The sequence below is a fragment of the Myodes glareolus genome, chromosome 7 (genome assembly GCF_982192425.1).
Source record: "Myodes glareolus chromosome 7, mMyoGla1.1, whole genome shotgun sequence".
Lineage (NCBI taxonomy): Eukaryota > Metazoa > Chordata > Mammalia > Rodentia > Cricetidae > Myodes > Myodes glareolus.
In genome coordinates, this window is record NC_142032.1 from 60,390,656 (window position 1) to 60,520,111 (window position 129,456).

At 50.0% G+C, this 129,456-nt stretch overlaps 2 protein-coding genes across 3 annotated transcripts; both read left to right on the forward strand.

Annotated features, from left to right (window-relative positions):
* The first annotated feature begins 26,633 nt into the window (after positions 1–26,633).
* On the forward strand, positions 26,634–30,022 carry Mrgprg (MAS related GPR family member G). Its single transcript, XM_048458466.3, has 2 exons — positions 26,634–26,726; positions 28,133–30,022. The coding sequence occupies exon 2, from the start codon at positions 28,207–28,209 to the stop codon at positions 29,077–29,079; it is 873 nt and encodes a 290-aa protein (XP_048314423.3). The 5' UTR covers positions 26,634–26,726; positions 28,133–28,206; the 3' UTR covers positions 29,080–30,022.
* Positions 30,023–56,719: 26,697 nt separating this feature from the next.
* Osbpl5 (oxysterol binding protein like 5) lies at positions 56,720–111,988 on the forward strand. Of its 2 annotated transcripts, none has more exons than XM_048458209.3 (22): positions 56,720–56,847; positions 81,796–81,952; positions 83,924–84,006; positions 88,387–88,467; positions 88,806–88,907; positions 89,240–89,443; positions 90,827–90,911; positions 93,639–93,810; positions 94,077–94,281; positions 95,455–95,639; positions 96,032–96,113; positions 96,858–96,956; positions 97,357–97,453; positions 98,555–98,653; positions 104,717–104,814; positions 105,187–105,276; positions 105,368–105,504; positions 105,880–106,065; positions 106,512–106,638; positions 107,465–107,591; positions 108,488–108,590; positions 110,856–111,988. In XM_048458209.3, exons 2-22 carry the CDS (start codon positions 81,817–81,819, stop codon positions 110,992–110,994), a joined length of 2,637 nt encoding a protein of 878 aa, XP_048314166.3. In that variant the 5' UTR covers positions 56,720–56,847; positions 81,796–81,816; the 3' UTR covers positions 110,995–111,988. The 2 variants fall into 2 exon arrangements, with proteins under 2 accessions (XP_048314166.3, XP_085549534.2); XM_085693408.2 differs by lacking the exon at positions 56,720–56,847 and adding an exon at positions 72,725–72,889.
* Positions 111,989–129,456: the final 17,468 nt, after the last annotated feature.

The window sequence follows — 129,456 nt, forward strand, 5'->3', positions numbered from 1 at the left end:
TAACCCATGGGACCTAACTCAGAGGCACCTAAGTTAGGTCTTGGGGGCTCATGGAAGCCTCCTTCTGTCTTGTCCTGAGACTTACTTGGTTAAAAATTCCAGGTGTTTTCTGTGACCCCCATGAGCTGTAGCGATGTTTTATTTGTATTTTAATAAATAAAGATTGCCTGAAGATCAGAGAGTAAAACAGTCACACTGGTCAGCACACACTTTTAAGTTAAAATGGATAAACGAATTATAGATGTTTGACTCTCTAAATACTTTCCCCCCTTCTTGGTTCTTGTTTCTAAAACAAAAAAAAATGTTCCCCATTCAAAGAAATTAATATCTTTGAAGCTCTCACTGGAAGAGAAACTTTCTTTATCTCAGGATCTGTAAGTCTATTGAGGATAGGGTTTAAAAAGCTATAAAATTCCAAGCAGAGAAAGCGTTAGTTTAAAATACGTAGCAAAAAAAAAAAAAAAAAAAGGTTACTACCTAAAGGTTTTAGGTGATCTCAATTTGCTACATGCCATGCATATAACTTGGATAGAGCTCTTGTTTAGAAAAATAGACACAGTAAGTAGGAAAAAGATTTAAACAAATGTAAAATATAAGGTTATAAAGTCAAGTCACAAGGGGTTTAAAGAAGTTATACAAGGCTTATGGAAAAGGGAACTTAAGGATGAAAAATGTCAGATGATTAAGATTTAGAAATTCACCTGTGGTGGTGGCACACGCCTTTAATCCCAGCACTTAAGAGGCAGAGACAGGTGGATCTCTATGAATTCCAGGACAGCCTTGTCTATATAGTGAGCTCCAGGACGGCCAGGGCTATATAGAAAAACCCTGTATTGAAACAACAACAACAGCAACAAAAAGATTTAGAAGTTCCAGCATGGTGGCACATTGCCTTTAACATTCATACTCAGGAGGCAGGAGTGAGCAGACATCAGAATTCCAGGCCAGCTTGGTCTACAGAGCGAGTTCCAGGACAGTCAGAACCACAAGAGAAAACAAAAAAAAAAAAAATTTTTTTAGAAATTCCTAAGGTTATAATGGTCTCTTCATGGTAGCAAAATCTGACTTAAAGATGTGTGTCTAATCACATCTTCTCTAACTTTGTTAAACTTTTCCTGGCCGGGGAAACTGGGTCATTAAAAACTATGATATTTTGTAAAAGTACACTAGAAAAGGGTCAGGAAAACCAGTTTCCCAGTCTCTCCAAGGACTGCATCTATGGTTTAAAGTTTATTTTGATACTAAAAGAACTTCAATTCAAAAAAAAATTTAAAGCTCAATCTTCATAGAGATATAAAAATTTGACTGCTTGAGTAAAATGGGTTAAATTTAAAACACACTTGAATGGCAGGACATCCACAGGCTCAAGTTGTGCCCATTCCCAACAGAGGGAGTTGTTAGGTCCTCATTACAGAAGACTGCATGGGGAATAAGGCCTGCGAGAACCCTGCTGCTCCTGTCTCCAGCTGTGCAGGCCTGGCCAGGAAAACCTCCTCATCTACATGAAGATGGTTTATTCCTTAGGTCTCACATGGCCGGGACGTGAATTCTCTTGCCCAGTGGAAGATCTTAGAGTCTACATCCTCATCCTAAATGTCTAACCAACACAGAGGCACATAGCAATTATTCCGCCCTCCATGTCTTCCTAACTGACATATGCGGATGCTGTAACCAGGGGGATTTGTACCTAAGCTACCACCTGACTGATACTGGACCTGCATGATAGTTCAATGGTCTATGAACTATCATACCCTGGCATTCAATTCTTCCTCTTAGAAAAAGCGAATTTCAGGGTCCACACCCTAATTACCCATGTTCCCTCATTAAAAGAGGGTGCCAGAGACCGCCATCAAACTCACAGTTTTGGGTAATTATTCAGATGACCCACGTGTTCACTCTGGGCTCTCCCAGAGGCTCCTTCCTCTGGTTGTGCTCTCCCTTTATCTATAAGAAGCCTCTCCTCCACCATACCTAGGCGCCGTCACATCCCTCCGTTTTATTTCTAGTTTTCATTCATCTGGTGCCAAAACCCAGAAGAGGCATAAATGAGTTCCCGCCTGAAGAACTTGGCCACTCTGAACCAAGTTGCTGATTTGGCTCTCCTAAAGTGTGTATGGATTATTGTTCCTGCTGGCTCCTGCCATCCATCCAATTCAACTCCAAATCCTAGAGCCCCCCTTCTCAGCTACTTCTCCCCTCCACGTGGTGTTCTAACCACTCCTCTCTCCTGTCTATGCTATAAATGTCAAATTTACTGTTTTCTTTACCCTGTAGTCAGACTGATCATTATCTTAAATATCACCATAGAACCTTCATCCAACAACAGATGGGAACAGAGGCAATGACCCACATCGGAGTTCTGGACTGAGCTCCCAAGAACCAGTTGAAGAGTGGAGGGAGTGAGAGTATGAGCAAGGAATTCATGACCATGAGGGGGTCATCCACTGAAACAGTTTGCCTGAGCTAATGGGAGCTCACTAACTCTAACTGGACAGGGAGTGAAGGAGCATGGGAACAACCAAGCCCCTCTGAAAGGGGCTGACAGCTAGGGCAGACTGAGGGGCCACTAATAGTGACACTGGGATGTGTCTCTTCTTGCATATATGGGCTTCATGGGATACTACTCTCTTTGGATGTAAACCTTGCTCAACCTAGATGTAGTAGGGAGGGCCTTGAACTATCCACAGGGTGGGGTGCATGGCACTCCCTTAGGGTTGGAGGGGTGGGGGGAAGGTCTGTGGAGGAAGAGGGAAGGGACTAAGAGAAGGGGAGGGAGTGGGAATTTGGTATTTTTTTTAAGTAATAAAAAAAATGTCTTTCCAATTCCTAAAGCCTTCTACACCTCCACAGCATCAGCCTGGGCACTTGTCTCACGTCGCAGTTCTGGCCTGCTACCCCTGTCTGGGGATCTCTACTAAAGACACTGTCTCCCTCTTCCCGCCCTCTCATCTCTTACAGCCCATAGGAACTGCTACACCCAGCAGTCCCACCATGCTGTTATATCTCCACTTCTGCCTGCAGTCCTGGGCTGTGGTGTCTCTGGGCGCTGGCCTCCTCTGACCTCCATGTGGGTACTCTACACTCTGTATGTATTTCTCTGGCTTCTGCAGCCTGCTACACCTCATGCGGGCATCTCCTTTTCTTCTTCTCACGTGGAGTTGGCTTTCTCTCACCTGTCGCAGGATCTGCTGCCTGGAATCCTTTGCCTTGTTTCCTCCACTTGGAGCTACCTGCTCTCTTTCTTTGTTTCTTCCCAGGCCTGGATGTTGCGGGTTTCCTCGTATCTTCCTGTAGGAACTGCTGTTCAGCCTGCAGTCTCACGCTACTATCTCTCCGCCTGAAATCCTCCCTATGGTCTGTGATCCTTTTCTTGCTCCCGCTGTTTCTCTACAATTTTCTGATGCTTCTCAACCCTGTTCCCTCTCCGTTCCCACCTGCAGCTTCCTTAAACCACCTACACTCTCTCTTAGCTTCCTCTTGGAGCTATAGAAACTCCCTCCAACGGAGTTTGGTTTTTGGTTTTTTTTTAATCCTTTCTGCTTCCTCCATGGATTCACGACAGCTTGGTCTCAGCACAGATCAGTGACCAAAAATTGATGCCCTTGATTCCAAATTCTCACAAGTTATAGCTGCCACTGCACGAACAAATGGTCCCCAAACTTCTCCTACCCAAACTCACTCTGCTCTACACTTCCAAGTCTTATCTCGAAGGTTCTACTTCCCACTCTTAAAAATTTCTACCTCTATGATATCTCCGCACTCTTCTCTCAAAAAATCTCTTAGGACTACGCTGTAAACTGTCTTAGAGAGTCCTTTGGGTGTAGTTTAAAACCTATAAACTCTGTAACAAAATTAGCTTTGTGTAACAGAAGGCTTATAATTAAAAATCTATACATGAGTATATATATATGATCCAACTCTTGTCTAGAATATATTGTATATGTAACTGAGATTCTTTACATTGTTGTCTAAATTTTCTAGAAGCCTGGTATTGAAGTTAACAAAGACATGAGTGGTTAGGTGTAAATCTCTAAGTCAGCTTTTGTTAATATGAATACACCTTTATAAATTTAAGGTTTTGTCATCACACAAAAATTCATGCCAATCCAACATATTTTGGAGACTTGCTGTTGTTTCTTAGTCTAAGGGAGATACAGTGATGAGAATGAAAAACTCTTGTTTAGGAAAATACATGTTTTTAAATAGCAACCATGTGGTTCTCCTCTATCTTGGCTGGGATGACCTCATCAAGATGGAAGCAAACCACATGACTGGCAGCCATTTTACCAAGGTTAAAGAGCGCACGTCATATGACTTCACTATCTTTTCTCTTTTCTTTTCTTTTCTTTTCTTTTCTTTTCTTTTACTACTTAAAAAAAATACCAATCCAAATTCCCACTTCCTCCCCTCCTCCCACGTGACTTCTTCCAGACCAGCCTGGTCTACAAGAGCTAATTCCAGGACAGGCTCCAAAGCTACAGAGAAACCCTGTCTTGAAAAACCAAAAATAAATAAATAAATAAATAGAACTTCTCAGTCCTACTGAACCCTCTTCTCAACATTATGTCTCCTTTTAGACTAAGGAAACAACAGCAAGTCTCCAAAATATGTTGGATCATGAATTTTTGTGTGATGACTGTTACTGTTTTTTAAAGATATGGTCGGGGCGGGTGTGTGTGTGTGTGTGTGTGTGTGTGTGTGTGTGTGTGTGTGCAATCCCACAAGGAGCCTCAGCGGGTCACCTGAGGCCTTGGCAGTGCAGTGGCGGGTCACCCAAGGCATCAGTAGGTCACCCAAGACATCAGGTCACTGGAGGCTTTGGCAGGTCCCCTGAGGCCTCGGTGGGTCCCCTTGGCAGGTGAGAGACAGACAAATAAGCCATGCAGGGAGAGTTTGGATATAGAATTTATTTAGTGGGTTATGGAGGGGAAAGGAAAAAGGAGAAGGGAGAAAGAGGAAGAAGAGAGAGAAGCAGAGAGAGAAAGAGATGGAGAAGAGACAGAAGTTACCTCTTCAAAAGAGGGAATGACAGAGAGCACAGGCTAGAGGAGGTTGGGGGTTGAGAGTGGGTGGTGCTTGTCTCTTAAAGGGACAGGGTACCCAGGTGATAGGCCAGGCAAGCAGATCATAACAATGACAAAAATTTAAATTTATAAAGGTCTATTCAGAGTTCCTGCTCCTGCACTGAGGCGATCCACCCAGAGGGGCAAGTGTGTGCCTGCCTGGCCGGAAGATCCCCGGAAGGGAGTGCTGAGCACCTCCAACTCCTGCTGCAGGGGCTCCTTTGTTCTACACGACCCCACCCCCCAAGTCCGCCCTTTTGTCTGCTGTGGTCCTTGGCCAAACAGGAGTCCCTGTTCCTGTGCTGAGGAGATCCAACCAGAGGGGTGACTGTGTGCCGTGCCCTCCGGGGCAGACCATCCTGAAGGGAGTACAGGGTCACTCCAGCTCCTGCTGCATGGGCTTCTTTGTTCCACATGACCCTGCCTCCCCCAAGTCTGCCCTATTGTCTGCCAGGTCCTTGGCCCAGGAACAGATCCTGCTCCTGCACTGAGGAGATCCAGTCAGAGGGCACTCCTTTCCATATGCGGGATCCTTAGATCCACCAGCATGACCAACTCCAATGTAATCCATCATATAAATAAACTGAAAGGAAAAAACCATATGATCACTTCATTAGATGCTGAAAAGCATTTGACAAAATTCAACACCCCTTTATGATAAAGATCTTGGAGAGATTAGGGATACAAGGTTCATACCTAAATATAATAAAAGCAATATACAGCAAGCCGACAGCTAACATCAAATTAAATGGAGAGTAACTTAAAGCCATTCCACTAAAATCTGGAACAAGACAAGGCTGTCTACTCTCTCCATACCTCTTCAATATAGTGCTTGAAGTTCTAGCAATAGCAATAAGACAACATAAGGAGATCAAGGGGATTCAAATTGGAAAGGAAGAAGTCAAACTTTCGTTATTTGCAGTGTACATAAACAACCCCAAAAACTCTACCAAAGAACTCCTACAGCTGATTAACACCTTTAGTAATGTGGCAGGATACAAGATCAACTTCAAAAAATCAGTTGCCCTCCTATACACAAAGAACAAAGAAGCAGAGAGGGAAATCAGAGAAACATCACCTTTCACGATAACCACAAATAGTATAAAGTATCTTGGGGTAACTAACCAAGGAAGTGAAATATCTATTTGACAAGAACTTTAAGTCTTTGAATAAAGAAATTAAAGAAGATACCAGAAAATGGAAGGATCTCCCATGCTCTTGGATTAGTAGGATCAACATAGTAAAAATGGCAATTCTACCAAAAGCAATCTATACATTCAATGCAATCCCATCAAAATCCCAACAAAATTCTTCACAGACCTTGAGAGAACAATAATCAACTTTATATGGAAAACAAAAAACCCAGGATAGCCAGAACAATCCTATATGATAAAAGTACTTCTGGAGGCATTACCATTCCTGACTTCAAACTCTATTACAGAGCTACAGTAATGAAAACAGCTTGGTATTGGTGTAAAAACAGAGATGTTGACCAATGGAATCGAATCGAAGACCCGGATATTAATCCACAAACCTATGAACACCTGATTTTCAACAAAGGAGCTAAAATTATACAATGGAAGAAAGAAGGCATCTTTAACAAATGGTGCTGGCATAACTGGATATCAACCTGTAGAAGAATGAAAATAGATTCATATCTATCACCATGCACAAAACTCAAGTCCAAATGGATTAAAGACCTCAATATAAATCTGACCACACTGAACCTGATAGAAGAGAAAGTGGGAAGTAGTCTGAAACACATGGGCACAGGAGACCACTTCCTATGTATAACCCCAGTAGCACAGTCAATAAGAGCAACAATGAATAAATGGGACTTCCTAAAACTGAGAAGCTTCTGTAAAGCAAAGGACACTGTCATTAAGACAAAAAGGCATCCTACTGAATGGGAGAAGATCTTCATCAACCCCGCATCAGACAAAGGCCTGATCTCCAAAATATATAAAGAACTCAAGAAACTAGACATTAAAATTCTGAATAACCCAATTAAAAGTGGGATGCTGAACTGAACAGAGAATTCTCAACAGAAGAAGTTCAAATTACCAAAAGATGCTTAAGGCCGTGTTCAACTTCCATAGCAATCAGGGAAATGCAAATCAAAACATGTAGTAATGAGGAACGGCGGGCTGTGTTCCTGGCACCCGGCTGCCCAGCTAGCTTACACCGAAATAATTACATGGAAATTGCATTCATTTAAACACTGCCTGGCCCATTAGTTCTAGCCTCTTATTGGCTAACTCTCACATCTTGATTCAACCCATTCCTAATAATCTGTATGTCACCACGAGTTCGTGGCTTACTGGGAAAGATTTAGCATGTCTGACTTGGCAGCTTCATGGCAGATGGCTCTCTATCTCTGCCTCCTTTCTCCTAGCATTCTGTTCTGTCTACTCCGCCTATCTAAGTTTTACCCTATCAAAAGGTCAAGGCAATTTTCTTTATTCAACCAATGGAAGCAACACATAGAAAGAAGACCCTCCTACACCATTTCCCCTTTTTCTGTTTAAACAAAAAAGAAAGGCTTTCACTTTTACATAGTAAAATTACATATAACAAAACAGTTATGGATCAAGAATTATAGTTACAATATTTATATCTATTTTATCTTGTATCATAACTAAGAAAAATTATAACTATCTATCCATTATTCAACTTCATCAAAGACTCCAGAAGGATATAATATTACCTAAGTAAACAAGAAGTAAGGAACTTCCAAAACTCTATAAATGACAGAGATATCTCACTGTCTGGACAGTCACCCAAAGTTCTTTTGTACTGTTAGGGCATCCATCTTTGGCCTATAGGCCCATAGTATCCAGCAGAAATTTCCATGAAGTAGGAAATTTCAAAGACAGTTCAGTCACTTTCTTCTGATCCTGCGGGTTCTTTGTGTCCAATTAAGCAGTCCAGGCAAGAGTAGTTTCTTGCCCAAATGGCTATCAAACTCCATAAGGAGACTCTTCAATGCCCATCTTCCTCTTGAAGTCGATTGGTGCTGCCAGAAGCAGACGAGTCTCATTCTCATGAAAAGCCCTGAGTTATTAAAACATTAAATGCTATTTCTGTAGTCTTTGAAAGATAAGAAGAATGCCTATCTGAAATATATCTATGCACATCTAGAAAATCTAACTAACATGTCTACAAGCTTGACTATTATCGTTGTTATCCATTAACAACCTGTATTTCCTAATTACACATTACATTTTTAAATGAACTACACAATCACAATACCTTAATCAAGAGCAGAAATACATATACATATAATAAAATTGATCTTAAATTTCTATCAATAAACCAAGATCTACACCAAAGCAAATTATTCATATCTATATCCTATTCCCCTTTAAATGTAAAAGAACATTTATAAACAATATTTGGGAATATGGGCACAGTCATTTCTCTTCAAACTGCTTCCTGCTGTATGGGGGCACTGTTATTCAGGTCTTTCATAGTATAACCTGTGTGCTAGGTTCCTCTCAGTCAGCAGTTGAGCAAAGTAATTTTTTGAGGGTACTCACAGCAACCTTTCAGGAGGGCATGGTCTATCATACCATATTGGGATAGAAGCAATCCACAGGGTCTATCCTCTGTGAAAACAAAAGAAGAACCTTTTTTCCAAAGCATCATATCCTTAGATCGAAATTCTGAAGTTAAGATAGCTTTATAATACACATGTTAGATTAGCTTAGCAGACCACACAATGAAATGTCTCTCTGTATTTAGCTCCTTCACTGCTGCGGGAGCTCCTTCCGCTCCTTCAGCCAATAGCCGCTGAGATACCAGCCCATTGGGGCGTGGTCTCTCTCTCTTTAAAAAAGCAGCGGCTGTCCTCCACTCTCTCTGGCTTCCGGCTCCGCTTCTGGCTCCTAGACTCCTTTCCTGTTCGTGCAGAGGGGCTGTTGTCTGGGACGGTAGTCTGTAAGTTTTTTCCCCTTTGAATAAATAATCATTCTATTAATCATAATTCCAAACTGGTGTGGGATTGTTTGTGACTTACGCCTTCACTTCACAGTCAAAAAATTGAAAGAAAATACAGTAATATACAGAATCCAAACTCTCTATGAATTTTCCATTTTTATGTGGCCTATTTTTCTTTATTTCTTTTAATCTATAACTATCTGTACTCTGTCTCTTTAAAGACTTCACCCTTTTTTTAAGGCATTAACTTTATTCTCTATATTCTTTTTCTTCTCTCTCCCAAGCCTACCTATGTCTAACACTATGACCCATTTAGAGGTCTTTTATGTCTGAATCTGTCCTATTGCATTGTCTGTAATTCTTTACTGTCCAGGAACATTTTTGCTTTGTGCTTTTAAATAGCTAAGCGCTTACGAATCTAAACTGTGACATTCCTAGGCCAAAAACAGGTACTGCAGGCTTGCCCCACACAGTCCAACATTGCAGAGCAGCTTGTGCCTCTGAGCCATGTGCACTGCACCACTAGCATGGTGGAGCTGCTCTGGATGTTGGCTCCATGCTGAGCCATTGCATGATCTCAGAATACTTTCTTCCTGACCCCGAGTGGGCATACAAACATCCGGTCCCACAAAAGCCATTGAAATGTTTTATAGCCAGAGTTTGCACTGGCGGCACAGCCCAGGAAGCCACATTTTAAAATGGTGTGGCTTTTTTCTGCTGCTATTGCTGAACCAAGAAATCTCTCTACAGCATGCCCTAGCAAACAGCAAAAAGCTGTGTTAAACTCTAAATTTGTGTCTAGAATTCCTTTTTAAGACCTCTTAGGTTTTATGTGGTGTTAGTTACCACGTTAGAGCAACACTCTGTTGTAACAAGAGGCAGCAGGCTGCATTCCCGGCACCTGGCTGCCTGGCTAGTTTACACCCAAAATAATTACACGGAAACTATATTTATTTAAACACTGCCTGGCCCATTATATCTAGCCTCCTATTGTAACATGAAGGGGCCTGCTTGTTGGGGTTTATGTTCTGCCCAGTTCCCTACAGCCAGCAAGCCCCAAAGAAAATCACACAGAGATCTCCATAAGTTATAAAACTGACTGTCCCATTAGCTCAGGCTACTTATTAGCTCTTGTAGCTTATATTAACCCATTATTCTAATCTATGTTAGCCACATGGCGCGGTACCTTTCTCAGCTGGGCAGGTCACATCCTGCTTCTTCAGTGATCTGGGCAGAACTGCAGAGGGAGCTTCCTGCTTCCCAGAATACTCCTGTTCTCATTGCCTTGCCTCTACTTCCTGTCTGGTTGACCCACCTATGCTTCCTGCCTGGCCAATCAGCATTTATTTAAAACATGATTGACAGAATACAGACAATTCTCCTGCACTACTTCCCCCTCTTTTTTTTTAAACAAAGGAAAATATCCATTTTGGGGAATGTGGGCATAGTATTCCAGGCTACTTCCTGGGGGCACTGATAATCTTATGGGGACCTAAAGAAAATTTAGAATTATCATCAAGTCCTGACTGAAGTATCCTGTGAGTCCTGATCATCTCAGGTAGCAGTCTTGAATCTGTTCTGGATGTAGAACTCAGACATCCAGACCATCTGGTCCTACCGGAGATTTTTCAGGTGGTCTTCCTTCATCAAACCTGATTTTTTTTTAGCTCAGAATGAATCCACAGCCTCTCATTTCCTGTGGAAACAAAAGCAAATTCTCTTCTCCAAAGTAACATATCTTCTGACTTCAATTTTGAAGCCAAGGTATTTTCAAAACATCTTTTGATTATTTGGATTAATTCAGCAGCATTTATAAGCAAATACCTTTTAGCGGCTGTTGCTCCTTCCTCAGCATTCAAACAATTCAAAGAGAGCATAATAGCATACAATATCAAGATTCTCTGTGTATTTTTCATCTTTATGTGGCTTTAATTTAACCTCTATTTCTTTTATTTTTACTTTTGGCTTTTTGAGACAAGTTCTCTGTGTATTTTTGTCCTGGAACTCCCTCTGTAGACCAGGCTATCCTTAAACCCACAGAAGCAGGAGCTGATGTAGAGGCCATGGAAGGGTATTGCTTACTAGCTTGCTTCCTCTGGTTTGCTCAGCCTTTCTTCTTTTTTCTAAATTAATTAATGCATTGTTTTATCTTATTAACATTTTTCATTTATTTTACATACCAAAGATAGCTTTCCATACCTTTTCCCCTCCTACCCCCCCCCACCCGCCTCCAACCCTCCCACTTCTCACCTACTCCTTCTCTGTCTCTACGCAGAAGTGGGGGCAGGCTTTCTTATAGAACCCAGGACCATCAGCTCAAGGATGACACCACCCATCATGGGCTGGGCCCTCTCCATTGTCCACTGAGAAAATGCCTTACAGCTGGATCTCATGGAGGCATTTCCTCAACTGAGGCTCCTTCTTCTCTGATAACTCATACTTGTGTCAAGTTGACACATACAACTAGAAAGTACAGGGTACAATGGCTCCACTTGAATTGTGGTAGTACTAACTGTTATGGTTTTTGTCTCTTTAAGAGGCAAGCCACGCCCACTCCTGGCATCCCCTCCCTCCCGCCGCCATCTTAGATCTCTTACTGTCCCCTCTTCGCACGAGTCTCCCCGCTTCCCCCTTCTCTGTCTCTTTCTCTTATCTCTTCTCTCTCTCTCTGTCTCTCTCTCTCTGCCCCCTTTTCCCTTTCCCCTCCATAACCCCCTGAATAAATATTCAACCTCACTCTACATGTTGTATCTATCCATGTCTCTGTCCCCTGCCCGCCCACCATGCGTCTCCCTGCCTGGGACCAGCAACCGCTCCAGGGATCTTGCAGGGACCCGCAGCCATCTCTGTCCGGGATGGACTGCTCCCAGAGCCCACTGCCTGCCGCCACATGGCCCCACCGCAAGCCGTTCTCCCAGGACCTGCCGTGGACAAAAATCATAAAACTAACCACTAGGCAAAACTTCCCCATGCTTCTCTTGCTGCCAGGGCCCTTCCCCAACTGTGGACACTTTTGGGTTGATTGCCCTATTCTGCCTGGTCAAAGTAGGTCAGTTTCCCAAGTTCCTTCTCTGAGAAAAATCTCTTGGACCAGGGTCTGTCAGCCTAAGGCCAGTGGTGTTGTCTGACAGCTGAAGAGTGAATACTGTCCTGTAAGCGCAGCTGAAGACCCATCTTTGCCCCAATGAAGTCACTGGGACTGTGGGAGCCTAGGACAACTGCCTAGGTAGTGAGTGAGTCTCTCTCATTTTAATTGATACATAGGCCGTTCGGATTATATCTCCTGCTATAATTTATCCTTTTCAGATCTCTGATGCTGTGGTTTGACTAACTGTAGCTTTAATAGCCAAAAGTTAACCAGTTCCTCTCCCAAGGCTGCAGCCACCTTATTAGTTCATTTCATATGTAAAATTCAGGCCTCAGGCCTTGAAAGACCCCCAGTGTGGGGAGACTCTCACTCAAGTCTCGGGAGAACACGACCCCCCCAGTAACTCACAAGAGACCGTCCTTGCTGCAATCACCCAAGGTTTAATGACAAGATGACAAGACAGGAACCAGTGCACTGGGGCCGAGACTCAGAACCCACGAGGAGAAGAGTTCGACCCCGAGCAGCTGGGAGAAGGGGTTTTTAAGGGAAGAAACCACAGTCCAGTAATCTGAAAGGGGTAGGGAGGTCCAGTGATGGTCGCAAGGGGGCAACTCCCTGTTCCTCAAGGTTATTCAAGATTTTAATCAGCTAGTTCTTGAAACACAGTACCCCAAAAATACCAATTATAGTCACAAGTTGGGGGAAACTCCCTGTTTCTCAAGATTATTCTCAAGATAATAATCTAACTTTATCTTCAACTAGTTCCTGAAACACTGAACTGGCTAATTCTAGATTTCTGATTCTTTACCCTCTGCTTAGATTTTTGGCACTATGTTTTCATGCTAGGGAGAATCTGGATTTATCCAGGTCTTTCAGCCTCACTGGAGAGCTACTCTGTATCCAACCAAGAAAGACAAAGAGTTAACCTTTTTACCAGACTCTAGAGACAAACTCACAAAATAGGTTTTAATGCAATTTTTTTTTAACTAGGCCTTTATTTACAGAAACTTGCTTTACAATGACTGCTCTCAGAATCAACCCTTTGTGTCTCATGGTAAATGGTTGGATGGAAAGAAAAATTTAAAGTTTATATATAAGTTCTGAGGGTCTAAGAAAGGGTTAAAATAAAAAAAATGTTTCAGATTTCTTTCCCTCTCTATGGTATTGTTATGCTAAGACTCAAAAGTTCAGAGCTTTAACATTAATCAATAGAGTTCTGATAAACTGTTAATCTGGTTCTGAGAAGTACTGAATACCATTATCGTGGCCACAAGCTCAAGGTTTTACATTTCTTTGATGGTTTTCTAACAATGGGTTTAAAGTGCTTCTCAATGCTGCTTAAAATGCCTTTGTCCCCTCTGTGTATTCGCCCTCTGGAGAGAAGATTACTGCTTGTAACCCGGGTCCCCACACACTACGATCAAAAGTGTGAGTCCCCTGCCTCTTCCACAGCGTGAATTTCAGCACAGATTACGAACAATGGCAATTTAACATACCTAAAACTTTTGTCTCTTTTTGTAAACTTAAGAAATCCGTGCAAGCTTCAGGGAGCTGGCTTGGATCTACCCCACACAGGTCAACCAGACTCCAGCTATGAACTGTCAGTCAACAGCCTGTTTCCCCACCTGCCTATTCCTGAGGGTGGGATTTTTTGCTCTCTCTCTCCTTGGTCTTAAGTCTCCCCTTCCTCAGATACCAGGACCGTGGACCTGGAAGTTTAAAATGTAAGCTCTAAATAAAAAATTTCTTCTAAACTCCCTAACTTTACCTTCTGTTCCTAACACATATCTGTTCCAGCAGATTTCCAATCAACTAAAGACGACAAATTGCTCCAAACTCACCAGTTCTAGGTGCTTTTCAGGGAATTTCCAACCAGACTGAGCCTCTGCATCCTAGACAGCTTCAAAGCAGCTAGCCCCAGATGGACCAGCATCACACACTGCTCCAAAGCAGCCTGCACTTCCCTAGCCCCAGATGGTCCAGCCTCACACACTGCTCCAAAGCAGCCTGCACTTCCCTAGCCCCAGATGGTCCAGCCTCACACACTGCTCCAAAGCAGCCTGCACTAACCTAGCCCCAGATGGTCCTGCAAAGCCTGGACCACGAGGGAAACTTTGCCCAGCCTTGGCCAAGATTCCAGCTTTTTTTTTTTTTTTTTGGTCCCCCAACAATGATGCCCTGATGTCAGCAGGAAGTAGTCATAGGAAAGGTTGTGTCACCCCCTTATCATTTATTTTTTTTAACCAACAAAAAGGCTGGGACAAATGGCTGAGGTGCCTATTTAACACTTCAAAGTGGACGCTAGCCACCAGGTCCCCCACCTCCTCGGCATACCTCAGTCTTTACCTGTTACAGGCCCCTCCTGGCCGGCATACACTGCCCCATACCCTAAACTTCTCCAGCCCAGGGTCTGGCCTGCCCTTCCCTATCTAATCTAGGCATTTTGGTTACCTGGCCTTTTTGGTCTCCCCTCTTGGTTGGCGGCTCCTCTCTAGTTCCCCCTTCTCCCCTTCCCCACTCCTCATATGACCCAGCTCAGTCTGGCTGTGTTGGCCCTGGGCTCTCAGACATCCCTGCCTCTGGCTATGCTCTCCCTTTTATCTATAATAAACCTCCTTCACCATACCTGGGAGCAGTCACGCCCTTCCTTTTTAATTACCTTTTTTTTCCACTCAGTAACTACTGAACCATCTCTCCAGCCCACCCCCCTGTAAAAATTATAATAGTACTAACAATCTCACTTTTAAAATATTTTTTTTGAGAGTTTCTTTGTGTGGCCCTGGCTGCCCTAAACTCACCTTGTAGACCTCAGACTTAAAGATCTGCCTGCCTCTGCCTTCTAAGTGCTGGGATAAAAGGTATAGGCCGCCACCACCCAGACAGTCTCACTTTTTACATGGTACATGTACTACTTCTCATAAGGCGAGCTCCCAGAATACACACTGTCACCAAACAGCTGACTTGCTGGATCTTTGCCATCTGCTAAGTTTTATTGTGACCTCTCAAACTGACCCTTGTCTGAGACATCCTAACTGCTACCCCTTCTACACAGCCCATTTTGTTAACTGGAAGCAATTACAGAGAGATCAGTACCCCCAAAACCTTGAAAGCAGTTCGGGTGACTTCTGAAAGGGAGACTAAAGGGCCATGGGCCATCCAATCTGAAATTACCTGGCACAAGTGTTTATTATTTTGTTTATTATAAAAATTTAGGAGTTTGGGGTCTTTAATAGGTAGGAATGGGGCAAAAATTTGGGGAGTTCGGGGTTTTCTGGAATTGGAGAAAGAGTGGCTGATCTTGATTTCCTCTGGAACTTAAAGGAGCAGGGTCCTGTTTGAATTACCATATACGAGGGAGTATCTTGAGAATGGTACCTGATCTTCTATTTTAATTGGCGGTGGGCATGAATTGGCACATGGCTGAGAAAGAGGAAGAGAGAGCTTATATGGAGTTTTGGGCACAGGAGGGTTGAGTATGGCGATGAAACTTTTATTTTTCTGGAACTGGAGAGAAAGTGACTGATCTTGGTGTCCTCTGGAACTTAGGGGAACAGGGGCCTGTATGCGTTACCATATACAAGGGGGTATTTTAGCTGGAAGAGTAAAAGGTTTAAGGTGAGACAGGTGGATCCAAGGAGAGAGTCCCTCAAGCTTGGCAGCTGTGGGAGTTACAAGAATTACTTTAAAGGGGTCCTGCCATTTAGGGGGAAGGGGTGAGGGACGTTGGTCTGGGGGAGAGAATAGTACTTGATCTATTTTAATCAGCAGTGGGCATGAATTGGCACATGGTTGGGGCAATGAGTAATCGGTAAAATCCCATAATAGGGAGTGGAGATAGAATAACAGCAGAGTAAGAAGGCGATCAGGAAGAGGAGAGGTTTTAGGTGAGAGGCCAGGGGTTAAACCAGCCACCCACACATGAGTTCAAAGGACAAGATGAAATAGGGGCTTTTGGGGAGAACACTAAGCCTAAGGAGGGCCAGAGACAAAACAAAACAAAACAAAACAAAAAAACAAAAAACTTTTACCCAGTTGAGGCAAAGCTCCTGTGACATCCTAACAAGAGCATTTTTAAAGGAACGGTTAGTTCATTCTACCCTTCCCGAAGACTGAGGATGGTGTGGGATATGAAAATGCCAGGGAATGTTAAGAGCCTTAGATAAAGTTTGAGAGATCTGGGAAGTAAACTCTGGGCCATTATCTGACTGAAGAAAGGTTGGGATTCCAAACCGGCGGATGATTTCTTACAGAAGACCATCGGAAACTGTCTGGGCCCTCTTGTTAGTGGTGGGAAACGCTTCAGTTCACCCAGATATGGTGTCCACCAAGACCAGGAGATATTTAACTCATATGACTGTGGGTATATGAGTAAAATCAAGCTGCCAGTCAGTTTCTGGAAGGGAGCCCCTGGCCTGGGTGGGTGGGAAAAGGGAAGCTACGATATTGGTCTTGGCTTCTGACTTTTGACAGATTTTACAAGAGGCAGTGATAGCTTTTAAGAACTCTGTGTCCTCAGGGGTGGGTTGGAGGTGAGCCTTGACAAAATGAAACAGAGCTTTGCTATTAGGATGAAAGAGCTGATGTAGGTAGGACAGAATTTACCGAGTGTCAGGGGGTGTCTGCGAGAATGTAGGCTGTACTGTATGAACCCCCTGAGGTGACTGAGATAGGTTTGGGCTCTGGAATGCTGCTGTTCTAGCTGCTTGGTCAGCCCATTTATTTCCCTTGGAAATAATGGAACTGTCAGTCTGATGAGACCAACAGTGAATAATTCCTATAGCCTTGGGGAGATGGGAGGCTTTTAACAAGTCCATAATGTAACCTGAGTCAGTTACGGATCCTCCTTTTGCCGTAAGAAGCCCACGCTCCTTTCAGATAGTTGCGTGGGACAGGAGAATATGAAAGGCATATTTGGAGTCTGTGTAAATATTTAAAGATTATCCCTTTGCTAGCTGGAAGGCACAGGTAAGGGCTACTAATTCAGCCTGCTGATTAGTGGTATGGGCAGGGAGTGCCTGTGCCTCCACCACCCTGGTATCTGACACTATGGCGTAGTCTGCTCTACAGGTTCCTTCACATAAAAAGGAGCTGCTATCTGTGTACCAGGTATAAGTGGCCTGGGACAGTTTGCCCTCCTGTATATGTGAGGGGTGGGGCAGTAGATCCTCTAAGGTCTATGCAGGATGAGATGGGGAATAATTAATGTTAGGTTGAGGTAGGAGATTTGAGACATTAAGAGGTGGGCAGGATTGGAAAGTGAGTGTGGCATCTTCTACTAGTGCCACCTGGAGGGAAAGAACTCGGGAAGGGGGAAAGGCTTGTAAGCCTTTTTAAGTTAAGAGATGGAACAGATTGTGGTGGGAGAAGACAGTGGTGGATGACCCAAAGGTTAGTTTCTTTGACTCACAAATAAGAAGCTCAGCCACCAGCCGGGCGGTGGTGGTGCACGCCTTTAATCCCAGCACTCAGGAGGCAGAGGTGGGTGGATCTCTGCGAGTTTGAGGCTAGCCTGGTCTACAAGAGCTAGTTCCAGGACAGGCTCTAAAGCCACAGAGAAACCCTGTCTTGAAAAACAAAACAATAACGAAAAGAGAAGCTCAGTGGTCGCCAAAGCGCATGTGCAGGGTGCCCAGCCCTGAGTGGTGAGGTCCAGCTTCTTTGACAGGTATGCTACAGATGCAAAGGAAGATCCCAGATGATTTTCTATAACCCCAAGGGCATATCCCTCCTTTTCTGTTACATAGAGGGAGAAGGGACGAGTTAACTCTGGGAGATGAAGAGCTGGGGCTTCTTCACCTGGATAAGGGCTTGCTGGAGCCTCTGGAAGGGTTTAGTACTGGGATGGAGAAGGAACTCATGCGGAGAGCGGGAGCTGCCTCATAGAAAGGGCTGTCGAGGAGAGAAAAGGAGGGGATCCAGAAACACAGGAAGCCAGATATTCCTAGGAACAATAAAACCTCTTCTTTTGTGGAAGGAACTACAAAGGACTGAATTAGCTTTTTTTTCTGTCTAGGGTAATAGCTTTTTGGGTTGGGGTAATAGTTAATCCCAAGTAGATGACCTGAGAGGTAGACAGTTGGGCCTTAGAAGGTAAGGCTCTATAGCCCTTTTTGAACAGGAATTTTAAAAGAGTGGAGGTATCAGTTTTACTGATCTCCAAAGATGGATTGCAAAGTAAAATATCATCTACAGACTGTATGAATTTAGAGTTAGAGAGAGACAGTGAGAGTAGATCAGAAGCTAAAGCCTGACCAAACAGGTGTGGGCTGTCCCAGAATCCCTGGGGAAGGACGTTCCAGGTGAGCTATGTGGACAGGTGAATGTCAGGATCAGACCAGGTGAAGGCAAAGATATTTTGGGATTGAGAGCTGAGAGGAATGGAGAAAAAAGCATTCTTGAGGTCTAGACCTGAGAAGTGGGAGGTTCCTGGAGGGAGAGTGGAGAGAAGTGTGTAAGGGTTAGGCTACAGGATGAAGAGGGACCACTGTGGAGTTAATGAGCCGGAGGTCTTGAACCAGGCAATAGGTTCTGTTAGGTTTTTTTTTTAACAGCAAGTATAGGGGTATTAAAGGGAGAAGAGGTGGGGCAAAGTAGCTTTTTTTCTTAGAAGGTCAAAGATTATAGGCTTAAGTCCCCTAAGGCTCTGGAGAGAGAGGGGGTACTGAGCTTGGGTAATGTACTTAGTAGGGTCTTGTAATTGGATAATGATGGGGGAATGGTGTTTAGCAATAGAGGGATTTTGGGTGTCCCAGACTTGGGGGTCCACCTGAGAGACTGGTAGAGGAAAAGACACATTGGAGCTGGGAGGTTGGAAAGGTAGAAGGAGGAGGAGGGGAGCTGTTGGCGAGTCTGAGGTAAGATGAATGGGAGGAGCAAACAGAATGGAAACTCCTACTTTTGCTAAAAAAAAAAAAAAAATTCTCTTCCCATAAGAGGTACCAGGCAGGTTGGCATGACTAAAAATGAATGAGTAAGAAAAATACCCCTAAAAACATAGTTAAGTTGTGGGGTCTGCTGAGGTAGATAAGGCTGTCCCCCTACCCTGACAATAGGGAAACTAGAAGGAGAGATATGTCCCCAGAATTCCCTCAGTGCCAAGTATGTGGCTCCGGTATCCAAGAGAAAAGAGATGGGCCGTTCTGATACTGTGATGTTTACCCATGGCTCCCTGTTAACAGATGACGGTTGTAGTTGGGTCAAAGGAACCCGGGCAGCCTCACTCATCCATGGCCAGACCTAGAAGGCCACGGGAATTTGGGGGGTTTAATGCCTCCTTACCATGATGTGCATGAGGACAATCAACTGCCCAATGTCCTTCCCTATGGCATCTTAGACAAGGTCTCATGGGACCAAGATGAGGATTAGGGCATGCTCGGGCCCAGTGACCAGCTCTACCAGATTTGGAACATGGGCCTGGCGGTTCTCAAGCCCTGGGGGGCAAGGGAGCAGCACGGACAGCACGGATCAGGTGGTCTGTCACCTCGGCTGGTTGGAGGGCTGTGGCCAGCATGTGACAGTGATGATGGCAAGCTTTGTTATTCCTTGCATGGTTCACCTCCAAATGTCTAAGTTTAGCCTTAATGTCAGGGTAGCACTGAGAAAAAAACGAGTCATGAGTAACTGTCTGCCTTCCGTGGTTTTTGGATCTAAGTTAGTATGTTGTAACAGGGCTTTAGTGAGAAGTTCCAAAAATGCAGAAGCATTTTCCATTGTATCTTGAATGACCTCTAAGAGCTTATTGTATTTACTGGCTTGAGGGCAGCCTTATGGAGACCTGCCAGAAGGCAAGTCAAAAACCAGTCCCTAGCTAAAATTTCATGTGGGGTGTTATAATCCCAGTATGGTTCCTGCTCGGGGACCGCCTCTGACCCCGAGGTGGGGGTGTTGCATGTGTTTGGCGAACCTTGATTGCAAGTAGTCTGGCCTGCTCCCAAACTCGCCTGCACTCTTCAGGAAGTAGGTTATTAGATAGGATCATATAGATATCATGAAATGTGAGATTATAAAACTGGGACTTAGAGCTTAGATAGTAAAAGGCTTGGATGTAAGGAAACTCCTTCCATTTACTTGTACACTGACAATAGTTAGAAAGCTCCCATAGAATATCAGGATCAAATGTGCCGTTAGGCGGCCACTTTAAATTGTTATCTAAATTGTAACAGGCATCTCAGGGGGGAGGCTGGATTGATGGTCTTGAATGGCTTGCTACCCATAGCTGAAACCACGAAAACGGCGACACCACAAGGCTTATAGGGGAATGTCTCCCTATAGTGTGTGTGTGTGTGTATGTGTGTGTGTGTGTGTGTGTGTGTGTGTATGTGTGTGTGTGTAGGTGGGGTGTGATCATGACAGACATCACAAGGCTTGTAGGAGTGCCCTCTATCCACAGGTGGGGTGTTAAAGCCTGATTGGTTCCAGTCAGGGCGACTCAGAAACCAGAGAGGCCACGGTGGGGACCTCTGACGAGTGGTCCAAAAGAAAAGAAAAAAAGGAGAAAGAAAAATCTGAGGGACCCTGGGCCCCCAGTCATGGGAGGACTGACCCTGGGTCATCCAGACACGATTTTAGCTAAGGGAAGCAATCCAGAGATGAATGTCAGTGAAGGGCTCAACCGTAGCCATGAAGGCAGTGGTTGAGGGCTGTCCCCCTCATTTCTAGGAACACCAGAAGATTTCTGGGAGCTCAACAGCCAATTCCTTGGGTTCAGAGAAATGGTTAAGCTGACCAGAATGGGGAAACTCACCAACTGAAGCCAGTGGTGTGAGTAGAAATACCACTCAGGCAGATGGAACATGTGGTTGTTGTGGAAAAAATACCAGTTCCAGATCCCAACCCCAGGAGAGGGGCTCGGGGTGGGAGAGCCTCCAGAGTCTCACGGCACTAATGAAATTACCTGGCCTGAGTGAGAAGAAAAGACGGAACACACAACAAACCCACTTAGGAGTTTTATTAGAGGGGGCGTGTATAGGCCTGGGGAAGTCAGTGTGCAGAGAGAGAGAGAGAGAGAGAGAGAGAACTGAAGATGGTGCCTCCAGCTTTTAAGAGCGGCCTAGGAGGATGGTGTGGTTATGTCATACGCAGATGACGGAGCTCACGCATGTGTGTGAGAGCTCACACAGCTGTGTCACACGTAGATGATGCAATCATGCTGCACGTGGGTCACGCGGGGTCCTTTAAGATTCCTGGGGCCATTAGGCACTTCTGCCTGAGGGCTTGGCTGTACATGCATGGCCCTGGAACCCGGAAGTGTCAGCCATGTTGTGTGGCTGAATCTTTACACAATGATTTTGTTACCCTAGGCCTTGTTTTCGGGACTCAGAACTAAACCAGCTGGACTGAAGCCTTTTCTACATCAGTTAACCTCTGTCTCACTGGCTCTCAAAAACTGTAGAAAATTTTCAGACCATCTTAATATAGTGATATTTTATTTGTGTTTTAATAAATAAAGCTTGCCTGGTGATCAGAGTGCAAATCTAGCCACCCTAAGTCAGCCATACAGGCCAGGCAGTGGTGGCGCACACTTTTAATCCCAGCAGCCACACTAGTTAGTTATAGAGGCCTGGCGTTAGTGGTGCACGCCTTTAATACCAGCACTAGAGAGGAATATAAGGTGGGGTGATAACAGGAACTGGTGCTCTTTTCAGTCTGAAGATTTCGTAGAGGTACGAACTCTCTAGTGGTTGGCTGCTTTGCTTCTCTGATCTTTCAGCTTAAACCCCAGTATCTGTCTCTGAGTTTTTATTCATCATGCTACATCTTAACATCCTTCAGGACCAACTGGAATCTTCAGCTATGGCTGTGCTCCATGTCTAGACCTGACTACTGCTAAGGATGGGGTCTGTGTTCTCCTCTATAAATGATGCTGCTCTGTTGAGGATGGGGTCTGTGCCCTCCTCTAATAAATGGTGCTCTGTTGAGGATGGGGTCTGTGTCCTATATAAATGATACTGCTCTGTACCAACAAACCCTAGCTGGTTTGAGATGGTGCCCAAAGACACAGGGAAAACAGGCAAAGAAGCAGACAGACCTGATCTCAAGAGCTGAGCCTGCTTTATTGGCACAGCGAGGGGCCCCAGCCTTTCCGACAGTTGAAGGTTGAGAGCATTTAGAGGAGCAGGGGGACATGTACATACACACACACACACACACACACACACACACACACACACGTGTAAGTAGCTACCAGGAAGTTACAGCTGTTTTTCTGAGGTTTGACTGCGAGCAGTCAAATACGGATACACTGCATATTATTTCTACAGTGGAGCCGAATGGTTCGTTTAGGGCTAAGCCATTACTTACAGCTAGCGGCTATTGCCCAGTACAGCCTGACTCAATTCCTCGTGACCTAAGGCTATTGCTCAACAGAGACCTGACCCAAAAAAAAAAAAAAAAGCAACCACAAACCTCCTTCTATGTATGGGCTTTCGGGTCCCTCCCTCACTGGCTCCTCTCCTTTATCACTTCTTTGTTCCGTATTACCCCATACTTATGTTTCCATCCGAACAAATGTCCCGTGTAAGTTCTCTTAACGGGCTTCACCCTACATTAGCTCCATATGATGCTGATATGCAAAAAGACCTTTTAGGTGCTACGGAGAAACTCTAGATGCAAAGACCCATCACCCCTTTAACTCCAGGCCAGATACAATCCTTCCCACGAGTCCTCTGTTGTCTCCCGTAGTACTCTGTGGCTCCCTGTTGCTTCTGCCAGCTCACTTCGGTGCAGCACTCCTGGCAGTGGGATGAGTCCCAGTCACCCTGTACCCACTTCCTCTCACCAGCTTACCCACCTCCCCCTCCCCACCTCCCAGCCGCTTCCCCTCCCCCTCCCTCTACCTTCCTGGGCAGTCTGTCAGTTTCAGTCTATAATCATCTGCGTTCAGCTCTCTACTGATTATTTCTCAGAAGTTTCCCCCAGAAGGCATGCCGGCAACCGTACGGCCCATCACAGCTGACCGAGTCAAAACTCTCTTCCTGCGAGCAGAGAACCCCCTCTTTCACAGACTCTGAACTAGACGGTGCCTAAAACTCCAGCCCTATTCCTGGAACCCCTCTCCTCTCCAGCCCATTCCTTACTTCTTAAGAGTTGGAATATGTCAGAATAAACTTTGAACAAACTCACCAGACGGTGACCAAGGAAGACCCTATGCTGAAACCCCAACTCCTTCCCCCTCACTGTTGTCGCCAAACTCAGTTGCCCACTATGGCACGCAACCTGATAGCCAGGACAAGGCAGCTTCCAGAGATATAACAGCCTGGTCTGGACAAACAGCCCCAGGAGGGAGAAATTGCAGGCTTGCATGTAGCTCCAGTCATTGTATTCCCCAAACCTATATGAACCCCAAGTTCCCCTTCCCACTGTGTCTGCCCCTCGATGTTTGAGAAAAACACTCCTGTCTGCTGAGATCAAACTGGCCTTTTTTCTATCTCCTGCCCCTTTAAACTGCCTCAGGGCTCTAACATCAGTGTTGTTAGCGTTAGGTCTGGGGTCCCAAGGAAATGACCACACGACCCTAAAGCATTTCGGCTGAAGCGAGCAAACACGCCCAGTTGGGTCCCCCACTATGTTTCTGTTCCTAATAAAGGGTCCAGTGCCTCACAGCCAGGGGTCCGCATTCAGCCTGTGATTCTTAAATGATTGACAGGCCAGAGCAACCAGGTGGGGAAGCAGAAAGACGTTTCGAGCAGAGTGCCACCTTGAGAGTTCAAGCAGTGTTGACTCTGGAAGAATTGGAGTTTCTGACGACTGGTTTCTGCGTAATGTTTTTGAGAGGAGATGTAAGAAATAACAGCACATTTTGTTTACATTTCCCACAGTGTTACCCAATGGCAATGACAAGGCCAGCCGCAGGCCACCAGTCACGGAGGAACAAGCCACATGAATTATATGGAACCAAAATCAACAAAACGACAACAACAACCAAAACCCCCCCAGGACTGACTGGGACAATGGAAAAGTTGGAGAGATTTGGGGCAGCATTGGGTATTTTCTGCACGGTTATTTGGCTTATGTGCTGCCTAGGTGACTCTAAAGCAGCCTTGCTGGAAGGTCTGCATCCAGCACGGATAATAGCTGGGCAGATGGAAACCCTCCCCGCAGCCTTCCCCAGTGCAGACTCCACTCTGGACCCTGAAGACATGCAGCTTGGGCAGAACTGCATACAAACGGCTGGGGGAGGGGCGGTGTTGAATACTCAGGTAAGGTCCTCATGACCCTTCCTGGCCCCTTCCTCTATGAGCGAGCCTCTAAAGTCATCAGGTCCGTCTGGGATAATCTTTGTCAGGCAGATACAGCTGAACTCATGAAGATGGCCGCAGGTGGCTCAAGGGATGGGAGGATAGTGCTTGCTCTTCAACAGGGGCTGATAATATGGTTTGGGGGGGGGTCTAGGTGCTTGCCACCAAGTCTGACAGCCTGAGTTCAATCCCCAGAAACCGTATGGTGGAAGGTGAGACCTGACCTTAATACGCGCCCACTGAAGTAAATAAATGTAATTTAAAATTGAGTGGGGGGGAAGGAGATATTTGGGACAGATAACTTGTAGATGACCCTGGGTATGGGTACCCTGGTCAGCAGGCAGCACTGTGACAGGGCTGGGAGTTGGAGAATCTGGCTTAATCACATGAGGACACTGACCTTAGCTTCTTTGGATCAATTGGCTCTTGGGAACCTCTTGTGTGGTCTCAGCAGCCTGGCAGTTTGCCACTCATGCCAAACAGGGTTCAATAGTCTCATAGACTAAGCAGATGGCCTGGTGACTTCAGAACACTTAGGATAGGACACACTGGCATTCACATGGATGCAAGGGAAGATTGTCCTCATTCTACCACCCGAGATAAGTGTGCTTGCCCTTTAATTGGTGTAACCACTGAACTTCAGGGCTAGGACTGGACTCAGGTCCTACAGGACAGTGACTGCTTTCACCTTCTGAGCCATCTATTTAGCCTGGGGCTCAAGGTGTTGAATCACACATTACACTTTTGGTCACATTCACACAGCGACTGCTAGAGACAACCCACAGGCCACATCCTATCCAAACAGAACATCAATTCCACATGCTTGCATGTCTCGTGTGAAAACCCAGAGCAATGCCCTGTCCAGTTCCACACTCACATCGGAGAGGTGCCCTCGGTCCGACTCTGTTCTCTGCTGCATTCGTGGCCAAGCTCCTGCTGCCGCTGTCTCCTCTAACAAGCCAGGCACCTCGGCACCAGTAGGCCCTGCGAATTATGTTAATCCTCAAGGATGACACCGTGAAGAAGAAAAACAACTAAAACCCCACCCGAACAACAAAAAGTTAGAGAGACTTGAGGCTGCATGGGGCTTGTGTGTATCATAAGGGCTCATCCCACACAGGGGATAGTCCGGATGATGGTGGCCATGACTGAGTCACCACAGCTGGCTTTTCCTACATGTTTTGTTAGTGGACCGTAACATAGGGCTGTGAAAGCATGGATGACTTGGAGGGTTGTGCGTGGCTCTCGATGGAATCTGACGCTAAACCAGAGACATTCTGGCCTGAGAGCACACTTTTGTCCTAACCCATAATGACCCTGTCTTCTGTCCCAAATGCAGAGACCCACTCAGCGCTTGGCTGCCCAGCTCCCCAGGACCTTCCTCTGCCAGTAAGTTCGCCATTATTTCTCACCATGCAGTCCTAGCTCTGTCTGCTTCTCTCCCTCTCCGTCTCCCCTCTGCTGTGTGTGTTTGTGTGTACACCCATGCTGGTGGATGCACATGTGTGCAGCACGTGGAGTCTGGAGGTCAACATGGGTGTCTTCTTCAGATACTCTCCACTTTAAAAAACACTTAAAATGACATTTTATTGTTTTTTTGAGACAGCGTTTTACTATGCTGTCCTGGCTATCCTGGAACTCTCTATGTAGACTCGCAGAATCTGCCTCTTCCCACCCCCCACAAATGCTGGGATTAAAGGAGTGGCCACCACACTGTTTTAAACACATGTTATTTTGTGTATGTGCGCACAAATGCACCAGCACATGTGTCCAGATCAGAGGACAACTTTCAGAAATGAATTCGCTCCTTCCATGTGGATCCCCAGAATTAAATTTAGGTTGTCAGGCTTGGTGGCAAGCACCTTTACCCACTGAGACTTCTCACTGGCCCAATACCTTATTTTTTAAAGGTAAGATCTTGCATTAAATGCACCGACTGGCATTGCCAGTTGGATAGCAAGTCCCAGGGTCCTCTGGTCTCCACCCCAGTAGTGGGGTTATAAGCATGCACCATCATGCCCAGCTTTTGTCCCAGGGGCTAGGGATCCAAACCCATGTCTTCATGCTTGCATAGCAAGCACTTTCCTGATGGATCCATTCCTAGAGTGGCATCTCTTTTTTTGGTCCTGAGCACCTAGGGCCAGGGATTACTTCAGAGTGGGTGGTGTGGAGGTTCTCTAGTTTCTTCTCCCAGATGAGGAGGAGGAGCCGCCCACACTAACAGCTCTGTTTGAGCTCATTCCTTTGGTTCCTGCGAAAAGGTGACACGCCCTCCCACTTCTAGGGAACTGGCAGGAGCCAGCCCCAGAGGACAGGAGGGGATTTAGGGGCCAGGCAGAGCTCGAGACAACGAGACAAGGAGTGTGGGCTGAGCGAGCTGGGGACAGCCACTGTCAGCAGGTGAGAAGGGTAGTCTGTCCCTCTGCCTCCTCCCCCAAGCAAGGAACACCCTTTCTCTTACCCTCTATGGCACCCCGCTCCCTGCCTGGCTCTCAGAGGGGCACTGGTGGCTCTGAGGATGTCCTCCAAAAGGGGCCTTCCCTCCATAAGAGAAAGCTGTTAAAGGAACCTTGGAGGCTGAGACTGCAATCTTGGAATTCACAGCTCTGGGTTCCCTGGAGAACAGGGATGAGGAAGATGCTCCAGTCCACCTTCTCATCCCCTTTCAGAACTAGCCTTGCCTCCATCAGCCAGAATCCACACAGGAGTCTGGATTAAACACCCTTGGGATACCATGGGGCACCAGGGCCCACCGAGGGAAAGGGTCCTGTCTCTGTCAACACTGTGATGCATGAGAGGACCTGCACTCTGACCCTGACAGCTGGGCTTGTAGGTTGAGCCACCATCCCCTGGAGGTGCCAGGAAGGATCCTTGGTGACGAGTGTGGGGGGGGTGACTCTTATCAGGACACTGTAGAAGTTTTGGGATCAAGAGAGGAAGCAGGGTCTAAGAGGGAGGCTCTCCGGGAGTGGAGATAGCTAAGGTGTCCTCCTGGGCAGGGGACACAGCCCAAGGCAGGAGTAAGAGTACAACACTAACTACACAGTGATCTCTGTCACCGTCTCCTGTATCCCTCTCTGTCTCTCTGTCCCTGTCTCCTTGTCTGTGTCTCCCCATCTCTGACTCTCTCTCTCTCTCTCTCTCTCTCTCTCTCTCTCTCTCTCTCTCTCTGTCTCTTTCTCCATCTATCCTTTCCTGTAGCCGCTCTTCTCTGGCAGCCCCTGTCCCCAGAACCTGGGTCTGGGTCCTCATACCTGGAACACCCCCAGAGAGAGGTACTGCTCTGGGATCCCCTCCACTGAGAGCACCAGGAACCCTCCTTCTGCTAATCAGTCCCCAAGAAGACTCAGGGCCCTGAGACCCATCACCAAAGCCCGGACTCTGAGAGGATGCTTCAGAGGAGTCACAGTCCTTTAGGACCATGGGGGTTCAGTGTCCTGCTCCAGTTGGAGTGTGTAGGGAAGTCCCCTAATGCCTCACCCAGCACAGAATAGAGTACCCTGGAGTCACAGCAGGCAACATCAGAGACCCCTGGGTGGGTGCCATCAAGGCCTTGGAGCCCTCACATTAGTACATGATGGGAAAGGGGGTCCTGCCACCTGTGACCCCTTTGCTTGAATGTGGTAGTCCTTGTAAGAGATACCTCACACAGGAAGGGTTGGCCAGCCAGGATGAGGGCGAAGAATGACATCTCAGAGCACAGCAGATGCTGGGGAGGGGGCAAGAGCATGTGCAGCTAGGCAGGGGCCATGGCAACTCGAACTCCGGAAGCTAGGGACTCATGCTGTCTTGCCTTCCACACTCAGAGCACAGCAGCTGGGCAGTGAGCACCGCCACCCTTTGCAGGGGCCTCCCGGATCACCCGCAGAAGCTAGCCGGGATGTTCTCCATATTCAACATCTGGGGCACGTTCATCAATGTGCTCTTCTACTTCAGCCTCATCGTCAGCCTGGCAGGGCTGGTGGGCAACGCCCTGCTGCTCTGGCACCTGGGCCTGCACATCAAGAAGGGTCCCTTCAACGTGTACCTGCTGCACCTGTCTGCCACCGACTTCCTCTTCCTCGCCTGCCAGGTGGGCTTCTCGATCGCCAAGATCGCCTTGGGCTATGAGGACACACTCCACTTCCCAGTCATTTTCCTATGGTTTGCAGTGGGGCTCTGGCTGCTGGCTGCCTTCGCTGTAGACTGCTGCCTCAACTACATGTTCCCCTCCTACTGCAGCCCCAGCTGCCGCCCCAGGTACACCTCAGCTGTGCTCTGCCTCCTGATCTGGGCATTGACCATGCCGGCCGTGCTCCTGCCGGCCAATGCCTGTGGACTGCTGTACAAGGGGATGAGCGTGTTCGTCTGCCTCAGATATCACTGGGTCAGCGTCGTCTGGCTAGGCGTGCTGGTGAGCATGGCCTGTGGGGCCAGCATGATTCTCTTGATCTGTGGGAACTGCTGCTCTTTGCAGCCACCCCCCAAGTTCTGCAAGGTGGCCCAGTGCCTCGGGATCCTGCTGTTCTTCTGTCGCCTGCCCATGGTGGTCTACTGGAGCCTGCGGCCGGTCATAGCATTCCTGCTTCCCTTCTTCTTGCCGTTGGCCACCCTCCTAGCCTGCGTTGATAGCAGTGTAAAGCCCCTCTTGTACTACATGAAGGGCCGGCAGCTCAGGAAGAGAGAGCTGCTGCGGGTTGTCCTAAACAGAGCGCTAGGGGAGGAATCCCAGTCAAACCTTGGAGGTCTATCCCTGCCTATGAGCCAAGCGTAGAGTGGCCATCCTATGCTCATTTACCCTGCCCTCAGAGCTGCCAGGGGAACTCCAGTCTTGCTCAAACCCTTGCCATGCCCCAGCTCTGGTTCTAGAGACTTCAGGGCTCCCTCTCATAAGCAGGGGAGAAGGGAAAGAGTCCAGATTGCATGTTAGACATTTAAAGGACATGGCAAGGAGGACAGGAAGAGATAGAGGGGCAGGTGCAGGAAGGAGGACCCCAGAGCTACAGTGAGGGCATGTGCCCTGAAATCTTCTGCCCCATGGTACCCAACCCAAGAAAACTGCCCCTCATCCCCAGGGGACCAGATGACAGGAGCTTTGCCTCCTTCTGCCATCGATGGGCCAGGTGACTGGAGGCTCAGCACCAGCTCCTAGGGAGCATTCGCTGCTCTGGGGACACTGGCCCTTCAGCTCTTGGCACAGAGGTCTTATGTTGTAGGCATCCACTACAGGGCCTCTTCTAAATTGCTGTTTCTTCCTCCCTCATCCCAATGTTTGCTACAAAGCCTTCATAGTCCAGGTGACTACACCGGGTTGCCTCCCCAATTCTCCAGCCTGGTGTTACCAATGAAGGCCACGAGGTGGCGCTGTTTTACCATTAAACAGACCAAATCTGTCCTGACCCCAGGGCCACCCCAAGATGCTGCATCCTGGCTATTTCTGCCTTTCTGGTACCCCCCAGAGCACCCCTGGCTCCTTCTACAGGCTACTTCTGCTCTCAGTGCCAGCAGGGCTTCCCTGACTCCTCCCCCAGATCCCATCCCCATCCCTCTGTTCCTCCAAGATTGTGCTCAGTCAATCTGTTTCTGTAAACTCCACCTTGGCCGGCCAGCCAGCTTCACCTGCAGTTGGAGAGAAGAGGAAGAGAGCTGAGCTTCCAAAGTGCACATGGCTTTTCTATGTTTTATGATGGTTCTTTAAACATAAAAAAAAAAACTACTTTGATTGTCATTCATTCTTAAAGCATTCAAGCCCTGGGCTTGGAGAGATAGCTCAGCAGTTAAGAGCTCTGGCTGCTCCTCCAAAGGACCTGGGTTCAGTTCCCAGGACCCACACGGTAGCTCACAACCATCTATTCCAGGGGGGATCAGGTGAGTGGCCTCTTATGGCCTCGCTAGGCACCGTGTGCACACAGTGCACAGACGAAACACCCGGACACATACAATAAAAATGGAAAGAACGACTTTCAGATCCTCCCAGGAACACCAGGAAAATAAGCTGCCAACACGCCTTCCAGTCAGATGAAAACACAGGGTATGAAAAACAACATTCCACCCGTGTCCCTTTCTGATAGACACCCTCAGAAAACTCCTCTCTTTTGTGTGTGTATAGGGAGGGGCAGGTGTCTAGATGCCCACGTGGGGGTGGGTGTAGGTACACACACATGTGCACGGAGGCCACAGGACAACCTCGGGCTGTTGTTTCTCATAAGTCATTCACCGTTTTTGAGACAAGAGTCTCTCGCTGGGCCCTGGGGCTTGCTGATTCAGTTAGGTTCATGGGCCAGCAAGTTCCTAGGACCCACCTGCCTCCGACTCCTCAGCAGTGGGATTCTGAGTATGCATCACTACACCTGAGCTTTACGTGGGGACCGGATTCAGGTCCTTAGGCTGACATGGCGTGCACTTTACCAACTGAGCTGTTTATTTTGATATTTTAATTAAAAGTAAAGATGTTCTTTCCACGCTATGTGGGACCCAGTACAGCGACCTGATGGCTCCTACATAAAGTTGTGCTTCCCCATTTGAAAGATAGCGACTCATTCTGGGGACTCCTGAGAATGTTCTTAAAATGAAAACCCTGCTTGTAGCCCCAACCAAGAGGAAGCAGCACCTCTGTTGGGTTTTAATCCTCCCCAGGATGCAACGGTCGCGATTCCGTGTCCCCAGTCCTCCTTGAGACGAAGCCCTCCGGACTGCAGTGGCTTTGACAGGGAGAATCCGAGAGCTGTGAGACCCTCAGATGAAAGGCCAGCATGGGCTCAGGAAGGGTGGGGCCCAGTGGGGGAGACTGCTTTGGGGAGGCAGAGTAGGAAAGAGCGGCCTATTCTTCATGATCTTCACACCAGACTCCAAGGAACAGAGTGGTTTCTTCCCAGAAGGTTTGCCACTGGGATAAGGGTGGAATAAATCTGAAGTCACCTGCATCCTCCTTGCCCAAGGACAAAGATGCGGGGCCCTGTAAGTCAGCCATCTGTGTATCAGAGGCGACAGGCGAATATCACAGCAGCTGACAGTCCTGGGGCATATGATAAATGGCTTGGTCTAGACAGATGGCAGGGTGGAGTGGGGAAACACCGGACCTCTGCTCCCCAGGCCATTGCTGGCTATGAGGACACAGTGAAGCCCAGAAGCAGCAGCCATGTCTACCCTAAAACTAGTGGGGTTCACATAGAGTGTCAAGGCTGCCCTTGGGCCGGCTTAAGTTGGGGCAGATGCAGAACAGATCTGACTCCGTCACAGGGCGGCGAGGCTCCTGCCTTCTGGCACCTCTATAGCTAGATGATGTCTAGGGGTCACCGGGTAGCTCAGAGTCAGGCAGCAGATAGCCTGCCCCAACAAAGACATCACCTCTCATAGCAGACAGAGATGCCCCGTGCACCCTGCCCACCTGACTCCACACCTCTACCTTGCTGCTGTGTCTGTCCCTGCTTAGAGCGTTGTCTGTTGACTCTGGTGTTGTAGCTCCTGGCAGAAGAATCTGTTCTCGGCTCTTCTTACCTGTCTGGATACCGCACATGCATACTGCCACAGAAAGCCTAATGTGGGGCTCCTTCCCCTACAGCTAGTGTGTCGTCTGCCTGCTTGGAGCTGCATCTCTCTCCAGCAGGTGTGCTCCTGAGGGCTCAGAGCCAGCAAGCAGTAGTTTCTCTGTCCCTGGAGGCGAGGAGGAGCCAGGACCCTTGGGTGTGGTGCTGGGGGTGCAGACCTGTCACAATGACTCCCATCCCAAGGACTTTCTTTCCATATTACTCTCCATCTTATTCTTAATCCTGGAGCTCGCTCGTTTGGCTGAACTAGCTTGCCAGGGAGCTTCAAGGATCCTTCTGTGTCCACTTACCCAGTGCCGGGGTTACAGCATCACCACGCTCAGCACACACATTCAACTTCTTCTGTGGGTGCTGAGGATCCGAACTCAAGTCCTTATGCTGTATAACAAGCACTCTCCTGACAGAATCATCTCCCAGCTCCCAGATTAACACTTCAACTATGGTGTTTTCTGACTATGGATGAGATCCAGCCCTCTGCCTCCCTGCAGCTCCCATGCTTCTATAGGCTATCCTTTATGGCTTATAAAGCTGTCTTGGCACATATCTTGCCAACTCTCCTTGACGGATTTGTGGTTTCTGCATGCTGTGTAAACACGATCTCTTCATTCTTGCTTTCCAGTTGCCAGCGCTGACTTGATTTGGATGTTGACCTAACACCATCCTTTCAATCTACTACATTCACTGACGTCTTCCAGGATCTTTGTGAAAACTTCCGAGATTTGCAAATAATCAGTCTCTATCCAGCGTGAATTCTAATTGGTCTAAATACTGAAAGTCCGGAGTCAGATATTAGGGGATGAAAGCTGAAAGATCAGAGAAGCAGAGCAGCCAGCCACTAGTTCTTACCTCTACGAAATCCTCAGACTGAATGGGGTGTCCTGTCTCTACAAGTCCTCAGGAGAGCTCCTGTCTCCTGCGTTATATTCCTCTCTCCACCCAGTCATATCCCTTCCTGTCTATGCCTCCCCAGTGTCGGAATTAGAGGTGTGGGACTCCCAAGTGCTGGGATTAAAGGTGTGAGCCACCACCACCTGGCTCTGTTTGTCTTTTAGACTGGATCAGTCTCATGCAGCCCAGGGTGGCCTTGAATTCACAGAGATCCATCTGCCTCTGCCTCACGAGGGCCGGGATTAAAGGCGCATGACACCACTGCCTGGCCTCTATGACTAACTGGTGGCTAACTCCACACTCTGATCCTCAGGCAAGCTTCATTAGTTAGATCATAAAGTATCACCCGTCTCTCTCTCTCTGCCTTTCATGCTATCCTAATGCTTCATCACAAAGGCCTTCTTTACAGGCTCTGCTGTCTTATCCCCAGCCTTACAGGGAAAATGCCTTTCCTTCACCACTACACACAACTCAGAGGCTTGCTGCTCTTGCAAAGGACCAGGACTTGGTTCCGAACATCCCCAGGACAGTTCACAATTACCTGTAACTCCAGTTTCAGGGGATCTGGCTCCCTCTTCTGGCATGTGTGAGTGTTTGCTTGCAAACACTCATTATATATTATATATATATATATATATATATATATATATATATATATATATATATATATAAAATGTATATATATATATATAATGTATATATAGAAAAACTGATCCAGATGCAGGCATATTGCTGATTCGCATATTCCCACCATGCTGGTAATTTCCACATATTCCCAGTTTTCCAAGAGCATTTCAAATATACACGTATATGGATGTTATCAGCTGGTCCTCCCTTCCTCTGTTAAGATGATCACACTGTATTCCCCCTTTGTCTGTTAATGGGGTGATTTACATTGATTTTGTTGTTGTGGCTGTTGTTTTGAGACAGGGTTTCTCTGCGTAGACGAGGCTGGCCTGGAACTCGGAGATCCCCCTGCCTCTGTTTCCTGAGTGCTGGGATTAAAGGTGTGCATCACCACCACTCAGCTACACTGATCTTTTCCAAAATATGTTGTATTATTTTGATTATGTGTATGGGGCGGGGTGGACACATGAGTATGCAGCTGCTCACAGAGACCCCCAAAGGAAGCCAGATCCCTTGGAGCTGCTGTGACAAGCAGCTGGGATCCCCTGACATGGGTACTAGGAACCAAACTCCGACCCTCAGTAAAACCAACACAAGCTCTCATCTGCCAAACCATCTCTCCAGCACCTGCACCGAGTTTTCTGCAGTGCTACGGATCCAACCCAGGCCTTTGCTCACACCCAGTGAGCACTCTACCAGCGAACCCCACCCCAGCCCAAATGACACTGATTCATCTCCCAACACTGACCTTGAGTTTCTTGGGTAATCCTCCCTCGATCATGATATATTAGCCACCTGGCAGATGCACAGGTTGAACCTGCTCATGTTCTGGTAAGGATGTTTACATGTATGTTCATAAGGGAGGCTGGCACCTGTCCACTGTTGCATGAACTGTTCCTGGGGAGTCATGAAGAAAACATCTACTTGCTTCAGATGATGTATCGATAGACTAACAGTTTCACCAAACCCAGCCTGATGAACCAATGGGCCTGGCGGGGTTCTGGGAGTGTGGGTGACAGCCACCTAAGCAGCTGCGTCGCTGACAAGTCCCACCACAGCATAGATGTTTACTTCCCTGGAGAGACATAGATGTAGGTTCCCCTTCATTAAGCTTCTACTCTGTATCCTGAAGCCTGCTAGGACGACATACAGCTGGGACAGAATTTCCTACAGCTAAGAGGGAAGAGCAGATAGGAGTGGCTGAAATCTCAGGGGAGGGTCTATGGCCATCCCTACTCACCCTCCTACAGGAGTATCTATAGGCTTCATCCTGAGTCTCTTGTAGGTCATCACAACTGCTCTGATGAAGACATAATGCTATTATGCTCGGAGGTCAGTGCTCCCAGATCCTTCTTGGACGTCAGTGCTCCGGGACCCTTTTTTCCTTGTAAAGTCCTTGAAGAGGTTCAAATGTTCTTTGAAGAGAACAGGAGAGGTTCATTGCTCTTTCTCCCCTCACTGTGAATTTGTAGAAAACCAGTATGTTTCACCGACGAAGCTCTCACAAGAGCAGCTGCCATTTCTTTATCACCTGTTTGTTTTTGCCTTTTTAAAAACAAAAACTTCATTGTAGCTGGGTGTAGTGGCACACGCCTTTAATCCCTACCACTCAGGAGGCAGAGGAAGGCGGATCTCTGTGAGTTGAAGGCCAGCCTTGTCTACAGAGTGAGTTCCAGAACAGACAGAACTACATGGTCAGATCCTGACTTGGAATTTAAAAAAAAAAAAGGCAAAAATAATTTAAAAGTGAAGGGTCTGGAAATAAGAGTGAAAATACAAAAATAGAAATATAGACACCAAGATTAGAATGTAGAAGTTTGGGATATAGGAAGAGAGACGTATAAAGCTGTAAACCTAAGCTAACTACCAACAACTTCTCAGCGGATCACAGATCAGTCATTCACAGTGAGCTATTTTCTCGGATGCTTGGGAAACCTCCATGAGCTTAGGTAATTTCATTTTACAACTGGCTGTTTTATTTACAAGACTGGAACTTCTCCCTACAAATTGAGAGTAGTGTCCTGGCCAATCTTGATAAATGACAGATGTGAACTGAGTTACCCTTTAGGAGACAGAGATACTGACCTCTGGGTTAGGCACTGTTTCCATTATGGGAAACTGGCACCACCAAAGGAGAGGCATGGGGCTCCAGTATACATTGCCTGGAGGTACCAGGAGAGACAGTGAACAAGGTGGAAACACAGATTTGACTAATGAGCTCTGATAATGGAAGTTGTAAAGTATAGCAGTCAGTATCTGAGTTTTACCTTGAGAAAGTGTGAAAAGCTTTCTGCTTTTTCTCCTAAGTTCTCAGCGTAGAAACCAGTTAATTCTAATTTATTAACCTTCTGGTATTACTAGCAGTCCCTTTTCTGACTAATTGCTAAAGACACCTGGCTTTCGCTGTAATCTCCTCTAAAACATATTTCATGATAGCTGCCTAGTTACCCACTGACGTTAGAACTCACTCTCCTCCTTAGGGTCTATGTTAACTGGCCCATGGGGTCAGGGAAAGATCGTAAAAATTCCTTTGTTCAGAGCTAATGCTTGGTGCCCCTACTATAAAAAGTGGGTTCAAAAACCGGCCTTTGGCCACAGTCTAACAAACACCATCTCTGGCTGTGGTCTCAGCTAGCTGATAAGCTTCTGTGCCTCGTGGTGGTTTTTTTTTTATTTTTATTTTTAAGTTTACTTCTGGTTTTCCTAGGATCTGGTTTCTGGAATAAAGTTTGCTTCTGGTTTATTAGACTTGGTGGTGTTCTCATCTTTGTGCGACCCCCGCCCCCGGACCCAACAAAAGAAGATTGATTTGATCTGATTTATACGTGTGTGTGCTTATGTCTGTGTGAGTGTAAGTGCACCCACTGTCCAGCACCCTCTGCGGCCAGGAGAGGACATCAGAGCCCTTGCAGCTGGATTTACAGGTGTCTGTGAGCTGCCCAGGGTGGGTGCTGGCTTCCAGAGTCTCATCTCATGATTGGGCAGCAAGTGTTCGTAATTGCTCATCTCCTATAGTTGCCTTAAATATACATATTTATTTAGCAGCGAATATATTTATATATTTACCAGCAAATGCTAAAACATGAAGTTCCTGGGAGGGAAGAGCAGCCACCGTAGACATACAGACTCTCTGGGACGTGGAAAAGAGAACAGTGTTATTTTACAGTTGGGTGTGCTAAAGGGCAGAATGGGGTTATCAGGTTACTGGGGTCACCAGGCCTTACCTAGAGCTTTGGAGGTCAGAAGGGCTCAGAGTACCTGTGAACACACTTCCCCAAGGCACCTTGAGGGCATTTTCTCCTGACTATCAGATTGCCCTGCAGTATTCCACAGCCAGCGAAGTGGAGATTAGTCACAAGTTATCCTCAAATTTAGGTTTGTCCTTGAAAGTTTTACAGGCTGTCGGCACAGCAACAAATACATCTTATATGTAGACCTGGTTAGCCTTGAGTTCCCTGTGTAGATCAGAATGACCTCTAACCTGTGGTATTCCACCTGCCTCAGCCTCCACGCCTGGGATTACAGGCGTTTCTCACCACACCTTGTCCTTCATGATTGACGGGTAACAAACTGTCCACAATGGTTCCCTGCCAGTTTAGGAATCTACCTCATCCTAGCCCTTAGCTCAAAGGGAGAAGAAAGTCTGAGGCCGAACCAAGGTAACTGATGTAACTGGTACTCAGCAGAGATAGAGCCAGGGCCTCTGCTTAGGCGTCTGCCATGATCAGAGCCTTGGCTCTGCTGAGCACCTGTTATGTGAGCCCTGCAGAACCTAAATTGCCCAGAGGCTCAGACCTGGCGGAGATAGCCCCAATCCCTCTAAACAAGCATATAGTCCCTCCAGCAGGGGCGGCAGGTGGCTAGACAGAGTTAATGGTCTGGAAGAGGCTGGCTGCAGGAGGTGCCTAAGAGATGCTGAGTAAGGACCTTTGGCAGTTTCCTGTGGGGAGGTAGGTAGACCCAGCTTCACCAAAGGCCAAGAGCCAAGCAGACAGATGGGGCCTCCCCTTGGAATCAGCAGGGCCTGGCAGGGAACCATCTTCATTAGTACCTTATTAGAGCATGGGGGGGTTGCTTAGAATATGCACAGGGAAGGGGGCCAACTTCTCGCTCAACACAGGACAGCTACTCTGGAGGAGAGTTGGGGAGCTATTCCCTACCCCAAATATTGCCTCCTTTCTCTCACAGGCTCCAAAATCCTGTTGGTGCTGCACTTAAGTGGGGTTAGATAAACTGACCCGCCAAAATAGGAAAGGAAAATGACACGGGAGATCTTTTTTTACCGAAGAAAAAAATGGACTAGCACTGGCCACGAGCAAGAGGCAGAAGAGCAACAGTGTCACCCAGGTGAGAAATGTGGGGGTTCTGAGCACCCAGGAGAGCCCTGGAACTGGGATGTGCCCTCATACAAGGTTCACCCATGTATTCCATACCATCCCTGCCACTACACAACCTTCATCACTGTCTTCATCATCACTCAGATCAATGTCATCATCACCATCAACACTGTTGTCTGTTACCACCAGCACCATGAGCACCATCACCATTATCACCACGATCAGCATCATCACCCCCATTGCCACCATCACTACCATCTTCACCATCACCAGGACCATCACGATCATCGCCATCATCACCACTTTCATCAACACCAACATGACCACTCCTCCCCTAAGGCATCCACACCACCTGCCAAGGACAAACACCAGTCAGGAGATCGCGGGATCAGAAGCCACGCCTTGAACTTGATACTGTCAAATGATGGGACCACAGCCAGCTAGGTGCCCAGTTGATGCTGAGTAGAGGAAAGGGAAGGGAAGCAGTGAAAAGAGGAAGGGAGTAGAGAAGATGAGCGAGGAAGAGGGAGAGGAAGAAGTAGGGGAAGATGTAAGCAGGAAATCAGAGAGGGATTCCGGGAGGGGGGAAAGTGGGAGAGGAAGCAGAGGTGGGTGGCAGGCAAGGGGAGGACTGTAGCAGGCTTTCTCTTTGGGCTGCCATCCAGCTCCCAAATAAAGACACGGAGACCTTATTATTAGATATGATTGCTTAGTCTTAGCTTAGGCTTATTTCTAGCTATCTCTTATGACTTAATTTAACCTGTTTCTCTTCATCTACGTTTTGCCTTGGAATATATATGTATATATATATATATATATATATATATATATATATATATATATATATATCTCCTTTTTTCCCCCATTCTATTTGACCTACTTCCCCACTTTCCTCTGTGTCTGGCTGGCTGGCCCAGGGCATCTTCCTTCCTTTCTCCCTCATTCTCTCTTCTCTCTCCTCCCAAGCCTAGATTCCTCCTACTACTTATTGTCTCTGCCCTGCCTATCCCTCTAGTGCCTAGCTATTGGCCATTCAGCTTTGTATTAGACCAATCAGGTACCTTAGGTAGGCAAGGAAAAACAAAGGCAACACATCTGTGCATAGCTAAACAAATGCAGCATAAACAAATGTATCACATCTTTACAGAGGACGACAGGGATCTGTAGGTGTTCTCTTGGCCAATGCTAGGAATCCAGCCCCAGCTGCTGGGTTCAGGATGCCTGAGGAAGCCAAGGGTACCCAGGATGAACAAAGTGGAGATCTTACACCTACTCCCCATGCCCTGCTTGTCCATAAAGCAGCCTCATTCTACCATAGGCCCCCCAAGTACACATTGATACTAAGCTCCTCATCTCCTAAAGTCCCCCACAGTGTCCAGGACAAGCCAGGGAGCATCTGAGGGGGTCAATGCCCACATCTATGTTCTGGGCAACAGGACACCTTCCAGGAGGAGCGTCTGAGAGTTGGGTGAGAGAAAGAGCACATCCTCGTGTGTTTACTAAGCACTTCTGTATCACAAACTTCACTCATCTCTTTACAAAGGTCACTTCTCTTAACCCTTACGAGGTGGGTAAACTGAAGCACGGAGCGAACCTATGTTCTGCCGGCAGGTGGCCTCTAAGGCCTCTTGTTTCCTCTTTGAGGTGGACAGGGCAGGGGCGGCCTGCTAGATTGAGTCACCTCTGCTGCTCAGATCCTGTGGCCCTGAGCACTCTCCCCTGCACTCTAAGGTTCACTATCCAGGAGTCTGTGCCAGGGACAGAGTCAAGTGTAAGCAAGCTGGTCCTTGTCACATAGCAACACACAGGGGCAGATACCCACTCTGGGGAGGCAGGGACAGTTTTGCTGACAGCCTAAGTACAGCAGAGAGGCACCAAGGCTGACTGTCCAACTGCCTCCCACCCCCACAACTACCCCCAAGGAGCCCTTATGGAGCAGGCATGGGGCTTCTTCCCAAAGAGGCCTCCTGGGAGCTACAGGGGAGGAAAGGCAGCTGGACACGAGAGGAGAGAGAAGGAAAAGGAAGAGGAGGGAAAGGGCCAGGGAACGGTTGGGCATTGTGCTGGGAAAAACTGGTGTCCACGTAATGCGCACTGCACTAGACTACTGAAGGTGGGTCACACACCTTCCCTATTCTTTGTCCCTGGAGGAGAAAGACCATAGAGGGGTTAGGGTGTCTGTCAGTGGGATCTTCGGTGTTTGTTATAGAGCTATTTCTCCTCTTGCAGCCCGTACCCGAATCAGCCGCAGAAGAGACAGCCCTGGTGTTAGGTAAGCGCAGCTCTCACCAAGGCAGCTCCTGCTGCATCCAGGTCGGGCTGGATGCCCAGAGGAAGGCTGCAGAGGACCGTGCTGGAGGGGACAGTCGTCCCCGAACATCACACACGGGACCATTGTGGGTCACTATTTGTAAGTCTCTGGGGGTACACCTGTAGTGAGCCTCTCAGCCCTAAGTTGTGTGCCTCACGCGCCCTCTACACAGACCCACACTTGCCTGTGGCTGCTGCCATCCCGCCAGGAAGAGCCTTCACTGGAGGCGGGGCGGTCGGGTCCTGTTTGCTATTGGTTCTGAGCGGCTAGTTGGAGGCGGGACTAGCCCAGTTCGGGGGGCCAAACCCACTGGAGATAGCAGAGCTGAGCGTGGCGAACTGAGGACCAGCCTGCAGGAGAAATCCGCCCCGTGCCCTCATGCCGTGCTGCACGGTGAGTGTGCAACACCCCCCCACCCCACGCCGCGGAGCCTTGTCCCATTCCCTGAGCCTATGCTTCTGAGATGCGTTAGGAATCTGGGGGTCTGGAGCCATGTGGGGAGGTTAGGGACCCTTTAGGGTTTTCTGTTGACTTCAAAGTTTCCTGGAGTTGCACCTGGTCAGCTGAACCAGACGTGGGAGGGTCGGAGGGGCATCTCTGCTCAGGTCTGCTGTCACCCAGCACCTGTCAGCCTCACATGCGGATAACAGGCATGATGGGAGCAGGCAGCTGGTTCCAGCAACTCTGAGGTACCTTGGGCAAGATGCTGCATTGCACCCACACGCAGGGCCCTGCTCCCTTGTCAAGGTGGCTTCTGCCACCACTACTGCCGGCACTACTGCCAAGAGTGGCGAGGGGCCTGCATACACTTCCTTAGTAGGGAAGCCCAACAGGCTCAGGTCCTATGCCTCCTCCTGCGGAGCCCTCTTCCAGGCTGGCTCAGACTTCCAGCTTAGTTCACTCTTTAAGAAGAAAGGGGCTGTTTCTAAATTCATAACTCAATATTGCATTGGTGAGATTTGGGGCAAAACTGAGGTGCTCTTTGGACGTATCTCTTCATGGTAGTAATGGGGGTGCTGGGGTCAACTGGTAGTCAGCAGGCTGACTTTCCCTGAGTGAGGCTAGCTGAGGTCTTTGAGCATAGTTGGGCTTCTGGAACACTGACTGGTGCAGGCTCCCAGTGGTTCTCTGCCTGTGGGTCACGACCCCTTGGGATCACATATCAAATATCCTCCATATCAGATCTTCATAACAGTAGCAAAATTATAGTTACGAAGTAGCAATGGAATAATTTTATGGTTGGGGGGTCATCACAATATAAGGAGCTATATTAAAGGGCTGCAGCATTAGGAACGTTGAGAACCACTACCCTAAGGAGAAGTTGGCTTTGTGACTGATATGAAGAGACACACTGCCTACCCTCCACTGCCCATAGCCTGCCCCCCCCATTGCCCGTATGATGTCTAAGTGCCCATGGGTGTGTAGGAGACGTAGTTATCAACTCTTGGGATGGCCCTTGAGAAAGGAGCTGCTCTACCCTGGATCTAGACATTTCCAAGAGCACATGTTTGTAGCAAGGCTAATCCCAGACCCTCAGCGCCGGTCAGTGTGGGGGTGCTGAGGTCACATGAGAACTGCTGGGGGGAACAGGTGCCCAAAGCTCTTGCTCCTTACTGCAGCTGCAAAGAAGCAGGGTTTCTCTGCAGTTTTGGAGCCCAAGGGGCTCTGTACTCTGGGTGGTGGTACTGGTTAGAGAGGACAGAGGCAGCGATGGAGACTTTGGGACCTCATGCTCCCCTACTGGAAAGTCGGGGTTACCACTCTCCATGGCCAAAGCCCAGGAGGAACAAGGGTGACGGCTGCTGCCCGCTCTCTGCCAGGCTTTATGTAACACACCTTGCGAGAGGCAGCCATAGATGGCTTGCCTGCCTACCAGGGAGCCCTGCTTCCTGGAGGCTCTTCAGACTCATCAGGCTTTCCACCCTTGTCATCAATTCCATGTGCCAGCCGAGGGTCCCCCCAACCAGCGACTGCTGTGCTCTGGAGTCTTTGGAGCACCATGCCAGAACAGCCCCAACCCACCTCAGCCCTGTTTCTAGGCAAATATGGCAGCTGAGCACCTGGGGTGGGGAACCTGAAGCTGGAGCCAATCCTGACTCTGTGGCCTTGGAGGACCACAATGCCATTCTGCGCCTCAGTCTCCCCATCTGCAAGTGAGAGATGTGCCTGCATAGGACATGCACGCACAGGGGGACAGCAGGCTTGCTGCAAAGGCTTGAGCACCAAGTCACCTAAAACTGCAGAGCAACTCCATGACATAGTTCAGGGCCCAGGACTGCCACTAATCCTAGGAAAATAGAAGAACTAATGGGGCTAGGTGTGTCAGGTATGGTCCAGAGTCTGAAGCTGGGGCTACAGGGTCCTGTGAGTCCTAGCTGTCTGCTTCTCTGAAGGTCTTAACAGAACTTGCAATGTTATGGTCCTCATTACCACAGTGCCCTTTCCCCCTGCATTGCCCCTCGGGATAGCCCCTGTCTAGTTGATCGAGTCATTACTGTTTCCCAACTCTGTGACCCTCTCTGGACCCAGAGAGGAGTCTACACCCAGACCTGCATCACTAGACTGTCCTTGCTATACCCTCCCCTTGGACAGGACAGCGACAAGTCCTCAACTCTTGTGACTGCTGCTGTGCCCATTCCTATGAGGATTCACAAGCAAGGCAACAAAGGGCCAACGCAGGGCAGTGGAGCTGAAAAGACAGCTGCCTTGCCCTCCTTGTCTGTCCCCACTCCTGCCTGTCTGCCTCTTTGCCTCTGATTGGGTGCCCCAGGTAGCAGGCCACATCCCCAGGTGACAAGATCCAGGTCCAGGTCTCAGTGTATCCTGTGACCAGTGGGCCAGTGAGTACACCTGCCAGACAGCCTCTCCAGTGGGCCCTTGTGGCTTGTACGTTCTGCCTTCACCCTGTTCCAAGATCTACTAGGTAGTGAGCTTTCATAGTGTCCCAGGATTTCTGAGACATCTACTGGGCCAGTCAGGGAAGTACAGACCCCTCTGCCCTAGCAACCCTGAGCTGGCCTGACACATGGTGACCAGCCCAGGACCCAAGGAAGTTCTCTGGAGAGGTCCTCAGGCTGAAGCACTCAATTCTATGAGCTAAGCTTGCCCTGAGAGTAGTAGCTGGGATGGATTAGGGGCCAGCCCAGGAAAATGGGAGAATGAGACATGGGAGGTCTCCATAGAGGCTCTTCTGACCCTTGTCATTGGCCCTGCGTGGAGCCCGTCAAATAACAAATGTAGGGTAGGTGGCAGGGACAGTGGGGCAAGGTCATGTTCTCAGGACCTAGGCACAGATGCCAGTCTTGATACTTCTGTGCTGGAGTGAGCATTTATAGCCTTCTCTGCTGTGCTTTTCCTTTCTGGGAATAATACCAGTGACAGCGACCGCCCGCTGTGTTTGGCAGAACTCAATGCTTGCAAGTTGTTTGCGTGGTGAGTAGTGAGATAGGTGTTTTGTGTGTTGGCTACGGTGATGGCCAGGCCACTGGAACATCACTAATTTCAATGTGACATTGCGTATGAACAAATTGGAAGTTTGGATTTTTCTTCATTTGTTTTTTGTTTTTTTTTGGGAGAGTTTTCTGTAGCCTAGGCTAGTCTCAAAATGCCTATGTATAGCCGAGGCTGTCTGAACTCCTGATCCCCTTGCCTCCACCTCTTGGTTTCTGGGACTACAGGCATGCATCACCACACCCAGCTGAGGACTCAGAGTTTTGGTACTTTTAACACAGCATGTAGACCCAGGTACAGTGTCCACAGGACTCACTAGCAAAATGTCCTTGAGCTTTGGGCCCCAGGAGGGTCAATCCCCTTCACAAGAAGATACCTCACAAACAAGGGCTACATTGAAAGAGCCTGCTAAAACCTGTGTGCTAGGCTCTGCCTCAGGGGCTGCTGTCCCTAAGAGGTAGGGCCTGCTGTGCTTTGTAGACACCAGGCCCGGGTGTGGGCCCCTAAGCCCAGGCTGGGCCCCATCCAGACATCTGTCACTGCCTGGGAGACTGGGCCCCATGTACTCTCCATTGGGGATCTCTGGCTCCTGGTTCCTCGACATCCTTTGTCTCTGGCCGGCTCCTGGCCTTGGCGAGCAGGAGGAGGTGAGGACAAGAATAACAATCGGGCTGAGAAAAGCCTCTCGAGCTCCTGTTTCCAGCCAAGGAGGAGAGGGAAAGAGCGGGGCAGGAAGTGAAGCCAGCAGGTGCTCAAGTGAGAAGAGGCCTGCTGCCCCTGAGAGCCCCTGACTGATGAGGGCCATTTCAAGGCCCCCTTTTACTGAGGCCACAGCCATGGTTGGGGTAGAAGATCTATGAGCCACAGAAGCCAGGAACAGGGATGACAATAATGGGTGTGTTTGGGTTGGTGTCTGCTGGGGAGGCGCATATCTTATCTGGATGAGGGATAGGGAGGGCTTGACAATACCAACCCAATATTGGGCTTATTGCTCCTCTTCAGTCAGAGCCCCATCTCCAGACGTCATGCACCCCAAGCCTCTGGACCCTCATTGCACAAATTAGACAAGACAGATCACTCCACCCTACCTCCTCCTCACAGTCTCCAGGGCGAAGCTGGAGCAGAAACAAGGGTACTCGAGGCCTGCCAGCCAGAGAAACCTGCAGGACGCCCAGTGCCAGGGTGACCTGCGACTCTGTCCTCATCTTTCACCTCCATCTGGTGAGAGTCACACCTTGGCTGAGTCAGGAGCTGTCCTTCGGAGGACAGCAGTCCAAGTTGGCCCATCATTTGTCCTTGTCACACCAGTGTCTGTTTCTTCAAACCCTGCTGGTCTAGGAGTGGGTGGCTGCCACGTCTTTTTGGCTCTGTCTCCAGACCCGGGGACTGTCCAGAACTACCTCAGGCTGGAGCTCCCTGGGATCACAAGAGGCGGGAGACATAGTTGCTGCAGCTGTTGGAGAGATAGCAGGCAGGGAGGGGCTGCAAGGAGGAATCTCCAGGCAGGCTGCCCATCTATCTTTTTGTATTTAACCATATGCTCCCCAAGACAACAGTCTGCGAGATGGGACTCAGCCTCGCTCGCCACCAGATGGGTTTCCCGGGGACATACAGGGCCTGACCCTTGCCAGCCCCGTGTCACCCCTGGGCGCTGACCAGCTGTGAGGCTGCTGCTTGCTGCCCTTCTGGTCCCTGAACTGGCCTCCCTGGGCTTCTGAGTCAAAGGTTATGACGGACAAACTCTGAATTTCTCTAGACCTGGAGACTTGTCCTTGATACTGGTACCCTGTACCTCGCCTCAGCTGTCCTTGTCAGGTGTGTGGGAAAAGCAAGGTCACACAGACCTCCAGCACAGGCGGGGTCTGAGGAAGGAGGCCCAAGAGCAGGACAATCTCCAAAACGTTAACAAAGCTCTGTGGCCACTGTCAGAATGCTCTCCTCTGCTTTCTCTCCTCGCCAGGCAGTGTGGGTCCCTGGCCAGAGCCCTAGTACCTATGTCTGTAGTCAGTCCGCACAGACATGCTACATATGTGTTCCCTGGTGATCTCAAAGCCCAATGAGCCTGGAAGCCAGCAGCTCACTCAGTGACAGACACAGCTTCTTTGCTTACTCTGTGGAAAGGGCCATCAAAGAAAGGCTGTCAACTGCAAGGCGGCTGTGGGCCACCCCGTGCTGTCGCACTCAGCCCACGGGACCATTCATTTACATTTTTTAAAAAATTATTTTATTTTTACTTATGTGTGACTGGTAGAATAGGCAACGCCCCTCAGCATGTGGTCGACCACAGTGCCTCTCTGTCTCGAAGGAGACTGCTCCACTCTCAGAGACTTTTGACACCATTGTCAAAGTCAATTGACCGTGCTTGCCAGGGCTAGTTTTCTGCATCGGTGTGCCAACAGGTTTTACCTGCGTGTTAGGGTGGTTTTTTCTAGTTCTGGGAAAATTCATGCATCTTAACAGGGATCCATTCAGGTTGCATGCAGCTATGGGAAGTGGGACATCTTCAGGAGCAACTCTGGAACATTCTCACCTGCATCCCATGTGAGTCCAGCACCCTAGTCACAAAGCAATGCGCCTCGGCAGCCACCAGCCACCTAAGGCTCTTTAAACTGACATTTAAATTTCCTAAAGTGAGTTCCTGGGTTGCCTACTACATCTTCAGTCTGCATTCATGTGTGCTTGGTGGCAGCCACACCAGGCCACTTTCCTTTTCCTGAATATTTTCATAATTTCGGAAGGCTCTGTTACATAGCATCCTTTTTGGTTGTAAGAGCCCAAGGGTATCAGAACCCCAAGTTCTGAGCTGGGAAGGAGGTGGCTCAGTTTGTAAAGTCCTTGCCGTGAAAGCACGAGGACCTGGGCTTGAGCCCCAGAGCTTCACTTGTAAGAACTGTGCATGGTGGCACACGCTTGTGACCCCAGTGCTGGGAGGGGGAGACGAGTGACTCCCCAGGACTCGGGGGTGAGTCAGCCTAGCCTAATTGGAAAGTGCTAGGCCAGTAAGGGACTTGAAAAAAAAAACAAGGTGAACAGTGCCTAAGAGCAACACTTGTGGGTGATCTTGGGGGCACACACACACAGACACACACACACACACACACACACACACACACACACACACGGGACAGGAGGATATAGAGAGAGCAAACATCCCACTGGAAGCAGGGGGAGGATGGGGTCCCCATCCCAGACCTGCATACAGCTAGGAAGGATATATTCACCCCTTCTTTGCTCTGTCCTCTGCCCTATAAATGAATGCTCTTCTCACATGTACCCACTGTCCCCTCTACCCTCAGGAATGAAGTGAACTTTCCCACCTGAGGCCAGAGCAGTGGGCTCATGGAGGCTCAGGAAGGGCCTCTGTTACCCCCCATCCTTCTTCTGAGCCTCACAATCCCATCCACATCACTCCAGGTCACCCTGTGTCCCTTCCTCTCTGGCCAGCAGAATGAGACATCAAGGGCTGAGCTTGGATTGTCAGCCTGTCATGGGGTTACATGGCCTCCAGTGGGGCAGGATACAACCCACCCTCTTTCTATATACCCGGGACTGGGGCTAGGCCAGGCTCTGAGCCAAGAGTTGCTCTGCCCAGAGTAGAGGAGCCCTGATACCTACTGCCCAGCTGCTCCTATGCTGACAGGTCCCTCACCCAGGCAGGGTAAGAACTACACTCTGGTTCTGCTGGATACTTGCTTGAGTCCCAGGGTCACAGACTGACAATGCTAGTGGCCTCTACCATCCCTTCTCATACCCCAAGAGCTACTCATTTAAGGGACGTAGGACCCAAGCTGTGCCATGGTGACTAGACACAAGACTACCAGGATGGAATTTGCTCTGGACTGGACCAAGTCTGATCTGGGACAGAATGGCCTCCAGGGCCTTTCTAGGGTCAGTTGTTCAGCTTGTATCTATCCCACGGCCCCTCTGCATGTGTATACATGTCCATGTCCCACGATCCCTCTGTATGTGTATACGTGTCCATGTCCCACGGCCCCTCTGCACTTGTGTATATGATTCATGACTGCTCTGCATATATGTACATGTCTTGTGGCCCCTCTGTGTGTGTGTTCATGTCCCACAGCCCCTCTGCATATGTGTACATGTCCCATGGTCCCTCTGTGTATGTGTACATGTCCCATGGTCCCTCTGTGTATGTGTACATGTCCCATGGTCCCTCTGCATATGTGTACATGTCCCATGGTCCCTCTGTGTATGTGTACACATCCCATGGTCCCTCTGTGTATGTGTACACATCCCATGGTCCCTCTGCATATGTGTACACATCCCATGGTCCCTCTGTGTATGTGTACATGTCCCATGGTCCCTCTGTGTATGTGTACATGTCCCATGGTCCTTCTGTGTATGTGTACATGTCCCATGGTCCCTCTGTGTATGTGCACATGTCCCATGGTCCCTCTGTGTATGTGGACATGTGCTTTTGGGAGACAGCTCCCTATCGCTGGCATTTTTTCCCATCATTTTATCAATGTGACTTTCTGGGCTTCTCCAGTTTCATTTCTGATAAATGTGCTGATAAAACACCCTGACAGAAGCAATCTAGGGGAGAGAGGGTTCATTTCAACTTAGAATTTCAGCTTATAGTCCACGAGACCCGGGAAGTCAAGGCAGCACATCCATAGTCAAGGGCAGAGGGAAATTAATCAAATAATTCAGACGCCCTCGCTCGCTTGCTTGTGCTCAGCTCCATCTCTCCACTACCGCATAGTTCAGGAGCGCCTGCCTAGGAATTGGTGACATCTACAGCGTGGCATCAGTTAGCTTCACTAGGACAACTCCCCACAGATAGGCCCACAGCCGCCACCTGTCCTGCTCCCTGCCACCATCGTCATGTAGATGATTAATCCCTCACTGAGATTCTCTTCTTTCTGGGTGATTCTAGGTTGTGGCAAGTTGACCCCTAAAGCTAACTGTCACACAGGGTACCATTATAGTCCACACAGATCATCTCGATAGTGTATGGCTGTGTGCCCACACTGGTGTAACCGCTGCCACTGTCCATTTGCAGAGCAGACTGGACACTCTAAGACCTGGGGGCTCCTGGGGTTTCCAGGTGTCCACCTTGTCCCCTGGCAAACCTGATCTCTCTCCTGTCCCTACACTTCTGCCTTTTCCAGAAAATTGTATGGACAGTGGGTGGGTAGACATTTGTTTGGGCTTCTCCCACGCTGTGGAGAGCTTCAGAGATTCCTGCTTGCTGCTGAGTAGAGGAAGGGGTTGGGGGGATGTCAAAGCCCTGGTGCTCCTGCGTCACACTGAAACGTGCCAGCTTGCTTCTGTCTTGAGCGTCTGTGACTGAAGCCATAGACAATACACACATTTCCGTGCAGATGTCGCTTTGCTTGGGTGGGTGCAGTGCAACGAAGCCGCTGAGTCTTCTAGAAGTGTGTAAATCAGAAACTGCCAATCTGCCTTCCGAAGGCCAGAAAGCCACTTGGCATTCGTTTCAGCGACACATAGGGGCGCTGTTGTTCCACGGTCGCTCACACCATCTGTTGTGATCTGATTTGCCAGAAACTAAAGGGCTCTAGGTCCCAAAAGCCCCTTCAAGGGCGCATCCCAGCCCCGCCTCCTAAGGGTCTCACCACCTCCCAGTAGTGCCACAGGTTGGACACAAATCCTCCTTCCTTACGTGGTTTTGGCAGACATTTCTCTAAGAGGCGGCATGGATCAAGGTTTGTCTGTCTGCAGAGAAAAGGCCAGTTGTCACAGTACCTTTTGTTTGGCAGCCTGCCTTTTCTCCACTGATCTGCCTTTTTTTAATCTTTGTGTCTGTGTCAAAAACCAATGGCCCATGGATTCCTGGACTCTGCTTCGTTCTGTTAAGCTGTGTCTTTCCTTTGCCAACACTAATACAGCACAGAATTGATTCTTGTGCATTTACGGTGATTCCCTAAGCCAAGTGGCAAGAGCCCTCCCACCACACTGTGTCAAAGCTGCATTAGCAATTCTACTTTTAAAAACTATTTCTATTTTAATTATGTCTGTGAACATGTGCTTGGGTGGAGGCCTGTGCATTCGAGTGCAGGTGCCTGTAGAGGCCAGAGGCATTAGTTGCCCCAGAAGTGTAGTTCCAGGCTGTTGTGAGCTACGCAGTGTGGATACTAGTAACCAAATTCAGATCCTCTGCAAAAGTAGTGCCTGATGTTAACCACTGAGTCATCTCTTCAGCCCCAGCTACTTCAAAAGAGATTTTTTTTTTTTAATTTTTTTGGCAGTGGAAATGGTTTAACAGGGAAAGGTGTTTGTCCCCTCCCCCACCTCCCGCAAGCCTGATCGCCTGACTTCAATTCCTGGAATCCACATAAAGATGGAAGGAGAGGACAGACTCCAGGAAGTTGGTCTCTGACCTCCACACACGTCCTGCAGCATTGTACCCCGTCCACACATTACACACACACACAACAACACTAACTATAATAAGTTTTCAAAAACTTATTAATACACATGACTTGTACAAAGTAATGGGTTTCTTTTGGGTATTTTTTTATTGTTCAGGTCTTGAAAGTGGTTTTTATTAATTTTGTGTGTATATATGATCCTCCCCTCACCCTTCCCACATCTCCCTTGGCACCCTTCTTCTTTCGTGTTTTTTTGTAAGAAAAATTTAAATGTTTACAAATAAATATGTTTTCATTGATAGTAAATATAACACAACTTGCTGCTGCTGGGAACTGAACTTGGATCCTCTGAGTATGGATTCCCAACTCTACCCATTTCATTCTTCACGCCTGACTACAACTCCATTGTGTACATTCATCTGTTGACCCTGAACATGCCTCATTCTCTCCACTGTGCATCTGTGAATGCACCCCTAGGCTGTCCCAAATAACATCATGATGAATGCTGCGAATTGGTACAAATTTTAGAATCACCCTGCTGGGCTTTTGTTGGCATCCCACTGAGTCTTAGCAATGATGACTCCTGACTATAACTGAGATTTCCAATGGTTTTGTCTATAACTAAACCCTCGGTATATTAAACAGATAGATGCTGCATGGTTAGGTTGGACCTGAGTATTTCCCACACTTAACTGTATGTGAATGCTTCAATAATACCATAGTACTGATGTCTTCATTGTGTTTTCTTTCCCAGTACTTACACGCACGCACACGCACACACACACACACACACACACACACACACACACACACACACACATGAGCTTTACCTTGTGGTGTTAAGACCTTGTTCAACCCAGTGCTGGGTTTGAACATCTTGTTGCTCACTAGATAATTATATCTCTTGCAGAATGACGAAATGTCATTTCTCCCTTCCCAATATGCCTTGCTGCCCCTCCTGTCCCCTCCCCCTTTCTCTTCTTCCGTCTCCCTTTCTTCCTCCCCATATTTCTCCTTCTTCTGTGCCGGGATGGAGGCCAGATGTGCTGGTTAGGTGTTTTTTGTTTGTCAAGTTGACACAGGCTGTTGTCATCTGAGATGAGGGAATCTCAGTTAAGGAATTGCCTCCTTCATATTGGCCGTGGGCAAGTCTGTGAGGCATTTTCCTGCTGAATGATTGTTGTGGGAGAGTCTAGCCCACTGTGTGTGGTGCCACAGTCAGGTGATCCTGGACTGTACAAGAAAGCAGGCTGAGCAAACTGTAATCACATTGCTCCATGGTCTCTGCTTTAGTTCCTGCCTCTGGGTTCCTGCCTTGAAGTTCTGCCCTGGCTTCCCTTAATGGTGGACTGTGACCTGTCAGCCAAATGACCCTTTTCCCTCCCTAAGTTGCTTTTTGGTCATGGTGTTTATCATAGCAACAGAGAAACAAGCCAAGACACCAGGGCTTTTAAAGCTAGACAAGGGCTCTGCCACTGAACACCAGTCTCTGCCCCATGAAGTTTTAGGTGTTGTTCAGTTCTGCATGGATGGGTATTTACACTGCGGATACCCTTTTCTTGTCCCACTGAGTAGTCCAGGACCCATAAATAGTGCTGAATAGCAGTGAGACCCTGGACAGCCTTGCTCTATTCCTGGCCCAAGGAGAAAGCACTGATGTTTCTCTGTCCCCTGTGATATTGGTAGTGAGTTTTCTCACATGCCCGGAGTTGCAGATGGCTGCGAGCTACCTGGTGTGGATGCGGGGAACTGAATGTAGGTTCTCTGCCATAGCTCTATGCGCTCTTTTTAAAAACAAAACAAACAAACAAAAATAGTTTTGAAAACCAGAAGATTTTTTTTAAAAAAATATTTTTATTATTTTTATATCTATTTATCTATCTATCTCTATCTATCTATCTATCTATCTATCTATCTATCTATCTATCTAGTTTTTTGTTGTTTTGTTTGTTTTGTTTTGTTTTGTTTTGAGACACGGTTTCTCTGTGTAGCCCTGGCTGTCCTGGAACTCATTGTGTAGACTAGACTGGCCTTGAACTCAGAGCTCCACCTGCCTCTGTCTCCCAAGTACTAAGATTAAAGATGTACACCACCACCACCTGGCCAGAATATTTACTTTCTGATTGTTGAAATCCTCAGGATGCCGTTTTAGGTTTAGGTATTGTTCCTTCACGAAATCCATGCCCTCGGTGCCTCAGTTGCCCAGTCCTGCTAGTGTTTTGCCCCTTGGTCTGGGCACTCCAGTTACGCTTTCTCTCGCACTGGGTAGGGTAGCCACATGGCCACAGGTCTGCTTCTGAAGTTGGTAGGCCTCAGAGTCCCAGCAGCAGCACAGGTGTGTGTGCCTTATTGTGACGCTCTCCAAAAGATGACTCTGCTTTCGTCATCTTGCTTCTGCCACCAAGGTCAAAGAGCCAGTATGTAATCTTAACCACTGAGCCCGCTCTCCAGGCCCTGGGTTCTGCGGAGTACTTAGTCTGCTTCTGTGGGGAGGACTGTGTGGTTTTTCTTTTTCAGTCTGCTGTGAGGATGCAGGTTGTTGACAATGTAAGGAATCCCACGTGGGCAAGGTATTTACATACAGTTGGACTTGGTTAGCTTTTTCTGCTTGTTTCTGTTTCCTCTTCATGTTTTAGAAACAGGGTCTCCCTATGTAGCCAGACTGGCCTCTGCAGTGCTGGGAGCACAGGGGAACACAGTGGGGGCACCAGCAGGCCTGGCAGTCACTGCCTATGATCTGAGAACAATGTATCCATTCCTTTTTTTCCCCCCTCTGTGTTATGACACTCTCAGTCATTCTCGGAGCATCTGCTGTGAACGCTCTGGGGAGGGGACTCCTGGAGAGAAGGAAGCAGGCTCTGACCTCCAGGAGATTGTGGTTGGCAGAGAAGGTCATACACACTGCATGCCGGTGCAGCAGACAAATGGTAGAATCTAAACCAGTGCAAGTGTTGTAAATGCAGTACTTATGCGTGAAATTCTTTTATATATTTTTAAATTAAAACCAGAAAAGAATCCAGGCAAGACTGCTGCTCAGGCCACACCCACTTGCAGCAGCCTCCTTCATCTGTTAAGAAAAGGGCAGCCCCTGCTCAGAGCCTGTCTGTGACCCCTCACCCCTTAAGATGCCTGAGGTGCGGGATTCCAGGAGAGAAAGGCAGGCACAAGTGCCCAGGAACATTTCCAGGCTCAAGTTGCCAGACTCCAGGACTTCAGAGGGCTGTGGGGTGGCACATTCCCCACTCATAGAGTGAGTACACCTCAGGTGGATGTACCCCTCCTCCTCACTGCCCCACATCCACCATCCTGAAATATAAGACTCCCCTTTCCTCCCATACCAACTCACTGGGAACCAGAGACAGCCTGACTCTGTGAAGCCTCTCTCTTCTCTGAGACCTGTAAGAAGGGACCATCGATCTCCCATGTGGACCTGAACCCTCACCAGAAACCCTACCATGCTGTTTATCTATGATGTGGGGGCCTGAATTCTCCTCAGAGCCCTGGCCATGCAGCTGTCTGTCTGTCTATGGTGTCAATGACTTTTTGAATAAATTTCTTATCAAAAGAATAATCTACTTCAGTGTGCCCCAATTAAAAAATCTTCCAACAATGTGCTTTTGACATAGAAAACATGTGCCCCTCAGTTACCCCAATGGAGACTCAGCACTCCTTGAAGTCCTTGTTTGTATTATCATCAGAGGACAATGGAGGAAACTGAGGCACTTACAGATCAAAATCAGCTGTGTGGGGAGCTACCTGGAGCCCTGACACCCATGCCAGACACTACAGCTTTCCCATCCTTAGACTGGGAACCTCCCTCCCCATCCTGGACATCATAGGCTGGGTGTATGTCAATCTTAGTCTCTCCTTTTTGAAGATTTCTTTTACTTCTAATAATGAGCATATACGTGTGTGTGTGTGTGTGTGTGTGTGTGTGTGTGTGTGTGTGTGTGACATGCCTGTGAGTAGAGTTGCCAGAAGAGGGTGCCAGATCCTCTGGAGCTGAAGTTACAAGAAGTATTGAGCCAATGTGAACTAAACTCAGGGATTCAACTTGGATTCTCTGCCACAGCAACAAGTGCTTTTAACCACTGAGCCGTCTCTCCAGCCTCCTGACCTCCTTAAACAAACCTAGATAGAGTTCCATCCTTTCGTGGGACTCTTGATCACCCATGCCAGGTGCTCCACTACAGAGCCACATCCCAGCCTCCTTCTACCATGCTTGTCCTGCTACATCAGTGGTTCTCAATCTGTGGGTCGTGACCCTCCCAGGAGTGTCAAACAACCCTTGTGCAGGGGTCTCGTATCAGATATCCTGCATACCATGTATTTACAGTACAATTGATAACAGTAGCAAAATTGCAGGTATGAAGCAGCAACAAAATGGGGTCACCACAATATGGGGAACTGTATTAAAGGGTCACGGCATCAGGAAGATTGAGAACCACTGCTCTAAATGAACAGATTTTTTTTTTCACAATCAAAAATAGTAGCAATGGGTTGAGGAAACAGCTCAGTTGATAAATGGTTGCCTTGCAAATAGGAGGACCTGAATTTGATCCCTAGGACTCAAGTTTAAAAAAAAAAAGTTCAGGCTGGGCTGCTGTGACACAGGTCTTTCATCCTGGCACTTGGGTGGCAGAGGTAGGCAGATTTCTGAGTTCGAAGTAGCCTGGTCTAACAGGGTAAGTTCCAGGGCGCCAAGTGTACGTGTTGGCGTATTTGGTTGGTACAATAAATAACCAGACCAGCTCAAGAACAACAGATATAATTTAATAATTGAAGGCAACAGGAAGTCAACTGAGACACCGGGTGGTATCCTGAGCATAGGAAACCTCAGAAACCCACCTACACAGTGACACGCTTCCTCTAACAAGGTCATACCCACTCACTCCAACAAAGTCACACCTCCTAATAGTGCCACTCCCTTGGGGACCGTTCTTTCAAACCACCACACCACCTGAAACCAGTGTGACAGCACACCTGCAATCCCAGCAGTTGGGAGGCAGAGGCAGGAAGATCAGAAGGTCAGACTCATCTTCAACTACATAGTAAGTTTGAGGCCAGCATGGGCCACATGAGGCTCTGTTTAAAACCCAGGAGAAATGAGGTGCTGCATGGTGGCAGAGCCAGGCTCAGCAGCAGCAAGATTGGAGCCTGCCTCTAGTCACCTCACTGCCTTTCCCAGCCAAGCAAGGAGCAGGATGGGGGGTTCTGGTCAGCCTAGTTCCAGCTGTGCACCTGTCCCTGAGCCAGACAGGTGGCATGTTCCTCAGCCCACACTTGGCCATCTGCCTCTGGGAGAACCTCATTCAAACTGTGCTCCCCCCACCCCAGTTCACTCTTCCTTGCCTAGCCCTCCCACTATTTTGCCAGTAATCTGGCCCCTACCGTCCACCTTCAAGTAACAAGTGAAGGCAATTTGCTGAGACCTTGCCCCAGGGGACAGGGGCCTTGTTTTCTCCTTTGATTTCCCCTGAGGATTGGCCCTAGCAACCACTGTTTTACTGGGTTCTAAGAGCCACACCCAGCTTTTTGTTAGAGCTTGGAGCAGACCTAGCTGACAGACTGGTCTCCATCTGCGAGGTAGCCCACACTACACACAGCCCTGCTGGAAGGGCAGAGCCATCCCTCAGATCTCAAGAAAGAAGGTGTTTCCACCATGGCCCTGAGCATCTTGTCTGAGCAGCTCTGCATCCGAAGGCCTCGCCAGGTGACTGGGGTTGGACAGGGATGGTCCTGGGATTAACTGAGAACCAGCGAGTCCAGGCAGCCCACCTGGCCTGCTCATCTGTGCACAAGAGGCTGGTACTTGTCCACTAGGTGGGCATGACTGAGGATGAGTGGACAAGGAGTCAATAGGGCCTGTAAGTTGTATATCCCAGGCTTGCATTCCACAGCTCTGCCCAGTGGCTTTTAGCAGCAGTGGAGTTCCACAGCCTAGAATGTGCTGGCGGCCACATTCACTGATAATGCAGGAATCAGGTGGAATTCTGCCCACACTCAGGCCTGGATTCCCCTCCTCAGGGGTCCAGAAAGGGCAGGCCCAACTTTCTGTTTAGGTGGCCCTTGGGAAGGACCCTTCCACATACCCAAACACCTCATGCTGAAGACCTACTGAGGCTGGAGACCCCTAAGATCAGTCCCTCTCTATGGGTGATATAGAATTAGAGAAGTGTCTTCTAAATACAGAAGGAATGAGGGGTCCAGAAAATTCTTGGAGGTGGGAAAGGATGGTATGTATACACAGGATTTTTCTTACAAAAATCGGGACTTCCAATTATTATTATTTCTTTTTGTGTGTGTGTCGCATGGTGCAGGTGGCAATAGAAGCTAAAAGAGGTCGTCAAATCCCCTGGAGCTGGAGTTACAGGTGGCTGTAAGCAGCCTTACCTGAGTGCTGAGAATGGACCTCTGGTCCTCTGGAAGAATAGCATAAGCTCTCAACCTCTGAGCCATCTCTCCAGCCCCAAGAGTCAGATTCTCAGCCAAGGCATCCTGAAAGAAGTGTAGCAGGAATCATGGATGGCGACCTAGGGGTCCCCTTGACCCCTATATAGGACAAGACTAGTGTGTTTGATTTCTGGGTATCTTGTGCTTTGAGAAAGGAGGAGGCCCCGCACACAGGTTCACCCCTCAAACAGAAGACCCTCCCCCAAGACTGGTCCTCCTTACTACTGCTCTCCCCTTCTCTGGCTATTTGTGGGGCTGTGTCCCCAGCCTCGGCGCGCAGGTGCCACCCACTTGTCTATACTTGAGGATTCCTATGTCCCCAGCGCGCACCGGGGAGGAGGAGCAGGCTCCAGGCAGGGACTGGATCCCCAGAGCGTCTCCCCAGCAGCCGATCCGCCCTCCGTCCGCCCGGGGTTTTGCGTCCGCCGCTCCCTCCTCCCTCCTCCGCCCTCCGCTCCCTCGCTCCGCCTCGCCTGGATCAGCCCTCTGGTATTTCCTGCTGCTCGGCGACAGCTGAGCCCCTCGCGGGCCCAGCGCGGCCCGGCCCGAGCACTGAGTGCGACCGCCACGGTAGGAGCTGCGCTACTGGGGACCGGGAGGGATAGCGATGGTGGACAGGCCCGGGAAGGCCAGGAGGGGACTCAGCAGGCCTGAGAGGCTGCAGGGCCACGGAGCCGGCGTGGGGGTCAGGGAGTCCTCACAGGCTGATCTGGGAGCTCCTTGGATGCAGCTGGGTAGACTCTGGCAGCAGCCGGTACGAGGAACAGCGCCTGGCTGGGGAGCCCGGGTGTGTCGGGGACTTCTGCGTGGCGGGTGAGGCCCGCGAGTGGGTGCGGCATGCCCAGCCCCGCTTCCCACTTAGTGGGGCTTAAAGGAGTCAGGACCAGGCGAGTGGGTGGGAAGGTCTGCCTGCCTCCGACCCTGGGTCGGAGTACCCCAGCCCAGCCATAGCAAGGAATTGGTGTCTAAGAAGTCTGAGATCTCGGGTCTCTGGCTTGATTCCCAGATGATTCGGCAGGGTCAGCAGAGCAAGGGGTTGCTGACCCCACCTTGCCCTTGGACTCTGTCCATCCATCGCCTCCGTCCATAGGACTGGGTCCCTAAAGAAAGGAAAGGAGATTGGCATTGTCGAGATGACTTGAGACTGCTCTTGAGGATTTTTCTGGGACTGGGGGGGAGTAGGACCTGAGCCCCTCCCAGCTACAAGTCCAGCCTGGCTTTGCCTCCCAACCAGACATCCTGGCTCTTTAGTTCCAAATCCCTGGAGTCCCAGTTGTGAGTGGCTCCTAGGGGTGTAGGCAGACACCTACTCCAGAACCAAGGGGGCTGCTTCACCCCTCACCCACCTTGGGCCAGGTAGGGTTTGTAGCTGGGAGGGGCTTACTTACCAGAATCCCTGGTTTGAATTTCTTGTTTTTGCCATCTCAGGGTCTCCCCTGGAGGCTTGTCACCCACTTGTCTATACTTAAAGATTCCTATATGTGTCTGCCGTTGGTTCCAGCCTCTGCAAGATGCCTTTGTCAGGTCACAGGTGCAGGAGTGGTGGCGTCAGGTCCTGGAGAAGTAGACAAGACCTTTGAGGGTGGCTATTGCACTCTTGAATTTGTTTGTCCTGATTGAGTCCAGCAGCCACCCCCACCCTCACAGAAACCCCCCTGCTAATAACAACCAAGTGGCTGTGTCCTTACTACCTTTTTGCGCCCCCCCCTTACTCAAGTGGGGGGCAGGGGTGAAGGGGGGGTGCTTGCTGACATCAGAGGAGCCCAGAGAGCTTTGCAGGTGTCAGACAAGTCAGGGTGACCTGGGTAGCAAGTGGTGACATCTGGCTGTCCCTTTCAGGCTCCTGACTGCGGCTCTATTGTCTGCCTGCACGTGTATGGGGCAGCCTAGTGGGGGCTTTTAACACCAGGCCCTGGGTGCCAAGGAGGCAAGTGCTTGTGCCTGTCTGTTTGGCTCAACCGGGCAGTGTTTGGAGAAGGGTGCAGCAGCCGGGTGAGGCTCCTCCCCCACAGCACTGTGCCTTGTCTAAGGGAGACTGCTGTGCTGAGGCCCAACCCCAGCAGCACATCCTGGATGTCAGAGGGGTTCTCTCTCCTTCAGAACTTGGCTCTGGGCTCTTGCCAGATGCTTCATGCATCCCTTCCCCCACACCCTATGTGTGTCTGCCATGCTGAGCTTTCCAGAGTCAGTCTCTCCTGACACCAGGCTTCTTCCAAGAAGCTCTCTGAGCTACAATAGAGATCTGACAGGCCACGAGGCGGGAAGACAGAAGTGGCACGCGCTGGGGAGTGTTGTGTCTGGCAGCTGTGTTGGGGACTTGAGCCATCTGTGCGTTCTGTGGTCAGCCACATGCAAGTAGACACATGCCACTCCTGACACAGGTTCTGAGCTTGCTCAAGGTGGTAGGGGTGTGTCCCACCTTCATTCCCATTTATTGTTCAAGAGGAGGGTGGGTCTGAGTGTGGGGCCGCTTCTTGAAAACATGGGGGTCTCCCAGTGAGGCCTAGGAGCTTGAATTCTGACTCCAAAATAGAGGTACAAATGACCCCAAGCACAGGACTGTCGGGTTCAGATCCCTCCCTGGAGCCACTGCAGGCTGTTTGCAGGGTTGGCTAGGCACCCCGGGTGAGCATCTTCAGTGTTGGCTGGGCCAGCACAGTGAGGTTGGCCTTTCCACAGGCTACCCACTGAAACCCAGAATGTCTTGTCACTGTTAAAGTCTGTTCTATAGGAAAAATACCTGTTCCCTGTGTACTGAGCCTTCAGCTCAAAGACAGGAATTCATAATCTGCCCGATCCCTGAGGGTTTACCAGCCATTCATTTGAGATGTATGCATAGATAGGGAATTTTGAGCCTAGAGTCGGGTACAAAGGCTTTGGGCTTGGGATCACATCGTTTTTGTGTTGCAGTTCCCAAGTCAGGACTCACTCGGGATCATGCCCACATGGATTGCGTTGTTCTGGCATCTAAACCAGGGGTCCTGGTATTAGTCATGGACAGGGCTTGTGATGCCACTGGGGCAAAACAGAGGCTCCAACTTGGAGTTCTTTGTCTCTAGAGCTAGCAGCAGAATCACACATGTGAAGAGGACCAAGCTGGTTTGGGGACCCAGAGAGGAGTCCTTGCCAGGGTGATGACAGACCTGTGAAAAGGGGTGGAGGCCTTGAAGATGATTGAGAAAGACCTGGGAGCTACCCAGTCAGACCCCTAGGGTAGCACTGGTCAACACAGCCTTACCAAGGTCATCCAGGTCATTAAGACCTAAGAGAATGCTTTTATAGTTCAAGACAGGAGCCTGGCCAGCCAGTGCAGATTGGACAAGTGTAGAAGGGCCTAGAATACACAGTGGCCTTTGATCAGCGCTCAGAGCCACCCAGGCTGTAAGCTCAAGATTTACAGGGCTTTGCCAGCCTCCCACCTGCCCAGCTCCTGCGTGGAACATCATTGTTCCCCAGCTCACACCGAGCATCCAGCCAGAAACAGCGTGGCTGTATAACCTGGACTTAGAATCAGAGCCCTTAGTGTCTGTGAGGCTCTGGATTCCATCCCCAGCATTGCCAAGGTGCAAAGGTGTGTGTGTGTGTGCGTGTGTGTGTGTGTGTGTGTGTGTGTGTGTGTGTATGCATTTTCATGTAACTTGACCCCTCAGAGCCCTTCTCTGGATAATCCATGGTCACAAGGCACCTACCCCTGGTCCCTGGCTCTGCTTTCACCTTGCCCCATTCCTCACTCCCAGGGACTCACCTGCATGCCTGATTTTCTTACCCCACTGCCCTGCGCTGACTGTACTCTGTGGTCAGCTCTCTCGCAGATCTGAACATGGTAAACTCCGTCGGATCTAGGTTCTACCAAGGCGTCACTTCTCCGAGACACCCTCTGCCCCTGTCTTAAAGTGCCTGTTTTAAATTCACTAGCTCTCATGTTTCTTTCTTAGCAGCATGGAGCTATATCTGAAATTATCTTGATTTATTTAATTGGATGTCTAAATATGCAGGGAACAGTTGGGCCAGAGGTAGCCTGAGGGAGGCTGCTGTCCCCTGTCATCATCCTCTCTTGTCTGAATGTGAGCTCCAGGCTCAATTCCCAGGGCCTGGCACCCAGGAAAGCCTTCTGTAATAGTGTGAGGTTAGAAGGGAACTCCCTGGAAGTCGGTGGTCTGAGGCCAGCTGCCCGTCTTGCCTCTCCTACCCCTGCTTCCCCAGCATCAGGGGCTAAGAGTTCTGCTTTGGTATTGTGTGTAACCCATGTCTCCCAGCCTCCAGCCTCTAAATTAGGACCAACTTCTGCAGATTAGCCTCAGAGCAGAAGACACCGGTATTCTTATGTGGTGTGTGCCGGTGGCTGCTGCTCTTGCCTCAAAGCCAGACAGAAGAGATTTAACCCATTGGGGTTCATAACTTAAGTAGAGACATCGAGATCTGCCCGGCCCGCAGGCTGCTGGCCTGGTGTGGAATCGCCTTTCCTGGACAAATGCCTGGGCAGTTTGGAAACCCATCCAGGTCACGCTGTCTGTGAGGTCATCCCAGAAACACTGTCTCTCCAGGGATAGGTGGGCACACAGAGTGCCTGCACTGGGAGAAGCCAGGCCTCCGGGACCTGATCGGAGCTGTGCCGAGAGTGTTGTGTGGTTCCACTAAGGGGCAGGCTATCACACCACACCTGGGGGAACATGAGCAGGAATAGGAACAGTGGCACCTGGACAGAGATGGCAGTGAGATTCTTGCATACTCCCTGGGTGAGTGCAGTGTGGAGAGGATCAGGCCTGGGCAGTGTTCTCCACTCACGGCTGGGCGAGGGTGGTTCCTGTCTGAGCTCAGCCTTCTGCCTTCTTTTTCAGGGTAGGAGAGAAGCCAGGCACCTCCCGGATTCTGGTCTGTGGCCCATAGCCAGGGCTGCTTCCCTAAGAGTGTAGAGGACTCTGGGGCTGATTACAGGCACAGGGCAGGGGGAAGAAGGAAGGCCCAGTTTCCAGTTTACGTGACAAACTTTATACTCAGCCACATCAGAAAGTCACCTTCGTTCAGGGGGTTCCGGCCTTTGGTGCAGGGACCAGAGTCAGACCTGTGTTCCTTGTTCTGGAAGGGTGAGCCAGGGCAGCGAGTGGGTACTCAGCTCTGGGCTGCCCTTGGCCCCTCCAACCAGCCACAATCCCAAATACCAGAACCCCCAGGCCACTCAGATGGCTGGGACAGTTTCTGAGACTTACGGGAGCCTGCGTGGGATGAGTGGATGGAAAACCCTGGCCTCTGGGAACCTTACAGAAACGTTGCAATCCAAGTGTCTGCCATGATGTTCTTATGTCTCCAAGTTACTGTCCTTGTGTGTGTCACTGGGCTCACATGAAGTCCCCAGCACTGGGTAACATCTGCCATTATTTGACAACTGACTTGCATGTTCCCTAAAGTCCCAGTCAAATCTGTCAATCCTCCAGCTATCATCTCCCTTGGCACTCCCCCCTGCTGTCACTATGGGTCTCCTTCTGCATGTAGAATCCCTTCTACTCAGGACCTTCCCATCCGTCCTCTCTACGGCCCCCTCTCTGCTCATGACCTTAGCCCCCGTCCCAGATGTCCTGAGCTGCCTCTGCGGATGGTGGGTCCCAAACCTGTGAAGAGGCAGTGATTCCATGGGAGGGAACTTGTCTGGCCCCAGCCTGTCATCCCCCACAGAGCTGGGATCCCAGCACACAGAATCCTCACGTGGAGCAGCTCCAGCGAGATGCCCTGATCCAAAGCCTAGAGAACTAGAGTGTCTTTATCTCTGACCCATAGTTGCCTAACAACCAGCACTTCGCTTAGGAACCAGACCGTTCATTCTGGGTGTCAGAGCTGGTATTCAGTCTCCGAGATGACAGACGGTGATGGTGACAGTTCCCAGGCCATACTGGTCTCTGGAGCATGCCCTATCCCCGGAGAAGCCTTGACCGCGGGAAGGGACTGGCAGCTCTGAGTTCTCAGGTGCCACCCTTTTGCTCCAGAGCTCCATGTGCCAGATCCTGAGCCGGTCCTCCATCCCTTCCCAGGCTTCCCTGGGTACGTGCAGGCTTCCAGTACCCCAACTCTCATTTGATGGGGACCCAGGAATACAAGATGTACCCTTCGCCTGGTCTCAATTTCTCCATTCTTAAGTCTCTCTCCCTATGACACTGCCCCCTAACCAGCAGATCCAGGGACTCCTGTGAGCATATGATGTCTAGGCGGGACACCTCCAACGGCTAAGAGCTCCACAGGGCGCCGCCAGCACTGCTCCTTGAGCCGCCATTTTCTGTCCTTGGAACCACATCGTGTTTCAGGCACAAACTTTCTGTTTGTTGTAAAGAGTTTGAAAGCTGCTCCGTCCTCCTTCCTCCCACCGACTCTCACACACTGGCACAGACAGCTGCGCCTTCAGCGTCACTTCAGCGCCCTCTGGTCTACTGCACGGTCAGCCTGGTGTGGCCTCCCCATGGCTGACGTACCTGCTATGGGAGGCAAAGCCCCCTTTACTGTCCTGCAGTCCCTGGACCAGGATAGCGTGGAAAGGACAGAGGCAGATGTGAAAAACGGGTACCAGCGTGAGCAACAAGCCTTTACCTGTTGACCCTGTGGCATTCTTTGACCTCTGTGGGGCAGAGGAAAGGAACAGCAGCTTTGAAGGGAGCCCTCACCCACTGTGGTGCTATGCTGGGTTTCCACTTTGGGCCTGGCACCTGCAGGAACTCGTGGGCCCCAGCTGCTGAGAGGCCTAGATTCTGCCTCTGAATAGCAACAGAATAACAAGTCCCTGGAAAGCAGGTCCCCAAAGGGCAGGGGAGGCTGCTGGGAAGAGGAGGGTACTTGGCTACATACTGATGGGGAGTTTGGGATGTAAAGAGACTGTTGCTTTGACCTAGAAATTCAGCCCCAGTGTGTTAATCCCAGGGTGAGGCTGCTTAGGATAGGGCTTAGTGGCTGGTCCTGTCCCAGTGGACACTCTTGGTCATCCCTGCTGGCCAGGCAGGTGAGCTGTTACAGAGTCTTATGGGGAAAGGGGACAGAGGACTTCCCTGTTGATGACTGGCCCCCAAGGGATTGTATTAGTTACACGGCCTTGATGGGCTGCTTAAGAGAGCCTGTCAGTTGGTACAGGCTCCATGAATCCAGACTGATGGGACCCACATCCTTGCTGCCCTCCCTCCCCTGTGTGGATCCCAATGGGCTCTTTGCCAGTACAAGCCTGCCTTGATGGTGCCCACCATAACCGGTGCCCACCTTCCTAGGAGAACTTGAGCTGGGCAGCCTGGGCCACACTTTTAGAACCTCATTTAAAAACCTCATTTTAGAAACTCATGGAAGAGTGAGGCATGTCCCAGTGGCCAGGGGTACAGTCACCCTCTCTCTGTACGACCTTCAGTATGACTCAGGGCAGATGGTGCTGGTAGCCATGTGGCCATTCAACCAGACTGAACACAGGACTGGCCCCATGGACCTTCCCTAAACATGGTACTGGCTTAGCTGAACCTTCTTGCCTGCATCTGTCTGTCCCCACAGATGTCCTTCCCTGACTAGAAAGCCTGTCCCTGTCTGTCTGGGGCGCTAACCCAGCGTCCCTAGCACATGTATAGTAGACACAAGATATTTGGGGCAGACTTAGCACCCAGGATCTGGCTCACACCACCCGTGTCTTCTGGACCCCCACATCAATGGAGGCTAACCCCTTTTACAGAGCGACCCTTCATTAGTCTGACTCGATATACCTTTTATTTGTTTTGTTTTTGAGACTACTATATGTCCTGTCTGGCATGGAACTCCCATATAGACCAGGCTGGTCCTGAACTCCCAAAGCTCTGCCTGTCTTTGTCTTTTGGTTGCTAGGATTAAAATGTGTGCCCCCACACCCAGTCCTTTTCTTCCTTAAAAAAAGGGGGGGATTAACTTTTGGGGGCAGAGGAGGAAACTTGCCACAGCGCATATGGGGGTCTGAGCTTGTCGGAGTTGGTTTTTTTCTTCTACCATGTAGGTTCTAAAGATTTAACTCAGGTCATGAGGCTTGCTGGAAGTGCCTTTCTTTCTTTGCCAAGTGAGCCATCTCATTGGCCTCCCTTAGCCCTCTTTCAGGCATGTCTAACCTGTGACCCATGGATCTCATGCAGCCGAGGTTTGTAATAAATATAGCCCAAGACAAACTGTAAAACTTACTTAAAACATTGTGTTTGGAGTGGGGCGTGAGTTTGGGTTTTGTTGTTGTTGTTTCGTAATTCAGTTGTGCGATTCCACAGTGTGAACTTTGTAGATGGCAGTGCCCTATCCTAGTGTCAAAGGCACACTTATTGAATGGACCCTGATCTCCTTGCTGCTGGCTCCATCCTTCTATTCAGGCTTCGTGGAGCCCACTCTTCTCTCTCTCTCTCTAGCCAGTGAGTGTCACGTGACAGCTGTGTACATGTCTGTGTGGTTTAGGTGTTTTGTTGGGTACAGAGGCATATAGACTCTGGATCATTAGCCATGAAGCCACGTGCCCCAGAAGGCTGGGACACTTGTACCTGGAGCACTCACTTCTGACCCATGGGCTCTGAGTGGCAGTCTGATGTCATGGATGCCAAGTACCGTGCAGTTAGAACACGGACCCAGTAAACTTCATGGGAACTCCTGCCCCAAGTGGCCCCGATTGTCCAGACCTCAGTTTCCCCATTTGCCTGTGAAGTGGGCCATCATGTTGCCAGGTTCATAGGGATGCTGGGAGGACTTGGTGAGAGCACACACTGTAAGTGCAGGGCCCACAGTTCTGTTTGGAGATGGCAGGGTTCTCAGAATGGAGAGAAACACTTCCTTTCATTAATAAAAAACATTAATAGCTAAACATCTTGAAAGCTTTAAACACAGAAACCACATAAAATCACAGAAGCCATGCCAGCCACACGAGGCATAGTGTACCAGCTTATCAAGGCATCTATGTTTGTCTGTATTTGCTGCAGCTTGGCTCTGAAAGACCAAAGTCATGCAGCTGAGGAAGGGAGAAAGGTCCTTGTTCAGTCCTTCAGCTCTTGCACCTTCCCCAGGGCCCTGCAGCCTCAGGTTGTCCAAAGGGCCGTTTCCAGGCATGGTTTTTCTGCCTTCGTTGTTGGATGATGAACCTTCATGAGTGGACGCCGTTCTCCGCCTTTATTTATATACATATGGTCCATTCTCGACCTGTGTCGTTTGGTGTTTGGAGACAGGGTCCCACTCTGTAGCCCAGGCTGGCTTCGAAGTCCCAGCCTCAGCCTCTGGAGCTCTGGGATTTCATTTTGCTTATATCTTCCTTCTCCTTGCATCTCAGAATCTGCAGAAAGTGGTGCACAGCGTGGGCAGCTGGCCCTTTTGCCCTCTGGTTACAGGGCCTGCTGTCTTCCTGCTTTGTGTGGAAATGTCTCATGTGCCTCGGTTCTCTCTGGCTGGAATACTGTGTCCAGGTTTCCTTGGCCATGTCTGTGAAGATCTCCTAAGGAATGGGTGGTTAAGGGTGCCCATTAGCAGCCCATTGGGGTATCATTACATTCCAGCTGAGGGCATTTCTGACTTTCCTGGCCCTGGGGGCTCCATTTACCACATCCATCTAATCTCTTGTTCAAGAAGACTCCAATTTCTCTTATCCGTTTAGAGGGAGGATTTTAGACAGAGTGTGCCCCCCACCACCAGCAGCTTACAGAACAAAAGCTTGTTCCCACAGATGCTTGCCAGGCCCTCCAGCGTTTCTAATTGGCCAATACATTTTGTTAATTAAAAACCAAAAAAAATGGCCTGACCTTCCCTGAGGGCCTGAATATCCAGAAGGGTAGAGTCTGGCTGATGGACTGCGGGGTCTGCCTGAAGTCAGTGGTGGCACAGGGCCCGCTGTTGCCACCTCCCGTGGTGCCACATTGCCTTGCACGGGTGCTGTGTTGTGATTATAGCCTTCTGTACCCATAAACACATAACATAAATGTTCTCAGCATTCACCTATTCAAACTGTGGCCCAGAAAGCCTGGGCTAGGATGGCCATGGGCCAAGCTTTAGGTGAGCATGCCGACCCAAGCACTAACCGCTCAGGGCTCATACTGGACAGGGCCAGCAAGGCTCCATGGTCATGCCCTGTCAGTCACTGGTCATTTCCACTGAAGGGCTGCCCTTACCCTGTCAATCATAGATTCCCAGGCCAGGATCCACAGGCTAGAGCGCCATTGGTGCTCTGCCTTTCCTAAGTACTCGCTGCTTCACTGGCATTCCTATATTTCCCTCATCACTCCAAGGGAGACACTCCAAGGCTTTCCTGCCGCTGGAGCCTGTGCTCTCAGAAGCTGAGAACTCCAGTGCTGTGTAGGGGGAAAGCTGGAGGCTCCTCCCAGGCAGCCATGGTGGACAACTGCCCATCCCTGGTGGCCTGGCCACGTGGGTCATTTGGGAATTTTCCCAACTTGGGTCTGTGTCACCCAGCAGCCCGAGCTTCTCGTTGGTGTAAACTGCAGTTTAATGAATGACTGCACACAAATAACCACCCTCACCCTGAGCGTTATTTTTAACCCGTGTCTGCTTTCCCATTTCTTTGCAAACCTTGTCTGTACGAGGAACAAGCCGTGTATCTCCAGCAGGCGTCTGTACCCTCTGACAGTGGTCATTCATCGTCCCTGGAGCCTCCTCCCAGTGTCGTCAGCCACTGGGGACCCTAGGAGCTTCTTCGGGCGCTGGGGCTTCTTTCCCAGATCACACTGCTAACCCTGATGAAATCCAAGTTTTGAATTCTTTCCCATGCTCAGTGGAAGTAGATTGGTGTTAAGGCCCCAGGTACTCAGTTCCTTGTGACCTTAAGGTGCACATGAGGAATAGCCCTCTTCCTGCCAGCTGTGGTGGCACACGCCTTTGATTCCAGTATTCAGGAGGCAGAGGGGGGGGCATAGCACACACCTTTGATCCCAGCACTCAGGAGGCAGAGAGGGGCAAGGAGATCTTCGTCAGTTCAAGGCCAGTCTGGTCGACATATGGAGTTCCAGGCCATCCAAGGCTAGCTACATAATAAGAAAATAAAAGCAATTAAGGAAATAACCCACTTCCTGTGACTAGAGTCATTTTGTAGGCCCTTTTGGTTTTTTTTTTAATTATTTACCTTTTAAAAATGTTTTGAGAAGCAGGTAGCCCAGGTTGGCCTCAAACTTGCTATATACCTGAAGATAACTCTCAACTGCTGATTTGTTCCCACCTCCTGAGTGCTGGGGTTACAGGCATGCACCACCTCACTTGTTTAGGAGGTTCTGCCAACAGCCACATCTCCAACCCTGTAGGCTTTTAGTGACTAATCTCTACTTGCACTTAAAATAACTCTAATCAGGAGACACTGTTGTCATCTCCTTTTGCAGATGGGGACACTGAGGCTCAGAGGTGACGAGAGCTTCCCCAGGTCACCACCCTATACAAAGCTGGGGTTGGAACTAGCACCGTTTAGCATCTCCCACACAGTGCTACACTAGACTCTAGAGACACCATAGTGTTCTACAGTTGTGCCAATGCCACAGCTCCAGACTCCTTGCACTTCCTATGGGAGGGGCTAAGTCCACTGTTGCCTGGGCAACCAGATAAGTGGTGGTGTTAGAAATGTGAACGAGCCTTGAGAGCTTGGGAGGTTCTAGCAGAGGAGCCTTGGACTGAGACCCAGCCTTCCCTATTCAGGGAGGGTTATCCTCTTGGACTGAGCACCGCGGCTTCCTGAGGGACACACATGGAACCACGAGGGAGGAAAGGAAAACCTGTCTAGCCATGGTGTTGAGATGGGCTGCCCTGGGATTGCCCTTGGAACCTGTCTAAGGTGAGGAAGCCATGGAGGAATATGGCTGAACAGTATGTGTCAACCTAGGAAGACCACAGGTTGCCACTGAGTCCTGCTCACGAAGGGATGGTTCAAGGCAGCCCGACCGCTCAGGACTCACTACCTAGCCCAGGTTAGCTTCCAACTGAGGATCTTCCTGCCTCAGCTTCCCAAGTACAAGTATGTGCCCTTGCGCTTGGCTAGCATCTTGTGCGCCACATGACTAATTAAATCACATCCAGGAGCCCAGTGCCTAGCCTAGCTGTCCTGTGTTTATCTATACTATAGCCACTGAATGCTTACTATCTTTTTTTTTGGTTTGTAATTTTTGAGATGGTTTTATCATTTTTTTCTAACCATGTAGTCCAGACTGGACCCAAACACTCCTAGGTTAGCTCATCCACCATGGGCTTTGCCAGGACCACTGCCTCTAACAGATGAGAGAGGCAGGAGCAGGTTGGAGGCATGGGAGCCAGCCCCCTTTTCCTTGATGGCGTCCAGAGACCAGAAGAGCATCAAGGGCAGATCTCATGCTTCCCTGACTGGGCTGAGTGAGGCCACCCAAGCTGCCAGTGCCATCAGGAAATGCAGGTGACAGGGACGCATTCAGTCTGGCAAAGAGTAAAGAGGGACTTTGGGGACTGGTTCTGAGAGCTCTGAGTGCGAGTCTTTCCCTAGGAGTAGGCAGGGGCCAGGAGCTGACCAGGCCAGGGGCCTCTCTCTGCATGTGAGGCCTGGGAGAGAACAGTCTGTGTCCTGCCTGCTCAGAACTCAGCCATCTCAGTGCGTCATGCTGCCCTGAGAACCACCCGACTCCTGGGCATGGGATGGCCCCTGCAGCACCCAACAACAGTTCTCTGAGGCGACTTGATTTCCCTTTGGGTTATGCTAGGCAGGTGTGCAGCAGTGAATCAAAGAGGAGCAGGAGATCTGGCTTAGTGCTAAGTAGGGAATCAGGATGAGAACTCACCTCCAACCCCTCTTTTCTTTGTGGGGAGAGGCTAGGGGCTATTGGGGAGCCCCTGAGATGGGACAGGTCGTACAGCTGGGTTTGAGTGAAGCAGTGGGTCACCTAGCGCAACAGTGGGTCACCTAGCGCAGCCGTGGGTCACCATGCACAGCAGTGGGTCACCTAGTGCAGCCGTGGGTCACCTTGCTCAGCAGTGGGTCACCTTGTTTGGGTCACCTAGCGCAGCCGTGGGTCACCTGGCACAGCAGTGGGTCACCTGGCACAGCCGTGGGTCACCTGGCACAGCCGTGACTTTTTCTAAGGCCTTTGTGTTGCTGGGAGCAGAGACTTCTAATGCCACACAGTGAGGGTGGGGGTGGGGAGTGTCCACTCCCTTCAGCCAGGGTTCCCCCACCTAGTTATGTCATCATCCTGGGCCACCACCACAGAGGACCAGACACTGGATATCAAGACAGTAGAAATGCCTTTCTGTGTAGTCTTTCCTCGGGGTGAGAATAAGGGTAGGCTGCCTCTGTGGGCCATCAGGGAGGGACCATCCTAATTCCTTAGCTTCTGGATACCTGGGGTCACTAAGCTGCAGCCACAATCCTCTAGTCCTTCCTGCATCTTCACGTCACTCTCTCTGTGTTTGTTTCTCCGTTCTGTGACCAATAGGACCCCAGTTCTTCTAGGAACCTCTTAACTAGTTACCTCTACAGATACCCTATTCCCAAAGACACCATACTCTTGGATTAGGACTTAGATGTATGTTTTGGAGGGACAAAGACCACTTTCTATACCCTTAGGTGGTGGTCAAGAGCTCCTGAGTCTCTGAGGGAGATGAGCTAAGAGCCAGCACCGCAGACCCAACTAATGGAATTGATGAAGAAAGGGGCTGGGCTCTGGGACAGAGCGATGTTACACTAGCAACACCACTCAGCAGCAATCAGTCCTGGGCTGGGGACTGGGGTGGGAGAGTGTGCTATCTTATTTACTGATACGAGCAATGAAGACAGGGACAAGACCTAGGCTGCCCAGGCAGCGGATGAGGAGCTGGGAAGGAGGATTAGTGTAACTGATGGGGAGATGCCTGAGGAGGAGAGGTAGCCTGAGGGATCTTGTGCTTTGCCCTAATGGGCACAGGCATTGAGCCTCAGCATTCCACACTGTCTTGGCCCTGAAGAAGACCTGAGCTACCTCTCCAGGTCCACACTCCTGTGTTAAGTGACCAGCCTGGCCATGTTGGATGTGCTCCTGGGCCCCTCCTAAGCTCTGAGACACTTGGTCTGATTCTCTGCCCCAGAGGATCAACCTGGGAGGAACAGCAGCCATTGCATCAGCGTATTTCCTTGGGATCGGAAAAACAGTCTTCCAAAAGCCCTCATCCAAACAAGGAAAATCAAACTGCACTGTCTGCTCCCTGGGGGCCCGGGACTCTCCCCCTGAGACTAGGTCTTCACTGACTTTCTGTGGAGGAAGCTGCCTCGATGGCCACTCACAGCCATACAGCTCCCCTGCCCTGACCACACAGCAGAGGAAACAGAAGCAGATGGCTGAGGCGTTTGGCACCTCTGATGTGATGTGCATACACATGCTTGTGTGCCGATTTGCATCTCTCTCTCTCTCTCTCTCTCTCTCTCTCTCTCTCTCTCTGTGTGTGTGTGTGTGTGTACAATAAAAGGGTCATGAGTGGTGAAGGTGGGTGAGAGGAAGCAGGAAGCAAGGATCTTGTGCTACCATACAGAGCTCATCAGTAATGACCACAGCTGGCCCTTAGGCTCCAGTTGCCTAGCACCAGAGCGAGGTTATGGCCACCTGTTAACAGTCCTTGGGAGATAGATTGTTTGATTAAGAGGCAGATAGACAAGACACAGGAGGCTCTCCTTCTTGGAATATACCTGTGTGCTGGGACAGGGCCTCCAGAACCTTAGGCAGCCCACAACTTTACCAATTTATTTTTATACAATGGGCATCTTGGCAGTACCTGTTTCTCGTGACCCCAGAACCAAATGAAGGCCCAGGAGCCTAGACTAGCCGCTCACCTTTAATGGAAGAGTCCCATGCGGCTGTGGCTGCAGCTGCTTCTGCTCTGGCTGTTTGTGGCTGCTGTGGCTGTGTGGCTGCTGTGGCTGCTTGCTGCTTATTCCCTGGGCTGACCCCAAACTCTGAACGGCCTTTGTCTGAGGAATTGTGGAGGTCGGAGGAGTAGAGCTGAGGTTACGGTATCATGTCAGGGTAGACATGAAAAGAGGGATCGTGGGCATGGCTGCTCCAGAACCCTGACTCTGCTACGTTTAGGCCGCAGGACATGGCCCAGCCTGATCTGAGTGAGGTGAGCTTGGCATAATTGTGGAAGATAAATGGGGAGCTTGGCAGTGGGAACCCAAGCTGTATCTCCCCTACGACCCCTGGCCTTGAGATTTTTTGATCCTGCTCGGCCTCAACTCTGGCACGTCTCACTCCTTACAGGACCCCTGCTGTCTCCACAGAGGTATCTTTTCTAGACTTAGCCCCCAGCTGGCCTCCTTTCAGCCGGAGTTCCCTCCCAAGGGTGATGAGCTGACCCCTCACCCCAAGGACTCCACCAGGTCCCATGCCCCAGAAGTTCCTTGTAGGGTGTAAGGTAATATTGCCTCACATATGCCCAAGCCCTCGTCCCAGGTGTCTGAAGGTGGTCAGACTTCAGAGGCATGTGTCCCTAAAACGCCTGGGGGTGGGAAGGGTTGAGAGTGTGATGTGACCAGGGACCCATCATGGCCTCTACAACACAGCCTGCAAGCATCTCTCTCTTCTCACCTGTCTCCTGCTGCTCACGGGTCCTGTGGCTGTGCTCCTGGTTTAGAACTTGTCATTTCAGAGTGTGACCAAAATGTCAGCGTACAGATCCAAATTTAGGCTTGGGAATGTTAAGGACCAGACATGCCTTCTCGCTTCTCCTCTGGAACTATTTCTTAGCCCTAATAGCTCTGGGGACTTGGGACCACTGTGGGGGTGGGTGTCTCTGGACCCCTCTATAACTCGGTGCTAGTAAACTGGCCAAGCAACTAGCCAGCCGTGGCAGAGTGTCTCTTGTGGTTTACTATTCAAGTGGTCTGTCTTTCTGCCCTTCAAGGGACTCTGCTAAAGAGTGGAAGAGTCAGGCCATGGTCCCTGGGATGTTTAGTGGAATGACCAATGATATGTCCTTATGGTAGGGGGAGTAATCTTTACCCTGATCCATCTGAGTAATGGGAAGGGGGCTTCTTCGGGAGGGACTGACCCAGGACTTCCAATGGTTCTGACAAGAAGAGGAGAGAGCTAGACTGGGCTAAAAAGATGGAGGAAGAGAGGTTGCACGGTGCTCACTGGAACCCCTGCCAGGAAGCATGCTGAGCCCTCCATAGAGATAGTCCAGAGTGGACAGGCAGGCCCTATGGTCAGTTCTCTCTTCCACCTGAAAACCCATGTACCCACCTGTGGGCCTTTGGAGCTGGGGAGTGGGTTCAGAGGCCTGTGACTAGAGAAACCAGAACCAAGGCCCACAGGTTGGTCACCCCTCACACAAACACTGTGCCGGTCTTGGGGTGTGGTGGAGAATGGCACCTGGCAGTGCTGGGCCCCACCCACCTGTCAGAAAGGCCTGCAGCTTTCACTGTAGCTTTCACCTGACTGACGGAACCAGTTTCCCCACAAAGCACAGGGAGGGGCCAGCTGAGGTTGTAACCCGCAGCATAGGGTATGGGGCCAGGGCTGTCACAACTGCTTATCCACGAGGGTCCTGCACCTACTGCCACCTCTCGCCTGCTTGGGTTCCAGCAGCAGCACAGTCAGGCTGCCAGCCAATTCCTGGAGTGATTAGATTAGAAGAGGCTGAGGGCTGAGGCCGCGGCCGTGGGAGACCCTGGCCTCAGGTGAGTACAGGAGGTCGGGCTGGCAGAGCAGGGAGGCTCCGGCTCCGGCCCTGAATCAAACTGTGGGACTCAGTTGACTTCTTTTTTCCTGTCTCAGTTTCCCTATATGAAAACTGGAAAGGAACTAACCACCAGGCGTGAAGCCTGAGGGAGGGTTGTGGGTGGGGTCCCCTGAGCATCGAGTAGAGAGGGGCCCTGGGTTCTTGGTGGGAGCAGAGCAGAGCAAGGAGGGAGGTGGGCCCCAGGTGTCTGAACCTAAAGCTCTTCTTTTGGGCTGTCTTGGTCTGGTTGGTGGTCCCCACAGACACTGGCAGTCATCGAGAGGGTGTGCGTGATTCAGTGTTTGCTTGTGCCTCAGTTACCACATCTGTCAAATGGAGAGAAGGCGGGAGAGAGTGCTAGAAGCCTCAGGACCCTTTTCCCCTTTCTTCTTCTTTTTCCCTATTTTACATGTGTTATACATGTGTGCATGTATGTTTTTTACATGTGTGGGTACATGTGAATGCGTACATGTGTATAGTTATTGTGTGGAAACCTGAGGTTGATGTCAGGAATCACCCTTGATCACTCTTCCACCTGTTTTTTTTTGTTTGTTTGTCTTTTTTTTTTTTTTTTGAGGGACGGTCTCAATCAAACTCAGAACTGGTGGGTTTGGCTAATCTTCCTTGAGCCAGCTTGCCCTGGGAATCCCTTGTCTCTGCCTTCTGAAGCTGGAATTACGGATGGGATACCAAACACCCATCAGGCTTTTCCGCGTGTCTGAGGACCAAAATTCTAGTTCTCGTGCTTGCACGGTAAATACTTTAATTCCTGAGCCATCTCTAAATATTCAGGGTCTTTATTGCTGCAAGCACCAGAATCCTTCCGGGCAATGGGAGGTAGAGAAGAAGGGGAGGGGCCCGCTGCCTGCCTGGCATCTGCCATACTCAGCAAGCAGGGGCAGGAGCGCAGGGGTGGCTCCCGAAAGAGTTGTTGATGAGACTGAACTTGCCAAACCTAGTTATCAGTGGCAGCTTTGCCCTGTGGGCATTTCACATTTCACCGTGTAACCCTCCCCCTGACAACCCCAGCTGCGTGAAGCTCCCAGGTCCTCTGTCCACTCCAGGCCCTTCTGAAAGCTTCTCATGGGGTGGACAACAGAGGGGGCTATGTGACTCAGCCCACAGACTAGGGCAGAAGGACATGTGGGGTCTGAAGTATTGCATGAAGGAAGCCAGAACTCTGACCACGCCAGGTGAGAGAGAGCCCAGGTGAGCAGGAGCCTCTCAGGGAGAGTCGCTTTCCAGCTTGGCAGGGGGCATGTGAGCTCATGGGGAAAGGGGGCTCAGTTTACCCCTCCAGCAAGTGAGGAACTTATTGCTCATTACATCTAGGGGAAGCAGAGAGGACAGTTGGATACAAAATTGGACCAGGCTAGCATGAAGTGCCTGTGACCAGGTGAACACAAAGAGGGGAGCTGCTGCATGGTGGAGCCCCAGAGGGATGCCTTTGGGAGTTCCCCTCAAGCCTTTGGAATGGTGGATTCTTGGTTTTAAGTTCCACCGCAGCCCAGATGCACAACTATGCAAATCTTTCCCCAGCCCTCTCAAGGTGGGATGCCTCTTGCAACAGAGGACAAGGGGGGATGGGAGGTAATTTGGGGCTATTCTGTAGTCTATGTTACAAGCCTCCCTGAGCTGATCTAGAGCTAGGACTGGGTCAAGACTAGACATTAGTTACCATGTGGTCTCTACCAGCCCTGTCCCCCAAGTACCACTAGGGCCTGGGTGGGCATGTCTGATGTGGTTATTGTTCAGTGTTTGACATTGGACTCCTCACAACACTTCCAGGGTCCCACACCTGTGACCCTTGACACTCAGCAGATAGAACTTAATGAAGTATGGGATGTCTGTCTCCAGTGGTCACTTGATCTAGGGCCTCCTGGCAGTTTTCACATTCCAAGGTATGGATCTGCCACAGGACCCCTGCGACCATGCTTGGCAGTTTGGAGATACCCTCACCCCACCTTGCTCCCTAGTATTGGGCCAGTCCGGCTTTGTTACACCCCACAGGTGGTAGCTCCTAGATGTGTGGGGTAGCCAGGCACCCACAGATCCCATGGTAGGACTGGTATGGGGACAGCAGGCAGCAGAGGTCCCTCTGGCAATTTCTTTGGTCTCAGACACCAGGCTCATACAGCTAGCCAGATCACCTGCCATCTTAGAGATACTGGCATACGGGGTCCTTAGTGTCCTTCTTTCTGATTGAGGGGCAGAAACCATGTCCAGAGTCCAAGCAGGCCCACCATATCCAGGAAGCATGAACTTCCCCAAGACAGGAGCCCCAGTGGGGGTGGGGTGAGCAGTAGATGGGAGTGGGGCAAGCAGTGGGAGAGGAGGAACTGGGGGTGTCTGGTGTACAGGTCTCTCAGAGCCAGCCCTGGCAGTTGCTGCCCTTTGGGCCTCAGGTCCCTGGTGCTACTAGGGAGGATGCAGGAGAGACTGTGGTCATCTTGTCTCCTCCAGTCTTCTTGTGGTCCATCCAGGTCGTACAGCCTACATGGGGGAAAGTGAGTGGCTAGACCAGGTCAGTCAACAATTCCTGTTAGCACTCACCCAGCTTTCCTGCTGGGTGACCTAGTGGCAGTTATCTGTCGCGCCCTCAGTCCCCACCCAGGGTAGATGGTGACCTGCAGCACCCATCCCACTGGAGATGGCATGCTAGGCACTAGAGTGGGAGAACTAAATTAAGGGGCGTCTCTGTAACACCAACCCCCTCCGAGAGCCCCTCAGGTATGCCCACTCGGTACATAACTGACCGTGACTCTGCAGTGGAATTTCCCCAGAAGTCTGTCTGGCTATCCCTGTGAAACCTGGTCCATCCCTCTCCCTGGCTGCACTATCCCCTGTTCTTCCTCTCGTCCTCCATGGTCCTCCGTGCCAGCTTGCATGACCACTAAGAGCATCGTCTCTATTGCAGTTTGTGTCCAAAATCAAAGTCATCTCAGTTGGACGGGACAGCAGGGACTGGACGGGACATGGTGGGGACAGGCCTTTTAAGTGGTAGCTGCAATCATTCTATAAAGTCTGTCAGTTCTTCAGTGAGTATGCAGAGAGCTGAGTTTATAGGCCATAGTCCTTCACCCCTGAGCTGGTTTCAAGGGTTGACCCCCCCCCAATAGCCTTTAATGAGACTCCAAGTTCAGATAGAACCATCAACACATACATAGAGATGGAGGCCTCCACCCATGATAGAGAGCCCCAGCATCTGGAGCCTCACCTCTCCCCAGGGACCCTGGCCTGCCTCCCTCCAGCAGCTCCCCAGGGACTGTAGGAAGGAAGCTACCCAAAGACCACAGTGCCAGCCATGGGAGATCACTTGGCTGCTGCAGGTACCTCAAGGCCCCACTCAGAGACATAGCTGGAAAATGAATGTGGCCAGCTGAGGCCACGCAGCCATGGTCTTTCTAGTGGTCCCCAGGTCTCTGCAGGATGACAGAAAGGACTTAGGTCAGAATGCCTCATCTACTTGAGTGTGCAGGTGGAATGTGAAGGGAGTCTGGGAATGGGAGACTTCACTGATTCCCCCTCTGAGGTCCAGGCGAGCCTGGGCCCAGATCATAGTTCCACGCCTCCTCCTGTGTGGTCCTGACCTTTCTCCACAAAGAATCCATTGTTTGGGCTGAAGGTGGGCGTCTGTCAGCAGTGGAGGGAGTGGTGCTGTGGAGGCCAGATCCTGCTTGGAAGGCAGCCGGAGGGCAGTGAGCTGGCTCTTTCTTGGTGGGGTGACCCAGCTGGGAGGGATGTCCTCATTGGGGATTGAGGGTCTCAGATGGAGGGGTATTCTCGTTAAGTGGATGGCATAGGTGATGGTGTCCCCACGGTACGAGGTGTCCCAGCTCTCAGGGATCTTTGCCCACTTTCCAGACCCTTGTCCACAGGGACATGGCACTGATGGAACAGGGAGGCAGCATCACCCCTGATGCCATCCATGGCAAGCTTCTGTGCTCTAGATGGGAAACTGAATCTGAGGAGCCTGTCTGGGTCCATGTGGAGGGCGGGGCCAAGGTAAGAGTTGCAGCTGCCTCCGCCCCCTGCCCTTGCCTTGCCACCTTCCTGACCTTCAGCTGGGCAGGAGAGAGCAGAAGCCCTGAGAAAATGGATAAGGAGGATCAGTAGTCATGGAAAGATAGCAACATGGTGATTCTTAGGCATGAGTGTCTGAGCCCCTGCTGCTTCCAGGCCCAGGTACATGGATGTACTTCACTGTGACCCCAGCAGCACAGTGGGAGCTATGGACCTCAGAACCCCATGCCCATTAGCCCTGGGTACCCGTAGGGAGGGATCCAGAAAGGGTCTGAAACAGGAAGTTGAGCTCTCAGGAGGGTGTGTCTATCCCTGTTCTGGCTGAGCAGCCACTGCTTTGTCCAGAAGAGCTCATAGCCTCAGGGATGGGTAGCCCCCCCCCCCCCCCCGGCTAGCAGCCTTCAGGAACCTTCCTTGGTGTCAGCAACTCTAGCTTCTCCCGAGCCCAGTTCCCATCCATGAGCTAAGTCTCTGCAGAAGTACTACATTAGCCGTGTGTGTACCTCGCCTAAGAAGCACAGCAGGGCTTGAGGGCTCAAATCAGCTGAGGAGGAAGCCCCTCACACAAGCGCAATATGGCATAGCACAGATCCCATACAGACTATAGGAAAATATGGGTCCCTCAGCAGCTGCCGGAGGAAGCGTTCTATGGAAAAGCTAATTCTCTAAGGAAGGAGAAGAGTCCCACAGAAGGTTCTGTGGAGGCAGAGACACACTTCAGCTACCTGGGTGGAGAGAAGAAAGACCATACACTGACTGGGGTGAATATGGTGGCTCCCCCTTTCTCCTCCTCTCCTAATTGCCCCTCGTCTAGCCACCCTCAGAGTATAGCCTGTAAGCCCACCCCTATTTCCATATGCTCTGCCCGCAAGCAGGCCCTGCCTGGGTCTCATGACATTCACACTGTCACTGACTTGACACTCAGCTTTGACTCCCTGTGGATCATGAGTCTACCCCTGCTGCTTCACCCATGCTCCCATCACACCTCAGAGTCACGTGTCTGGGTTCTGAAGCCACGTTCTAAATGCCCCTTCCTGAAGGCTGTATGTCCCTACCTTCTGTGGGCTCTAACTACAGACAGAGCAAAGAGGTTAGCTTGATGGCCAGGCCGGGTGGCCTTGTGAGAATTGCCAGGTCAGGGCCACTCTGCCAGAACCAGCAGGAGGAAGGTAGGCGACATCCATGCTTCACCTGCAGCTTTTGTAGCCTAAGGAGTGGGTCCTGTTCAGGAAGGCCGTCTGCTGTAATCACAGGGTCTACCCCAAGCTGTCACTCCCAAAGCAGGGGCGCTGGGTGGCAGGTTCTACTCCTGCCTGCCTGATCGGCCTTCCAGGACCACACCTTACTGCATAGTAAGAGGTTATGGCCTTCACTCTGGAGGTAACTGGCTTAGGCTATTCCATGGGGAGTCCTGGCTCCCCAGCCTGCCCTTGACCTATTGGATTGCCTTGTGTTCCTATCTTGCAAAAGCTTGTCTTCTGAGGCCTAGGCCAGAACTGGGTATTGCTGGTCATGGCCTCTGCCTCATGGCCTGGCCTTCTGTGTGATCCTACCTCAGTGGGTCAGGTTCTCTAGGCTAGGTCCCTCCTGGGCAGAAATGGCACCACCCTAGACTTCCACCCCATGAACCCAAGCAAGTCCTGGTATGTTGTATGCTTGCCTTGGGTTTTCTTCTCAGGTCCCACAGGGCCCCCTCATGCACTTGGACATGAGGATCATGAGAGCAGGAGGATGATACAACTAAACATAGAATTGGCTCCTCTGCAGCAGGGAGTGGCTTTGGAAACTGTGGGCAAGGACCAGCTGCGTTCAGATGGCACTGAGTAACTGTGAGGTCTGAGGTGGCCTTGCTGACTTTGGTTAGAGAAAATAGTTGGGGTAAGCACATTTTGGCTTCTAGTGGCCTTGGGTAAGCAGAATTCGGAATCCAGAGAATCTGGCTGGACCTTGGTACCTAGCGTCAAAGTCCAGGAGACTTCCCAAAAGGCCCATGGGCCAGAGGTGGGCAGCATAGTCCTCCTGAGTCACTCAGAGGACCAGGACTTTGCTGCTGCTACCAGCATTCCATTTCCTCATCCATCCTTCTTTCTAGTCCCACTCCTCCCTTGGAGCTCCCATGGGTGGGCATACATAGGGGCTGAGCTCCCAGGGCCTGACAATCTAGAGCTTCTATTGGGAGGAGACCATTGGCCCAGCGCTGACTGACTGCTTGACCCTCTGTATATAGGATGGTCCCTGCCTCCTACCCCAGTCCTCAGCCATTCCAAGCACTCTACAAATACTGCCCCCTATACCTAGCCACTAGTTAGAAACAGTGACTGCACAGTGGACAGCAGGTCTTGCCTTGGTCACCTCTCTGAAGCCCCTCCTTGAGCTGGAGACTGAGTGGGCCCAGTATAGGAGGCACGCTGTTCAGGGATCACAGCTTTACTCCATCAGTGTCCGCCAGCATCATCTATAGCCCCACATTCCTAGATCCCTGTCCAGGACCTGCCTCATTTGTTGCTTCCCTGGGTGGTGGGATCACGTGGTGGGCAAGACAGAACCAGACAGAGTGCACATTTGAGCACAGGATACACGTGTGTGCATATGCATATGTGTGTACACCTCAGGTGCAGTTCCTCAGAGTGACAGGGACTCTCACTAGCTGAGAGCCTTCCAGATCTGGCCGGACGGGTTGGCCAACCAGCCCCAGAGATCCACATGCCTCTGCCTCCCCAGCACTGGGATTACAGGTTCTGAGGATTGAGCTTGGGGCCTCTCGCTTGTCTAGCACACGTTTTATGAAATGAGCCATCCCTCTTGCCCAAGAGTTTTAACAAAGTAAAGAACTGCCAGGGAGGGTGTTTAGGAGCCTCCAGTGCTATGCAGAGAATGCGCACAGTGCAGCCAAAGAGTGGTCACCCAGAGGACACTCTTCCTGAGTGGAATGTGACAAAACCCAGCCTGTACAATAGGGGTGGGGACATGGAGAGAGCAGAGCAGAGCCGAGCCATGCAGAGGTCGTTCAGCGGGCTCGGGCTCAGCGTTTGTCAGGGCTGTGAAGAGGCCAGAGTCCAGTAGGTGAAAGGAGTGGAGAACAAGGGCCAGTGGCACAAGGTGGGCAGAGCTCGGCACTACGAGACTGGCTGGCCTGTGAGATGCACCCCCCACACACACCTAGTGTGTGACAATGTCCTCCAGACAGCAGGCCTCTAACAACAGGACAGGGCAGGGCCATAGGACAGGGGAGTAGGGGCTTCAGGATAGCTCTGCAGAACTGAAGCCTCCTGCAGAGCGAGCAGATTGAAGGAAGCTGCTGGGCCTCCACTGGCCTGTAGGTGTCAGCTGTAGAGTCCATGGCTCTGGGTGTACACCTGAATTGTACTGGGACTGTGGGGGCGGGGTTTCTGTTCATGTTGGCTGGGTAGTCACTGCCCCTCCCACCTCGTGTGTCTGAGTGTAGGGGAAATGAGAAGAAAGTGGGAACCAGGCTGGTCAACTGACTGACTGGAAAGATTTAGGAAGGGAAGATGAGAGAATGAGAGAATGGATGGATCCATAGCTGGATGGATGGATGGGTGGTGAATGGATGGGTGGGTAGGTGGATGATGCATGGACACCCTGATGAATGGATGACTGACACATGGATACCTGGGTAGGGAGGTGAGTACTGGATGGTTGAAAGGAGAGGAGGGAGGACAGACAGATGTGTCAATGAATGATTAGGTAGATGGAGAGAAGTGAGGAAGACAGGATAGTGTGCACATGAGGTGCACTTTCTGATGAGTCCCTCTAGTTACTTACACACACCCTCCCCTGACACACTTACTGCAGATGGCCTGATGGGACATCTGAGAGTAAACTGTAAACCCTGCCCCAAGTCTGTGTTACTCAATCCCTAAAGAAAGTGAAGCTCCAGGTGTGGCAAACCAACTCCATCAACACCTTTTGTTATGCTGCCAGAGATAGCCCTCTTGCCCCCTGCAGGTCCCTAAGGGCCCAGCTTGCTCTATTGCCCTGGGCCTGGCACAAGTCAGAGAATCTTAGCTGAACTAGGCAGGCTTTGGACTGCGGACAGAAACCCCTGGAACCATTGACACTCCAGGTACCCTGTTTGTTCCTGAAGCCCCACCCGGTCCAGCAGGAAAGCTATGTGTATTTGAGATCAGGCCATTGGAAAAAAGGGAGGTAAAGTTGGCTCTTTGGGAAGCTGTTGGCCAGCTAAAAAGGCTCAGGCCATGTCCCTAGAAAGCTGGGAAGGGGGAAAGCTGGTCAAGAGGCTGAAAGCTGGTCAGGCAACTCCGGAGCCGGGCCCTTGTGGTTTTCTCATGTATAAGAGTAGCTGAGACTGGATGGGTTCTGTTCAGTCAACAGGGAAAGGCTTGGGAGGTGGCTGATCACCTGTGCTCAGCTGGCAGGCCTTGTTTTGGGTGAGGCTGTGGGGCCCTGGGCCCTGCTGAAAAAATTGCAGTGGCTGAGAGTGTGGGAGTGGCTGGCTGTCATTCCTTCCCTGTGGCCTCTCCTGTTCCCAGGGCTGTTCCTAGCAGGTAGGTGATGTCATAGGCTGGTATGAACCTGTCAGAGCACACCTGCACCTTCTCAGCTTGTTCAGGACTTCGAGTCCAGGGACCCACACAAGACCAGAGACACTCAGGCAGTGCCATGGATCTCATGTGTCCTAAAATGGAACAAGCAGGTCGAGGACACCCCAGTCTCCTTATAGTGCCTCCTACCAGCTTATCTCCTGACACTTTGGGGCCATCTGGTCTGTCCTCTCTTGACTTCTCTATGGGCTCATCAGCACCCTCCCCCTGGCCTTAGTTGAGGTCTGACCACATGCCCCCCTCTTCTTCTTTTCAGAAGCCCCTCAGTACCCACGCCATGAAGGAAGAGGCCTTTCTCCGGCGCCGCTTCTCGCTGTGTCCACCAGCTTCTACTCCACAGAAGACTGACCCCCGGAAGCTCCCACGGAACCTGGTTCTAGGCTGCGAAAATGAGCTTGGTCCCATCACCCCAGGTCAGTGCAGGCCGTGGGCAGCAGAGGTCCCCCTGACCCTGCAGTTGTGAGAGCTCAGCTGGTGTCCCACCCCTCCAGGACCTTCATGGCCAGTGAGGGTGGCTCCCACAGGAAGGAGACTACGGATTTCATGAGTAAAGGGAGCACAGCATGCTGAAGCACCAAGTTTGCTGACAAGGGACTAATTTAGGGACAACAGAGGGCAGTTGAGGGTTGTGAGGACCGGCACCTGATCCAGCCCTAGCTGGGTGCCTGCAGATCAGTTATTGGGACTCAGTTTACCCATTTATAAAATGTAGACAACATTAGTACCTATGTCCCACTTCCAAGAGGTCCTGAACCCTGGGAGGGAACAGTTCAGTCTGTGCTGCCTCCATGCCACTTGTGGATGAAGTTCTGGGTCCTGGAATGTGGACCCCACCACAATGAATGGTCTCATGGCCTCTGGACCTATGGCTTCCATGCCTGCCCACCCATAACCGAGTCCGAGCTGAGCCCTCTCTACGCTGTAGGTAACTGCTAACCTTAACACATCTAGCTCTCGCTTTCAGGAGTCCCTGAGAAGTGGGAAGTGGGACCACGCAGCTCCTAAGGACTCTAGCCCTGCCCTTTTCCCTCTTCCACCTCCCAAGGCTGGGTGCAGAGTGAGGAGGAGACAGGCGGAAGGTCATGACAGGGAAGGAGAGTCATGCCATCAACAGTCTCAGCCACCAGAAGGGGAAACTGAGGCTCAGAGTGAGGAAGGCACTCTGGACAGTCACTGGCATACAAGGAAGGTGGATGCCAAGGATGTAACCCACAGGCTCCATTCACCTGTGCCACAGGAACAGAGGGAGGAGAGGAGAGGAAGACTGGGTTCCCGTGGGGAGGAGGGAAGGAGAGGGGGTAGTGGCAACCCCAGTCAGTTTCTGGAGACTTGATCTGTGGAAGGACTGAGTGAGCAGGGCAGGACTGGGAAGCGCCAGGCCCTCTTCAAGGAATGCAAGAGGTCCCAGGAGCAGGGGTGTGGACAGGATATGTATGGCGGCAAAGAGCCAGTGCTAGGCTGTCTGCACTGACATGGCGTCATGTGACACCTCTGTGCTCTTAGGTGTTTGGAGTATGATCCCTCCCCACCCAGGATGCACCTTTCACATGTGGCCTCTGAGAGTGGACAGCTGCCTCCCCGTCACCAAGGCCTGAGTCAGGGGCTGTATGGGCAGAGAGTGGGAGCTCCTGAGGCTCAGTCACGGGTGGGGGGCAGGGGGAGTAGTCATCATGCCAGATCGGGATGTTAGATGACCTCAGATGGCTACTGCTATCTGACTCGTGGTTAGAACTACTTCCTTAGGCCGCTGTCCTAGCTTTTCTGGAGAGGATGTCCCCATTGCCCAGCTCTTCCCAGACCTTCCCAGAGTTCCTGGGAAGTGCTCTACAGAACACCCAGCCTCCCAACTGTTCTTTCCCCTTATACCCATCGCTGGCCTGTGGCTTCAGGAAGATTTTCACCCCACCACTGACTCATGGCCTCTTATAAACCACAGCACCCAGGCAGCGGGTGACAGTAGCCAAATCATACCCATGACTGGCTTCAGGCCACCCCACCATCATCTCTCTCCTTCGGGCTGCAGAGTACAGGGAAACAGGGCAGGACTCCAGGTGCCAAGCTTCTCTCCCACCTCTTCAGCTAATCTGGAGCAAGACTCCTGGACTACCCGAGTCCTGGATTTTGAACCAATGTGCCTCTGAGCCTGGGCACCATGCTTGCTTGGTGATCCAAGGGCCTCAGTCACACCCCACTGGCCCAGCTGCCCCCCGTTTCCGCCAGCTCCTCCCGTTTCCTTTCTGTGGTTGTGAGGGCCTGGCCAGAGCCTCTGGGACCCTTTGCTGAAGCTCACTCCACCTCTCAGGGCCACAACACTCTAGTGGCTTCCTGCCCCTCCCAGGCAGCCTTGGGGCACTCTCTGAGGAGTCCTACCCACTGTCTTCCAGGGAGGGACATGGAGTCCAATGGCCCGTCACCACCCAGAGATGAAGAGCCCCTGACCCCAGGCTCTGCCACGAAGGTGCCACCGGTAAGAGCCTGTCTGTGGGAGGACTGGGAAGCAGGGAGCCTGACTAAAGGGACAACAGCAGGGCGCTGGCTGAGCCTGTGGTCCCCATACTTAAAAGGAAAAGCCTCAACTCTCAGGCTACACCCTTGCTGCATGGGGTTTAGTCTCTGGCTCTCGGTTTATTAGAAGCTGAGCACAGCCCAGGGGACCTGAGAAGAGATGTGTGCCAGACAGAACTATCTGGGGAGTAGGAAGTCCCCGTGAAAGGAAGCCCCTCTGTCTAGGGGGACCCTGCAAGCTACTAGCCTGCTCCATTCCTTCTTCCACACTCCGCTGTGTTGTTCCCTCTGCAGCCACTTCCTGGTGGTTTCCATTCTCTAGCTGCAGTAAACAGCTGCTGCGGGCACCCATGTACACATGTGTCTGGGCCACAGCGCTCTGTGAACTTGCCAGGTGCTAAAGTAACTGTACACTTCTAAAACATTCTTTGTTTCATTTTTGAAGAACTGCAGAACTCCTGTGCACTTGGTGAGCCCCAGCATGCCCCCGGTCGCCCTCCCTCAGGTCTCCCCAGCCAGCACCGAGGGTTTCTATTCTGTCTCTGACTGTAGCCTTCCTGATTGGCGTCTCAGCATGGCTGGGTTTCTGTGTTGACTCAGATCTGCATGGCATCATGTGCATCCTCCTGGGGGATGCTGCTGAGTCTCTCACCTATCTTCCGTTTGGGTTGCTTGTCTTTTCTTATTGAGCTGTAAGCATTATATATATTCCCAATCCTTTGCCCTTCTCAGATGTGTGGTTTGTAAATACTTTCTTTCATTTGTTCCCAATTACAGCTTATCTTATTATGCTGCATATGTGTGTGTGTGTGTATGTGTGTGTGCAGTGTGAAGTTTGCATTGGTATATGTGGTATGTGTGCATGTAGGTGGAGACCTGAAGTTGATATCGGGTGTCCTTTCTTCTCTATTGCTCTCTCCTTTACTTACTGAGGCAGGGTCTCTCCCTGAACCCAGAGCTAACGAATTCTGGTAGCTCTTGCTAGCCAGCTTGCCCCGGAATCTGTCTCTACCTCTCAATTGGTAGGATTACAGGCGGTTACAACATTTGTCCTACTTTTCGATGGCTTGCTTCTAGGAATCCAAACTTCAGCCTGCATGCTTTTGTGGTGTGTGCTTTACTCATTGAGTCACCTCCCCAAAACCCTCAAATTCTACAGTTCTGAGGGGCCTTCCCATTTCCTAGGTGTTCCTGTGTGGCCCAGTATATATGAGGACACAAGGGTGACCTGTGGCCTCTGGTGTGCAGGTATTCCACCCCAAGCCCCCATCTGGCCTCCCCTCTTTCTCTGTGGCCTAGAATACACATAGCTGATTAAACCTGGTCTGGTGGAAGGCTGTAAATAGTTTGGTTTTTAGATGCATTTGTTTTTATTTTGTGTGTGGATGTTTTGCCGGCATGCACATGTGTGCAGCACCTGCATGCCTGGTAGCCTAGGAGTCTATCACGTAGATGCTAGGAATCGAACCTGGGTCCTCTCGAGGGCTCTTAACCACTGGGCCATTTCTTTTCTGTAAATAGTGTTTTAATTTAAACCATTAAATGGTTGAATTGTCCATCTCTTTATAGTTCTTGAGAAATGCCAGCTGCTAGTCTGAGCAGGAACTGAGTTAGCTGCCCCACAGGGGCACTCTGACAGCAGCTAACCACAGTCCCTGCAGGGCTGGTACTATCTAAGCCCTGGTCAAGTAAAGGGAGCTTGTCACCACCAGTGTGGTCAGAGCTGTCCTCCTTCTATGCAGACCATTTGGGGGCAGAGGAAGAGACGCATCTACCAAGCCACGTGGAGGAGCAGGCCAGGCTGGGGAGCTTTCTGCAGAATACCCACAGGGCCTGTCCCTAGAGGCCTGCTGCTTGGCCCATGCTTTGTCATTCACCCTCAGCTCAAAGACTGCTTCTGAGCAGAGCCCCTGGGCACTTCCTCTGATGATCCAGAATGTTCTTTGCGGCTGAGAGGGTGCAACTCTGAAGGGAGACTGCCAGGTTCAATCCCAGCGTGGCTCCTTGGTTGCTGCGTGACCAGGGCATGCTTCTCTGCAGGTGACACCATGACCTGCGCTGTTGTGGTCAGTCGGTTTGTATTTGAGAGAGGGTCTCACTGTGTAGCCCTGATTGGCCTGGAATTCATAATGCAGACCAGGTTACCCTCCAGCTCACAATGGTCATCTTTTCTTTGCCTCCCGAGTGCTGGGATTAAAAGCCTGTAACACCACACCCAGCTGAGCTGTTCTGTTCTATATGCATATACAGGCCAGTGAAATGGCTCTGCAGATAAGGCGCTTGCCACCGTGCCCGATGACCTGAGTTCAATCCCAGGAAAACCCACACTGTAGGAGAGAACCTACTCCTGCAAGTTGTCTTCCCACCTACCTACACACACACACACACAAATAATGTTAAAAAAAATAATGAGTACAGATGTACCCACCAACACAAAAGCCCACATGTAGTACTTCAACCCCTTACCTTTACAGCCTCCATGAACCTGTGTACTCCAATCTGTCCCTTAGAGCCAAACACTTCAGGGAGGACAAGGCACCAGAAACCTGGAGCTCTGGTCACCTACACCACAGTCACCCATACCACAGTCAAGGGCAGAGAGCAACTGAGCTGACTAATCTCCATGGGCTGGAGCTCAGCTTGTGCTCCCCTTTCCATTCAGCCCAGGGCGAGCCCAGGAGATGGTGCCATCCTCATCCAGGCTGGGTCTTCTCACCTCCATCAACCCAGCTAAGAAAACTACAGCCTACCTGATCTCGAGAGCCCCTCACTGAGACGCTTCCCAGGTGGTTCTAGGTTTCGTCAAGTTGACAATTAAAACCGGCTCTCACACCATAATTTTCGCATCATGAAATATTCATTTGGTTTTTTTTCCAGACACTTCAGCTTGTTCTGTGCAGGAGAGTGAGCTAGGATAGCCGATAGACATGTTTTGAATTTTTAATGAGTGTGTTTATTTTTTTAATTAATGAATTAATTAATTTTGGCTTTTCAAGACAGGGTTTCTCTGTGTAACCCTGGCTGTCCTGGAACTTGCTCTGTAGACCAGGCTGGCCTCGAACTCAGAGATCTGCCTGCCTCTGACTCTCGAGTGATGGAATTAAAGGCTTGCGCCACCGCTGCCCAGCTATGAGTGTGTTAATTAAGTATTTACCAAGACAAAGTACAAGAACACATGTAGGTAGCCAACAGAAAGAAGCAGCAGATAGCAAAACATCGCCAAATCAGGCGTCTACAACACCCAGCAGAAGTGACTGGAATAGCTGCTGAGAGGGTGAACAGAGGGACTTCCAGCACCTGGGGCTCACAACATCTGGCAGAAGCATCTGGGGAAGTTGAGGCTGTCCCCTGGAGTTCTCACTGTGCTTTTCTGTCTGTCGCTGAGTTCTGGCTTCTTGTTCCCACTGTGAGCACTGTGGGAAGAACCTTGGTAACCTCCTCTATTAGAAATGGTCACCTTCCGGCTGTTCTTAGGGGCACAGTTTTTGAATTCTTTAGGGCTGCTCTCTTCCCTCTCTGTCAGAGACCAGAGGCCTTGGGGGACACTGTGACAAATATGCGTGGGTCTGAAATGGGGGTGGGGTGCAGCCTTGTTCCCAGAGGCAGCTTCTCAGTGAGCACCAATAGAATGTGACAGCTTCTGTATCATGTGTATCACGCCTGTAGAGCCTAGGGACACCGAAACAGGTGGCATGTGGGATTCACGGCACAGTTTGCTATTCCCAAACCTGTGACCTTTAGACCAAGTTATGGCACTGTACCCCAGACCTCAGTTTCTTCATCTGTGAGGCTATGGCTCCTTGCATAGATACTGCTCTAGGTCCAGGAAGTGAGCTGTGGCCTAGGCTCAAATGCTTGGCTCCTGTCTGTAAACATTGACTCTCCAGATGTACCTCCCCCAGAGCCAGTGGCTATCCCTACCCCAAAGTCTCCGTGTTGGCCCTGTCCAGAGCCAAGGAGTGGTTCTGGGCATCAGGGAAGATAGGAATGCTGTCCTTATGACTCTCACAGCCTAGGAGTTAGTCACCACCATGGTCAAGCTGCCACCAAAATCCTCTTTACAAAACCCACCAAGTTTCTTCTCTGTTGCTGAGACAAGATGCCTGTTGAAGGTTCCTTAAGGGTGGGGGGGTTTATTTGGGCTCAGAGTTCAAGGGCACAGTCTGTCAGGTGGGGTGGGAAGGAGTCGGTGTCCTCACATCCAGTCAGAAGCAGAGATGAATGCTGGTGCCCAGATCACTTTCTCATTTCTGTTTATTCTGGGACCCCTGCTTTCTCTGCTCTGACCCTGGCAGCTCCAACCATACACTGACACACCCAGACCCCGTTCTCTCTCTTACAGGCTGAGTACAGACTATGCAATGGATCTGACAAGGAATGTACCTCCCCAACGACCAGGGTCTCCAAGAAGGACGCTCTCAAGGTGGGCCTGACTCAGGGTGAGGATGGGGGAAACACCCACACCCTCTACATCTCTACATCAGTGTTCTCGACCTTCCTAACGCTGTCACCCCTTAATATTAAAGTTCCTCGTGTGGTGACCTCCAACCATAAAATTGTTTCATTGCTACCTCATAACTATAATTTTGCTACTGTTATGGATCGTAATATAAATATCTGATATGCGACCCTTCTGGAAGGGGTCACAGTGCACAGGCTGAGAGCCACTGCTCTGCATCCTCTTTTCCTGGTGCCCTGCTAGCAGTGGGAGGAGCTGGGGCACTCCATGCTCTCTGTGACCCATTTCTGTTCTGGTTGCAGGCACAGAAGGAGAACTACCGGCAGGAGAAGAAGCGGGCCACAAAGCAGCTCTTCAGTGCCCTGACCGATCCCAGTGTGGTCATCATGGCTGACAGCCTGAAGGTAGGCAGGTGGCACTCGCAGGGGCTCCTGTAGGCCAGGACATCGGTGGCACTTGGGAGGCGCATGTGTTTCTCACTACAAAACCCTGAACTACGATAACAAATTACCCGACGCTGAAGCCAGATCCTCATAGGTCCATCTGGAGGGCAGAGTCCAAAGTCAAGGTGCTGTGAGGACCGCACTCCCCCCAGAAGTCTGGGCTACTCCTCCTAGTTCCCGCAGCCCCCGGGAGTCCATCACCCCAGTCCCTGCCTCTGGTCATCCCCACCAAGCTGTGTAGCTGGCTCGGGGAGTATCCTCCACGGCGCCCCTGACCGTGAAGTCCTCTGCAGATCCGAGGGACCCTGAAGAGCTGGACGAAGCTGTGGTGCGTGCTCAAGCCAGGCGTGCTGCTCATCTACAAGACGCCCAAGGTGGGCCAGTGGGTGGGCACGGTGCTGCTGCACTGCTGCGAGCTCATCGAGCGCCCCTCCAAGAAGGACGGCTTCTGCTTCAAACTCTTCCACCCGCTGGACCAGTCTGTGTGGGCTGTGAAGGTGAGCTGATCAACAGGGCGCCTGGTGGGGGGGGATTCAGGGAGATTGGGGGCTTCTCCTGCGATCCCAATTCCAAAACGGGAGCGCTAGCAAGGGGTCCCTGGAGGGGCGAGCGTTCTGTGATGAACTGGGGGAAGTGGGGATGGGGCAGATCCAGGCTATACGTTAGGTCTCTCATCCAGTGCTGTCTGGAGGGGAGGAGGGGGCTTGTCTCTGGCTCAAACCTCATCCCTCATCACCAGGACTGTTCAGTTAGGACTGATCAGGACAGGCGTGAGTCCCCAGGAGAAACCTAGTGACATTTGGGTTTCAGAGAAACAACCAAGTTTATGTTTTGTTTAGATTCGGGGATGGGAGTGACGCAAGGTGACACTGTGTAGCTTTGGCAGGCCTGGAACTCACTATGGAGACTCGTCTCAGATTCATAGAGCACTGCCTGCCTCTGCCTCCTGAGTGCTGGGATGGAAGGAGTGTACTACCTCACCCAGTTTGGTCTGGTTTTTTGAGACATCGTTTCTCTTACTCTATGGCTCATACTGATTTAGAACTCACTCTGTGATTCAGGCTAGCCTAGAACTTGTGACACTCCTCCTGCCTCATCCTTTTAAATGCTGAGATTACAGGCAGGTATAAACTACCATGCCTGGCTTCTGTTAGTTTTAAAAATAGTATTCTCTCCACTTTTGGTGAAATCACAACTGAATAAACACACTGTGGATTAAAAATACTGCACCTCAAAAATTTATGAGCTTGACTGAGCTAACATGGCACAGCCTCCCTTCAGCATGCTGAGGACACTCTATCGCCCAAAGGTGGACAGTACTTGGGGGATGGAGGAAGGAGGACCAGCCATTTTCAGCTACATAGAAAGTTCTAGGCTAGCCTGGGCTGCAGAGTGAGGGTGACCTTGTCTCAAAACAAACCAACAACAAAAACTGTCTGAAAAACCAAAAAAGAGAAAAAATAAAACTGTTTTATGTGAAAATTCTGACTGTATAGATGTAAAGGCTGGAGCACGCCTTTAATCCCAACACTCCAGAGGCGGAAGCAGGCAGGTCTGAGTTTGATGCCAAGCCTGGTCTACAGAGCAAGTTACAGGCCAGCCAGGGCTACATCGTGAAACCCTGTCTCAAAAGGAAAGCAAAACAAAACATTTACTCCAAATACCAGACATATTTCCTTATACTGAGCAGCCCTTTGTTGTCCCTCTGGAGCCCCCATTCAACTAGGACTCCAGGATTTACCTTAGCTGGGTGTGGCCACTGTAATCAGAGACCTGAACTGAAGGGGCCCCTGCTCAGAAAGGGATGGGGAGTGCCCCCACCCGCTTCCTCCTGGCCTTCCTGGCCCAGTGCCTGACACTGCTGGTTTCTGCCTTTCCAGGGCCCCAAAGGTGAGAGTGTGGGCTCCATCACCCAGCCACTCCCCAGCAGCTACCTGATCTTCAGGGCTGCCTCTGAGTCGGACGGTGAGTGCCACCTGCCCTGTTTCTGCCATCCCAGAGTCCCCTGAAATCAGCTACCCAAAGTCACAGACTGAGCCTGCCCTACAGTGATACCTCTCTCTCACCCGAGCTCAGTTTCCTCATGGATTAAATGGGACTAGCTATACCTGTCACCCCAATGCTTTGAGAATCTCAGAGCTGTATGGAGATAATCAGGTGATAGTTCTGAGTGCCACCAACGAGTTCTACTGTGATACTTCATGTTTGACAGATGGGGACACTAAGTAACAGGCAACCCAGAGGTAGTCTAGCAATAGGTTACAGGTATTAATGTGGACGTCCTTAAGTTCAGATCCTCTGAATTAGATTACAGATTCCAAGCAGCAGCCTGTTATCTCTCTAACTAAGAATCCTTCAGGTGACAGCCTCTATCCAGGACTATGGCTTCTTATCAAAAACCTCAGAGCTGGTGCCCCCTGCTGGAGGTCGAGGGCCCTGACAACTAGGGTCCCACTGTCCTGGCTTGAAATCCCGTACACAGCTTAACTACTGGTGCTATGACACCCCCTGGTGGTCAAATATATTATATCCACACAACTGCCCAGACTATCTTGAATGCTTTTAATATTATCACTCACCCCCTCAGTCATACTTTTAATGTAATTGTTCACCTTGATCCTGCTGGACTCTGGGATAGACAGGCAACCTGTACCCTAACATAGCCTTCACACCTTGGGAGTCTGAGCAGTGAGCTGCCAACAGATGGCAAGCCTGAACTGAAGCCCTGATTGTCCGGGGCCACAGTCAAGGAAGATTATCTGCAGCCCCGTGTGTATCAGGGTAGGCTTCCTAGAGGAGGAGCCAGAGGCTTTCAAACCGGTTTCTAAGGATGTGTAGCATTCAGGATGTCTAGTCTTTTATGGCCACCACACAATGCACATTTGGGCCCTATGTCCAATTCCACAGTGGTCTCCCCAGGTCTCACCCTGAGTTATATAACCTCCCATAATCCTCTCAGTGTCCCCCACAAATGCCCAGTGTCACTGGTGGTAGTACTGTGCTCAAAGCAAGCCTACAGTGAGCCCTGCAGGATCCCAGGCATCCTTCAGCAAGAGGGCAGTTCTAGGGCACCAGGTGGGTCCCCCTGAGCTTCCCAGTGTAGCCCTAGGGGCTCCCTAACAACAGGCTGTGTAATTTTAACTTAGGGAAAAAAGCCCACAGTACCCGGGGACACCCAGCATGGAAGCTTAGGAATCAAAAGCTTCCTTATCTTGCCTTAAGCTGGGGCCCTCACACGTGAGTCCCTCGGACACTAAAGTATCATTTATAGGAGGCTCTGAGGCACGGGGTGGATGGAAGCGATGCTGTAAATAATCATGCCGGGACACTGGTGTTACCTGCATGGGTGTCTCTCCCCACAGCTCCTAACAACACCCTCCTATCTGTCACCCCACCCTGCTCCCCAGGACAGTGATGTGACTCAGGTCTAATCAAGCCCTACACACACACTGTCATGAAGAAAGTGGGACCTGAGGGCCACAGCAGAGGCCTGTCCCCTGCTTTCCCACGGCCCTGGCTGTCTTTTGTTGCCTCTTGAAGCCTGGTCACTGTCTCTTCACTGGCATACCAGATCCTTGCCCAGCCTCTGTCCCTTGTCACACACGGTCCCTGATATGTGCCTCACGCTCTGTCATTCCCAAGGGCACACACATGTGCAAACATGCTCCCAGAGCTGTTGGCCGCCCCAACAAGCTGGACTCAGCCATTCATTCTCAGTTTATCAGCTAAACAGACAAACAACAGTGAAACACAGAGGAGGGAGATTTGTTCAGTGTGGACACATCGTGAAGAAGAGAAGCAAAGGCCCTCAAGTCCATCTTTGGGATATTGGTGGGAAGTTTAGGTTTAGGTACAGGGCAGGAGGTGCGCGTAGCTAAGCAGTCCTGGTCAGGGTGTGGTCCTGCCCGTCACTGACCCATCACTGTCAGCTCCAGGCTCTCCTGCAAGGCGGTCTGACAAGTTCTCAGAACTCTGAGATCTCTCTGGGAGACAGGCTCCCCCTCTGGCTGGCACCAAGCTTCAGCCTTTCTCTTCCCCAGCTTGAGACTCCTGGGAAAATTCCAGTGACTTGGGGTCTGTTGTTTCAATAGTCTGATGGCCAAAGGGAGGGGCATGCCTGTCTTCAGCTTATATTTATTCCTGCTAGGATGGCTACATGCAAGGCTGGGGGTCTGTGGGGAGGCAGATCTTTAACTTGACCCTAGGGGGATGGAGTGAGGCGAGGGACCAGAAATTTTATGACTGAAAGACAGGGTACCTTGGCAGGAGATTGGTTTTTGAAAGCCACTTCCCATCATTCCTTGGTGGGTGTCTTAGTTAGGGTCTCTATTGCTGTAAAGAGACACCATGACCACAGCAGCTCTTATAGTTCAGAGCTTCAGTCCGTTATCATCAGGGTGGGACATGACAGCGTGCAGCCAGACATGGTGCTGGAGAAGTGGCTGAGAATCCTACACCTTGCAGGCGAAAGGAGTCGACTGAGACACTGGGTGGTATCCTGAGTATATAAGACCTCAAAGCCCATCACACAGTGACACACTTCCTCCAACAAGGCCATATCCACTCCAAAAATGCCACACCTCCTAACAGTGCCACTTCCTATGAGACTATGAGGGCCAATTATATTCAAATTGCCACAGTGGGGAAGTAAAGGAAAGGCTGCCCCACCAGACTCACTCTGTGTCCTCCCAGGCCGCTGCTGGCTGGATGCCCTGGAGCTGGCCCTGCGCTGCTCCAGCCTGCTGCGACTGAGCACATGCAAGCAGGGCCGAGATGGAGAGCAGGGGTCCTCACCCGATGCCTCACCCTCTTCTCTCTATGGACTGCCCACCTCAACCACCATCCCAGACCAAGATCTGTTCCCGTGAGTGATCTGGGTGAGAGGGGCCTGCATGCTGTCCCCATAAGCGGCAGGAGGGAGGCCAGCTAGGGTAGCAGACTTGTTCTCCTCTGTGGGTACCAGGCTTTGCATCCTTACTGATAAAATAGGAGCAGTTGTACAAAGGCAGTCACTCAGTATAAGGCAGTGTGTGAAGTCCCTGCAGTGAGAGAGGCCAGGTACCAAGGTGGGTGTCTGAGGTCCTAGGTGCCGCCTGGAATTGGGGGTCCACAGGCATTTCCACTCTCCAGGCTGAACGGGTCTGCCTTGGAGAACCACCTGGAGAATGATGCATTCTCGGACAAGTCAGAACGAGAGAATGCCGAAGACTCAGATGCTGATACCCAGGATCACAGCCGCAAGACCAATGAGAGTGGGAGCGACCCGTTGGACAGCCCCGGCGGGCCATGGAGGGGAACGACCTATGTGGAGCAGGTCCAGGAGGAGCTGGGAGAGGTAAGAGCCACTGTCACCTTAGAGAGTGGAAACAGGACACAGCAGGGCTAGGGCTGCAATCTCCACCCCCCTGTCCCTCAGTGTGCAGCTAGCATCTGCGTCCATGAGAGGACATCTCTGGATGCCCTGCCCACCATGCATGAGATGCACAGGTGATGTGAGGGCCAACATCAGCTTTCCTGCACCGGGGTGGACTGTGACCAGGGGACAGGAAGCTTAGGAAAGATCCCAGCCCTCCTTGCTGGACAGATGACAAACCCCTGTACACACTGGGGACTTGTATACATGCCCCTGCCCCTGGGAGACCCGTGGGTCAGAAGACATTGGGCCCCTGAGGAACCTGTGCTGTCTCTCACTGTTGTCATCTGCATGTTGAGCATCCTCCAAAGACCAAGTGTGGACAGCTTGTCACAGCTGGGAGGTGATAGAACCTTGAGGAGTTGGGACCTGGGGGGGGGGGGGAGTTAGGTCACTGGGGGCGTGGCCTGCTGTTGCATCCCAATCACGAGCACTTGTTCTGCCGTGTACTTCCTCCATGCTGTACCACCTCTCCAGAGGCCCAGAGCAGTGCTGCTCAGCAATCCACACCAATCTCCACACTGAAGGTAAAACTTGTTTCTGTGTCGCCCTGATTGGCCTAGCACTCACTCAGGAGCACAGGCTGGCCATAAGTAGCTGTCCCTTTTGTCGGCTTCCTTAGTGCTGAGGTTAGCTCAGACCTTTCTTTTAAAATTGACTGCCTTGGGCATTTCTTACAGCAGCAGAAAGCTGCCTGGCACACCCACAAGCACAAGAGGACCCAGGAAACCAAATTCCTGTGCTGGAACTTCTAGAGAGGAGGGGGTTTTGAAGGCCAGACAGACAAGATAGGGCGGCCCTGTGGATTTGGCCTCTAGTGAGGAGGGCCTTGTGAATGAGCCATGTGGTGACCAGCACCATAGCAGTTGTATGTGTGAGAAGGAGAGCCGGGGCACCAGAGGTAGAAAAGAGCTGGTCTTGTTCTCAGACCCGCTGATGAACCCGCTCGCTCCCAAGCCCACTCTGGGTGGTGACACTCATTCACACAAGGTGGACCTGTATCCTGTGGGCAAGGACCACCTGCACCGAGCTGACTCCCTGTCCCTCAGCTCCACGTCCCAGCTCACGGGGCCTGATCATGTTGCTCTGCTGCAGTTGGATGAGACATCTCAGGTGGAGACCGTGTCAGAGGAAAACAAGAGTCTGATGTGGGTGCTGCTGCGTCAGCTGCGGCCGGGCATGGACCTGTCGCGCGTGGTGCTGCCCACTTTCGTGCTGGAGCCTCGCTCTTTCCTCAGCAAGCTCTCGGATTACTACTATCATGGGGACCTGCTCTCCAGGTGCACAACTGACAAAAGGGGCTTCCATGGCCCCTGTGGGCGGCAGAGGCAGGGGGCAGGGTAGAGCCAGGAAGAAGGAAGTAAAGGCATGGGCAACAAGGGTTCTTCCTAGAGGTGAGGGCACCCCAGCAGCCCCCAGCAGCCTGGAGTGTGCAGAGCCCTCTCTGCCCCTGTGTGGAACTGGCCACAGCCCTTTCTGGCTACGTGCTAAAGCCACTTGCCTGTTTCTGGTCCACCTGGAAGTATGGCACGGGGGTGTTGAGATCGTCTGGGATGAGGCTGCCTCTTTCAGACAACTGGGTGGAGGTTGGAACGGTTGAAGAAAGGGGTGAGTGCTGGGGTGGGTAGCTGGGGACCCCAGTCTGAGTCAGAGCTCTCCACCCCCATCCCAGGGCAGCCGCGGAGGAAGACCCTTACTGCCGCATGAAGCTTGTGCTGCGATGGTATCTGTCTGGCTTCTACAAGAAGCCCAAGGTGAGGGGGGCCTGTGGGAAGGGCAGGGCCTCAAGCAGGGGCTATCAGCCCACCATGAGTGGGACCAACACTCTCCTCCGTAGCCCAGAAGAAACCCAGCTCTGCCCACCATGGCCCCAGATCCCGAGAGCACTTGGCAAGTGCTAGGTTAGTGAGTGGTCCTGTCACTTCTGCGGGACAGTACTCAATGCTGACTGCCAGCCTCCACAGGCATGTCCACTCATACACACGTGCACACGCACAAGTGCACACACAGATGTGGTAGCTCACACCTATAATACTAGCACTTAAGAGGCAAAAGCAGGAAGATTCCAGTGAGTTTAATTCCAGTTTTGCCTCTCATATAGATGTGAGCCTGAGGCCCAGAGAGGAGAGACCAACCCAGAGTCATAGGGTAGACTGAGGTAGACCAAGGGAACCCAGGCGCCTCCCAAGCTTGGCTTTGACCCAGTTATGTGTGGGCTGTGCCCCAGTCCTGTCCAGTCATATTTGGTTGGGGGTCTTGAGGCCCCTCTGAGCTCAGTAAAAGCCAGGAATTCCTGAGGCGCACCTCCAACTGTGAGCCATCCTCAGAAAGTCGTCTCCTCAAAGCAGAAGCAGGGTGCTAATGGCAAGTCAAAACCCCTTCTAGAGGCAGGAGCACCCACCCCTATACTGTCTCTTCTGCACCTCACCCCCATCCAGACCCCTGGAAGTGACTTTCTCCCTCCTGGTTCCTCCAGCATGTCTTTGTGCTCCCCACAGGGCATCAAGAAACCCTATAATCCCATTCTGGGGGAGACTTTCCGCTGCCGCTGGCTGCACCCTCAGACCAACAGCCACACCTTCTACATAGCAGAACAGGCAAGACCCCACTGCCCAGCTCACCCTTCCAGCTCAGTGGGGGCGGTGGGCCGGGGCCTGTGGGACCGAGGGTGGTATTTTCAGTGGCCCATACCCTGCCGTAGGAGAAGCTGCACACTGGTCACTGTCCCTGGGGATTCTCCAAGAAGGACAGGCATGATGCTGTGATAGACAGGCATGAGCGCCGGCTGGAGGAGGGCAGCAGCCTGACTTCCCAGCCCGGGGCGTCCTTAGATGACTCAGAAATCTGAACAGGTTCCCAAATACTGGGATTCAGGCTCTGCCCTGGTACTGTTAGGAATGTGCCCCTCGCTCCACACTTCCTCCCGGGACCCAGAGGTGTGCCGTGTCTGGGACTGCTATCTCTGGAGCCATCTCCAGAGTCACCTCTCTCATACAGGTGTCCCACCATCCTCCCGTGTCTGCCTTCTATGTCAGCAACCGAAAGGATGGCTTCTGCATGAGCGGCAGCATCACAGCGAAGTCCAGGTTCTACGGTGAGGAGGCTGGGGGGCGGGGAGAAGTGGGAGGAGAACTTCACTCCAGAGGCCAGTGAACCCCAGAAGCCCAGTGGTGGGATGACGTGGGTGGCCCCAAGTCTGCTGAGAGTGGACTCCTTCTGCAGGGAAGCAAGAGAACAAAGGAGGAGAAACCTGCAGGGAAGGATTTGCTCCAGCACAGCCACCTGATTCCATAGCTGTCAGCCACATGTGGCTGTGTGTACCGATTAAAAGGGGAGCTGGTCTGCAGATCAGTGGAAAGTACACACCTGGTGTGCAGAGGCCCTGGGTTCTGTCCCCAGAGCTGAAAATGGATGATGGTGGATATATGACAGACAGACAGAAGGTAGGTAGGTAGGTAGGTAGGTAGGTAGGTAGGTAGATGGATGGATAGAGAGAGAGACAGTCAAAGTCAGTCTATAGATGATAGATAGATAATACATAGGTGGGTAGGAGGCAGAGAGATAGGTAATAGGTAGATAGAGAGAAGGTAGGTAGGTATATAGAAGTGAAATCAGAGCAAAGCACTGTGTTCCATGGCATGGGTCCCGTCAAGTGTATTGGTAGCCGCACGTGGCTGGTGGCAGGCACTGGAGTGTTCCAAGAAGGCCAGGGCAGCCTATGATGACAGGACGTGCTGCAGTGCCCAGTAGTCTCACCAACACCTTTCCCCTCCCCCCCTCAGGCGCCTCTTTACCTTTACAGCTTGTGTGCAGGTGCGTGCTCAGGACCTCTGTGTGCCCGGTAGCCACAGACGGTAGCATGTGGCATCTGCACCCATGTTCTGTTCACCTTTCCCACCTGTGCTCTGGGCTCAGGCTAGCTCCAGATGGTTTATAGTCTCCACCCCCAAAGTTCCCTGGGATAGACCACAAACACACTGCAAGGTCGATGATTTTCCCAGGATTCATAATGGGTGCAAACTAAAGAGTTTTTATGATATCCAAGGACCGGAGGTTGTGTGTCTCTCCCTCGGTGCTCCAGCTGGAGGCACCAGGAACTCTGGGATATTTTGAAAGGGCACTCAGACCTTGGGGTCCAGCAGCAGACCAATGCTAAGGGTCTGTGTCTTCAACAGCCCCTGCTCTGTCCTTGCAGGGAACTCCCTGTCAGCGCTTTTGGATGGCAAAGCTAAACTCACCTTCCTGAACCGCAAGGAGGAGTACACCCTCACCATGCCCTATGCCCACTGCCGAGGTGAGTGACTGTGTCATGCCCCACTACCCAATAGGCCAGGCTAGCCCTCAGTCATGGCGTAGGGGACTGTGTTAGTTACTTTTCCTCTTCTGACATGGTAAAAACAACTAAGAAAGGAAGAAAGAGTTTATTTTGGATCCCACTTTGAGGGTACGGCCCACCATGGAGGGGTAGGTGACACAGCTGGTCATATTGAATCCATAGTCATAAAGCAGAGAGATGATCCTGGTATTCAGCCAAGGACCCCAGGATGTGCCATCCATACCTAGGGTGGGTCTTCCTTGCTCCGCTAAATTTCCTTGGAAAGACCCTTGTATACCCACCCAGAGGTATGCCTCCCAGGGGATTCCAAATTCAGACAGCACTGACAATCGAGATGAAGCAGAACAGATGCTAAACACCCCGGTGTTTGCTTGTTTGAAGGTGTCCTGACCTGGGTGACTTTTCAGAACTAGGTGTGTAACTCTGGGTGGACTCCTAGTTTCTCCTCGCTGATTTTTGCCCCTGGTTCCTGTTGTATTAGTGATCAGTCCCAGCTATTGAGGAGGCCGAGGCAGGAGGATTGAAATTTCAGAGCCTGCCTAGGCTGCAGAGTGAGTTCAAGACCAGCGTGAATAACTTAGTAAGACCATGTCTCAAAGTTAAAAGATAAAGATAGGAACGGAGCTGGGCTCCCTGCTCAGTGGTGCACACTTGTGTGGTGTGTATGAAGCCCTGGGTTCAGTCTCAGCACCACACACAGGTCAAGGAGAAGTATAATTCCTGTAAACCCTTACCCACCCCCAGGCTCCTGTCACAGATGTCTTCCTTAGTATGACTTAGTTTTTAGCTGAAGTCCACAGTTTCCTTTAAGGCCCACTCATTGTATATATTCTACAGGTTTTAAGACTAGTGACATTGAGTTACCTCTGTAGTGTCAAACCGAAGAGCTTCCCCACCCTCGAAATCCCTCTGGTTGGGGGCTGAAGCTGAAGCTCAGTGGTAGAGCACATACTGAGCCTGCAGAGACTAGTATCCAACCCTGAGAACTCCTGAAAATAAAATTGAGAATCCATGCTGAACCTGGTTTCATCCCAGTACAGGCGGGTCTCTGTGAGGTCAAAGGCAGGGCTACATAGTGAGATCATATCTTAAAAAGTAGGAAAAAAAAACCTAACCTTTGACCTGGCACAGCTCTGACAACTCAAAGAATGAGCTGGTCAAGTGCAGCTGGATTTGGGGAGCAGCGTTTAGCTTATGCAGCTCTATACCCTGCTGGCCAAGCTCCTTTCTCAAGTGCCTCTAAGTCTCTGGCAGAGCTGGTGCAGACCTGGCCTGAGAGCGACAAGTGTATTAAAGCAGCAGGGCAGGTGTGCTTCTCGAGAAACAAACACAGCCCACAGCCAAAGCACAGGCAAAGCCAGACTCCAGAAACGCACGTGGCTGTTGGCGCTGGGTGTGCCGCGTCCCCGATCTTATCTGAATTCTGACCGCGCATTTTGCTGCGGTCTGGCACTTACAACAGCTGAGCGGCAGCTTGCTGTGACGCAGTTACTCTGGTTAGGTTCCAGAGAACTATCCTCACTGTCGTTTTAAATGTGATTGTCTTACCTTCTCTGTCTGGGAATATTCAGGCCCTGTTGTGTGAGTGACCTGTATTCCACAGCCAACAGCAGGACCCTAAAAGATGCTCAGGAAAATTTGTTTAGTGAGCCAGGCATGGTGGTGCATGTCTTTAAACCCAACATGCTAGGGACAGAGGCAGGGAGATCTCTGTGAGTTCAAAATCAGCCTGGTCTACTTGGTGAGTTCCAGGACAGCCAGAGCTACATAGTGAGACCTTGTCACAAAAAAACAACAACAGCTAAAGTGTTGCTGTTGTTGTTCAGTGGATGACTCTGAGGTCTAAGGTCTAGAGTACAGAACATGTGAGTGTCATAGGGTCGCCCGGAAGGAAGCATTCAGAGCTGTAGGGGTAGACAAGACCCAGGAGCCAACAATGGCTGCCATGGTCCCTAGATCAGATGATGTGATTTTTCTGGGTGTCTCTGCCAGTTCTATAAAGCAGGCTGTTTGGGGGCCACACAGGAAGTGTCCATTGAAATCCCCAGAGCCAGAGTGATGTTGCTGGTCCTTGATGCTTCCTTGGCTATGGAAGGCCTTCTGCAGTAATCTCTTATGACAGGAGACACTTTATGAAAGTCTCTGTGGGGCGGAAATGTCTGGGGACAAACTGCCAGCTATTAGGACCAAGACCTGCCAAGGTCTCAGATCCTTGAGACTGCCCCTTCTTCCGTCTCATCTCTTTGGCTCTCCCCCATCTCTCTTCTTCCTTATCCTCTTCCTCACCATCCCTTTGTCCTTTCTAGTTTATCTTATGTATATGTTTGTTTTGTCTGCATGTATGCATGCTTGTAGTACCCACAGAGGCCAGAAGAGGGGGTCAGCTAACCAGATTCTTCTATAACTGAACTTATAAGTGGTTTTTGAGTCACCCAGTGGTTGCTGGGAATTAAACTCCAGGCCTCTGCAAGTGTAGCCAGTGCTGCTAACCCTCCCCTTACCCTCACTCTCTCCTTCTACTTTACTTTTTTTTTTTTTTTGACCTGGGATTTCCTTTATCTTCTTTCCTCCCTATCTATTCATCCAGGCACTTAAAAGAACATCCCAAGAGCTAGCTATGATGGTACAAAACTATAGCCCTAATATTTAAGAGACTGAGGTAGCCCCAGGCAAACCTGGGCTACATTGCAAATGTTAAAAAAAAATATAATAATAAATTAAAAATAAAAATAAATAATAAATAATTTTATGCTGGGTGGTGGTGACACATGCCTTTAATTCCAGCACTCAGGAGGCGGATCTCTGTTAGTTAGAGGCCAGCCAGGTCTACAACAGCAAGTTCTAGGGCAGCCAGGACTGTTACAGAAACCCTGTCTCGAAAAACCAAAAACAAACAAACAAACATTTAAAATACCAAGTTCACATTTACATTTCCTGCCAGGCTCAGGGCAGCAGTTGTGGCTTGCCTCTCCAGGGTTCCAGCTCCAAGAACCCAGGTTGATGGCCCCACCTCAGTTCTTCTCCCACCTAGCTATGTGACACAGGAGGAAGCAGTCTGAGGATAATGGGACTCTTGGTGCCGTGGCTGACAGCACAGCTTGCTTTCCGTGGTTGGCTTTGTGTTCAGCATGTCTTCCAGGGGCTTTTGGAGTCCCGTGTTGTGAAAAGGTCCCCTCCACGATTACACCACCACCTCACACCTGTTGTAGGAGGCCGCTTGTTTGTTCCCAGCTGCCCAGACTCGATATAACCACTCAGAAACTATATAATTTAAATCACTGCTTGGCCAATCATTTAAACGTATTGCTGGCTAGCTCTTATATCTTTGGCTAACCCATTTCTATTATTTTATATTTTACCACGAGGCTCGTGGCCTACCAGCCAGGTTCTACCTGGCAGCTCATATTTTTCTCCTCTGGCAGCTGCATGATGTCTCTTGAGTCCGCCTTCTCTCTCCCAGCATTCAGTTTAGTTTTCTCCGCCTAGCTCTACTCTGCCCTATCACAGGCCAATGAAGATTCTTTATTCATTAACCAATAAAAACACATATACAGAAGGACTTCCTATGTCACACACACCTGTCTTAGTTTGGGAGTTGCAGTTACTTCAAGGGATTCATTCATTTTATCTTATTTTTTATAATTGTGTGTATAAAATATGTACCTGATTCTAAAATCTAAAACACAAAACAAGGTGTGACTGACACCCATGTCTCTTTCAGAGCCCTGAGCCTTGTACCCACCCAGAGCTGTAGTTAGCTTCCTTTTCCTTTCTACCCTTAGTTTGTTTTTCATTACATTTATTTATTTAGTTGTTTGGGGGGGGGGGGGGTGTGCGCGCGTGCGCGCACATGCACTTGCGTGCACATACTACTGCACATATGTAGAAGTTAGAGAACAGCTTGAAGAAGTTGGTCCTATCTAATCACCATGTACGACCCGAGGATCAAACTGAGCTCCTCAGGCATATTGACAAGCGTCTTGCAGCTTATGAAATAAAGATTTTATTTGGGTTTGCAATTCCAGAGAGATAATTAGCCATCGTGGTGGGGAGTCATGACAGCAAGCAGCAGGCATGGCAGCTGGAGCAGGAGGCTTTGAGTTCCTATCTTGAACCTTAAGACAGAAACAGAGAGAACAAAGGAAAATATCAAGTCTTTAAACTCCCTATGTGGCCTCCAATTTATAAGTCCAGCCTCCTGATTTATGGTCCTCCAACAGGACCACACCCCCTAAACCTCTTCAAGTGGAGGCCAGATATTCAAATACATGAGCCTCTGGAGAACATTCTCATTCAAACCACCAGTCTCCTCATGTAGTCCAGGCTGGTCTGGTACTCTGTTAGCACAGATTGACCTCCAACTCATAATCTTCATGCCTCGGCCACCAAGTGCGGAGATTATGCCAAACTTGTAGCTGACTTTTCTTATGTTGTAATGCAGCCCAGAGTTAGGCTAACTCTAACCCTAACCCTAACCCTAACCCTAACCCTAACCCTAACCCCAACCCCTCTGGAGCAACAGGAAGATCCCACCTTCTTCTAAACTATGTAGTTCCCTGTGGCACTTGCTGGGTATAGCCAGTCCCCTTGGAAGAACATAGGGGTAGGGGGTTGAGCCTTTTGCTGGTACAAATGGTTCTTCCTGCAGTGATATTTTGTATATGTTTTAACAAATAAAACTTGCCTGAAGATCAGAGTGCAGAGCTAAGCTACTAGAGGCCAGGGAGTGTTGGTACATGCATTTAATCCCAGGATTCGGGAGACAGGGGCTCTCTGTTAGTTCAGGGTCACCCACCAAGTGCTGGGATCATACACCTTTAAGCCCAGCACTAAGGAGATGGAGACAGGAGTGATGGCTGAGTGGAGAGAGGAATATAAGGCGGAAGGAGACAGGAGCTGAGAGACAGTTGCAGTCTGAGGATCGCCCCTGCAGTCAGCGGAGAAGTCTGAGGACAGGATGGCCTGGATGGCCCATTGGACCTGAGCATGGTAGAGGTAAAATGTCCCACTAGCGGCTGGCCTCACTGCTCCTCTGACCTTCAGCAGTAACCCCTGTATCTGACTCTGGGTTTTTATTAGTAAGACCAACTAGAATTCATGCTACATTTACTTCTTTTTACTTTTCATTTTTGAAAATGAAATATTTTATTTCACATTTCTGAGTTTTCAAATAGAAATGTTTGGGTGTTTTGTTTCCTCAGTGTCTTGGTGTCCCATTGCTGTGAAAAGACACTATGACCACGGCAGCTCTTATAAAGGAAAGTGTTTAGTTGGGTCTGGTTTACAATTCAGAGGTTTGTTTAGTCCATTGTCATCATGGCAGGAAGTGTGATGGCAGGCAGACAGAAGTGGTGTTGGAGAGGTAGCTGAGAGTTCTATATCTGGATCAGCGGGCAGCAGGAAGAGAGAGCTGCTGGGCCTGACTTGGGCCTTTGAAACCCCAAAGCCCACTCCCAGTGACACATTTCCTCCAGTAAGGCCACACCTGCTCTAACAAGGCCACACCTTCTAATCCTGGTCAAGTAGTACTATGCCCTAAGGACCAGACATTCAAATATATGAGCCTATGAGGGCCATTCCTATTCAAACTACCACAATCATGGTGGTGATTTTTATATTAGTCTATTTTCCATATGGCCAGAAGTGGACTGAGAAAAAGACATACTGGGTTTTCAGATGTGCACCACACAGTCCTGGTCAGGGACAGCTGGGAACAGATACACCAGCACAGTCCTAGGGGTGGCGGGGAACAGACACAGCTATTCTCTTATTTTGGTGCAGAACCCAGCCACAAATGTGACTGCTCAGACACTGAGATTGGGGCTCCTGAAGGAGCTGACCCAGCGAAGGGTATGGCATTTCCAGACCAGAGCAGAGGCTCCTTCCTGGGTCACAGTACTGAAGGACAGGCAGGCTTCTGGCTCCATCTCAGCAAACCCCTTCACACACCCTCCCCACCCTCCTTGCCTGTCTGCCGACACAGGCTTTCAGGGATGAATCCCAACACCAGTTGCATTTCAGGGATCCTGTATGGCACCATGACCATGGAGCTAGGGGGCAAAGTGACCATTGCGTGCGAGAAGAACAAGCTCCAAGCTGAACTGGACTTCAAGCTCAAGGTAAAGGATGCAGCTTGTGGGAGGCAGTGCCTGGAGCTCAGGGAGGGAGGGAGGGCTGATTCCCCTCCTTCCCCACCAGGCGAAGTGCCCCAAACAAGTACACCTTTGCATCCCCACAGACAGGGCCCAGGGAGAGAAAAGGTTGCCCACAGGCCACACAGCAGAGCCTGCAGGCCTAAGTCCCTTCGTCCTCATGGTGAAAGACTACAGATTTGAGTCCAGACTATGGCACTGGAGTGAGGGCATCTTTTTCTAGTAGTGAACCTCATCTAAGCCATAGTCGTGAGAATGAGTGCCCTGGATCTCTGAGGGTGTGCCTCTAAGCAGAGCCCTCCTCTTCCCCACTCATCCAGTGCCCAACTTCTCTTGCAGCCTTTGTTTGGAAACAGCACCAGCATCAACCAGATCTCTGGGAAGATCATGTCTGGGGAGGAGGTCCTGGCACGCCTCACCGGACACTGGGTAAGACATCATTCCTCAGGAGCCTGGCTGAGCCCTAGGGTGGTCACCAACCAGGCCAGCAGCTCTGATGCTTCTGTGCCATCTGGGGCAGGACAGAGATGTGTTTATCAAGGAAGAGGGCGGTGGAGGCACTGAGCTTTTCTGGACTCCGAGTGAGGAGGTCCGCAGGCAGCGGCTGAAGCGGCACACGGTGTTATTGGAAGAACAGAATGAGCTGGAGTCTGAGAGGTGAGGCCCTCTGTCCAGGAGCCCTGCTGACCACAGACTGTGCTAGCCAGAGGTGGGTTGTCAGGGTCACAGTGTTGGGTGCACTTTCCTCAGACCAGATCAATTGTCCTGCTGGGGACAGCTGGAGGAGATGTCCTCATCATAGCCAGCAAGGAGATCCTTGCCAGTGACAGGTGGGAGCCCAGTTTAGTTCATAGTGTGGAGTCAAAACCTGAGAGACACAGGCTTCCTGCCAGATAGCCAAATATCACTGAAGGCAGTCAAGTGGAGAATACTCTAAGCCTCCTTCCGATGTAGAGGGGACTGAGTCTGGGCTGCTGATTAGTGGAGTCGCCCCACTCTGAGTCCCTGGTGGGTTGGTCCTCTGGCCTGTAGGCTCTGGCAGCATGTCACCAAGGCCATCCGTGAAGGTGACCAGCACAAAGCCACACAGGAGAAGTCTGTGCTGGAGGAGGCACAGCGGCAGCGTGCCCGTGAGCACCAGCAGAGCCTCACTCCGTGGAAGCCACAGCTTTTCCACCTGGACCCACTCACCCAAGAATGGCGCTACCGATACGAGAAGTGAGTGGCTCACAGCATAGCTTCCCCTGCCCAGGGATAACAGTGGGCGGGACATCCTGTGTCAGTCATCCCTCAGGACAGTCAGTCTGATGAGAAAACCCTCACTGAGACCCTTCCCAGGGGATTCTGGGTAATGTCAGGTGACAGTTGAAGTTCGACCCTGGGGCCTGTGCGGTGGGGCTGGAGCCTGCAGACTGACTGCCCCTGTGCCGGTTTTAACTTGGGGGTTGTCACGGAGTCTCTAATCTCCTCTCCCTGCCTTCAGCAGGACCTTAAGGATAAGGGATACAGAGGGATGGTCAGTCAGGCCCCCTAAGCCTTCCCTGCAGACCCTGAGCAGTGGTCATCCCCCGGGTCATCATGAGAGACTGAAGTCTAGGCTAGGACAGAACGCTCTCCCGTGAGGGTCATCACCTCTACTGATGAACACCATCTGGACCCTCCAGTCACAGCCCCTGGGACCCCCTGAAGGACATCGCTCAATATGAACAAGATGGGATTCTTCACACACTACAGAGGGAGACTATGTCTGGCCAGACAACCTTCCTAGAGAGTCCAGGGTCCAGGCACAAGGTCAGTACCCCTCACCAAGGCTCCAGCCCAGGTTTGATCTCAGCAACTGGCTACCACTGAAGCCCTCACTCCCTCCACCAGGCCACCTGACCCCCCTCCCTCAGAGCTCGTGTCTGAGCTGTCTCAAACCCTACCTGGCTGCGGTCCTTGTCTGACCCCAGGCTTCTCATTACTCCTTCCTTTCCAGTGGGGAACCTAAGATACAAGATACAGAATACCTGATTCATGGGCCTCCTGGGCCTCACATTTTAAGACTCCATGCAGGTGTCAGCTGGCTGCCAGCCTGTTTACCTCCAGAAGCCTCTTTGTCTCATTTTACAGCTAAAGAAACCCAGGCTTAGGGTAACCTAGGGAGGAAGAAGAGAAGCCAGCATCTACACATGCCTAGGGCCTGGGAAAGGCAGGAAGGAGTCAGAGGGTTGGGGGAGCTCCGGGGAAAAAAAAAAGAAGGAGGGAAACACACATTTATGTAAGGTGGGGCTAGGAACGGCTCCACCAGGTGTACCTAGTTGCATGCTCTGGGTTTCAGTGTGAATAGCACTGGCCTTGTGACAACCTGGTGGCCAGACCATGCAGAGCTGACCGCTCCTCATTCCTGAAGAGGAGGTCAATGGTTGTATGTTCCTGATGGGAAACTGAGGCCCCAGAGATGGAATGGCTACAGTTCATGCCTGGTGATTTAAACCACCTGTGTCCAACTGCAAAGCCACTGGGCCCAGCCTCTGTACACTACCCTACTCTAGTGCATTCTGACATTAATAGGCCACCATGTCCCCAAAGGGCCCTGGGAGGAGACCCTAGATATAGTAACTCCACCTCTTTACAGAGGCCTGGCCCTGACCGGCGGCTCCGCAAGGCCAGTGACCAGCCATCTGGCCATAGCCAGGCTACCGAGAGCAGCGGTTCCACACCTGAGTCCTGCCCAGACCTCTCTGATGAGGACTTTGTTCCTGGTAAGTAGCTCCCAGGGTTTCATGCATGCTAAGCAGGCCCTGGCCCTGGCTGGTAGAAGCCTTGAACGTTGACTGAGAGGGAAGGCAGAAGGAGAGGACCGGTCCCTGCCTACAGCCCCTCTGCAGGATGGTAAGGACCAGGGTGTACCTTCCAGAGATGAGGATGCAGGGGCACGTGTCCTCATAGCACATCTTTACTTGTCCTGCCCTCCCCTCTCACTACGAGATCGCCTTCTTAGAGTCTGGGGACAGTCAGACCTGATGAGGACTGTAGTCAAGATATGGGGAAGAAAAGAAAGTACTGGATGTGTGGCTTAGTGGTAGAATACCTGCCTAGCATTCATGAAGCCCTGGGTTCAGTCCCAGCACAGCATAAACCCATCCTGACGATGCACACCCATAACCCAGCACTCCAGAGGTCACACAAGAGGTCAGGGGCTAAGGTGATCATCAGCTACATAGTGAGTCCAAGGCCAGGCTATGATACATGAAACCTGCTTGCAAAAATGGGGATTGGGAGAGGATGTGGTCCCAGGCTAGGATTTTCCTGAGATTCGGGGATACTGTGAGGTTGATTGGGTACTGTTCATTACCCAGCCCCTGACCCTGCTCTGACCCTTCCCTGATGGGACTCTTTGCTCATTTGTTGTTTCTGAGCCATCTATGTCTCCCCAACATTATTCCCACCTCTGCAGTGGACCAGCCTCATCTTGGTCACTCATTTCTAATGCTTTCTGGTTAGCTGAGCCTGCATCCCCTACTAACCTTTCCTATCTCTTTGTGTCTGTGGCTGACTCCTGAGGATTTCTCAGGTAGTAGATCAGGACCTAGGTCAGCCAGGACATCCCAGCTCACCCTGGTTTCTTACTCCCTGTATCTCTATCCTGGACATCCAGGTAGCGAGAGCCCATGCCCTCGGTGCAGGCGAGAGGCGCACCGGCTCCGGATGCTGCAGGAGGCTGTGCTGTCTATTCGGGAAGCTCAACAAGAACTGCATAGGTAAGAACACGGGAGGTGGAGGGACCTGCCAGCGTAGGAGAGTACAACCCGCATGCAGGAGCCAGTGGGCACAGGCAAGGGCCTTAGAAGAAAAGGCAGGGCTAGGGGAGACCTCCCTTCTCGCTCCAGGTGTGTGAAAGCAGGTAGCAGTCCTCCTGGGTGTCCCAGGATCCCTGCAGCTCACCAGCACCTCTGTACAGACTATCCTCAAAACAAAGGGAGTATCTGAGAGCTATACTGTGTGACCTCAGTGAATATGAACCAGGGCCACACAGTTCCTTCCTGTCAGCACACAATATCATGTGAGGGCTCCGTATGCCATCACACTTGGTTCTTGCCTGTAAAGGGGGTTAATAACAGAGCCAACTGAGGGGGGTAGAATGGAGAGGGAGTGGAGAGCAAGCTTTGCGCCCATCCTCTAGGCACCCCAAAAATGACCGGCATGGTACTTGACTCTGATTCCTTCTCAGCTCTTGCCAAGAGAGTTGGTTGATAGGGATGAGTCATGGAACAGAGAGAAATGAGTCAGGGCTGGGACACTGAGGAGGGTGGGGCCAGGAGTGGGATGTGCTGAGTTCCTCCTGGGTCAGGCGGGCTCCAGATACACAGGGCTGGGACACTGAGGAGGGTGGGGCCAGGAGTGGGATGTGCTGAGTTCCTCCTGGGTCAGGTGGGCTCCAGATACACAGCACCATGTAGAGATCTCGATACCTGCCTGTGGGCTGACTGAAGTCAACTGCTGTAGTTTTGGAAGGTGAGAGGTCGCTGACTAGAGGCCCTTAGGTACCTATAGGGAGGGGGAGGAACGACTTAAGACCCTGGGGCCTTGCTGGGCCCAGTGGTGGAGCACACCATTCATCCCAGCATCAGGAGGCTGAGGCAGGCACATCTCTGAGTTCAAGGCCAGCCTGGTTTACAGAGTGAGTTCCAGGACAGCCAGGGCTACACAGAGAAACCCTGTCTGGGAAAAACAAAACATAACAAAACAAAACAAAACAAACAAATGAAAAGGACCCTAGGGCCTAAGGGGCAGAGAGTATCTTGGCCCCAGGAAAGCTGATGGCTCTGCCAGCCTAGCAGCGCTCCCCATGCCAAGTGCCAGTTTTTCTTGCTCTACCATATCTGTGAACTCTAGAGGTCAAACAAACAAACAAAAAAACCTTCAGTAATTCACAGGTTCATGTGGAGAAAATTGGCTTGCCATCAGAGGCAAAAAGTGCTGGGATCTGAGTCAAACATGACTTCTCTCTTGTTCTGGGAACTGTATGTCTTGTGGTTTGCCTGCAGACGGCCATCAGTGAAGCCATGAGAATCTCAATGCTTGCTGCCTTGTTTGCTTTCCCTGCTGCTGTCACATAAATACACATCAGCTAATGAGAGTGAGGAGTCTGAGGACCTCTGGGGTTCTTCTAATGTCACAGTGGGGAGCCCCAGACCCAGAAGGCTGACAGAGGGCTGAGGGGATGTGAAGTGGGCTGTGCACAGCCTGCTGAGAAGGTCTTCCCGGAGGTGCTTGACCAGGTTCCTAGGTATCCTTTGGTCAATCCAGGTTGATGCCACTAGCCAATGTCTCAACAGTACAATGACTTTTGTCTTTCCATCCATTCCTTACCCAATCAGTGTGGGCAAAGAAAGGGAAACCTAGTACCCCCACAAAAGGACTGTTGCCATTCAGGAAACAGCCCAGACACCAAAGTCCAAGCTTGGTGGATTTGCTCCTATGCCCCTGGCTGGCACACAGCCTGGGATGTCAACAAGACACTGATTGTTTCACATTCTGGAGGCTGAAAGTTCAAGATGGAAATCTCAGGCCTGACTCTTCCCTGTGCCCTGTCCTTGGCTTGCAGCCATGGTCATCTTCTGGGTGTCTCTGACTCGATCCCCTCTTAGGATCCCAGTCTAGATTAAGGGCCCACCCTAGTGAACCTTTTAATGTAGCTACCTCTTCAGAGATCTTAGCTCCAAATAGCTGAGGGGACTTCAGCACAGGTTAGAGGAGGAGGATACCATTCAGCCACCACCCCAGGGGTGGTAGGAAGGATGCAAGAAGCCTATTCCTCAAGCCCAGACCCTCCTGTCCCACAATTGATACCCAGGAAGCACAGCCCAGGTTCCTGCCCTGGGACCCCTCTCTCTAAGGAGCCCCCCACCCACCCTGTAATCATGTTCCCAGCAGGCAGACCTGCAATCCTGTCTCACACTCCCTTGTAGGTTAGGAGGGTAGCCATGTTGGCGTTGACACAGCCTCCGCTCCTGTCTTTGCAGGCACCTCTCAGCCTTGTTGAGCTCCACAGTGCGTGCTGGGCAGCCATCAGCCCCCAGCCTCCTGCAGAACCCCCGCTCCTGGTTCCTGCTCTGCATCTTCCTGACATGTCAGCTATTCATTAATTATATCCTCAAATAAGAGCCCTTGGGGTCTCCAGGGTAACGCCTGCAGAGCCCCCTCCTAAGCACCCTGCACTTTACACCAGCCCACGGAAGCAGTGAAGCCCACAGGCGTGGCCACTGGGACAGAGGATGACAGGTGGGACCTGGGGCTCTGAGGGTGCTGTGACCCCAGCTGTAGGACACTCCAGGGAGCATTGGCCTCCCCTCCAGGGCCCTCACCTAGCACCGGCCTTAACGCTAAAGCCAAATACAGTTTCTGCCCTGCAGTGTGCCCCTGGGCATCTCAAGTTAACACTCCCAAGCCAGCCCCCACTTAGATCTGGGGGTCAGGAGGACCTGTGCAGGCTCTGGGCAGTCACTCACTGCAGTGCAGGGGAAAGCAAGGAGGTTTCCAGGCACAGCGAGAAGGAAGACCCCAGGACTTCTCAGGGTTCTTTGGGTGATGACGTTGACTTCTGGACAGTCTGCCCACTCAAGCACTGAGAAGCTGTGGCTGCTCTGGTGAGGACATTGGGACTTTTATCCTGTTATTAAGCTGTTTGGATAGGAGCCTGTTCCGGGAGTTACTGCACCCACACCTGCCCTACAGCCAGAGGAACCTACCTGTGCCAGGGGAGTACCCTGGCCAACTGCAGTATGAGCTTGTAAGCAAGAGAAGTGCCCAGGGGGTATCCCCAAAGGCCAGGGAGCCTCAAGCTTGCCACATGTCCTGACCAACACAGTCTTCCCATTCTGTTGACATTCTGAATACATAGAGTTGCAATATTCCAGGCAGCTGTGTGCAGTGACCAGCCTCTGCATCCGGCCCCCAGCCCTGTGTGGATGGCCCTCTGTGCGTGCGTGTGCATATGTGTGGGCACCTACACGTACTCACATTCGGAGCCTTAATACCTTGTTGGTGCCATCTCCACTGTAACTGATCCTTTCAAGTTTTGTATCCATTTGTCTCCCTCCTTCCCCAGTCCGGGGTGTGTCTGCTCCATACCTTGAAATAAATGGAAATACATGTATGTTCTCTTCTTGGGGATCCTTGAGCACAAGGAAGAACTTCTGGGGAGGTGGAAAAACAGTGTAATAGGGCTGTCTTGAGCTGGAGGTACCAAGTGTGGGGTCCAAAAGGTGGGGTACAGGTTCACAGTGTGGAGCCCCTGGGAGCCAGGGAGCAACTGTGGACATGGGAAGGATGATGCCTGTCGGGGCATTCTGGGAAGCTACCAGAACTGGGAAACTGAGGGAAGGGATGAGAACCCAGTTCTTTAAGTCACCACAAAGGAGTTTCTAAGACTGGGCAGCCTGCTGTTGCCAGCATGATGTTGCTGAAATGATTAAGCTTCTGTATGCTCACATAGCTTGGAGGTATCCAGAGTAGCTCTAGGTGTTTGGCAACACACCCCCACGACACCTCAAAGCGAAGCTGTAGCCTGCTTAACAACACATGAAAGATAACAGAGATCAGAGGGAATGAAGGTGGCCAGGCAACACCCAGGAGAGGGTGGGGCAAAGAAGAGCCACATGGGATCACATCCACCCACCCCAGGACTCTAGAGGACCCTGCTCGTGGGACCTCCATGAAGCAGCCAGTCACCCTTGAGCATGGGTACCTGCAGGTGGCCAGTTTATACCACAGACATCTCTTTCTGGTATAGACAGGAAGCCCTGAACCTCACCAGTCACCCTTGAGCATGGGTACCTACAGGTGGTCAGTTTATACCACAGACATCTCTTTCTGGTATAGACAGGAAGCCCTGAACCTCACCTTGTCTCCTGTACCTTGTGCTCATGCGGAACTAGGGCCTGTCTCTCACAGCACCATCATACACCCTGGAGTTTTGGAATGTCCTCCTGAATTCTACTCCTGTTTCTTTATAAACTTAATAAACTCATTCAGTAGAGGGCTGTGATACAGACTTCAGCCCTTTATAAAAGCATACACACACTGGGCTGGAGAGATAGTTCTGCAGTTAAGTGCACCGAGGCTCTTACAGAGGACCTCAGTTCTATTCGCAGCACCCCCATGACAGCTCACAACCATCTGTGACTCCAGTCCCAGGGATGTGAGCAATGCCCTCTCTGAACCCCACGGTCCACTTACATATATACAAGCAAAACAGTCATACATATAAAAAAAATTTAAAAAGCACAAAGAAAAAAATGTTGATTTTGATTTTATTAATTTTTTATCTTTATTCACATGTGTTATGCTTGCATGTATGTCTGTTCACCATATGCATGCGTGGTCCTCTGCAGGTCAGAAGAAGGCATCAGGTCCCCTGGAACAGGAGTTAAAAGTGACTGTGAGTCACTGTGTGTGTGCCCAGGTCCTCTGTTAAGAGCTTCCAGTGCTCATAACCACTGAGCCATCTCTGCAGTTCCTTGGTTTCTATTTCTATTAATAGACTTGAGCTGGATATTCAGGGGGGGAGACAGCAGCCTTCTTAGTAAATGACTCAGGGAGTTGGATATCCATGTGTGAGAGAGTGAAGCTGGACCCTTCTGAATTCAAGTCTAGCAAGATGTCGTCCTGCTCTGTAGAGGTAGAAGGTTAAAGGTTATTTAACCTGAGTTTGAGGTAAGCCTGGGTTATGTGAGTCCCTCTCGGCTTCTCAAATGCTAGTACACGTCCAATCAAAAGACCCACGAGAGAGCACAGAGTGGGAGCAGCATCACTGATCATGAGAAAACGAAACCATGCAAGACACTTCACATCCATGAGGACAGCTACTAATCTGAAACAAAATAAAACCTAAGCCAGGGAAACCAGAAATGTTTGAGGATGTGGAGTGATTGTAACCTTACACACTGCTGGTGGGCACAGGAGTCGTACAGATGCTGTGGAAAATAGCATGGATATTCCTCAAAATATTACAAATAGCATCAATGGATCAAACCAGCCCACCTCTGGGTATATCCTTACAAGATCTCAGACCCATCTTGCACATCTTTGTTCTCAGAAGTATCATTTTCTCAACATCCCAAAGGTAGGGAGCAGCCAAAGGTCCACAGGTAGATGAATGAACTGAGAAATACAGTCTGTATATTCAATGGAATGGCATTCCGCCTTGAACAGAACAGAAGTTCTGACATAACAATATGATAAGCCTTGAAGGCAGCATGCTAAGTGGAATAAGCCTGGCCCTAGGGGCAAGTGTGGTTGTACTCCCGGGCGGTCCCGGAGCAACAAGATGACAGCCGGGAAACCACAGGCTGGGGACAAAGCTGGGAAGCAAGTGTCCACTAGGGGACAGAGGTCAGTGAGGGAAGATGAGAAAGTTCTAGAGACTGGTGTGGAGATGGCTGCACAGTCGCATAAAGACACCTCGGATTGATCAGCTGTGTTCTGAAAGTGGATGAGATGTTAAGTTCTGCGTGATGTGTATTTTACCAAATTGTATAATACTCAGCAAACTCTAGGGAACTTGTATAAGTGTTACAGCTCGGATGGAAAGGTATCCTGGCAGCTGGGAGCTAAGGGATCCCATGATGTCACACTGCACAACCTCACATGAGATTTTTTGGGAGAGAAAAAAACAGGAGGGTGTCTGCCTCTGCTCCGGTGAGAAACAGCAGCAAGCTGAAGCAGATACAGGCAGGTATAGAGGGTCTTGAGAAAGGGGTGGAATTTTTCAGGGTGGAGCTTTCCAGGAAGAAGATTGGTAGGATTTCATGGCCAGAGACTGGGCTTTTTACTCTGTAGGGTAAAGGCAGGGTCCAGCAGAGAGTATTCTGTGGGTAGAACTGGGCAGTTAGAGGTCCTCAGGGGAGGGACCTGGCCACTCTTGTGCATTGAGAGGCTTATGACATGGATGTCTCCTGTATTGGAAGACAGAGGTCAGTTCCCTCTGTCCTCGGGAGTGCCAGTGTGGTGCAGTCTGTTTGGGCTCTTGCTGCTGCTTTCATGGGCACGTTAGTGGCTTTGCTGCTTTTCATGCTCTTGGTGCAAGTGGGTCGTTCCAACGACCAGGCTCTGGCTGACAGGCCACGGAGGCATGGGAGGGCAAGGCTGGGAGATAGGTAGGTCAGAAGGCTCTGAGCCTAGAAAGCATTTCTGGTTAGATTGGGTGTGAGCAGCAAAGGTAAAGGAAGATCAAAAGTTCAAGCCAGAGGCTGAAGCGATGGCTCAGAAGTTAGGAGCCTGGCAGCCCTTCCAGAGGACCTCGTTTCAATTCCCAGGACCCCCATGGAGGCTCACAGCCACTTGAAACTCCCCTTTCAGGGAATCTGATCCCCTCTTCTGGCCTCCTTGGGTACTACATACATGGAGTATACAGACATACATGTAAGCAAAACAACTATACACATTTTAAAAAGTAATTAAATTCTACTTTGAAAAGAGGAACCCCTTCATGAGTCATAGTGGTTACCAGAATGTCCCCTCCCACCTCTGCTGCATTAAATCCAATTGAGTCGAATTAAAACATAAAAGGATAATATAGAGGAAATAGACTCATCAGTTAAAAAAAATTAAATCTAACAAAAGCTTAACCCAAAATATCCATGAAATATGGGACACCATAAAAAGGTCAAATCTTAGAACAATATGTATAAAAGAAGGAGAAGAATTCAACTCAAAGGCATAGAAAATTTATTTAACAAAATCATAGAAGAAAATTTTGCTTACCTAAAGAAAGATATGCCTATATGAAGATACAAGAAGTTTACAGAACACCAAATAGACTGGATCAAAAAAAATAGTCCTCTCACCACATAATAATCAAAACACTAAACATACAGAGTAAAAAAAGAATATTAAGAGCTCCAAAGGAAAAAGGCCAAGTAACATATAAAGGTAGACCTATCAGAATTGCACCTGGTTTCTCAGTGGAGACAATGAAAGCCAGAAGATTATGATCAAGCATTATGCAGACATCAATAGATCACGGATGCCAGCCCAGACTACTATACAAGACAAAACTGTCGGTCAACATAGAAGGACAAAACAAGATATTCCAGGACAAATCTAGATTTCACCAATACCTAGCCACAAACTCAGCCCTATACAAAATACTAGAAGAAAAACCCAACCCAAGGAAGATGGCTACACCAACAAAAACACAGTTGATGATTTCATTACAGCAAATCCCGAAGTAGAAAAAAATGCACAAATTAACATCACCAACGATGAAAACTAAATTAAGAGGAGGTAGCAACCACTGGTCATTAATATCCCTTAATGTAAATGGACTCAACTCGCCTATAAAAAGGCACAGTGTAACAGATTGGATACAAAAACAGAATCCATCACTCTTCTGCATACAAGACACACATCTCAACCTCAAAGACAAACATCGTCTCAGAGTAAAAGGTTGGAAAAAAATATACCAATCAAATGGACCTAAGAAACAAGCAGGTTTAGCTATCTTAATATCTAACAAAATAGACTTCAAGCTAAAATCAGTCAAAAGAGACAAAGAAGGACTGGAGAGATGGCTCAGAGGTTAAGAGCACTGGCTGCTCTTCCAGAGGTCCTGAGTTCAATTCCCAGCAACCACATGGTGGCTCACAGCCATCTGTAATGAGGTCTAGTGTCCTCTTCTGGCCTGCAGGCATACATGGAGGCAGAATGTTGTATACATAATAAATAAATAAATCTTTTAAAAAAAAGAGACAAAGAAGGACATTTCATATTAGTCACAGGAAAAATCCATCAAGAGGAAATTTCAATACTGAACATCTATGCACCAAATACAAGGGCACCTCATATGTCAAAGAAACACTTCTAAAGCTTAAATCATATATTAAGCCCCACACACTAATAGCGGGAGACTTCAACATTCCCCTCTCACTACTGGACAGGTCAGTCGGACAAAAAATGAACAGAGAAATAAGAGAATTAACATCCAAAGGATGCTCAATCGTGCCACAAGAACATGTGCTCAACTATGTTCATAACAGCTTTGTTTGTCATAGCCAGACCCTGGAAACAACCTAAATGCCCCTCGACCAAAGAATGGATAAGGAAAATGTGGTACATTTACACAATGGAGTACTACACAGCAGAAAAAAATAACATCTTGAATTTTGCAGGAAAATGGATGGAGCTAGGAAACATTGTTTTGAGTGAGGTAACCCAGACACAGAAAGACAATTATCACATGTACTCACTCATAGGTGGTTTTTAAACATAAAGCAAAGAAAGCCAGCCTACAAACCACAATCCCAGAGAACTTAGACAACAATGAGGACACTAAGAGAGACTCACATAGATCTAATCTACATGGAAAGTAGAGAGTAGAAAAAGACAAGATCTCCTGAGTAAATTGGGAGCCTGGGGACCTTAGGGTAGCTTTGCAGGAGGCAGTGGACAGGCAGGGAGGGGAGCAGAGAAAAAAAGTAGAGCTCAATAAATATCCATAAAATAAAAAAGCATAAAGTGCAGGTTTATTTAATTTGGAATTCAGAACTAAGTGTCTGGGTTTTTTTCCATTGTTGTTGTTGAATTATTTTGTTTGTTTGTTTGTTTTTGGTAAGCACGGGCTTCTTGGCCAGTTTCCTGCAAGGGCTCTTTTCTTGGCTGGTTTCCCAGACTTCTGCATAAGCACAGGCTTCTTGGATGAGTTCCCAGATTATCACAGCAGCAGCAGCTGTGGCCCTGGAGGGAAGGGGAAGCGGGACACCACTCTCCCTCTGGAAATAAGTACACCATGCAGAGTGAGGTTGGTTATTTATTTAGAGGATTATGGAAGAGAAGAGGGAGGAGATAAGAGAGAGAGAGAGAGAGAGAGAGAGAGAGAGAGAGAGAGAGAGAGAGAGAGAGAAACAGTGGGGGGAAGGGGAGAAGTGGGGAGAATGAGGTGAGGCAGAAGCTGCCTCTTGTGAGGGGGTGGGGGGACAGGGGGGACAGGGGAGAGACAGAAAAAAGAAGAGACTCAGGCTGTAAGCAGGAAGGAAGATCTGCCTGCCTCAGCAAATGGGGGCGGGGTTGTCTTTTAAAGGGACAGGACAGATCATTACACCTGTAATCCCCAGGTTCAGAAGGCAAATCAGAAGTTTGTGGGAACCAAATCTGCACCACCCTCTCCCGGCACGGTTTGGGCGCTTCCGTGCGCAAAAGACACACACACAAAGAGACCTGGGTCATTCGTCAAGAGATAGCCGAATGCCACTTTATTTAGCAGAATACAAGGCTAATATACCTTGGCCCCAGTAAGGGAACTTCCTTCCAGGCAGTGGGCCAAGCGGAGAGAGAAGCTGGCGCCAGTAGGAACCTCCCGGGAAGGTGGGAAATTGCCATACCAAAGATGAAACAAAGCCCTAGGCTAAATCACCAGGCTATAGCAGAGATAACAAAAACTAGCAGGAAGCTTAGCTGGCTAACCAAAACAGTCCTCCAGATGCACCCCAGGGAGTAAAGAGGGAGGGGGGGCCTACAGAAGTTCACAGTCATCCTCAGCTACATTGGGTATTTAAGGCCAACCTGAGCTACTTTAGTATCCTGTCTTAAAGGAGGATTGGAGGCATAGGTTAGTAGTAGAGTGCTTGCCTAACATGGCAGACCCTGGGTTTGATCCTAGTAAGGGTGAACCTTAAAGTTTTGTGTGATTTGATGAAAACACTGTTGTTAGCTTTCAAGGTTGACATTAGCAGACTTAGAGGCCATTGATGAAGGACTTTTCCTTCACAATCAGCTCTGAACACCAACTACCATTTCCCTGGTAAGCTGGGAAGGAAAGCTGCAAAATTGCCTTTGGAGAGGCTGCAGCACTGGGAGTTAGTTGAAATCATCAAGGGAAGCTAGCTCCTGGTCTAAAGAATAAAGGGAGTTCTAACCCTTTCCCTAGAGGCATGACATTTGCATACTGTTTGTCTTCTCTCTCAACCCCACTCAGCTTGTCAATCACCTGGCCACCCACCCAGGTGATGATTCACCTAAAGGCTAAGGAGCTGGGAAGAAGAAGTATCCCTTTAGTGAAATAACTTATCCTTCCCAGAAGCCCCTTTCCTGAAGCAGTAGCTCCCAACTCTGAGCTTCTAAATCTGTTAGCCTTTCTGGGTTGAGTTCTGGTTTAAAATTATGATTTTCCCTTTTCCCTTTCTAGTCTTTGACTACAACTCCCAAATCTAAGCATGCTTGCCCCACACTCTGGACCGTCCTACTTTCTCTCTTTCGCTTCCATGGTCCCTTGCAGACCTCCATTGCTGTCTTGCACACTAACCCAAAGAGCATGGCTATCTCCCTTCCTCTTCTCCATGACCTTTCTTTGGCGGCTGCCAAGACTTGCAGCTTGCATGATCTATTGTTTTTCTCTCAGACCTTCATAAAATGGTTATGGGATGTTCTGAGTCCATTTTTTAAAAATCTAGAAAAGGACACTCCAGTAAATAGCTTTTGACTGCTAAATAAGAAATTGTCATCTACACCCTGGATTCGGTCCACCAAGAGAAAGAACAAAGTGGTGTGAAGGCGGACCAACCACTCCCCCATGAGCACAGTGGGCAGAGGGATAGGCACACCCACCCCGAAAGTTAAGTCCAGACACCCAGCAAAGCTCTAAAAGCCCATCTGCTAGCAGGTTGTGTTAAGTTGGGAGCACAGCCCCCAGGCCCCAGGCCTGAGAGTTGTATTGGTCTGGACTCCAAATCCCAACATGCCACCACTCCCACAAGGTATTTAAGTGAACTCCCAAAAGAGGAACACGTGGACTCTTTTCCTTCTTCCTGGTGTTTGCATTCACCTCCCGGTTCCCCCTTGGGGCCACCTGAGAGTGCAGGAATCCCATTAAACCTGGGTGTTCTTAATTTGGCTAGTTTTGATTTGTCTTGATTGGGAATTTGCATAGGCAGAGAGCTCGCTTAGGAAAAATTCCTAACATCTTGGAGTTTCCACCGAGATAAGGTGGCTTTTCTGCATGGGCCTAGGTCAAGTGTTAAAAGCCCCCTAATCTACAATCTGAGCTCTCCACGCCACGCTTAAACCGGCTCCTGGGCTACAGCAGCTGCGTCTTCGTGAGTCTCTTGTCTATGCTATAGGGTTTGGGGGGGACCCTTTTGTCTTATTTTTGTCGTTTATCGGACTCTTGTTGAAGTCACGAGCTTGTGCCAAGAGTTTGATCTCAGCAGCAGCCAGACCTGCAAGACTGGGCTCGGGTGAGGTGGAAATTGGTTTGTTTTGGGATGCCAAGCATTCAATTTCCACGGCCCCATTAAGCATACGAGCTATTTTAGTGGACACGCTTTAATAGACTTAGGCCACTTGGTTGGGCATAGACTTTAAAATGGGCACTTGCAGTTCAAAGCCAGATCCACTGTCTCCCCTGGGATGCCTCTCACAAAATCTTTTTAATTTGGACCTGTCCTAAATCAATCTGTCCCAAATGGCTAATTTCCCTATGCATTAAGATTTGGCCTCAACTGTCCTCTGGGACCTTAAAGATTTTTGCTGCCGTAAAGACAAATGGACAGAGCTTACATATGTCCATGGTGTTTTGGGCTCTGCACTCTTGCCCCTCCCTTAGTAGCCAGCGTCACACAGCACCACGCTACCAGTGGCACCTGTCCCTCCCCCACTCCCTCAAGCCCACACTACCCAACTACTTCTTGTTGAACAACTTCTTCACATTCCTGTCCTTCCTGGTCTACCCCTCCCTTGGCTCAAGGTCAACTTCCACCTTACCCACCTTACCCTTCCCCCCTCCTACCTTATCTCCCTAACCTCAGACCCCTCTCCACACTGGGCTAGCCCCTCCCAAATCCTCCCCATGTTCCCTTTTCTCTTCCAGATCTCTCAGATAGAAAAGCGGTTAGATTTCCTTTTCTACTAATTCTTCTGCTTACCTATTTTATTTCTCAGTCAGTACAAGATATCAGGAAAGAGTTAAGAAAGGTTGAGGAGGGTCCCCAAACCCCTATATGGGAATTGGTAAAAATGGCCTTTAAAGTTTTAATGCCTGAGAAGCTGAGTCTTCCCAACAGACAAAGCTACAATAATCTACAGACCCAGGCCTTAGCAGCTGCCCTAAGGTCACAGGAAGGGGGACAAGGGAAGCCAACCACAAGGTTCTACCCTGATAGAGCCTGGCCTAAGTCAACCTCACAGGCAAGCCGTTTCGAGTCTGGCCTAAGTGGTCACATGGCATGATATTGCACTATGCCTCCTCTGAGGTTATGTCCTATCCGCCAGCAACCTGGATACTGGAAATCACAATGCCCCCGTGCGGGCTTGTCTTCTATGCCACGCCACGGAGGTCCAGCCTCACCAACATTGACAAGTGAAACTGTGCCAGCCCTCAAACTTCTCAGCCTTGCAGAGGATTGACGCTGCCCAGACTTGGTATATCCTATAACCCTATCCGAGCCTAGGGTAAAGCTTCAAGTAGCGGGTAAGTCCATTACTGTTATTCTCACTTGGGCCTTGTGTTCCCCTCACCAATTTCAGTTATGGGGATAGATGGGACCTGATTCTCCCCATTTAAAACTTTGCCACTGCCCTGCATTCTTTTTTTTTAATTAATTAATTTATTTATTATGTATACAATATTCTGTGTGGGCCTGAAGGCCAGAAGAGGGCACCAGACCTCATTACACATGGTTGTGAGCCACCATGTGGTTGCTGGGAATTGAACTCAGGACCTTTGGAAGAGCAGGCACGCTCTTAACCACCAAGCCATCTCTTCAGCCCCCTGCCCTGCATTGTTCTTGCAGAACAATTTTTCTCTCATTCTTTCTTAGTGATACCTGCTTGCCCAGCAACTTTACTGGGTTGAGAAATCCTTAGTCACTTCCCCAAAGCTTTGTTCTGCTTTTTGGAGCCCCTTTTTGACCCTACCCATCTCTGAGATTCTATTTTACAGGTTCACTCCTCCTGCCAGACATGTGCCCAGGACAACCCACAAGGGACTCTCCACATACGTAAGTCTCTACACCAGCTTTGTGGACACCAACCAGGCAAAGATTGGCAGGTTGATTTCACTCATGCCTACTCATAAAAAAAAACTTTGTTATCTCTTAATACTTGTGGACACTTTTACAGGATGTATAGAAGCATTTCCAGTCTCCAGGGAAACAGCAGATGTGGTGGCTCAGGGTCATGGAGCCCGTGTCAGAAACTCTCAACTCTCCTGGAAATTCCACACCCCCTACCATCCACAATCCTTGGGAAAGGTAGAGAGGGCCAATGGATTCATCAAACAACAACTAACCAAGCTCTCCATTGAACTCGGGTTATTTTGGCCCTCCCATCTCCCCATTGCCCTTACTCGCCTCAGGACATTCCCACGTTCCCCTATGGGCCTGAGCCCTTTTGAGCTGCTTTTTGGCAGGCCCTTTCTCCTTAACCATCACCTCCCAGTCCAAACTCCTCCACTGGCGGTGTACCTTTTAAGGTTCCTTCTCCGTTCACATGCTGACAGAATTGTTTCCCTGACGCCACACCAGTGGACCCTAATGCCCCTAAACCTGCTCTGCTCTTCCCAGGGAACAGAGTACTCCTCAAACAGTTAACTCCTAGGTCTCTCAAACCTCGATGGACAGGACCTCACATGGTAATCCTTACCACCCCCTCAGCTGTCAAGCTCTTGGGACATCCATGCTGGTACCATCTCTCCAGGCTCAAGTGGGCGCCTACTCAGGACACTTGGTCTGTCCAGCAAACAGAACCTTCCACCCTCTGGTTTTCCAGGATGCCACAATGAAGGGCCTACCTGCTCCTTATCCTGGCATACTCATTTTTGGTAATGACAATATTTTCTTGCTAGACATCTGACTTCTCACCTCCCCCAAGGAACAGATGCCTGACATCTCCAGGATGACAGTACATGGGATGCCTTTCCAGCCAATTCCTCTCGCTGAGCATGGACCCATCAACACCTAGCTCTCCTCCTCCCCATGTTACCCTATACCTGCAGTAAGTAGTCAAACTTCAGTCAACGCCCAAATTTTCCTAGAGAGCCCAAATTGGTCACAATTATCACTTAAATTTTCTATCATCCCTATATCCAAAGAGTCTGGAATGTTAAGTTGGGAGCATATCCTCCAGCCCCCAGGCCCAAGAGTTGTATTGGTCTGGACTCCAAATCCCAGGGTGCCAGGTCCTGACACCTCCCTGGGGCGGGGCGGGGGAGGGTCGGGTCAGGACCACTCACATAGGATATTTAAGTGAACTCCCAAAAGAGGAACCTAACAGGTTGCAGCTCTTTTTACACACCCAGGACATTGTCTTTCTACTCTGCTGTGGACAATCCTGCTATTAACATGGGTAGGCTGGAGCTAGCAGAAAGGATCAGGGTTGGAACTCCTGGAGGAGAGAACTGGGAGGGAGGACCCTGTGACCTGTGGGAGCCAGCCATGATAAGCTAAATATGAACAGATCACCCAAAGGAAGTTCTTTAATTCCAACCATTATCACCTGCCATCGTAGAACTCAGCCATCCATAAATTAAATAGAGTTCATTGTAGATAGGATCATCTGCCAGCATACACTCACCAGGTCACCCCTAGACAAATGTCAGCCAATCAGGGGTCCTGAACCTCAGAAACCCCTCATCCCCTCCCCTTTACTACTATAAAAACCCTACTCTAACTGAGCTCGGGGCTCTCCGTTTATTCCAGTACGTTGGACATGTGGAGAGACCGAGTTTGCAAACTTGCATAAAATAAAGACTCTTTGCTTTTACATACGGGACTCAGTCTCCTTGTTGACTTTTGGGGTACTTTGCAGATTTGGGCATAACTTGAACCATGCCTGAGCCCCTAGACATGTGAAGCAACTGTGGCAGGAAATGCCCAGGCATACGTGAAGAGGAGAAAGGTGTCCTGGACGGAAGAGAAGAGAACTTAGAAGCTGCCCCCCTTCCCATTCGGCGCTGAAGTATGATCTTTTACCTCTTTGCCTGAGAGCAGAGCTGGGCTGGGGTCAGGCTAAGGTCCGAACAAGGTTGCTGGGGGCTGAAGAGATGGGTAAGAATACATTGCTTTGGGTATGGTGGTACTTGCCTTTAATACCAGCGCTGGGGTTGGGAGGCAAAGGCAGGCAGATCTCTGTGAGTTCAAGGCCAGCCTGGTTTATAGAGTGAGTTCTCAGATGACCAGAGCAGCAAATATTCTAACCCACCTCTCCAGCCCCTAGCACTCTCAACTCTTACAGAAGCACTTCCGAGAGTCTCCTGTTACTGTGCCGCTGATCCCTTCCCCAGCCCTCTCTCTGAGTCAGTGCCTGAATCTCAGCCCAGCTTGATGGAGCCCAGCTCCACAGCTCTCACAAGAGGGATCAAGGTTCAGAACATGTCACTTCTTGTATGCCTGCTCTATCTACCTGGGTAGAAATCTCTTTAAGTAAGAATCTTACCCAAGAAATCGTGTGCAGAGAACCCACTCTCCTAATGGGCAGCAGGAGGCAAAAGGCAACAGAAACTGCAGGTTCCCTATGCAGTGACAGGCTGAAGGCCTACCCTGCTTCCTGTGACCTGGGCAGCACTGCTCACCCTGCAGGGCAGCAGTGGAGTAGAGGGAGGGAGTAGGGCAGGGAGGGTAACATCATGAAGATGGAGATTGGGTTGGGAGGGAGCATGGGTCTTCCTGAAGCTCCCAAGGGGAACCACAAGAGCCCCAAAGGATATGAAAAAATTGGGTAACGTGTTATGGTTTAGATAAAATGCTGCGAATCCCTGAGTGGCCTACAGGCCACGAGGGGCAGTGGGTCCCAGGCAGGGAGCCATGTAGCAGGTGAGAGAACTCGGAGAGGCCGCCAGTCCCATGAGGAGCCACAGCCTCAGCAGGTGGGTGACAGACATGCCATGCAGAGAAAGTGGGTATTTATTTAGTGGGTTATGGAAGGTAAGGGGAAAGAGGAGAGGAAGGAAGAGAGAGAGGGAGAGAAAAAAAAACCAGGGAGACGGAAGAAGAGGAGCTACAGCAGCACCTACCTCTTTGGGAGAAAGAAAAAAAGAAAGGGACTCAGGCTACAAGTGGAAGAAAGATACTGACTGCCTCAGCATCCTGGGAGGGGGGGAAAGGGGTAAGAAGAGGGCAGGGCTTGTCTCTTTTTTTTCCCCAGTATTTTTATTGATATTTATTGAGTTCTACATTTTTCTCTGCTCCTCTCCCTGCCTCTCCCCTTCCCCGTTCAATCCTCCCCCAAGGTCCCCATGCTCCCAATTTACTCAGGAGATCTTGTCTTTTTTTACTTTCTACTTCCCATGTAGATTAGATCTATGTAAGTCTCTCTTAGTGTCCTCATTGTTGTCTAAGTTCTCTGGGATTGTGGTTTGTAGGCTGGCTTTCCTTGCTTTATGTTTAAAAACCACCTATGAGTGAGGACATGTGATAATTGTCTTTCTGTGTCTGGGTTACCTCACTCACAATAATGTTTTCTAGCTCCATCCATCTTCCTGCAAAATTCAAGGTGTCGTTATTTTTTTCTGCAGTGTAGTACTCCATTGTGCAAATGTACCACATTTTTCTTATTCATTCTTCGGTCGAGGGGCATTTAAGTTGTTTCCAGGTTCTGGCTATGACAAACAAAGCTGCTGTGAACATAGCTGAGCACATGTCCTTGTGGCACGATTGAACATCATTTGGATATATACCTAAAAGTGGTATTATTGGGTCTTGAGGAAGGTTGTTTCCTAATTTTCTGAGAAATCGCCACATTGACATCCAAAGGGGTTGTACCAGCTTGCATTCCCACCAGCAATGCAGAAGTATTCTCTTTTCTCCACAACCTCTCCAGCATAAGTTGTCATCAGTGTTTTTGATCTTGGCCATTCTTTCAGGTATAAGATGGAATCTCAGAGTTGTTTTGATTTGCATTTCTCTGATGACTAAGGATGTTGAACATTTCCTTAAATGTCTTTCAGCCATTTTAGATTCCTCTGTTGAGAGTCTCTGTTTAGGTCTGTACTCCATTTTTTATTGGATTATGTGTTCTTTTGGTGTCCAATTTCTTGAGTTCTTTGTATATTTTGGAGATCAGACCTCTGTCTGATGTGGTGTTAGTGAAGATCTTTTCCCATTCTATAGGCTGTTGTCTTGTTGACCGTGTCCTTTGCTTTACTGAAGCTTTTCATTTTCAGGAGGTCCCATTTATTGTTTTAGTATCTGTGCTGCTGGGGTTATATTTAGGAAGTGATTCTCTGTGCCAATGCGTTCAAGTGTATTTCCCACTTTTTCTTCTTATTGAACTTCTATGAGGTTCAATGTGACTTTATGTTGAGGTCTTTGATCCATTTGGATATGAATTTTGTGCGGTGATAGACATGGGTCTATTTTAATTCTTCTACATGTTGATATTCAGTTATGCCAGCACCACTTGTTTAATATGCTTTCTTTTTTCATTTGATACTTTTTGCTTCTTTGTCAAAAATCAGGTGTTCAAAGATGTGTGGATTGATATCCAGGTCTTCTATTCTGTTCCATTGGTCTTCCTGTCTGTTTTTATGCCAGGCTGTTTTCAGTACTGTAGCTCTGTAGAAGAATTTGAAGTCAGGGATTGTGATGCCTCCAGAAGTTCTTTTATTGCACAGGATTGTTTTGGCTATTCTGGGTTTTTTGCTTTTTCACGTGAAGTTGAGTACCGTTCTTTCGAGGTCTGTGAAGAGTTTTGCTGGGATTTTGATGGACGTTGCATTGAACCTGTAGATTGCTTTTGGTAAGACAGGGCTTGTCTCTTAAAGGGACAGGATAGATATATAATAAAAGAGACAGGAAGTTAGACACAACAAGTTAAAGGAATTGTGGCGGCAGATTCTTAAGACTGCTTCCTGCTTATTTGTACGCATTGTCTTGTGGGGGTAACCTAAGAAAGCTGGGTACTGGTTGCATCCCGGGGTAGCTGGTCTCTTTGCTCCTGTCCAGTGTTTGTGGTAAGGAAATGTATGGTGTCCCTTACACCTGTTTAAGGTATTGGTAGAACAAAGGACAAAGTTAAGTTTAGGGGAAAAAAATTTTAGGACCAGGGAATTGAGAATATAGGGAATATATCTGACCTGTTTAAGCTGGATCCTTCAATATGGCTCCCTGGAACTCACAAGAATTTTGGGGGGTTGTGAAAACTTAAGTTTTAAACAGCAGCAGAATGATCGTGACACCCTAATTCCTTTAACCTGTTGTGCCTAACCTCAACTCTTCTTCTTATAAAAAAAGAGAGATGGGAATGTAATGATCTGTCCTGTCCCTTTAAGAGACAAGCCCCACCCATTCCCTCTCCCCACCCGCACCTCCCACCCCACCCCCTCTGCTTCCAGTCTGAGTTCCTTTCTTTCAGTCTCTCTCCCAAAGAGGTAGCTGCTGCTGTGGCTCCTCTCCTCTCTCCCCACCCCTGCCCCCTGTTTCTCTTTTCTCTGTCTCTCTCTGCCTCTCTCTGCTCTTCTACCTTTCCCCCCTTCTCCCTTCCCTTCCACGACCCACTAAATAAATACCCCCTTTCTCCACATGGTGTGTGCCTCTCTGTCTCTGTCATCCACCACGGCTGCAGGACTTTATGGGACTGGCTGCCCCACTGAGGTTTCTCATCCACTTCACGACTCCCTGCCTGGGACCAGCTGCTTTCATGGTCCTCTGTGGTCTCAGGGAATGGTGCCATTTTATTTTTACCATAACATAACACCCCATCCAGTCTGATCTGGTCTCTAAAGGAAACACCTCCTCTCCTTTTTGGTCAAACTGAGGAACAGAGGTTTACAAATAATGATTTTTTTTATATACTAAATTTACCTATAACCTTAGAGACTGAACTCAGGCAAAATGTAACCAACCGATGATAAGCAAGGTAAAGCCAAGCTCTAAGAAAAGAAGTCTGGGGGCTGGAGAGATGGCTCAGAGGTTAAGAGCATTGCCTGCTCTTCCAAAGGTCCTGAGTTCAATTCCCAGCAACCACATGGTGGCTCACAACCATCTGTAATGAGGTCTGGTGCCCTCTTCTGGACTGCAGACATACACACAGACAGAATATTGTATAAATAATAAATAAATATTTAAAAAAAAAAGAAAAGAAGTCTGTGAAACAATCTAGCTGTCTTATTTTTCGATGTGCAGCCTTGGTGGCCTGGAACTCACTATATAGTCCAAGGTTCCTCATCTCTTTTCTTATCTAGTGCTGAGATTAAGGCTGTGTGTGCCACCATGTCCACCTATTTTATTTTCAAATCACTTTAAAAGTGTTATTATTGTGTGTGCATGATGTGTGTATGTGCACGCGTACAAGTGCACACATGAGTGCATATGTGTGTGTATGGTGTTTGAGTCAGAGGACAACTTAGTGTAATTGGTTCTCTCATTCCCCGCCCTCCCCCCGCCCAGTCGGGGTTTCTCTGTGTAGGCCTGTCTGTATGGGAACTCAGTTTGTGACCCAGCTGACCTCATCAGGGATCCAACTGCCTCTACCTCCCACGCGACACCACCTCCAGGCCTGTGGTTTCACTATTATGTGGGGTCTGAGGACTTAAACTAGGGCCATCAGGCTGGGAGAGCAAGGTCTTTTACCTGACAAGCAAGAGCAGCAAGTGCCAATTCCTGAGCCTTCTCTCCAGCTTCTAAGGTTTTCTGTCTAAGTCTTTCATACAGTGGTGTTGGGAAACTGTCATAGTTAGCTTCCGTTGCCAACTCACCACAAACTCAAGTCATCTGGGAAGAGGGAACCTGGACTGAGGAATTGTCTCCAGCAGATTAGCCTGTGAGCATATCTGTGGTGCATTGTCTTGTCTAACGGGATGGTCCAGACAACAGGGTGGTCCTGGGTTATATAAGAAAGCAGACTGAGCAAGCAGGAACAAGCCAGTAAGCAGTACTCCTCCATGGCCTCTGCTTGAGTTTCTATCTCCAGGTTCCTGCCCTGACCTCCCTCCATGAAGGACTGTGACCTGGAAGCCTAATAAACTCTCCCCAAGTTGGTTTTGGTGAAGAGAGGCTAAGGCAAGCTAGCACAGAGATATTCTGTCACATGGAGCTGTAGGTATTGTATACAGTTTGCATATAAATGTATTTGAAGACAGCAAAACATTTAAATTTCCAATGACTCCCACCATATTGCGTCTGTAAGAGACTGGACGTATGTAGTAACATGTGTATCACCTGCCCAGAGATGGACAGGATACTACACTACATTCACCCTAAGAACGTTTCCCATTGTATGTGCCGGTACAAAAAAATGAATACAAAAGAGAAAAGCTCCAGGCTGGGCCCATAGGTCACACTAACTACTGGGCCTCTCTATACCACTGAGTTCTTGTCCCAGTTCAGGATCTACCCTCACCCACCAAAGTCCTTCCCCTCCCTTTGTAGACTTTTATTACTGTGTGTAGTGATGAAACATTGCTACAAGATCAACACAGCAGCCCCAGAAATGGCGGAGCACAGGCAGAATCCCTCACATGTTCCCAAGCAGCAACCTTCCCAGCAGCAACCAGCAGCAACCTGGGACTATCCCCAGAAGAGATTACTGCATCTGTTTTAGAGGTGAGAAGATTCCCCTGGTATTGAGCCAGCCCCTCACTTCCATATGGGCAACCTTCTGGGCATCTCTGCAGAAAGACCATCAAGGGCTACTACA

Bases quoted from the DNA above. Each gene is read 5' to 3' on its own strand.
- Mrgprg (XM_048458466.3), top strand. From the start codon at position 28,207: ATGTTCTCCATATTCAACATCTGGGGCACGTTCATCAATGTGCTCTTC.
- Osbpl5 (XM_048458209.3), top strand. From the start codon at position 81,817: ATGAAGGAAGAGGCCTTTCTCCGGCGCCGCTTCTCGCTGTGTCCACCA. The intron at 97,454-98,554 runs GTGAGGAGGCTG...CTGTCCTTGCAG, and splicing joins AGCGAAGTCCAGGTTCTACG to GGAACTCCCTGTCAGCGCTT. The intron at 104,815-105,186 runs GTAAAGGATGCA...CTTCTCTTGCAG, and splicing joins AACTGGACTTCAAGCTCAAG to CCTTTGTTTGGAAACAGCAC.